At 40.6% G+C, this 144,179-nt stretch overlaps 1 protein-coding gene across 3 annotated transcripts; it reads left to right on the top strand.

The window, feature by feature from the left end:
- The first annotated feature begins 7,014 nt into the window (after positions 1–7,014).
- Positions 7,015–102,312, top strand: IMPG2 (interphotoreceptor matrix proteoglycan 2). 3 transcript variants are annotated; one of them, XM_063457547.1, is made up of 21 exons: positions 7,015–7,130; positions 24,313–24,561; positions 46,210–46,376; positions 50,280–50,311; positions 53,678–53,701; positions 59,189–59,221; positions 70,041–70,096; positions 73,780–73,871; positions 74,815–74,964; positions 76,955–77,013; positions 77,265–77,285; positions 78,940–79,193; positions 79,637–79,719; positions 80,403–82,271; positions 83,048–83,267; positions 84,319–84,529; positions 89,991–90,179; positions 92,579–92,780; positions 93,507–93,586; positions 97,254–97,313; positions 99,778–102,312. In XM_063457547.1, exons 1-20 carry the CDS (start codon positions 7,052–7,054, stop codon positions 97,276–97,278), a joined length of 4,095 nt encoding a protein of 1,364 aa, XP_063313617.1. In that variant the 5' UTR covers positions 7,015–7,051; the 3' UTR covers positions 97,279–97,313; positions 99,778–102,312. The 3 variants fall into 3 exon arrangements, with proteins under 3 accessions (XP_063313617.1, XP_063313625.1, XP_063313633.1); XM_063457555.1 differs by lacking the exon at positions 59,189–59,221 and having other exon boundaries at positions 7,016–7,130; XM_063457563.1 differs by lacking the exons at positions 53,678–53,701; positions 59,189–59,221 and having other exon boundaries at positions 7,016–7,130.
- The last annotated feature ends 41,867 nt before the right edge of the window (positions 102,313–144,179 follow it).

Raw genomic sequence — 144,179 nt, forward strand, 5'->3', positions numbered from 1 at the left:
ACCAATTAAGCCACATTTTCCAGGCTGATCCGTAACTTGCATGGGTACTTGGTGCCCATGCTTCTGAGAGAATGCTTCTAGTTGAATCTGAAAGTTCTCTATTAGAGTTGTGTGATATAAGTGATGCTAATAGTGGTAATTGGTCTGACACCACTAGTGGATGGGGGTTCCCGTCCAGATTGCGAAGAGAATCCCGACGGATTCGTATGAGTCTCGGATAATCTATCAGCATGCTGAGAAGTTGAGGGAACCACAGTTGTGATGGCCAATGAGTCACTAACATCAGGCTTGATCTCTGAGACCATGCTTTCAACAGAACCCGAGATATCATCGCATACGGAGGGAATGCATAGTTGACTCCGTTGTTCCAGTATTGAAGAAACGCATCTTGATCTATTGCTTCTGGGTCTGGACGCCAGCTGAAATTTTTTTCTTACTGGCAATTGAGACGTGACGCAAAAAGATCGTATTGCAATGGGCCCCATAAGGAACAAAGGTGTTGAAAAATGCTGGGATCCAGCATCCAGTCGCTGTAATCCACTAGGAAACAGGAATTCCAATCTGCTATCATATTGGACAGGCTTGGGAGATATTCTGCTCGCAAATCTATGTTGCGATCGAGGCAAAAATACCAAAATTCTTTGGCAATGTCTGCTAGTTGTTTGGATTAATCAATTCCCATATTGAACTGCTGAAATATTGTCCATCTTGAGAAGGACGCAATAATTGGATTTTTCTTTCGCAAAACTGCTTAAGGCAAAGAATCCTGCCATGAGTTCCATACAATTTATATGCATGTGTGTCTCTGTCAGAGACCATTTGCCCCCGGTGGAATTTCCTCCACAATGGGCACCCCAACCCATCTGACTCGCATCGGATTCTATTATTAGATCCAGAATCGATGTGAAAATGGCTTCCTGTTCCATGTCTGAACATGATCTAGCCACCAGAACAGTTCTGTTCTTGTATCTGGAGTCAAGACGATTTTGTCTCAATAACACAGGCCATTGTGTAAATGTTCTCTTTTTAGCCTTTTAAAGGCTCTGTAATGTAAAGGGCCCGGAAATATCGCTTGAATGGAAGCTGATAATAGGCCTACAACCCGTTCTCGAGATTTGATGGAAATTAATTCCTTGTTCAAAATTGATCTGATCTCTTTCCGTATTGTCTTTAATTTACTTGATGGAAGACTCAGAGTAGCCAATTTGGAGTTTACTAGAAACCCCACTTTTCGTAGTTTATTACAAAATTGAGGCTGGTTAATAGATTCAGTGTCCATTGAGAATGTATCTGAAGAGTATGTAAACTCTGTGACATGATTAAAATATCGTCTAAGTATATTTTCATTCTCACGTCTCTGCTCCGAAGAAGGGATACTATTGGTTTGAGTAATTTGGTGAAACGTCAAGGTGCAGAGGATAAACCAAAAGGCAATGATTTGAATTGCCATTTCTTCCCTTCCCATATGAATTGTAAGTAACTCTGACAAGAGTGGTGAATAGGTATTGTGAGGTTCGCATCTATCACGTATATTTTTATCAACCAGTCCTTGAGTATTAACAAATCTTTGAGATAATAAATGCCTTCCATCTTGAAATGATGGTATCTAACAAAATTGTTAAGGTGTTTTAAATTTATGACTGGTCTGTGACCAGCATCGGTTTAGATTATCTAGATTAAATAAAGGTTTTCCTGCAGTATCCATAATAACGTTATCATCATCAGATTTTGATACATGTTCAGGTACCTCAGAGTATGCAGAACAATCAGAATCAGCATCAGATTCTTCATCTTCAGAAGATGAGGATGAATTATCAGAGGAGGTTTCATAACAGTCAGGTTTGCTCCTGTGAATGGCCTTCCGCGCTCGAGTTTTCTTAGACTCTTTAGAATTCATTTAATAATCAAATCCTAGCAGTCTGCAATAAAATAACTCTAATAGTCTGCAATAAAGTAAATATTGCTTAATATATTGCAATAAAATTACAATAGTATAAGTATTAATTGGTAAAAAACAAAAAAAACAAACCTGAACTGGATACAAATGGTGTCAATGCAATCTTTCCTAGAGAAGAAACAATGTCAGCCGAAGGAATCTGCTGAGGTAAAATAGGCGGTAATGCGCGGGTAAAAAGGGGCAGGAAAGAGCTAGCTGACAACCATTTAGCTGTGAAAACCCTATTAAGGGTTAATAAGTATATAGGGGTGTATATAAAAAATACCCCTCTCTGTCTCATTAGAGATATCTTTGCCAGAAGCTCAAGGAAGCAGGCTGAAGGGTCAGTGTAGGACCCGCTTTAGGGGGGTCTGCCTTGATGTTGGCAGGTGGGCATTCCCTTCAATGGCCATTGGAGCAACTAAATGACCTCCATTTGTCTACATATACATAGGGATTAAGGAGAGAGCGCAGGTAACTTTTTATTTTCTTTGGTTTTTGCTATATATTGGGGCTGATGTGTACTGTAGTCATTGCTGCCAGCCCAGTAGTGATGGGAGTGAGCGCAGGACTTATCTTTTTGTATTTGTATTTACTTAGTATCACACAGCCTGGTTACAATGCTGCCGCCCATCCCATGTGATCCCTATTAAGGGTTAATAAGTATATAGTGGTGTATATAAAAAATACCCCTCTCTGTCTCATTAGAGATATCTTTGCCAGATGCTCAAGGAAGCAGGCTGAAGGGTCAGTGTAGAACCCGCTTTAGGGGAGTCTGCTTTGACGTTGGCAGGCGGGCATTCCCTCCAATGGCCATTGGAGCAACTAAATGACCTCCATTTGGCTACATATACATAGGGATTAAGGAGAGAGTGTAGGTTACCTTTTCTTTTCTTTAGCTGTGAAAAAAGCCCGGGAAATGACGTCAGATTAAATCTGAGGTAAATTGAATGTATGAAACAACCGAACAGTTAAACCCGTTCGCGCCGCGAATGAGAGGAAATAAACGCAGAATTGAAATGAACAGAATAGCTTTGAATCATGAAAGGGGTGTTCACGAAAAGTAATAGAAGCACGAATAGCTTTCAGTTACAAACGCACAAAAGATAGACAAAATGACCAAACTGTTTGCAAACAAAAATATTAAGAGTATTATAGTAATATCGTGAATTAACTTTGGCCAGTAGCAATAACTGAAATATATATCGCCGAAAATTAGAAAAGTTAATTATAAAAATATCCGAAATTAAATATTTGTGTTTACAATAATGGAATAAATAAAACCAATACAAATTATAATCTAAATATGTCAAAACTAAAGATTAAAATAGAATATAGAATAACTGTAACGCATGTATGATATAATGGGCATAACTGAAACATGGTGGGATGAGACACATGACTGGGCAGTTAACTTAAATGGGTACACATTATTTAGGAAGGATAGGAAAAACAAGAAGGGTGGTGGGGTATGTTTGTATGTCAACCATGATTTAAAGCCAAATCTTAAGCAAATTGAATGCGATGAGGAAAATGTGGAAGCTTTATGGGTAAATATCTGCTTGGGGGAAAAGAAGGGAAACCAACTATTGGTTGGGATATGTTATAAACCACCTAATGTTAATATTGACGAGGAACAACAGCTGTTTGAGCAAATTGAGAAAGCTGCAAATCTTGGTAACACTTTAATTATTGGAGATTTTAATTACCCAGACATAAATTGGGACATAGGGACTAGTAGCTCAGCAAAGGGAATTAGGTTTTTAAACTTGTTAAATGACAACTTCATGTCACAACTTGTACAAGCACCAACTAGAATGGACGCTTGTCTGGACCTGGTTTTAACAAACAACGTTGATCTTTTGACCAACATTCAAGTAGGTGAGCACTTGGGAAATAGTGATCACAATATAGTGTCCTTTGAAATAAACTCAAAAAAACAAAAGCACATGGGGTATACTAAAACATATAATTTTAAAAAGGCCAATTTCAATAAGATAAGGGAAGCTTTACAATATATTGACTGGCATAAACTCTTTAGTGAAAAGAACACTGAGGATAAATGGATCATCTTCCAACAAATATTAGAAAGGTACATTTCTCAGTATGTACCATTGGGAAATAAGTATAAAAGAAACAAATTAAAACCAATGTGGCTTAGTAGAGAAGTAAAACAAGAGATTAAAAATAAGAAAAGGGCATTTAAAGCATTTAAATCAGACAAATCAGATGCATCTTATAAAAGATATAAGAAAGCAAATAATGCGTGCAAAAAGGCAATTAAACTTGCTAAACTTCAAAATGAAAAAATGATAGCTAAAGAGAGCAAAACCAACCCCAAAGCATTTTTTAAGTACATAAATTCCAAAAAACCCAAAAATGAAAGTATAGGTACACTTAAAACTGAAACGGGGGTGTTAGTTAATGAAGACCAAGAAAAGGCAGGAATTCTAAATAACTATTTCTCCTCCGTATATATTAAAGAAGAACCCATGGCAATAGATGTGCAAATGATTGCTACTAAAAACTTGCAGAATAATTGTAATTGGTTAACTCAAGACAATGTGCTGCAGCAACTAAAGAAAGTTAATATAAACAAAGCTCCAGGGCCTGACGGTATCCATCCACGTGTACTTAAGGAACTAAGTGTAGAAATAAGTGAACCTCTGTTTTTAATCTTTCAAGATTCTTTTCTTTCAGGAAGTGTTCCGGAGGATTGGAGGAAGGCAGATGTGGTTCCTATATTCAAAAAGGGTTCAAAATCCTTGCCTGGAAATTATAGACCTGTGAGCTTAACTTCTGTGGCTGGTAAAATATTTGAAAGGTTATTAAGGGATAATATTCAAGAATTCCTTGAGAAGAATATGGTTATCAGCAAAAATCAGCACGGTTTTATGAAGCACAGGTCATGTCAAACTAACTTGATTGCGTTCTACGAAGAAGTAAGTAGAAGTATAGATCAGGGTGTTGCAGTGGATGTGATCTATTTGGATTTTGCCAAGGCATTTGATACAGTTCCACACAAAAGATTAGTGTTCAAACTCAAGGAAATCGGTCTCGATGAAAATGCTTGTTCTTGGGTAGAACATTGGCTTAAAAACAGAATACAAAGAGTTGTCGTTAATGGTAAATTTTCAAGCTGGACAGAGGTGGCAAGTGGTGTCCCTCAGGGGTCTGTTCTGGGACCCCTTCTATTTAACATTTTTATAAATGATCTTGAAGACAGCATTGAAAGTCATGTTTCAGTGTTTGCAGATGACACAAAACTTTGTAAAATAATACAATGTGAGCAAGATATTACTTTGCTGCAGAAGGATTTAGATAGACTGAGGGACTGGGCACTCAAATGGCAGATGACATTTAATGTTGAAAAATGCAAAGTTATGCACTTCGGCGTAAAGAATACACAAGCAACGTATACCCTTAATGGAAGCGAATTAGGGATAACAACACACGAAAAGGACTTGGGAATTGTTATAGACAACAAACTATGCAACAATGTGCAATGTCAATCAGCAGTGGCCAAGGCCAGTAAGGTATTGTCATGCATGAAAAAGGGCATTCATTCTCGGGACGAGAATATCATTTTGCCTCTCTATAAATCACTGGTAAGACCACATATTGAATATGCTGTGCAATTTTGGGCACCTGTTCTAAAGAAGGATATCATGGCACTAGAAAAAGTGCAGAGGCGGGCTACAAAATTAATAAAAGGAATGGAACATATCAGCTATGAAGAAAGGTTAACAAATTTAAACCTATTTAGTTTAGAAAAACGTCGCCTGAGAGGGGATATGATAACATTATACAAATATATTCGGGGCCAATACAAACCATTGTGTGGAAATCTATTCACAAACCGGACTTTACATAGGACACGAGGCCATGCGTTTAGACTGGAAGAAAGAAGATTTCGTCTAAGGCAAAGGAAAGGTTTTTTTACTGTAAGAACAATCAGGATGTGGAATTCTCTGCCTGAAGAAGTGGTTTTATCAGAGTCCATACAGATGTTCAAACAGCTACTAGATGCATACTTGCAAAGACAGAATATTCAAGGATATAATCTTTCAATGTAGGGTAATAACTGCTTGATTCAAGGATAAATCTGACTGCCATTCTGGGGTCAATAAGGAATTTTTTGTCCTAGCTTGTTGCAAAATTGTGCTTCAAACTGGGTTTTTTTTTTTTTTTCTCTTTTGGATCAACAGCAAAAAACAGGTGTGAGGAAGGCTGAACTTGATGGACGCAAGTCTCTTTTCAGCTATCTAACTATGTAACTATGTAACTATGTATATATGTTACTTATCTCCACTGGAGCAGCAAAGAAAGAGGAAGAGGATTGGGGATCATTCCCTATATATAAACTACGCTGGATGCTGATTGGCTATTGGATATTCCATTGCAGTTACTTGACTGTTTTTTATTTCTCTTATATTGTTTTCACTTTATTGAAATATTCTTTGCTGCTGGAGTTTAGTAAAGAAAGTTAATGCATAATATGAGCCTCCTGTCTTTTTATAAAATTATGTCTATGACATACAGTTAAATATATATTATGTTATATATTTCAGTAATACCAGCACTGGTGGCTTTAGCCTCATGTAAAGCTGATTTTTACTAAATCAGTAATTATAAACTATTTTTAGTCGATAGGTAATCTATTTTAATCAGTATTTTGTTGCAGATACATAAACTAATTGATCATATTTATATAATACATCATTAGGCTGCATTGTTTTCACCATGAAGTAGCACAGACCTGCATTATTCTGCAGACCCAGTGAGTGATGTGTTTAGTTGGGTGTGAAATGTTCAGCCTGTGAATGGGCTGTCTGCTTGCAAGATGATGAGCTCCACTAAAGAGCTTACAAGCACAGATTAGACCTAAAAAAAATGATCTCCCTACTCCCTCCCATCTGTTAACAAGAGAAGCTCATTTAACATACAGACGTTTGTCTAAACCAAGTGGGCCGTTTGTAAAGAAATAAGATTTTTTGGGGTAAGTGCATTTTCACAACTTACTTATTTTTTATTCTTGTATATATCTATAATTTTATCATACATAAAAGATAAAACCTATTTCTTTTGACTTTCCTTTTAGCCAAAGTTGGAAGTATGGTTTATTTTCCTTGGAAGCTCTTATTGGGATTCTTCTACGTTACAGTATGCGGAGGACAGTTACAGACTTCAACAGGTACATAATACATCTCACTTTGACGTTTGTGATTATTAATGTACTGTATTAAACAGGTTTTTATGCACTTGGAAATAAAATAAGGCAGAAATTAGAACTTGCCATGTAATAAATACAAGCTTTTATAAATGTGCTGATTGACGTTCTATTGTAATAATTAAGTGAGTTATCGCATTTTTTTGCATAGCATCTTGATTCATATGATAAACAATATGATCAGAAACACAATATAATTTTGTTATCAAGCGTTTATTTAGTATAGATATGACTTTATAGATCCTTGGGAGATTTGCTGAAAGGGCTTTCTATCCATCCATACAGACTAGAGATAGTATTTATTCAAAGCTGAATATGGATTTTACATTGATGACTGTTCTATATATTTATTTAGCATGACTTTATGCCAATATGCAAACTATAACAACATCCATCTATCACAGTATTTCTACATCATTTCTGCATTGTTCAACCAGAATTAGTGTACAAAGATATCTAGTTTTGCATTGTAATATACCGTACTATAGTTTTTATTAACTACACATTTATGTCTTTTTTACCGACCCGAGTTTAGCACACTATGTTAAAGTGATAAGACATTTACCTGTTTTCAGAAAAATAATACTAATTAATAGTAGATGTTACCAATACTTAATAGTAAATGTGTAGTGTATTTAATTAACTTATTTTATGCCTGTCGTAGATGTGCATTTCATTAGGGTGTGCACCCAATGAAAAAACTAAATCATGATTTTTATCTACATAAAGTAATTTAAAACCAAAAGTTGAATAGTAAATGGTTCAATTAATATTCAGAAATCCAAAAACCCACCTCCAATATAGTCATACACGAATGGATGTGTCATTCAAAGGGTAAATATATGGTACTTTGCCTGTTACCTTATGGTGTGGAATAAATCACCTTGTATTCACCATTTGAGCTCTGTGCCCATTTATTTTCATCTAAATAAATAGCTAACCCAAACGGAAGTTCAGTAAAAGCACAGGTAGGCACGCCTTAATGGAGACAGGGAGTACAATTTGACATTGATTTAAAACATACTGGTACACCCCTTGTGTTTGCCTAGAATGATTGTGTGTATGTAAATACAGGACTTTATTCTCAAACTAGTTTTAGAGACGGGTATAAAGCCTCTATGAACATTACATCTATAATATCTAAGAAGTTCAAATATCTTAAGGTGTGTTTGTTTCCATTCACTAAAGACCGAATTGTACTGAACCGGAAATTACATTGCTAGTTTACCCAAAATGTTGAAAGTTACTTTTCCGTTCAATATAGTTCTGTGTTCTGCAATTAAACTCCTTAATCTTACTATCAAGTATGAACTCTTGTTTTGCTGGTTCATACAGGTTATAGGTGTTGTAGGTCGGTGCCATAAATATAGAATATATTGGTCATCTAACAAGTATTCACAAGAATAGGACGCATTGAGGGAGATGGACAGATAATAAGTGAAACATATTTTGGTTCTATTTATGGATCTTTATGCATACAACAACAAAAAAATCTCAAAACTTTTTTTATTCTAAATGCAATGTTTTAAAACTTGCAGCGTGACATTTTTTTTTTTATAGTACAAATAACGCTATGTATGGAAATGGCAGGGCACATTGTGAGACTGGGCTTGTCTGCCGTTTGTGACAAAATTAGATCACTTTTCTTCTTTGGCAAAGACTAGTGGCTTTTCAAGAGTTACAGTACCCGTTTTATATTTTATACATAAATGCAGGCACTAATTCTATCTCCACCATGATCTTTTATTACAAATACTTTTTATTTTTTTAAACTTGTTCTCTTATGTATTATAATATGACTTTTTAACTGTAGTAAATTTGGAGGCATTTGTCTTAAACAGCTAATGTTATATATATTTTATATAGTCTTTTAACTTATTTCATATAATTTATGATAATTCCACACTTAATAGTAAACTTACATGTGTGTATATATAATGATAGGATTGCAAATAGAGGTAACATTTGTGAAGTCCATACTTGCAATAATTGTTTGTTAGAATTAATGACATTAGATTATTTTGAATTATATAATGAATAGCATGACATGTTTCCACAATAATTAAAGATTTTGGTAGCCATTAACATTTTATTAATAATAAAGCATTAATAAACCATCAGTAAATACCTTTAAATATACAGATCAAACATAAAATCACATAATGACAACTGGGAAAGAAAAACAGTTTCTGGAAGGAAACAAGGCTTATTTGATCAGCCTTTGGTGAATGCTTCTTCTTTTACATATCCTTTTAATTTATGTACTACATAATACTAAATGAGGTGGGCCATCAGAACATTTTATGGTATTAAATGTATATGCTGACCTGAGCTATCATTTTAGGTTTTAATGTTATTTAACAAAATCAGAAGCTGATTCTGCTCATAAATAGATGTTACTATTACCCAACTCCATAGTACCAATTTTATTAATCTCGAAATGATGATGGATGTTGCAATCACCCAACTTAAAAGTATGTTTTTTTCTTTCTTTCTTTTTTATTTTAAACTCTGAAGGATAATGCCCCCTTAACTTGGAATAGGTATACAGTTACCAAAGTAAGCTATCTCACTAGCTAGAATTTGTTAAACATTTATTATACAGACCTGCACTAGTAAACTCCTTTTTTTAGAACCAAAACTTTCTAAAAATGTGTTTTTCACTACACACCAAATGTTCACATCCATGAATTCCTAGTTAAAACACCATAAGTAAGCTAAGGTAAAACTCAAATATATGCATTTTATGTTAACTGATTCAATTTTAGAGAACAAACCGATAAAAAGCTTACAATGGCAGTTTATAAATATAATATATACTCTACAGCAACGGTATAATATATACCCTTTAGCAACGGTAAATACAAGAAGCCTGGACACAGAACTGTGAACTTTTGCTCCTTTGTCATACAGTTTGTTAGTATAATTCAGAAATTCCTGACTGGTGTTCAAACAATAAACTCATTTCATCCTGATTTTACTCAGTGAAACGAAAGGAACATTATTATTTGAACTACCAAAATAACCTGAATTCTAGTGGCTGATTGTCGAATACAGGACAATACTATTTTCTGTCTTTCATTATTTGACATCTCCAGATAACAATTAATTTGTTTCATTACATTTCTGTGTCTGGCGAATACTGTCATAATTAAAAAGAAAAAACGAGGCAGTTATAAAATATAGAAATATTATACTGTGTTCTTAGAAATATTATACTGTGACTTTAGACAGCCTAAAATAGTACTTATACTATGAAATGACTGGCCTATTAATGTAGTAATATGGAAGATTATATCATATAGACAAGTAGACACCAAACTGGTGCAGGTTACAGATGGTAGGGAACAGCTCTCTATGACTTGTTGCAATCTACCCACTTAGCCCTATGAGATGGCCAAGTTAAAGGACCACTATAGGCACCTAGACCACTTCAGCTCAATGAAATGGTCTGGGTGCCAGGTCCCCTTAGTTTTAACCCAGCAGTTGTAAATATAGCAGTTTCAGAGAAACTGCTATGTTTACACTGCAGGGTTAATACAGCCTCTAGTGGCATTCTCCCTGATAGCCACTAGAGGCCGCTTGCGCGATTCTCAGTGAGAAAATTGCATTGAATTTACGCAGTGTGAGTTCAGATCCCCATAGGAAAGCATTGAGTAATGCTTTCCTATGGGCGGTTTGAATGCGCGCGGCTCTGTCCGCACATGCACATTCGGCTTCACTCGGGAACTGATGTCGGCAGGGGGAGGAGAGGTCAATAGCGCCGAGGGAGCCTGGCGCTGGATTAAGGTAAGTGGCTAAAGGGGTTTTAACCCCTTCAGCCCAGCGGGTGGGGGGCTCTGAAGGAGAGGGGATCCTAATAACCCTACAGTGCCAGAAAAACATGGTCTGTTAAAAACCAAATGCATTATCCATCATCTATAAAAGGGATAATGGAAACTGCACATATAATCATGACCTACACTTGTCTTCTCTAACACAAACTTATCGATAGCTATTACAATTGATAAACGTGGAGGGGGGGGGAGGTTTTCCCCTATCTCCTAAATTAGCTGTAGAGATTCAGGGCTTCACATTCTTCAAGAGTACCACATTTTCCAAGCCCCCTTCAAGCAATAACTATGCTTGCAGATGACAATAAAATAGCGTAAAAACATGAATGCACATTATTGCTGTATATGCTACGGCTTCTCCACACATTGTATACCTTGCAATGAGGTATAGAGAGAAAGTCCAAGATTTTGCAAAGAGTCCTTTGGATTAATGATAATTCCACACTTAATAGTAAACTTACATGTGTGTATATATAATTGGAGGATTGAAAATAGAGGAAACATTTGTGTAACCTGTTAGTTTTTTCAGAAGTCTATACTTGCAATACTTGTTTGTTAGAATTAATGACATTAGATTATTTTGAATTATATAATGAATAGCATGGTTGCATCAAGGGTAAAAGGGGCGAGTAGATATACAGAATATGGAATATTCTGCAAGACTATTACTGAGTAATTCTCAGTAGATCTTCTTGCACATACAGTATGCAATGAGATGCCATAGTCCTCTTTTGAACATTTCAGAGAAGACGCCATTTCCCAAAAGCCATTACAAGTGGCAGATTTTGGAAGAAAGCAAGATAAGGAAGGTTGAAGCTCACTAAAGTGCTGCTCTTTGCCACATTTTTTCACAAACTTAGCTGGTCTATAATTGTAGAATATGCTAACCTATAATCTTAATTTTAGTAATGACAGGAGGCGAGTATTTTGCATAACATTCTTTACTGAAAACTCCAGCAGCACAGATCTATAATAGAATCAACCAATAAAAACAAAGTAACATTCTCTATATAAGGCCCTGACAGTCCAAACTCCTCCTCTTTCTTTGATGTGAGGTAGTTAGAAACGAAATAGAACTGGAACAGGAAAGTAAATGGAAGAACTGAACACCAATTCCAAATGGTTCTGAAGAGAAATTCTGCTTGTAGCGAAGGGACCATCAGAGCCGATAAAAGATGTCAAAGATCAAACTGAAACAAACAGAAATAAGTGAAAGGCAATGGTAATGGCTTCATGTCAACATAACATCGATAAGCAAGTGCTATGCAATATTAAAATACTCGCCATTTTATAAGTTAGCATTATCTACAATTTTATCACATGACAGGAGGCTTCATATATTGGATATGTTGTTCACCCAGATCAGGGATGTAACATGTTGTGTTTTGGGGTATTTATGAAACTTTATAAAATAAGTGTTTTTTCTGCCTGGAGATAATTGAATTACATTCTGTACTTTACACAATTATCTCCCATGCAGAGGGGAGGGATTGTGTGCTGTATGTGGGAGTGTCGTACATTTAGATACTATTCAGATTTGGTTTGTAAGCTTTGTGTCCCTGTCCCCCACAAGGTTCATGTGGGCGTATACGTTGCTTGGGGACTTGCATAAAAGTCCAGCTGTGGCTTCCATTAAACACACTTGTTTTACCCTTCATGAAGTCTAGGCTCATGTTTGGGGGGTTGAAGAACTACATTCACTCTGCAGATTGCTATAATCACTATACTCCCCTGAGTATAATCACTCCCAAGCTCTTGTAAAAGCTGTTCCTTCTACGCTCTCTGGACTAGGAGAGGTCTACCTACTGGAAGCTGGATCCAGGTCTTGGGTCCAGGGTGGGTGGAGGATGGCCAGACCCCAACCAAGTTTGTGGGGTTACTGGTGGTTATGGTGTTCCGGTGTAGTGCTTATGGTACTCGCAAGTACTAGGAAGCAGCGATTGACGGAGGTACCTGGTCAGGGTGCCAGGTGGTCCATCACAGAGACCAATCCTGTAAAGCATGATTACCATAATAGATGAGCCAGTCAAAAAAGCCTGCAATAAAGCCAAGCTGCGAACGGAATGCGCACCGAAACACAGTTCAACCGGCCAAAATATGAAACAAAAAGTCGACATGCTGATGACCCCTGCAGTTGAATAGGTTGTGGAAGATTATCTAGCATAGCCGCCAGTCACTTCCGTCCCACCAATAAGGAGAGTACCAATCCGCCGTGATGTTGGAGATTTGCCGAGAGGTAATCCACTCATTGTGTGAAGTTGCGAGATAGGTTATATACTGGATTGCCAAGAAATTGTCCATGCATAATGCAGTAGTCGGACACATACAGGCCAGTCTGCGAATAGCAAAAGAGCTTGTGATCAGTTCTAGGCAGTTGATATGTAAATCAGTCACCTCGTCTAGCCACTGTCCTCTTCCGGATGATTCCACACAATGTGCTCCCCAGCCCCAGAGGCTGGCATCCAGTTTCACGACAACTACTGGAGAGGGCTCAAATATGGCCTTCTTATTCCATGCCTGCCTATGAAGGAGCCACCAACGTAGCTATGTCCGCTCTCGGAGGTGAGAGTCACTGTCTGGTTGAACAAGAGGCCTTAACGCAGGTAGTGTGCCTTCAACTGTAGCATGTAGAGGTATCTTGAATGAAAGCAGAGAAGCGACACATGAATCGAGCCAGAAGATGAAGAGGGATGTGGTCCACCCACAGTATGTTCCATATCCCCTTCCGGATGGTTGCAATCTTTAAGAGGAGTACGCAGCGGATCTTGAATTCCTGAAACAGCTACTACTTAGGTAGGTTCAAGCAGCTTCATCAAGATTCACTACAAAACCCAGGGACTCTAGAAAACGTATGACCGTATGTAAATCTCCTGTCTTCTTCTGGTCCAGGAAGATAATGTCAAGGAAGCCTCCAATGTTATAGTTACATAGGCTGAAAAGAGACATGTGTCCATCAAGTTCAGCCTTTATCACGTCTGTTTTTTTTGCTGGTGATCCTACAGAAGGCAAAAAACACAGTTTGAAGCACTTCCAATTTTGCAACAAACTAGGAATAGAATCCTTCTTGACCCAAGAATGGCAGTCAGTTTTAGCCTTGGATCAATATGTCCTGCGCATATTATACTGTGCCTTTGGAAAATTATGTCTGGATTTCCTCGTCTATGAAAGCCTTGTGTTCTTTTGAGACATGGAGAGGTGGCATGATGTAATGTAGCCCTGTACTATCTGTAGAATCCAAGCGTCCGATAATATGACTTCCCAATCCTCTCAGAAAAGAGACATCCTGCCTGCAACTAACATAGTGGAAGGACAATGGAAAAGGCGGGAAAACGTCCTCAGTCTCTGCTCAGGGTCCTCATGACCTGTCTGCACTACTTTAGGTCCACGCTGAGGAAATTGGGAAGAATGAAGAGGTTGTCTGGGACGGAAGCCCAAAATCGGCTAGTCAGTCTGCCAACCAGCTCACCTAAAAACACTGCAACCTAGAGAAGGGTGTAATACTTGTCTCAAAGGAGGACTGAGTCTGGTCGAGGGTCGTAAACAGGGAGACGCATTTCTTGAGCTCGGAGATGAAGGAGTCGTCAAACAGTAATCTATTGTCGGACGGTGTCGGCTCCTTAGTGTTCAAGAGCTCCGAGTTAATCCTCGAGAGGCACTCTTTTTGTCTCTCTGTGTACAAAGTCACATTAGCATTCCCTAGCGTAAAAATTGAGCGTTGGGCCCATTCGCGTATGGCACTTGGGTCGAGCTGGGCTCCTTGTGACAGTGCCAGGACTGCGAAGTATAGTATATTTGCCAACGGACCTAGAAGGTCAAGCAGTTAATCCTTTCTCTATCCCTTTACATGGGTCCTGTCGCTTCCGGGACCTAAATATCAGGACTGCCTGTTCGAATTGTGGCATGACCCCCATTTTATTTTATTGGAGTAGAGGTCGTGGACATACCACTCATAAGTGAGCCTGGATCTCGTGGTCTAAGGGCTTTTTTTTAAATCCAGAAATGGACTAACAAAGCTAAATGCATGGGTAAACCATGTCTAATGGTCTTGGGATCTAATAGTGGGCAACACTGAGTGTCCAGGAAAAAAAATCCTCACTCTCCTGCAGATAAGAATCCTGTTTCTCATCTTGTGGGAGGGAGCATTCCATGAACGACTCCTTAACATATCTGACACATCTTGTCAGTGATGCTCATCATCCAAAATGGAATTGTCTGTGTTCCACTCATCCAACATGTCTCAAACGAATGGGACTAGGCATCTTCCTCTTCTGAGGATTGTACTAGAGGAGGTAGCCACCAAATGTTTAGTGCATTTAGTTGGCTACTTCCCTTTTAATCTGGTAGGTGCACTTTTTTTTGGCTTTTGGCCATGGGTGGGATGTCTCTGGTGAAGCTCCCAAGCTAATGGCGTCCTCATCTATTGGATGAGCAAGACCCAAGGTTTGGATAGGGACCACAGGAGCGGTTATGCCAATATCTTGGAGAGAGCCATTTCCACAGAAGTTGCCACTGCAGCATTAATCATGGAATGGAAGTCCTGGGTTTGTGGTGGGGGTAAATGACTCAAGGTTGTGCATGGAATGTCCTTTGGTGTAATCACAGTTGGATAGTGGTATCGCAATCAGGAGGATCAACCCTTTCAATTACCAGCAGGCACAGAGGGCAGGAGAGGGCATAAGGGGGCTCACCCCTATAATACAGCAGGGAGCTCACCCCTGTGCACAGCTGTACCAGACAGTCTGCACAAACAGGCACCAGAAAAGTTAAATTGTATACACTGTATACCACCCTCTTTAGATTGTCAAAAGCATCATTCGGTGACAACGGCATAAAGTACATAAATTAAGTAAGCGCCTCCATCTGACACCCTTAATATGGTAGATAGTGTGATAGAGAAATAGCAAAATACCATAAAAATAAGTATTTATATAAAAAAGAACAAAGGAAAACAATTGTGGGCACACTATCCTAAGTCGCCGCCCGCCTGGAACTCAGCTAGCCGCCTGTCTGCTCAAACAGCCCAGCCAACAGCCCCACTGGACCCCAGGTAAAAAATCCACCCAGCTCTCCCAAAGGTAGGGAGGCTGGGTGGATTTAAATTAAAATAAAAAAATAATAATCTGTGAGTGTTGAGGTGGGAGGGGGGGGGGGGGAGATTTGTGTGTCTTGGGTGAGTTCATGGGGACTTGCATAAATACTGGAAGTTCTGAATAAAGCTGCTAGTTGACTCCCAGACTGTGTTTCGTCCGGTTATTGGGAGGATTGGGGATATTGCCTTACTTTTCAGCGCTGACTGTGGATTTACCTGTGATACCAGCAGAGATCCTGGATTATAATATTGCACTCCGCTACAGTTTCCTTCACGAGTGTGCGTTTCAGGGCCTGCCAGGGCACAGTGTCACACCAGTGCAACTCTTATCTGGTGTAACAGTAGTGTACATTTTTTCAAAAAATTTTTTGACTGTAATAGATTGAATAGCAGTTAGTTGTCTGCCAGCGTGTGTGTCAGGCTCACAGCGTATACTGTGCCCACTTGCCCAGTGCCACCACTCACTCACTGGTGTCACAATAGCTTGCATTTAACAAAAAAAAACTTTTTTGACTGTAATATAATAGCAGTCAGTTTCCTTCACTAGTGTGCGTTTCAGGGCCCTCCCCGTGCCACCACTCACTCACTGGTGTCACAATAGCTTGCATTTAAAAAAAACAAAACTTTTTTGACTGTAATATAATAGCAGTCAGTTTCCTTCACTAGTGTGCGTTTTAGGGCCTGCCCAGTGCCACCACTCACTCACTGGTGTCACAATAGCTTGCATTTAAAAAAAACAAAAACTTTTTTGACTGTAATATAAAAGCAGTCAGTTTCCTTCACTAGTGTGCTTTCAGGGCCCTCCCCGTGCCACCACTCACTCACTGGTGTCACAATAACTTGCATTTAAAAAAACAACAACTTTTTTGACTGTAATATAATAGCAGTCAGTTTCCTTCACGCATGTGCGTTTCAGGGCCTGCCAGGGCACAGTGTCACACCAGTGCAACTCATATCTGGTGTTACAGTAGTCACACCGGACCAGCACTCCTGTCCGCCCTGAACGCACAGGTGGATCAGTGGCTGACTCCGCACAGGGGCGTATTAGCCGCGAGGCAAACAAGGCATTTGCCTTGGGCGGCATTTTCCAGGGGGCGGCAAAAAAGCCGCCCCCAAATGCCCAAGGCAAATGTCTTGTTAGACTTGCGGCTAACAGACATGCCGGCGGGCTGCTGGGCGATCGGGCAGCACTGCCTTGTGGGCGGGCGGGCGGCCGGCGAGGGAGCACTTCCCCTGAGCTGTCTGTTCAGCTCCCTCGCCAGCCGCAGAGTGAGGCTGGGAGGCGGAGCCGGAATATGACGTCATATTCCGGCTCCCAGCCTCACTCTGAGGCGCGCGAGGGAGCTGAACAGACAGCTCAGGGGAAGTGCTCCCTCGCCGGCCGCCCGCCCGCCAGGCAGTGCCGCCCGATCACCCAGCAGCCACTGGACCACCAGCGAGGAAGAGACACCCCCCCCTCCCCAGCATTCCCAAAGGTAAGGAGGCTGGGGGGCGGGGGGGTGTTAAATAAAAAAAAAAATGTGTGAAAAAAATACAAAATAAATGTGTGAAAAATAAATTTAAAAAAATGTGTGAAAAATAAATAAAAAAATGTGTGAAAAATAAATTGTAAAAAAATGTGTTAAAAAAAAAAAAATGTGTTAATGTGGGTGGGTGAGTGTGTGTCTGTGTCTGTTAGTGTGTGTCAGTGTGTGTGTCTGTTAGTGTGTGTGTGTGTGTGTCAGTGTGTGTGTCTGTTAGTGTTTGTGTCTGTTAGTGTGTGTGTGTGTGTGTGTGTGTCTGTTCGTGTGTGTGTGTGTGTCTGTTAGTGTGTATGTTAGTGTGTGTGTGTCAGTGTGTGTGTTTGTGTCTGTTAGTGTGTGTCTGTTAGTGTTTCTGTCTGTGTCTGTTAGTGTGTGTGTCTGTGTCTGTTAGTGTGTGTGTCTGTTAGTGTGTGTGTGTCTGACTGTGTGTGTCTGTGAGTGTGTGTGTATGTTAGTGAGTGTGTGTGTGTCTGTTAGTGTGTGTTTGCCTGTGAGTGTGTGTGTATGTTAGTGAGTGTGTGTGTGTGCTAGTTTGTGTCTGCTAGTGAGTGAGTGTGTGTCTGTTAGTGTGTGTCTGTTAGTGAGTGTTTGTCTGTTAGCTACTGTATGCGTATCTGTCAGTGAATGTGTGTGTGTGTATTTAGAATGCGGGGCGGGGGGAAAGGTTAGGGGGGCGGTGGCGCAGAGGGAGGGGGGGCGCCTGAGTTTTGTCCTGCCTAGGGCAGCACAAAACCAGGATACACCACTGACTCCGCACCAACTGGAGATCAGCAAAGTGGTTTGTGACAACGGAAGAAATTTGTTGGCGGCATTGCATTTGGGCAAGTTGACACATGTGCCGTGCATGGCACATGTGTGTAATCTGATCGTACAACGCTTTGTGCATAAGTACCCAGGCTTACAGGACGTCCTTAAGCAGGCCAGGAAGGTGTGTGGCCATTTCAGGCGTTCCTACATGGCCATGGCGCACTTTTCCGATATCCAGCGGTGAAACAACATGCCAGTGAGGCGCTTGATTTGCGACAGCCCGACACGTTGGATTTCAACACTCCTAATGTTCGACCGCCTGCTCCAACAAGAAAAAGCCGTTAACGAGTATTTGTATGACTGGGGTGCTAGGACAGCCTCTGCGGAGCTGGGATTTTTTTTGCCACGTTACTGGACGCTCATGCGCAATGCCTGTAGGCTCATGCGTCCTTTTGAGGAGGTGACAAACCTAGTCAGTCGCAACAAAGGCACCATCAGCGACATCATACCATTTGTTTTCTTCCTGGAGCGTGCCCTGCGAAGAGTGCTGGATCAGGCCATAGATGAGCGTGAAGAGGAAGAGTTGTGGTCACCATCACCACCAGAAACAGCCTTATCAGCATCGCTTGCTGGACCTGCGGCAACGCTGGAAGAGGATTGTGAGGAAGAGGAGTCAGAGCAGGAATGTGGCTTTGAGGAGGAGGAGGAAGACCAACCACAACAGGCATCCCAGGGTGCTCGTTGTCACCTATCTGGTACCCGTGGTGTTGTACGTGGCTGGGGGGAAGAACATACCTTCAGAGAGATCACTGAGGACGAGGAACAGGAGATGAGTAGCTCGGCATCCAACCTTGTGCAAATGGGGTCTTTCATGCTGTCGTGCCTGTTGAGGGACCCTCGTATAAAAAGGCTGAAGTAGAACGACCTGTACTGGGTGTCCACGCTACTAGACCCCCGGTATAAGCAGAAAGTGCCTGAAATGTTACCGAATTACGGCAAGTCGGAAAGGATGCAGCAGTTCCAAAATCAATTAAAAAGTATGCTTTACACAGCGTATAAGGGTGATGTCACAGCACAACGGGAATCTAACAGGGGAAGAGGTGAAAGTAATCCTCCTCCTCCCACGACCACGCCGGCAAGGACAGGACGCTTTACACATGTGTTGTTGATGGAGTCCTACACATCGCCACAGCCCTTCGGGGTCCACCCTCAGAGACTCGACCAACAGGTAGCAGACTACCTCGTCTTAACTGCAGATATCGACACTCTGAGGAGCGATGAACCCCTTGACTACTGGGTGTGCAGGCTTGACTTGTGGCCTGAGTCACATTTGCGATAGAACTTCTGGCCTGCCCGCTTCAAGTGTCCTGTCAGAAAGGACCTTCAGTGCAGCAGGAGGTATTGTCATTGAGAAGAGAAGTCGCCTAGGCCAAAAAAGTCTAGATTACCTCACCTTTATTAAGATGAATGAGGGATGGATCCTGAAGGGACTGACAGTGGGCGATACATTCGACTAAAAAAGGCCTGATGAGGGGGACTACTTAACACACCACTCCTATCTGGTGGCACATTAGATTGCATGCGCAGTGCCCCACATTTGAAGTAGGAGGACCGACCAAGCATCTTTTTCAATCTCCCGCTTCATTAAAATCGATGCCTTATATACACGTCTCCTGATAGGGATTAAACTGATAGGAATAGTACTACTTAACACACCACTCCTATCTGGTGGCACATTAGATTGCACGCGCAGTGCCCCAAATTTGAAGTAGGAGGACCGACCAAGCATCTTTTTCCATCTCCCGCTTCCTGGGTGTGGGAAGAGAGACCTTCAATGACATCAGTGAGGACAAGGAACGGGACATGGCTAGCTTGGTATCCAACCTTGTGCAAATGGGGAGTTTGCGGTTTTGCAAATGGACTGTTTGCATTTGTTTGCGGTGCGTTAAACGGGGAGTTTGGTCTGTCACTGTGAAGCGGGCGTAACCCTTACACTACCTGATCGATACAACATCATACCTGATGTTTTAAAGCACCTTATTCCAAACAATTTAGGAATGTTAGGTGATTTATGCCCTTTATGGATTAAAACCAGACTCTGCATCAACTATGTAATTTTCCATGGGAGTTTTGCCATGGATCCCCTTCCAGCATGCCACAGTCCAGGTGTTAGTCCCCTTGAAACAACTTTTCCATCACTATTGTGGCCAGAAAGAGTCCCTGTGGGTTTTAAAATTCGCCTGCCCATTGAAGTCTATGGCGGTTCGCCCGGTTCGCGAACATTTGCGGAAGTTCGCGTTCGCAGTTCGCGAACCGAAAATTTTATGTTCGCATCATCACTAATCCTGAGGCCTAATAGTAAACTAAAGATACAGAAACCTGACAGGGCTAGTAAAAACTGTGGGGATGACAGCTGGAAGCAGTGGCGGATCCAGAAGCTAATCTCGGGAGGGGCACTGGCAGATTATTGTAAGAAACAATCCAGGCACAATAACCACTACAGCTCTCTGTAGTGTTTTTGGTGCCAGGAGTTGCTGTGGCGCCTTCCCAGAGTAAGTAGTCAAACCGTTTAAAAAAATGTTTGATAACTTACTCAGGTCTGCCGGGATAGGGGTTGTAGTGTGTATGTGTGTCAGGGGTGCATTGTGTGTGAGGGTCACAGTATGTGTATGGAGGGGTAGTGCGTGTGTGAGAGGGGTGCAGTGTATGTATGGGGTAGAAATGTGTATATTGGGAGCAGTGTGTTTGTGTATAAAGGGTGCAGTGAGTATATTGGGAGCAGTGTGTTTGTGTGTGAGTGGCGCAGTGTGTTTTTGTGTGAAGGGTGCTGTGTGTGTATGGGGGGCAGTGAGTGTATTGGGGCTGTGTGTGTATTGGGGGCTATGTGTGTGTAAGGGGGGCTGTGTGTGTGTAAGGGGGCCAGTGTGTGTAAGGGGGGCTGTGTATGTAAGGGGGGGCTGTGTATGTAAGGGGGGCTGTGTGTGTAAGGGGGGGCTGTGTGTGTAAGGGGGGGCTGTGCATGTAAGGGGGGCTGTGTATGTAAGGGGGGGCTGTGTGTGTAAGGTGGGCTGTGTATGTAAGGGGGGCTGTGTGTATAAGGGGGGGCTGTGTATGTAAGGGGGGCTGTGTGTGTAAGGGGAGGCTGTGTATGTAAGGGGAGGCTGTGTATGTAAGGGGGGGGCTGTGTGTGTAAGGGGGGCTGTGTATGTAAGGGGGGGCTGTGTGTGTAAGGGGGGCTCTGTATGTAAGGGGGGCTGTGTGTGTAAGGGGGGCTGTGTATGTAAGTGGGGCTGTGTGTGTAAAGGGCGGCTGTGTATGTAAGGGGGGGCTGTGTGTGTAAGGGGGTTGTGTATGTAAGGGGGGCTGTGTGTGTAAGGGGGCTGTGTATGTAAGGGGGGCTGTGTGTGTAAGGGGGCTGTGTATGTAAGGGGGGCTGTGTATGTAAGAGGGGGCTGTATATTTGTGTGTGATGCCGTGTGTAGGGGGTTATAGTTTGTGTGAGGGGGTAGGGGGGCAGATTAAAGATATTTTTTTTTTTATTATTATTATTAAATAATTAAATAAATATAGCTAATGTCCCCCCTCCCTTCTTACCTTTGCTGAGGGAGGGGGGTACATTGCTTTCTTCCAGTCCCTGGTGGTTCTAGTGGGGGAGTGAACTCTAACCTGCAGCTCAGGCTAGAGTTCACTCTCGCGAGAACGGAGCGTTGCCGTGGTAACCGCGGCAACGCTCCGTGATCGCGAGAAGAGAACCCGGCGGAGCTGCAGGTAAGAGCTCCCCCGGGTTCTCTACTCCCTCTCCCTCCCTGCCGGCCGCCCAGCAATCTGCCTGTGGGCCGGGGAGGGGGATCACTGATCTCCCCTCTTGTCCGTGATGGCAATCAGCTGGGCTGGTGCTTGGATAGCACCAGCACTGCATGGGCCGGCAGGGGAGAGCCTCGGGCAACAATATTTTCATACAGAAAGCAGAAGGAGCAAATACTCTGACCTGTGCACAGCAGGAGCAGCAAAGAAAGAGGGAAAGTTTGGACTGTCAGGGCCTTATATAGAGAATGTTACTTTGTTTTCATTGGTTGATTCTATGATTGATCTGTGCTGCTGGAGTTTTGCGTAAAGAAAGTTATGCAAAATATGAAGCCTCCTGTCATGTGGTAAAATTTGCTTTTAAATTAGAAGTCATTACTTCATTAATTGAGAACAGCCATCATGTCCTTCCTCATTTTAACTAAATACGGGGCTCACCGCCAAGGTGTATATCATGGTCAATAGCATAAAAAACACTGAAAAAAAACCCCAGTGAAACAAACAGCAAATACAACAAAATAGTCTGATAATAAGAATAATCAGAATTGATATAGTAAAAAAGAGGAAAGAGTAGAATAGCATAGGAAACTACAAAAGCTACATGGAAACAAAGATGACAAAAGGTAGTTTGTGAAGGAGGGATAAAACGATCATGGACCAGAGAGAGGGAAAAAAAGGAGATGTGGACCTATCAAGAGGACAGGGCAGCTACAGTAAAAGCTTCCCATAATCATTGAGACAAGGTGTAATTTACAGGGCTACCACAGCCTGGACAGTGATCAATGGAAAATAACTGCATTAAATAAAAGTGGAAAGTGAAGTATCTTAGTATTCTGTCCTGGGCCTAGTTTTCTCTTATCCCTTAAGGGCAGAGTCTGCTTGTCCAAGATCTGAACCAAAGCCTAATTAGAATGTGATTGTTCCATTGTATTATATAGTGATTTTTAAAATTATTAAAAAAAAGCTATCTTTTAATATCCTACATGTACACCTAACACACCACTAAGTCTGAACAAAATGCTAAAAATGGGGAAAAATTTGTAAAAAAAAGTTTTTCACATTTTTGCTTATATTTTTTATATGTCAAGAAACCTCAAAATAGATTCACATATGAGTCCTGATTATTAAATGCCTCATATATCTAGTATCTAGCTCTACACTAACCCCATTCATACCCCGTAACCCTAAGGGATACCCTCTGCTGATATAAGTAGAGGAATATCACAGTTAAAATAATGGGGGAAAATAAACACAAAAAGAGAGGTCTGAAGGCCATCTAGTGGCTGTTTGCAGCATGACCTGGAGCACTCCCTGTAATACTGCTGGCGGCATGCTGTCTGCCACACTCATGCAGGGAAACCCTGATGGTCTCCCTTAGACTGGCACCAGAGAATCACCACAGATAAGTTGTGGTAACTTAAGATAATTTAAAAGGCTGTAAGCAGCACTCACTATGTGCAAAACAGGCAACATATTTAAAAAGACCAAAACCTGCTAAAAAAAAAAAAAAGTCTAGTTAGTGTTGTAGCAAGGCAAAGCTCAGAAGAGGCTCAGCTTTGATAGTCCCAAAAATAACAATAGTTATTTCAGTATTATATGTTCCCTTATATGAAAGCGATCTAGTTCCACCTCACTGTGCTTAGTAAAATTAATTAAATTGAAGATTGCTTCCTTACTTCAAGCGCCAGGACTCCTCCGCTTGCATCTCTGCTTCCAGTGAGGTCAGTCTCCATGCTGACATCACCCAAGATCTTTTCTAATCATTTGCTTTTCATGAAGAGATAATGGTTTGCAACTAGACAAATACGTCAAAACGCCACGCTCCTCCAATCAAATGCTTCAAGCCTTTGACTTCAAAACCAAGTTTCAATCAGTTCTGGAAGAGGAAGTGCCTCTAGTGGCTGTCAATAAGACATCAACAAGAGGTGTATTTTACCCTGCAGTGCAAACATTGCAGTTTCTACAAGACTATCATTTTTTAAATTGCAGGGTTAAAACTACAAGGCCATTGCACCCAGATAACTTAATTCAGATGAAGTGATCTGGGTGTTTATGTCCTTTAAGCTATACATCTGTATTTTTTTGTGTTTAAATTCACAATTGTTTTGATGACAATGTCTCTTTAATTGCTGTATGGTTTATTTTTACAGCATACAGAACGACAATAGAAAAGATTCTTCAGAAAGAACTTACAGATTTACAGCATGAGCTGGAACTGGGGAGTGCCTCGCTTCCTGAGGAATCAGTCCCACCTCCAACCACTACAACACAACAACACTACAGAATGTTCATCAAAAGAAAAAAGAGAGCTCTCTTATTTCCTAGCGGAGTTAAAGTATGCCCTGAGGAGACATTCGAACAGGCTCTCACCAATCACATGAAGTTTTTTAAACTTAGGGGTAAGTAATTCAGTAACAAAATACAGTACAAACCATGTTGTCGTCAGTAGTGGTATATATGAAATCCCTGCTCTAAAAGGATTATTGTGACAGTTTTGGACCCAGTTCTAGAACTTAGAGTGAATGCATGCATTAGAGAGTGAAAAACAGCCGTAATCAGCACAGCGGGGATCTTAGAAGAGATTATGGTTATTTGGCTTGCACTGCAACAGGTATTGCGTTTCAAGGGCTGCTGATGCTCTTAGTCAACGTAACTGGCACTGTCACTTAGCTAATATCACTCCTTCACCTTATCTGAACCCACTAGTAGTGGAGCGCTTTCCACACCATTTTTATAATTAACATGGCCCCTTTTCATTTTTATTGTCCTATATAACTTTAAAGTAATTATATTGTAAAATGGGTTGTCGATAAATATATAGATAGTTTGTATCATGCTTAACCAACACAATGTTTTTTACAATACACATTGGATATGTGTTCACTGTGTCACCATCAGAAGACTTTCGAAAGCAACACGTTGTTTACTTTGGATGCAATGACAGCTAGCACTATGAACAGCAGTATAATTGTAAGATATTCTATTGAATGCAACACTATTACAGCATCACTAAGACACTACTTATTTTAAAGTCATCATTTTAGTTAAAAGTGGATCTACAAATTGCTTGTGGGTATATCTCTTCCATTGTGCTCTCTTATGCTAATATATATATGACTTAAATAAGCCTTTGGGTGCCCTGTGCGAAAAATCTTCTCAGCGCCCCGCGTCCCCTCTCCACCCCCCTGTCATCCATGTATAGTGGGTGTGTATAGGAGTGTAGTGGTTATATAGGGGATTTATTAAATTAATAATGATTTAGAAACAAATATTCATTCCTCCTTTCCTGTTGTTACCTAGTTGAGAGAGGGGCATGCTGATCTGAATATGGTCTGCCCCACTGGTGATGATGTAATGTTCGTGTTGTCTGTGTATGTGATAGGTGTGTTGGCTGTGTGTGATATTTGTAATGGGTGTATTAACTGTGTGTGATATGCGTGTATTGGTTGTATGTGATATTTGTGCTGGGTTTATTGGCTGTGTGTGATGGGTATTTAATTCAGATAAAAAATATGCATTTAGGCCTATGTGTGAATGCAGGTGTATATTTTTGCAGAGTTATCTGCACACAGTCCCACAGTCAGATGCACACAGTTATACATATACACTGTCAAATCCACCACATTCACACAGTCGCAGGCACATAGTCACATACACAGGATCAGGCAGAAACACACAGGAACAGGTAGTAACACACTCACACACAATTACAGGCAGACAGCCACATACACACACAGGCAGACAGCCACACACACAGCCACACATACAGTCTTACACACACATACTTACATGCAGACAGTCACACACACACACAAACACACACACACACACACACACACACACACACAGGCAGACAGACAGACAGACAGACTGACACACACACAGACACAGGCAGACAGCCACACACACACACACACAGGCAAACAGCCACACACATACACACACACACACACACAGGCAGACAGCCACACACACACACACACACACACACATATATGCAGGCAGTCACACACAGATAGCCAGACACATACACACAGGCAGAGAGCCACACACACACAAAGAGGCAGACAGCCATACACACACAGCAAGATATCGACACACACAGAGCCAGGTAGTCACACACATACACAGGCCACACAAACACACACACACACAGACAGTAACACACAGGCAGTCACACACACGCGCAGACAGTCACACACACAGACAGACACACACAGGCAGACAGTCACACACACACGCAGACAGTCACACACACACCCAGTCACACACAGACAGGCAGACAGTCACACACACAGACACATACAGGCAGACAGTCACATAGACACACACAGACACACACACAGGCAGACAGTCACATAAACAAACACAGACAGACAGTCAAACACACAGGCAGACAATCACACATAGTTACCTCTGTTCTTTATGGAGGAGTGGAGGCAGTGCAGCTCCTGGAGACTGGTTGTTGTGGAAGCGGGGACTCCTCCCTGCTTCCCCTGCAGCAGTTACCTGGCACTTTTAGCTCTGCCCCACCGTCAGTTTAGCTCCGCCCCACCACGCGTAAGCTCCGCCCCACTGCACAGTAAGCTCTGCCCCCGTCGCAATATTTTCTTTTTTGTTGTTGGGTTTTTTTTATAATCCCGGCCGGCCATGTGTGAGCACAGCTCGTACGCCCTGATCTTATGTACACATCTCATATGTATAACTCTGTAATTTAGTTAATGACAATCCCTAAGCCTTGTGGATCCACCAATTTATACTCTCTCAGTTGGTAAATATCTAGCAGTTTAATCAGACCAAAAAAAATATTTTTTTAGATGAGTAAAAAATAAAACTTGACAGTCTCTCAGTAGAAAAACATTTTAGGAATGAAAAGAAAATGGTCAGATCTCACCAAAAAGTGTTTAAGATTGTAATATGTGCCATATGTAGGTAAGTTTTTTTTACTGTAGTGGAGAATGTGGTAGATATTTATTTCCTCTAAAGCTGGTGGTTGTTTTCTTCCTACATAGCTGGTAACAAGTGGTGTGTAGATGGATGATATCAGTGTCACTCCAGTATTTAGCAATCAGGGCTGTATAAATGGATGGTGATTATTGGATATGTTGGTCACCCAGATCAGGGCTATCAGGGGATGTAATATTTGTGGGGTTTTATGTATATTAGGGTACTTTTGGGGTGTTTAAAAAAGAATGTTTTTTTTTTTTGTGCTTGGAGATAATTGGATTAGAATTAGTACAGTTACTGATACAATTATCTCCCAAGCAGAGGGGAGGGATTGTGTGCTGTGTGTGTGAGTGTCGTGCCTTGTAACCTTATTGTCATTAGTCTGTGAAGTTGCAAATCAGTCCCCCACAAGGTCCATGTGGGTGTACCCCTTGCATGGGGATTGTCATATAAGGCAAAGTGTGGCTCCCATTAAACAGAGATTCGTTTACCCCTTCATGAAGTCTTGGCTCAGGATTGGGGGATTGGAGAACTACATTCACTCTGTGGATTGCTATATCACAATACTTCCCTGAGCATAATACTAGCTCTTATAAGACTAGGAGAGGTCTCTGGACTAGGAGAGGTCTACCCACTGGAAGCTGGATCCTGGTCTTGGGTCCAGGGTGGGTGGAGGATGGCGAGATCCCCAAACAAGCTGCGGCGGTTTGTGGGAGTCTACGGAGGTTATTGTGTTCCAGTGCAGTGCTTATGGTGCTCGCAAGTACTAGGAAGCAGCGATTGACGGAGGTACCCCATCGGGGTGCCAGGCAGTCCGTCACAAGTATAAATTGGTGGATCCATCAGGTTTAGGGATTGTCATTAACTAAATTACAAAGATATACATATGAGATGTGTACATAAGATGAATTGTTGTTATAAGTAAGGGTTGTACCATATGACTGAGGTTGTTTGCGGTTTTTTGAACCATTCTGTGTGTGACAATTCTGTATATATAATTTTGAACTACTTAAAAATTACTGACTGATTACATTTTGCAAAATTCAGATACTTTTTGTCATCATTAGACACACTTAAAGTGTCAGAGTGCGGTATTAATATTTATTAGATTGTTATACTCTTTTGGGGTTTATTGAAGGGAGTGACCCCTAACACCTGCACCACCTTGGGGAGAGTGCCAACACATTAGTGTTCATAGATTAGCTTTACATCACCATAGATATTTTAAAGATGGCTTCACTAGCTTGACATCACAATTGTGTTAAAAAAAAAAAAAAAAACATTTTCCCTCTTGTTTACCTAGTTTCACTTCTACCTATATGTTAGGTCTGTACTTCCCATACTGATTTTGGTGTCCTGTTCTGCCAGTTTAGTTTCCTGATGTCCTGCATTTGGGGACACCATGATACTATCCTCATAAACCATGGTAATCACCATACCTCTCAACTAATTGGGACGCCTGTGGGAGGGAGGTAAATGGGGCAGGCCAGTAAAGCGACTGTGTCACTAGTTCCTCCCCCAAAGGGGCAGAAACACCCAGTAATGGGGTAGGTCTGCATGAGTTAATGGCAGGCCAACCTAGTGTAAATAAACACCAGGCTTCCTGTCCATCACTTAGGCCGGTCCACTGAGGGCAGGACATGCACAGAGCACTGTTTCAGTGCTCTGTGCATGGTTCTTGTGCCCTAAACATCTTAACAACCTCATATCTGCTCTGTAGCATTCACCATAATATCTTTGACAGACAAAAGTACGGAAACCAATAATAATGTAGACTAAAGACCATGGTTATATTATTAACTATAGACTTATTCTGAAAAAGGTATTTACAATTTTCAGAATAAGTTTATAGAATTTACCCCATTTTCCAAATGATGCTTAGATACAGCGTGCAGGTTAGTAAGGGATGAATGGAGAGAGGGAAATATATATTTATTTAATGTATATATACATATTTTAAAACATCATTTTATTTACGAGACTTTATAAAAGTAACAAACAGAAGATATTGATGCCAGTAGAATTCCTCAATATATATAAAATTTACAACAATTAAATTCTGGGAAATCAGAGCTATTGAGCTAGAGAGGCAATACGTTAGTGAACCTATTGATGTATTGTTTTAATATTTAGAAGTAGAAAGTAGAAGTTGGAGGGAGGGTGGGTGGAATAGAGAAGTTAAAAACACAGGTTAACACGAAAGATAGGAGAACTAAAGTCATTGAAAGTAATAAAGTGTTAGGTGGGCGATAATTCAAAGGGGAAAAGTTTAAAAGCCAGGAAAGGCCATGAATGTAAGCCATGGCTTCCAGATGGCTGTGACTGCCTGCAGTCTGCTAGAGGAGCTAAATATAAGTTCCTCCGAAGAATGAAGATCTGTGATTCTAGTAATACAAAGTCTAAACTCATGAGGTGAAAGGATCATCTGGAAGAAGAGGATAAACACCAGCATTTATTAGTAGCCAGGGAGCTAAGGGTTTTTCTGCTTTACAACAAGGAGTGAAATATTATGCAAATGGGTAGGGGGCATATCGATCACTTAGAGAAGAGAGTGAATTTGTTTTCGTAATTCGTAAAAAATTGGTGGCATTTTCCGCCTTGGGTCTGCTAAGCAGGTAAATGTCCCTGAATGGTCCAACATGTTGCTCCTGTGTAATGTATATATGGAAACATTTGAAGTTAGTGAGCAAACATTTAATTATTTATTAATACCTCTTATTAATATCTCTATGTTGATCCCTTGCTCTCTTATTTTTGTTTTTACTTGTCCTGGTTCTAACTTTGTTGGGCTGGTAATAAACCAGATGATTAAAAATCCCTGAGCAATTTAATATTATATCATCTCTCCATTAAAGCCATTATATGCAATCCGCTTGAATGTGGTTATATTAAAAGCATGCACTTGGGATAGGAAAACCACTGAGCTGTATCCACTTTTGTGCTCAGGGCTCCTACGTCTTTTTTTACAGTGTATATATTTTTTCAGAGCCTCTGAAATGTATTTGTTTTTGATCCAAGGTAAGTATAATGTACCATTTAAAATAGGGCACACACAATACAATAAAATTATAGCATTTTAAATTATATCTCTACCGATTTCACACATGACATCTCCATTTTGGCTTTATTTCTGTTAAATAAACGATGAAACGTGCTAAGTAACAGATGATTGTAACCATATAATTTAAAGAGGGTGTACTTTATTTTTACCATGACTATATATATGGATAAATGGTAAAAAAAAATAGGTAAGGGCTGTGCCAAAGTCTAGTAACAATAAGAATAAGTTAAAAACAGACCAAAATGTCTAAGTGATGGTACAACAGTCTAGTAACAATAAGAATTAATTAGAAACAGACCAAAATGTCTAGGTGATAGTACAACAACAGGTAAGGTGGTGCCAATAAAATTAATAGTTGAAAAATAAAGTCTCACTAAAATAGCAGGATAAAATAGGGGTGTAATCTTCAGGAGTTGATCCGTCCGGATGGTTTAAAATATCCGTATATGTGGAGAGACAAAGGGGAGATACGGGAACAGCCAATAGGGCAATAAGCCAAGATCCAAGAATAAAATGGATGATAACGAAAGTATTAAACTCACATTTACACAAGAGCTATAAGCTCTGGAGTGAAGGGCGTGTAGCGGTATGATCCCCGCTTACAGGATATAATGGAGAGGTGTGTCCGTGAATACAGTCTGAGTATCTTGAAAATCAATTGCAAATGCCATGCATGAACAAAAGTTCAGGGAACCTATCCAAGACTGTAAGTCATCAATCGTGTGATGTGTACATAGTGTCTTTGGTGATCAAGCTGATTGTGTAAACAAACCGAGTGCAAAACAATCTTGATCCCATATATCACACATCCAAGTGTAAGTGTAAGTTACTGCTGCTTGGAACACCTTATAGAGGGCAGAACCAGAATTATGTTTTAGGTTCTCTCAGATTTCTCTTTCAATTCACAGGAAACAAAGAGAAGGCGAGAATTGAGATTGAATTGAGGTTGAGAAATGTTATTTATCAATAACTCTGTTTTCCTATCTGCAAATTTTGGTTTCTGTTTCCATTAAATAAATACCGAAACGAAAAATACATTTAAACATTGCTTAGTAATGATAGGTTTAATACATTTCTGAATTCTATGAAGAGTAGAAACCTGTAATATGAAAAGTGATTTTCTTGGAAAATGTAAAAATACTTTTAGAAATGGTAAAACACAGTCATTTTAATATTACTTAAACAGTTTGAGCGTACCACCTATTTTTATTATGAGTTTGTGAGCTTAGTGTCTATTTACCCTAGTCTGAAGAACCCCTTATTTAGGCTGCCCTGCATCTTTAATTGTGGGACCACCCATTGTAGGGTTCATCTGTGATGCAAGTGGTGTTATAGGCCTGCCTTATCACCTTGCAATTACTTAATGTTGGAAGGTATGCAAACCACAAGTGTCATTAGGGTTATTTAGCAAATATATAGATGCCGGGGTAGTTCCTGGAGACAGTCTGTAATTTACGGTAAGTTAATAGTAAGTTAATAGGTTGATGATTTTCTTGCATTTATAAAAATGTAGTGTTATTCTATATAGTTTCCTTTTGAAGTCAGGGTAAAAAGAAAAATCTCATGAGATGATTATCAAGATCATTTTGGACATGACATGAGCCCATTTTAGTTGTTGTTTTAGGTATAGAGTTTCTCCAAACTAAGCTGACGAAACAGCTGACTTTGCCATTAATGAAGTTGAAGGATTTAAAAGTGATTAATAGGAGTTTTAAACAGCAGGATACCAGTTATGTAACCATGATAATCTTGGTGTTAGAGAATATACACAGTACAGAGACTGATACACATTTACTTTTAAACCAACTGTACACGTTACTAAATAAGGATCTATATGACTTCTTTCTCATGTGCTATTAGTAGAAAGATTTATTAGAAATATTATAATTCTTGTCTCTTCATAGGAGTGTTTAATGAGCATTCTCCAGTATATTGCCAGCTGTTTAAAAATAAACTAAATGCATGCACTTTACACCTCTGGGCAAGTACTCGCATGCAGGCTCTGGGTGAGCCCTTGTATCGATGCCCCCCTAGTTCAAGCCTGTGGTCTCTTATTTGCCTCTCTGCCATCTCTGTAGAAAGTCAAAGCTTGGATATTTATACAATCATTGGTTCTTCTCTATTGCCAAGGATTTCCCTATTTCTGTATTTATATAGAACAGGGTTTTGCATCCAACTTTTCACTACAGCTAGGACCAAAACGTATAGGTCAAAGACCTATCAAATCTAATAAGAACTGTTGCCTTAAAAGTGGTTTACTTTACAGCTTGTTTATATGTTCAGATATCTATGGGCCATTCATAGTCACAAGTAAATATCTTATTTATGTAGATATTATCACTGTTTGACGTTAGCAAAAAGATTGGAGGACCTTGCACATGACGTGAATACGTGGGTGTTGGTGGCTTTGTTACTCATTGTGCGAAGCAGATACTGGCACAGTTTTGTAGGTGTGTTCTACCGCCACAATCACACGACCAATTAGGACCATTAGAAAAATATAGGTTTATTTCGTTTTTTTTTTTGCAGCAAATGCAATCAGTACATAATTTGCGATTTTACTAATTAAAATATGTTTTTGCTTTATGAAATGTTGACATCCTTATCCAAATTGGCCCCCACCGCCTTATCTTTCTCTGCCCATCCTAGTCTTACCCTCCTCATCCACTCCAGCTCTTTTTGTCTTTGTGTTCACACAGATGCCGAGTGATACCAGGAAGATCAGTGAAGTCTGGCTGCTTCTTTGATTTCTTTATAACATATGTTCACGGGGGCTCCATGCCATTATTACTAAGCTAAAAAGCACAAAACACGTTGATCTGCCCTTTCTAATATATATTCAGTAATGTGTAATATGCAAACCTTTTAGGCAGATGTTGAAAATACTGTAAAGTAAGAGTGCTTTCATAAATAGAAATGTTAATACTTTATTTTTATCAATTAACAAAATACAAAATGAGTGAACAGAAGCAGAAGAAGATCTAAATCTAATCAAAACCTTTGGCCTTCAAAACAATTAATTCTTCTAGGTACACTTGCACAAAGTCTGGGATTTTGTAGGTATATAATCTGGTGCGTCACCAAACAAACAAACAAACAATTACACAAAACAGGTGTCAATGGTGATTAATTTAACATTTTAAAGTTGTTTCGGTGACTATAGTGTCCCTTTAAGTGAAACACAAAAAGTGTTAAAAGAAAAAGGTGAGGTTGCTAACAACAGTTTAATATCAAACGTACTGCGTCAGCAAGGTCTCTGCCAGGCAGAAATTTCAAGGCAGATAAGGTTTTCAGTCTGCTCGTACCAATTGGCTTTTTACATATTGATCACAATTTTTCTGTTCACTCACTTTGCATGTTGCTAAGTAATGAAAATAAACTATTAACATTTCTATTTTTAAAAGCATTCTAACTTTACATCTATTTTTTAACACTTATCCTTAAACATACAACATCTAGAAAAATAAAGGGGCAAGCTCCCTCTAACAATGCCAGATGTCCTTCATATACCACACATAGCAAGGTTTGAGAAACACTGAAATAATCCACAGTGAAGGGACAGTTAGTTCAGTGCAAAATAAAGGTGACCACCAAAACCTGTCCTGCCTAAAAACATGCAAATAATTAAAAAGTGAATTTGCTTGGTGCATTATATTAAGATAGGGATTATGGAAAACTTTGCAACACAACCTAGGCCGTCCCATTATATAGCCTGATATGTTAATCATCTGTAGATGCTCAGTATCATTATACAGCACCGGTGTGTACAGCATTTATTGTGTAGCTAAAAGTGTCATTATATTGCATGGAATGTTCGTTGTTATTGTGTAGATACTCAATGTCCATCAGATTGCATGACATGTTCATCAACACTGTGTCATTATACAAAATATCCATGTTCATCATCTCTGTGTCATTATAGTATGGCATTTTCATTCGTATTAAGTAGATAGTGTCATTATACAGCATGGGATGTTCACCATTACTGAGTAGATACTCAATGTCATTATATAGCATGGGGTATTCATCATTAGCATGAAGATACTCAGTATCATTATACAGCATGGCATGTTCATCATTACTGAGTAGATACTCAATGTCATTATATAGCATGGGATGTTCACCATTACTGAGTAGATACTCCATGTCATTATATAGCATGGGATGTTCCTCATTAGTGTGAAGATACTCAGGATCATTATACGGCATGCATTGGCGTCCGCAGGAATTTTTCCAGGGGGGGGCATAATTGTAATGACATCTATGCTTGACCCCTTTTTGACAGTGTCATGAAGGGGAGGAGCATAGTGATTATCACATAAAGCCAGGGTGAATAGCGTTTTCACAACTATGGTGTCAGGAATACATGTTTGTATTCCTGACACTATAGTGTTCCTTTAAACAAATTAAAGGAACATTCTGGTCACCATAACAACTTCATCTAAATGAAAATGCTATGATGCTAGGAAGCCCCTGGGTGCTCTTTCCTTTAAGGGGTTAAACCGCTCTCAAATGGTTTGACCCCAAAGGCTTCCTCCAGCTCCAGGTCCCTCAGTGGTATTCGGCATTTGAAACGGAGTGTCAGGAAGTGCAGATTGACGTCAGGCATGGGTGCCGCTGATTGGCTAGAGTTGACAGTTGACGCTCTAAGCCAATCGCTAGTTCCCGGTTCATAATTTTTTTTTACTTTTTTATGAATGGGGAGCTACTGATTGGCTTAGAGTGCCAGCTGACCGCTCTAGACAATCAGCAACACCCCTACCCAGCGGCACTCTATGCTTCCTGACACTCAGTAAATAAAAGTGAACACATTAACACTGATATTTTTTTTTACCTGGGGAGATGAGAAGGTCCAGAGTTTCCTGCCAGGCCCAGGTACCAAAGCCTTATGATGTGTTGTCCAGAATAAAGTGGAGGGTTCACTTCATTTGTCCTTCCTGCTCCAATCTCCTTTTCTTCTCCTTCATTTGACAGTCTTCTGTTTCTTCTGACACTGTCTTCTATATTGGCTCCTTCTGCTCCTTTACCTTTCTGCTCCTTTCTGCTTATTTTGCACCCTTCTGCTCCTTTCTTATTCGGATTCCTTTCTGCTCCTTGCAGACCCTTTCTGCTCCTTCTCCTACTTTAGCTCTGTGCTCCCTGCTGTCCCTTTCTGCTCCTTCTTCAACTTTACCTTTGTGCTCCTTCTGATTCTTTCTGCTCCTTTACCTTTGTGCTCCTTCTGTCCCTTTCTGCTCCTTGCAGACCCTTCCTGCCCCTTGCTGCCCCTGCTCCTTGCATACCCTTCCTGCTCCTTGCTGCCCCTGCTCCTTGAAGACCCTTCCTGCTCCTTGCTGCCCCTGCTCCTTGCTGACTCTTCATTTAGCCCCTCCTCCCCCATGCCTCACTTGCCTAATCTATAGGCTGCCCCCCCATGCCTCACTTGCCTAATCTATAGGCTGCCCCCCCATGCCTCACTTGCCTAATCTATAGGCTGCCCCCCCATGCCTCACTTGCCTAATCTTTAGGCTGCCCCCCCATGCCTCACTTGCCTAATCTTTAGGCTGCCCCCCATGCCTCACTTGCCTAATCTATAGGCTGCCCCCCATGCCTCACTTGCCTAATCTATAGGCTGCCCCCATGCCTCACTCCCCTAATCTATAGGCTGCCTCCCCATGCCTCACTCCCCTAATCTATAGGCTGCCCCCCCATGCCTCACTCCCCTAATCTATAGGCTGCCCCCACATGCCTCACTCCCCTAATCTATAGGCTGCCCCCCATGCCTTACCCCCTAATATATAGGCTGCCCCCCGATGCCTTACTCCCCTAATATATAGGCTGCCCCCCATGCCTTACTCCCCTAATATATAGGCTGCCCCCCATCCCTCACTCCCCTAATATATAGGCTGCCCCCCATCCCTCACTCCCCTAATATATAGGCTGCCCCCCCATCCCTCACTGCCCTAATATATAGGCTGCCCCCATCCCTCACTCCCCTAATATATAGGCTGCCCCCCATCCCTCACTCCCCTAATATATAGGCTGCCCCCCATCCCTCACTCCCCTAATATATAGGCTGTCCCCCATGCATTACTCCCCTAATATATAGGCTGCCCCCCATGCCTTACTCCCCTAATATATAAGCTGCCCCCCATGCCTTACTCCCCTAATATATAGGCTGCCCCCCCATGCCTCACTCCCCTAATATATAGGCTGCCCCCCATGCCTTACTCCCCTAATATATAGGCTGCCCCCCATGCTTTACTCCCCTTATATATAGGCTGCCCCCCCATCCCTCACTTCCCTAATATCTAGGCTGCCCCCCCATCCCTCACTTCCCTAATCTATAGGCTATTTTAAACCCCCCACCCCATCCCTCACTTACCTGATCTGTAGGCTGTCTCTGGCTGCATGTGTTGCTCCCCTGCGGTTTCAATCAGCAGAGAGAAGCAGGGATAGATGCAGCTTCCTGTCCCTGTCTCTCTCCATACACAGTATTGCAGTTCATTTTAAATCTCACACGAAAAATAGCAGAACAAGCTGAAAAATCCAGGTTGGGGGGGGGGGGGGGAAGTGCCCCCCTTTGCCCCCCCCTGCGGACGCCCATGACGGCATGGGATGTTAATCATTACTGAGTAGATACTCAATGTCATTATATAGCATGGGATGTTCATCATTAGTGTGAAGATACTCAGTATCATTATACGGCATGAGATGTTCATCAGTACTGAGTAGATACTCAATGTCATTATATAGCATGGGATGCTCATCATTACTGAGTAGATACTCCATGTCATTATATTGCATGGGATGTTCATCAACACTGTGTACATAGCGTCATTATACAAAATATCCATGTTCATCATCTCTGTGTCATTATAGTATGGCATTTTCATTCGTATTAAGTAGATAGTGTCATTATACAGCATGGGATGTTCACCATTACTGAGTAGATACTCAATGTCATTAACATATAGCATGGGGTATTCATCATTAGCTTGAAGATACTCAGTATCATTATACAGCATGGGATGTTTACCATTACTGAGTAGATACTCAATGTCATTATATAGCATGGGATGTTCATCATTAGTGTGAAAATACTCAGTATAATTATACAGCACGGCATGTTCATCATTACTGAGTAGATACTCCATGTCATTATATAGCATGGGATGTTCATCATTAGTGTGAAGATACTCAGTATTATTATACAGCATGGGATGTTCATCATTACTGAGTAGATACTCAATGTCATTATATAGCATGGGGTATTCATCATTAGCGTGAAGATACTCAGTATCATTATACAGCATGGCATGATCATCATTACTGAGTAGATACTCAATGTCATTATATAGCATGGGATATTGTTTGGTCTTGTGTATTTATATAACATGGCATAATCATCATTATTGTATAGATACTCAGTGTCATTACAGAACATGCTGTGTTCCTCGTCCTTGTATTTATACTCATTATATAGCATGGCAAATTCATCATTAACGTGGAGATAAATATAGCACATGTTCTGCTCTTTGACATTACTTAGATACTACGAATTTTTGATGATCATTGTCATAGTGCAACGTGGCATGTTTGTCATCATTGTGTAGATACTCAGTGTCATTATATCATGGCATGTTTACTCTTGTTGTATAGGTAGTGTCATAGTGCAACAGGGCATGTTCATCATCATTGTGTAACTAACATCTATATATAACATGTCATGTTCATCATCATTGTGTAGATACTCAGTGCTATTATACTGCATGACAAATTCATCATCATCTTTGCAAATACTCATGCTGTTTTCATATTATGGCATGTTCATTTTCATTGTGTAGATAGTCGGTGTCATTATAGCATAGCATGTTCATTGTCAATGTGTAGATATTGCCATTGTGCAACATAGCATGTTCACCGTCATTGTGTAGATACTCAGTGCTATTATACTGCATGGCAAATTCACCATTATAGCATGTTCACCGTCATTGTGTAGATAATCATTGTCTCTTCATAACATGGCATGTTTCATTGTGTAGATCCTCATTATCATTATAGCCTTGCACGTTCATCATTGTTGAGTAGTTACTTTCATTATAAAGCATAGCATTTTCATCGTCATTGTGTATATACTCTGTGCCAGTAGCATGTTCATCACCATCTGTGTAAATGCTCATTGCCTTTTCACAACATGGCATGTTCATTGTCAGTTTGTAGCAGGGCCGGAATTGAAGAAAATTCGGCCCGGGCATTTTTTAATTACAGAGGTCCACTAAAAAGAGGGCGGGGCCAGATAGGGTGTGTTTTGTCATCACCAATGACAAGCACGCCCCATCACAAAGTGAGCATGTTGGTTCAATGCTCTTCCAGGGTAGACCATGCGTAGAGCTCTGCTGAAGAGCTCTGGCATGAGAAAAAGGCCCTGTATTTGTTCTGCACAGCGCAAGCAAATTTAATAACATGCTTGCACTGTGTTTGCTTGAAATTTGTCTCTGGTCTCCATTTGTCTCCATAGTTGGGATACCAGGAAAGCATATTGTGCAGTGTGTGTGAGGGTGCTCTGTGTGTGTGTGTGTGTGTGTGTGTGTGCGAGAGGGGTGCAGTGTGTGTGTGAGGGGTGTAGTGTGTGAGTGAAGGGTGCTGTTTTTGTGTGAGGGTGCTATGTGGGTAAGGGTGCTGTGTGTGATGGGTGCAGGGTGTGTGTGCTGTGTGTGAGTGGGTGCTGTGTTTGCGTGAGGGTGCTATGTGCATTTGAGGAAGCTGTGTGTGAGGGTGCAGGGTGTGTGCATGTGAGGAAGCTGTGAGTGTCAAGGGTGCAGTGTGTGTGTGTGTGTGTGCTGTGAGTGTCAGGGGTGCAGTGTGTGTGAGGGTGCTGTGAGTGTCAGGGGTGCAGTGTGTGTGAGGGTGCTGTGAGTGTCAGGGGTGCAGTGTGTGTGTGGGTGCTGTGAGTGTCAGGGGTGCAGTGTGTGTGAGGGTGATGTGAGTGTCAGGGGTGCAATGTATGTGAGGGTGCTGTGAGTGTCAGGGGTGCACTGAGTGTGTAGGTGCTGTGAGTGTCAGGGGTGCAGTGTGTGTGTGAGGGGTGTAGTGTGTGAGTGATGGGTGCTGTTTTTGCGTGAGGGTGCTATGTGGGTAAGGGTGCTGTTTGTGTGATGGGTGCAGGGTGTGTGTGCTGTGTGTGAGTCGGTGCTGTGTTTGCGTGAGGGTGCTATGTGCATTTGAGGAAGCTGTGTGTGAGGGTGCAGGGTGTGTGCATGTGAGGAAGCTGTGAGTGTCAAGGGTGCAGTGTGTGTGTGTGTGTGCTGTGAGTGTCAGGGATGCAGTGTGTCTGTGTCCCTCCCTCTCCGCCCGCCGGCCACAGTATACTGTATGTGGGCCGGTGAGGGAGATCTACTGCAATGCCGGCGCTCGGATAGTGCCGGCCCTGCAAAGACCGGCAGGGGAGATCCTGTGATCTCTCTGCCGGTCTCGGCCCATGGCCACTGTGGCCCACCTGGCATTTGCCCGGTGTGAACGATGGCCAGTCCTGGCCTGGTTTGTAGATACTCAGTGTAGTTATACAGCATGGCATGTTCATTGTCATTGAGTAGATAGTGTATTTGTGCAGCGTGGCATGTACATAATCATTGTGTAGATATTCAGTGCTATGATACTGCATTGCAAATTTATCATATTATGGCATGTTCATTTTCATTGTGTAGATACTCGGTGTCATTATAGATGGCATGTATATTGTCAATGAGTAGATATTGCCATTGTGCAGCATGACATGTTCACCGTCATTGTGTAGATTTTGTCTCTTCATAACATGGCATGTTCATCATTGTTGAGTAGTTATTTTCATTATAAAGCATAGCATTTTCATCGTCATGGTGTATATACTCTGTGCCAGTAGCATGTTCATCACCATCTGTGTAAATACTCATTGCCTTTTCATAACACAGCATGTTCATTGTCATTGTGTGGATACTCAATGTCATTAAAGACTGTCATGTTCATCATTATTGAGTAGTTACTCAAGATATGTCATTATAATGCATGGCATGTCAATTGTCATTGTGTAGAGACTCAGTGGCATTATACAACATGGCATATTTATCATTATCTCTGTAAATACTTATTGTCTTTTTATAACATGACAAGTTCTTTGTCATTGTGTAGATACTCAGTGTCGTTATACAACATGGCATGTTCATTCTCATTGAGTAGATAGATTCATTGTGAAGCATGACATGTTAATCATCATTGTGTAGATATTATTGCCATTTTAGCATAGCATGGCATGTGCAACATCATCTGTGTAAAAACTCATTGTCTTTTCTTAACATGGCATGTTCATTGTCTTGTGTAGCTTATCAGTGTCATTGTACCATGGAATGTTCATTGTTATTGAGTAGACAGCGTCATTATAGCCCTGCATGTTCATCATTATTGAGTAGTTATCATTATAAAGCATAGCATGTTCATCATCATTCGGTAGATGTTCAGCGCCATTATAATGCGTGGCAAATTCCTCATCATCTGTGTAACTACACATTGTCTTTTCTTAGCATGGCATGGTTATTGTCATTGTATAGATACTCAGTTTTATTATACAGCATGGTATGTTCATCATCATCTGTGTAAATGCTCAGTCTTTTCATAACATGTCATCTTCATTGTCATTTTGTAGATACTCAGTGTCATTGCATTATGGCATGTTATCGTCATTGTGTAGATATCAGTGTAATTATAGCATGGCATGGCATGTTCACCATCATGTGTGTAAATACTCATTGTCTTTTTATGACATGGCATGTTCATTTTTATTTTGTTAGATACTCAGTGTCATTATAGCCTTGCATGTTCATCATTATTGAGTAGTTACTATCATTATAAAGCATAGCATGTTCATCGTCATTCTGTAGATGCTCAGAGTCATTATAATGCATGGCAAATTCATCATCATCTGTGTATATATTCAGTCTTTTCACAACATGGCATCTTCATTGTCATTTTGTAGATACTTAGTGTCATTGTACCATGGCATGTTATCGTCATTGTGTAGATATCAGTGCCATTATAGCATAGCATGGCATGTTCACCATCATGTGTGTAAATACTCATTGTCTTTTCATAACATGGCATGTTCATTTTCATTGTGTTAGATACTCAGTGTCATTATAGCCTTGCATGTTCATCATTATTGAGTAGTTACTATCATTATAAAGCATAGCATGTTCATCGTCATTCTGTAGATGCTCAGAATCATTATAATGCATGGCAAATTCATCATCATCTGTGTATATATTCAGTCTTTTCACAACATGGCATCTTCATGGTCATTTTGTAGATACTCAGTGTCATTGTACCATGGCATGTTATTGTCATTGTGTAGATATCAGTGTTATTATAGCATAGCATGGCATGTTTACCATCATGTGTGTAAATACTCATTGTCTTTTTATAACATGGCATGTTCATTTTCATTGTGTTAGATACTCAGTGTCATTATAGCCTTGCATGTTCATCAGTATTGAGTAGTTATCATTATAAAGCATAGCATGTTCATCATCATTCGGTAGATGTTCAGCGCCATTATAATGCGTGGCAAATTCCTCATCATCTGTGTAACTACACATTGTCTTTTTTTAGCATGGCATGGTAATTGTCATTGTATAGATACTCAGTTTTATTATACAGCATGGTATGTTCATCATCATCTGTGTAAATACTCAGTCTTTTCATAACATGTCATCTTCATTGTCATTTTGTAGATACTCAGTGTCATTGTACCATGGCATGTTATCGTCATTGTGTAGATATCAGTGTAATTATAGCATGGCATGGCATGTTCACCATCATGTGTGTAAATACTCATTGTCTTTTTATAACATGGCATGTTCATTTTTATTTTGTTAGATACTCAGTGTCATTATAGCCTTGCATGTTCATCATTATTGAGTAGTTACTATCATTATAAAGCATAGCATGTTCATCGTCATTCTGTAGATGCTCAGAGTCATTATAATGCATGGCAAATTCATCATCATCTGTGTATATATTCAGTCTTTTCACAACATGGCATCTTCATTGTCATTTTGTAGATACTCAGTGTCATTGTACCATGGCATGTTATCGTCATTGTGTAGATATCAGTGTCATTATAGCATAGCATGGCATGTTCACCATCATGTGTGTAAATACTCATTGTCTTTTCATAACATGGCATGTTCATTTTCATTGTGTTAGATACTCAGTGTCATTATAGCCTTGCATGTTCATCATTATTGAGTAGTTACTATCATTATAAAGCATAGCATGTTCATCGTCATTCTGTAGATGCTCAGAATCATTATAATGCATGGCAAATTCATCATCATCTGTGTATATATTCAGTCTTTTCACAACATGGCATCTTCATGGTCATTTTGTAGATACTCAGTGTCATTGTACCATGGCATGTTATTGTCATTGTGTAGATATCAGTGTTATTATAGCATAGCATGGCATGTTTACCATCATGTGTGTAAATACTCATTGTCTTTTCATAACATGGCATGTTCATTTTCATTGTGTTAGATACTCAGTGTCATTATAGCCTTGCATGTTCATCTTTATTGAGTAGTTACTATCATTATAAAGCATAGCATGTTCATCGTCATTCTGTAGATGCTTAGAGCCATTATAATGCATGGCAAATTCATCGTCATCTGTGTATATACTCATTGTCTTTTCACAACATGGCATCTTCATTGTCATTTTGTAGATACTCAGTGTCATTGTACCATGTCATGTTTATTGTCCTTGAGTAGATAGTGTCATTGTGCAGTATGACATGTTAATTGTCAGTGTGTAGATATTCGGTTTGATTATACAGCTAGGTATGTTCATTATCATCTGTGTAAATACTCATTGTCTGTTCATAACATGGCATGTTCGTTGTCATTGTATAGATATTCAGTGTCATTGTACCATGGCACATTCATTTTAATTGATGGCATGTTCATTATCATCTGTTTAAAAACTCTTTCATTAGCATGGCATGTTAATTGTCATTGTGTAGATACTCAGTACCATTATACAGCATTACAAATTCCTCATTATCTGTGTAAATACTCATTGGCTTTTCACAACATGGCATGTTCATTGTCAGTGTGTAGATGCTCAGTGCCATTTTAAAGCATGGCAAATTCATCATAATCTGTGTAAATACTCATTGGCTTTTCACAACATGGCATGTTCATTATCTGTGTAAATACTCATTGTCATTTCATGGCATGGTTATTGTCATTGTATAGACACTCAGTTTTATTATACAGCATGGCATGTTCACGTTCAACTGTGTAAATACTCATTGGCATTTCGTAACATGGCATCTTCATTGTCATTTTGTAGATACTCAGTGTCATTGTGCTATGGCACATTCATTGTCATTGAGTAGATAGTGTCATTATGCAGTATGGCATGTTAATCGTTATTGTGTAGATATCAATGTCATTATAGCACTGCATGGCATGATCATCATCATCTGTGCAAAAACTCATTGTCTTTTCATGACATGGCATGTCAAATACTTGGTGTCATTGCACCATGGTATGTTCATTGTAATTGAGTAGATAGTGTCATTGTGAAACATGGCATGTTAATTGTCATTGTGTAGATATCAGTGCCATTTTAGCACAGCATGGCATGTTCATAATCAACTATTTAAATACTCATTGACATTTAATAACATAAAATGTTCATCATCATTGTGTAAATACTCAGTGCCATTGTACAGCATTACAATGTTCTCATCATCTGTGTAACTACTCATGGTTATTGTCATTGTATAGATACTCAGTTTTATTATACAGCATGGTATGTTCATTATCATCTGTGTAAATACTCAGTCTTTTCACAACATGGCATCTTCATTGTCATTTTGTAACTACTCAGTGTCATTGTACCATGGCATGTTAATCGTCATTGTGTAGATATCAGTTTCATTATAGAATAGCACGGCATGTTCACCATCATGTGTGTAAATACTAATTGTCTTTTCATCACATGGCATCTTCATTTTCATTGTGTCAGATATTCAGTGTCATTATAGCCTTGCATGTTCATCATTATTGAGTAGTTACTATCATTATAAAGCATAGCATGTTCATCGTCATTCTGTAGATGCTCAGAGCCATTATATATACAGTGTCATTATAGCATAGCATGGCATGTTCATCATAATGTGTGTAAATATTCATTGTCTTTTCATAACATGGCATGTTCATTGTCATTGTATAAATACTCTGTCATTGTACCATGGCATGTTCATTATCATTGATTAGATAGTGTCATTGTGCAGTATGACATGTTCATTGTAATTGAGTATATAGTGTCATTGTGCAGTATGACATGTTCATTGTCATTGTGTAGATATTCGGTTTTATTATACAGCTAGGTATGTGCATTATCATCTGTGTAAATACCCATTGTCTATTCATAACATGGCATCTTCATTGTCATTTTGTAGATACTCAGTGTCATTGCACCATGGCATGTTATCGTCATTGTGTAGATTTCAGTGTCATTATAGAATAGCATCATGTGTGTAAATACTCATTGTCTTTTCATAACATGGCATGTTCATTGTCATTGTGTAGATACTCAGTGTCATTACAGCCTTGCATGTTCATCATTATTGGGTAGTTACTATCATTATACACTATAGCATGTTCATTGTCATTATGCAGATACTCAGTACCATTATACAGCATTACAAATTCCTCATTAGCTGTGTATATGTCTTTTCATAGCATGTCATGTTTATTGTCATTGTATAGTTACTCAGTTTTTATTATACAGCATTATATGTTCATCATCATCTGTGTAAATGCTCATTGTCTTTTCACAACATAGCATATTCATTGTCATTTTATAGATAGTGTCATTGTACCATGGCATGTTCATTGTAATTGAGTATATAGTGCCATTGTGGAGCATGGAATGTTCATCGTCATTGTGTGGAGACTCAGTGTTCCCTGTCATTACTTGATACATACTCAGTGTCATTGTAGCATTATAGCATTGCATGTTCATCATTATTGAGTAGCTACTGTCATTATAAGCATAGAATGTTCATCGTCATTGTGTAGATACTCCGTACCATTATACAGGATGACAAATTCATCATCATCTGTGTAAATAGTGTCATTGTCTTTTCATAACATCACATGTTCATTGTCATTGTGTATATATTCAGAGTCATGGTAGCATGGCATGTTCATTGTAGAGTAGAGTAGTAGTTATTTGGCATAATATATTTATTGTCATTGTGTAGATGCTCAGTGTCATTATATAACATGACATGTTCACTGTCATTGAGTATATTCTATAGCATTAAAGTATTAAAGTGGACGTTTTGCTCGTGTCACTAATACTTTACCTGACTCACATGACAGATTTATACACCCAGCCTTACTAATAATAACAGCAAATAATTTAAACTGAAAATGAAACAGACATTATATTTGTGAATACAAAAACAAAAATTAAACAGTAGATTTTATGCATTATTATATGTACATACACATTTTGCTACAGTGTATTTAGTTTGGCAATGTCACAGCAGCAGCAAGAACGAACATTGCATTAGTGCAACACTCACTTACTAAAGTGTGAAAAGAGCCATACTAATATCTTTGGAAACAGGGATATTTTTATTGTCTGACACATTCACCTAGAGCACCAACTACAGTCAAGGAATGAATAATTCTGCTGGTATCAGGTAAGTCTGGATGTCCTTTGCAAAAATAAATAAAATTAATATAAAATAAAACCTCATTCCTACAGGGTAAGTATTGACTGAAACCTTTATCTTATAGTCTTATACTAATGCAGTAGAATAAGAAAACCAAATTATAATCAGCAAAGAGTTAAAAAAAATAGACAACCAACAAACAATACAATAGCCAAACAAATAAAAACTAGAAATTGGAATGAGATAAGTAATTACGTATGGAATATTTTAATGCCATACATATAATCAGAAAAACTTCTGAAGTGTATTGTTAATTATTTCTCTCTTGTTCAGTATGCCAAGAAACAGTTTGGGAAGTTTTCAAGATATTCTGGGACCGACTTCCAGACCAAGTAGAATATCAGCACTGGATGCATTTATGTGAAGAAGGCACCATGCCGGTGTTTGAAATAGGTGCTGTTTTTAGTCAGTCTGAAGATCATCACAAGTTGGTCACTGAGGTGAGATGTTCAAATATATATTTTTATAAGTAAACTGAAACTAACATTTTGATTCTTGAATGTATTAAAGTGTGTGTTTTAGCTATCTGGGTCTTCCCATCTTTTCATTGCTAAATTAATTTTTAAACTTGATTTCCTGTCTTGACTGGCCGTATTTGTCGCTGGCTGTTAATATTTGTAACAACCTGGGTAGGTTCACTTTCAATATACAATAATTCATTAATAATTTTTCAGAATACAAACAGAACCTGATAATGTTTTGAAAATGCTTGCCAGGAATTACAGCTGATGAAATGTCTATCAACTGTGTTGGCCAATATATATATATATATATATATATATATATATATATATTTTTTTTTTAATTCTTTATTTTATTCATGCAGATAGTGAACATATAGATTTGCACTGCCACAACAGCTGGTGCAAACAGATTTGAATTCACATGGTAACAGTCGTATGGCATCAGAAACATCGCACTTTTTTTTCCCCTTACATGAGGAGATAAACAAGATTATTTTGTACGCTTTAAGATAACGTTTGATATGTCATAGTTGTTGCACTTTTTATAAAAAGAAAATAAAACGAGTAAAGCATGATAATTTGGGCAGCGTTCAGCTCATATTTAGGAAGGGGATATAGCCACACCCAGTTGTTTAAGTATTAGGGACATGGAGATGCCTTTTAATAGACTGCTTATTGGTAGACATAACTTGTCTTCTATAGTGTTGTGTGGTAATGAGGAGCCTCTGATTCTGTACAGTTGGTACAAAGAGACATCCTTCACAAGTATAAAAATAAGGTGTAGTGTGATTAAGGCTTATTTGTCTGATATAACATAAGTATGACTGTACGGGGCACTTGCTAAGTACACGTTAAAGGCTGGGGAAGCAAGTTGTGACATGCGACTGGGTTATAACAATGTATACTATAATAATATGTACCTGCATGGTATCATCACGATCTTAAGGACTTGTTCCTGTCCCCCTCCAACCTGCAAGCCCTATGAGAAGTTGGGAGTTTGCGACTATGCCAGCCCCGTGCTCCATGTGAGCGCACCACCTGTATCTTTGGTTCTGGTGCCTTACCAGGATTCCTTGGTAAGGTGTCGGGCTGTGGTTCGAGGGTTGCCCTCAGGGTGCTCTAAGCCCAGGTAGGCAGCCGCTGGGACCGGGCCTGGATTCCATATATGAAGGCCGATCAGCTGAGGCAGCTTTGCTGTTAACAGATTGGGGTAGCTCCAATAGTCCAAGGTTGAGAGTTGGGGTGGTATAGCCCAGTAAGCCACATGAGTGCTGGTAACGCGGTTGGGCCCAGTGTTTGCCACGCGGCCGCCATCTTGTTGGTCGGGCACTGAGGTCTGTCGGCTGAGTAACTCTGCACGGATGGACCACTCAGCATTGGCTTCCTCCAGCGGGGACTGGGATAACCCCCGTCCGTCTATAGGGGGGGACCAGGGCCTATAAGGGGTATCACACAGCCGTTGGTTGATTGTCAGGCATGCAAACAGGGCAGTGGCCATCTGCCCCGCTCTTCTCCCAAGTAGGCCGCACTCTCCAAAGCTTTGTACTACCAGTAGGCCCCACAAAACTCCCGATCTTGGAGTCCACGGTGTCACCAACAGCTGCTCTCACACTTGGGTACATTGAACAGCTTGATTATTCGCAATGAGTCTAAGATGTCTGCAGAAAAAGCCAATTTCAACAGGAGCCTCCACAGCAGGCAACCGGTCAGCATGGCTGCCAGGCCCTGCCCTTTTGGCCAATATATTTCAATATGAAGTCCACCTGGGATGTTTAGTAAATAGACCTCAAAGTTTTACTGAAGTGGAGAACATCCATATAAGAATCACTTGGGTAGAAATATTACAGAGAAGGGACCATGTTGTTCAGCCACGTATTTTGAGTTGTCCAAGAATGTCCTGTGAAGTAATATTGTTAAAGAATATTTTAAAGGATCTGAGCATAATTTTGACAGTTTTAGCAGAACATGCTGTGAAAGAACTGAGTAGAGTGGCTAGGGATGAGTGTGACTTCTAGATGAACCTACTTTAAAGTGCAATTAAAATATTGCTATATAAAAACAGAATACCACCCAACATTTGAAATGGACAACGAGGGACATCTTAATTTTAGCAGAGTGAGTGTGGGTGTGGCCAGAGTAAGAACTATTTATATAACTAACAATGCATCATATTTACACAGACTACTTTCTAAACACATTTATTGTAGTTTAAAGACACGGCCTTTTACTGTGAGTATTATTACCGTAGAGCTCTGTTATGCAACCAAACACACCAACATTATGGAGCTTCTAGAAAAGAGGGACATTAAGATAGAAAAGATGGACATTGCTATTTAGGTCCAAACCCCTCCTAAATAGGGACATCTGACTTGGGGACATCTGTGACTTGAGCACTCCAGATTTTTATTGTAGTCAGTAATAATTATAGCTGATTCAATCATAGTGACTATTTATAAGGATCAGATGAGGGACAAAGTTCTAAATGTGGAGCAATCTCAATGGAAATTAATGGAATGTTCCTGCTAATTGCTCATTTTAGAACTTTGCCCCAGATTTGCTCTTAATTCATAACTTCCATAGTCTCTAAGGTTCTATTTTAATATTTAAATGACAAATATTACTCATATTTTTCTGGTCACTGGATTTGAACAGCACCATTGTTCTCTCAGCAGAGTCCCGGGTTAATGAGGTATTCTTACCCTGTTATGTGTTACTGTTTGTGCCTGGTATGGGATAGTTTTAATGAGGGTTCTGCAAAATGCAGTCATGCGCAAGGTAACAGGGAGATGCATTGTCTTAATCTGACATCTTCTTGTGAGAAGTTTCATTGATACATGGATTAAATAATCCTTAACTTGTATATGTATAAAGAGCAATACTAATAAAGAGCAATAAACTAATAGTTTATGGAAAATGAAATTATAAAATATATGTGAAGTCAACACTATACTTTTGAATATTATGTTCTAATAAGGCATATACTGATAGATTTGTAAAGCTCATCTTAAAAATACAGGATCTATTCTTAAGAGTGTACCCACAAGTTTATCTAGAATTAGAAGTACACCTGTATATATGCTTACAGAAATGCTAGGAAATGTATAGCTGTTAAGACAAATCTATTTGGAAATCAGTCCCCTCCTCCATCTGTCATTCAGTTTTGGTACATACCCCAATGTCAGTAGCATAATGGTCAATGACGACAACTGAGTCGTCATTGGTTTTCCTGCTTTTTGTCACAAGTATTCCCCAGCAAGCAAGAGACATGTAAGAATACAATTGCATATATTACCCTGTTCTGATGTCGATGGACTGGCAATGAAGCCAGAGTGTCAGCTTCAGGTCAGAGGATTATCATGTTTGACAAAAAAGGTTCCTGAGCAGTGACAAATGCGCCACCGGACTACAGAGTCCCACCGACATCTGATCATGGTGGCATTGGCTTGACATTGTTCACTTTAACTCTATTTCTTGTTCAGGGCAGATATTTGGCTATCATAGGTCTTTGTAAAATCTTCCACTGTAATAGTTCCAACAACTCTGCTGTACATCTCTTTCCTCCAGCTTGAGAATATGTGATCTTGTCCCAACTACCATCTTTCTAGAGAAAATATCACCCTTGACCTTTCCTAAATATCTGTAAATTGCTATTGAGACAGTCCTAATCAGTATCTGCTTCAAGCTATATATTTTGGAATTGAAGAATATTTTGAACTTATTTAATATGTAGACAGTGTATAATATGTTTATGTATGTACACGGGTGTTTATTAACTTTAATGTTATCTTAATATAATCTCCCCAGACACGGATTATTATAAAATATTGTACTGTAGATGTTGCTGCTAATTATGCTGATAGTTTTCTTTATTTCTTGCAGAAATTGCTATTAACTAAACAGGTAGCAAGCGGGTAAGTAAAAAAATGAGTCACAGTTTGATCTATAATAAATACATTTTTAATGCTAGAATGCTAACACTGTAAAACATCCATGAGAAAATGTTTGAGCTATCAAGTTGTATAATATATTCAAACAGAGATGGTTACCTTGCTTTTGTGGAATTTCATAGTACATAAAGCCTGGGTTAAAGCTCTTTGACTACAGGTGCATCCCCCCTCTATAACAGGTTGGCTATGATCATCTGTGGTTTAATAGAGTTTAGCAAAAAGTGCATTGGTGGCGGGGCCTGACAGCCAAGATGGTCAGACATGTCTCACACTAGCTCCTGCTGGTCTGTTCCAAAATCTTGTTTTTTGAGTACACAATCCTGCTTTTCGAACACAAAACCTTGCTCATAGGTGCTTAGAACTGGCAGTGATCGACAAAGCTACTCAGACTGCCCAGCTTGTGTCAACACGCCTGGCTTACTGAAGTGGCCATCCTGAAAGCCGAGAGAAGTGGCTAATCTCCTAGCCCAGGGACTGCACCACATCTAAGCTTGTGGTGGCCCTGTCACTCCCCACTCTTTAGGCCGGCAGGGAATATCCCAGTCCCCACTGGGGCAGCTTAAACCCCCACTGATCTTGAGCGAAACACTGCAGAGTCAACCGCGTGGTGGCGCCAAGATGGCCGCTACGCATCTGCACCCACACGTTACAACGAGCTTTGGAGGTCAGGAGTGGAGAGAGCAGTTCGAGGTAAAGTTTGAAGCGCTCTGTTAAAAATGTTGGCACCGCCTGAACAGCACTCACTGAAGCGACTCCTCGCCTTCGCACCGGTTGGAGACTCCTTTGATACCCTCCCCTCCAGGTACTTCACCAACACCCACACCTGCACCAGCTTCCCGTTACTCTTGTGGGCTGGGGTTCCACCTGGCAAGTCAGCCAGGCTGCAGTCCATACACCCTAGGGGGAAACTGAGCTAAGGGGACCCTGCGGGCACAAGACTCAGTCTCTCGCAGAAGGTGGATCTATAGACACGGGGCACTAGTCCCTTTTCAACCCCGGAGCTGCAGTTACGGGAGACAACGGCTGGATGGCCTACTCCACTTTCTGAAGCATGGCAAATTGCAGAATATACACAGCACTTGGGCGGAGGGGCTGCATGAAAATCGTGAAGAGGACCAGTACTCTCAAGCTGAACTCAGTGGCATAGGGTGATATGCTATTAGGGCATCCAGAGCGGTATCATGACATGCTCCTGTTTCCAGTGCTGAGAGCGGTGTCTCAATTGTTTTCCTTCTGTTCTACTTTCATTTTATTTGCCTCGTGTAACCTCACGTTTCTTTTCTATCCTACCTAGTGGTCTTATTAATCACTTTCATTGCCAGCATGTAGTTTTGAGCATTCACTCGTTCTCTGGCATGGCTCTTCTCCCTCTGTCAATAATCTTACTTATTAATCTTGTTTAGTACATTGTATACCTATCTCAATATAGTCCTGTCTGAAAAGGTATGCCATAAAGGAAGCGTTGATTTATTTCTCACACTCAGACAACTGTTTATAGCATGCCTAGCATGTTTAACTCTTTCTTTATACATACAGTTCTGCTTGCTCATGCGTTACTCTGAAATGTACAGTTCATGCCTATGTTTTCCTGTTTCTATTATAAAAATTGTACAGGTCTTTCTATTACCCCACATGTACTGCTGGATGCTATGCCTGAGGATTGCCGTTGGGGTACCTCAAGCTTGTATGTAAAAAAATGAAGAAAAAGTGCATTGGCCGCTTTGTTTTTAGTAGCATTCATAAAAAATGGGTTTTGTGCAAAGTGCTTTGTTTGTCTTGTAATGGAGGAGGACTTTTTCCATGTTGTTTTTTTTTTATTAGATCAGCATGCAATTATTGGTCATAATGTCCATCTCTTTTGCACGAAATTAAAGTGAGTTAGAGGTCTTTTATGGTACAGTTAGATTTGTTTTATAAAATAAAAAGAATTTATATTTTTCTTCTAAAATCATCTTCCGACTATGAAAATGTAGAAGCACACTGTTGTCTGGCAGTTTGTTGTTTAAGTTCCCTTTCAATTTTAAACTGTTGTGCTGATGAAATGAATATTGACTAGTGGTTTACTGTATGGGATTTAACGATGTTGGACATGAATTAAAAGAAGGTAGCCAGTGATTCACTTTACTGAGATCATTACTCCAATGGCACACATTAGCCCATGACTGTACCTTTAATCTACAATAGTGAGAACTTTGAAAGAGACAACTTTCTTTTAGTCTAGAAACTATAATTTCATAAAGGGCAACCATATCAGAAGAAATTATCCAAATGAATCAAATTCGAAATGATTGCCTGGAGTATCATGTTTAAGTATAGATAAAGGTATAGCCCTGGACAAGATCAGGGTATTTTTTTTATTAATTTGAACATTGTATCCCAAGCTTTTGGGGTAATTTTAGTTGAGGGGAAAAAATCCCTTATTATAGGGGGGTTATCTTGTGGCAGCCACAATATTTTCTTATGTTACTGTGGGAATCATTTTTCTTTTTCCATTTGTAGCCATGAAGGAAGAGATTTGCCTTTTTAAAAAACCTCTACTAATAACATCAACAACATTTATAAAATGTATAAAATCACGGTAGGCCATATTTCAATTGCAGCTACAATGACCATTTTAAGATATTGGAAATCCTCTGATAGTCTGGCATTTAAAGAGGTACTATATTTCGTTTTGGACAACAAGCGACACAAGCTGACTCTTAGGCAGCCTCCCAGAGTACCAGTACAACTGGATTGCTGGAGTATCATTGGACTGTTTGGAAGGATAAAATGAAGTTCAAATTCTATTTATAATTAAAGTTTGCCTTGATCAGTTTATTTATTTAAGACTGGCAAATTATTTATTGAAGCACTAAGAATTGAGCAGTAGCAATTATAGTTTTAAAGAGGCTGGTTTATATCTCTAACTTTAAACTGTGGGATATAACTGTTATACATTGCTGTATTTGGACTCAAATGTTAGACCAAAATAGCAGAACTGGAAGCATAGTTGACTGTGAGATTTTTTCCAATTCAGCTATTTTGGCCTTAAATTCTAAATTAACTTTGAATTCACGTTGAATTATCAACAATTCTCACTTTATTGAACAACCCTGTTGGTAAATGACAAATATCACACACCTAAATCAGCAGTGATTACTGCACAATCATTGCTTCTGGAAGATGCATATAAAAAGAGAGGTAGGCACCTTGGAAATCATCTATTAAGAGATAATTATCAGTTATTTATAAAATAATGACATACATATTGGCTGTAAGATACTGAAACATATAACATATAACATGTTCATTTCTACTACGTTTAATCATTTATTTTTTCCTTTCTTAAAGTTCTTGCAATGACTGGTCGTGTGGGTAAGCTAATTTCTGACATTTTATTAACATTAAAAAATTACCTTTACAAATTAATTGTGTTCAATTACGTGATGGATGAATACGTGAAATACAAATTCCATTTTAGTTCTCACCATAAAGTTCACATGAGTCTATGTTATCAAACTAGAAAAATATAATGGAATATAACTCCTATTATTCTCTACTCGGAATGGAAACATATGACTGTGGCTCACAGAGTATTGCATTAGTTCTAAGCCCTTACAATCATTTATGCTCCACTTACTATGTCCAACACTGCTAGGGGTCTGACCTATATAACGTAGGTTTACTTATTATAAATTACTAAGTATGGATAATGAAAATGCAAATAAAAGCAGTTGAAATTGAAAGCTGTTGAGTTTCCAACATATGGCTTGTACGTATATAGTTACTATGTATTTACAAAGGAATCGGGCACAGCTTTTTAAACAATTACTTATTTTTTCTTGCTTTTAGCACATCATTTTTAATTTCACTTTGAGCTTATTTCTGATAACAGTAATATTAATGAATACTATTGTTCAGTCTTTTTGGTCTTGATTGATAATTCAACTTCAGGAGGTGTTCTGGGTTTTCACTTTGTAGACCAGGGCCCCCCTTGGAATCATTGTTGAGTAGAATATTTTACTTAATTAGTAAGTGATTATTCAATGTATTGACTATTTATTGTATTCATTTTTTTTTTACTGGTTATTTTTGAGATTAGTGTTCTATATATATATATAGTTGAATGACAAGTTAGGTATTTTGAGCGGCAGTTTAGGAATTGGATCTGGAAATGTAAATGGCAGGCCCCAGTCTTGGTATGAAACCATGATACAACGCTAAATGTGTTAATCTCATTGTTCAGTTGTGATTGAGAGGGGATGGTTTCAACCTGTATGAAAACACAGCATTAAATCACATTTAGTTGTGACAAAGTCTGTTGATATATGTGAAACACATAAACAAATTGTATGTGGATACCAGAAAGGGAGCACTGAGCTGTTGGTGCTGAACTTGTTTACATATTGTGGGACATGTGGGACAATAAAGTGGAAGAGAATGTTCCGAACATGCTTGGTATCTGAGTGAATTGTAATGGCTGTGATCTATTACATAAGTAGACATCTACCATGTTTTACACACATTTACAAACACTGATATGGTAAACATATGGAAAACACTGCCAGTATGTAGCAGTCAAATGATGCATGTAAGTAAACAGGTGATAAATCAGTCAGAAATCCTGCAGCATATAAGTCTACATACTACACAACAGAATTTTCATGTGCTGCCAATTATTATTATTATTATGTTATTTATATAGAGCCAACAAATTCTGGAGCGCTTTACAATGGATGGACTAACAAACATATAGTTGTAACCAGACAAGTTGGACACACAGTAACAGAGGGCTTTAGGGCCCTGCTCAATGAGCTTACATGCTAGAGGGAGTGGGGTAAAGTGACACAAAAGGTAAGGATAATATTAGACTAGTGACAGTTGCAAGAGAGGAATCAGTTGGGAGCTATTAACAGTTTAATTGATACGCTTTTATTAAGAAGTGGGTTTTTAATGACTTTTTGAAGGAGTGGAGACTTAATGAAGCTTATTCAGGAAACCATTTTGGATATGGAAACTCATTACATTAGATGATGATCAGAACTGTCTTCAAAAACCTTTATTAGTTGTATTCTGTACATTTTCCCACTATTAAAGTTTGCTTCATAGAATTAAACAGACTCTTGTCTGTTTGAAGAAAAGAACTCTGATAATTCAATAGGAGGCCTCAGAATAGTTTTAAACATACAGTTTTCCCCCTTGATCTTGGCTTAGACTGACCTTATATTGTGATGGGAAATACGTCCTTTTCATTAAGTGACAATTGGTTTACATGCTTCAATGCTCATTTGAACAAATGGAATGTTGACTTATATTTGAAGTATAATGAATGCGGAAATAGCATCAATGAAAGCAGAAATTGACAAAACACATTCTTTTATGCAGTCCAACATAGCTATTACATAGATGACAGATAGCTCAGTTCAAATGTTATATCTGACAAGCGACATTTCAATCCATTCTAATGAGATGCCAAAATGTTATCATATGCTCATTAGTGGACACAAAACCAAACTTGGGACTACAATGCACTGTTTGTCACTGTGTTGATAAAATGTTTAATAAAAATGTAAATAGGTCAATGTTGGTATTTATCAAACCATGGTTTTGAATCTAGGAAAGTCTTCAGGTCTTAACAGCACACAGTTGGTAAATGTAAAGCATCCAGTGAAAGAAACCCCTCCAATTAACCTTCAATGCCAAAATCCAGTTGGGGTTTTTATTACATAAGGAGTTGTTGTAAACTGACATGGGAAATATCTGAGGTGGAAAAGTAAATCAGTTGGAGACTAATTCAGCAATTTTGGTCTGAATTTACAATATCCTGTTCAATTCCTCACTATTGATGATTTAATCTAATTTAACAACATTAAGAAGTTCCATGCTGTCCTCCACGAATTGGGCTTTAACAGCGTTAACGACGTTATAGAACAACCAACATTTTGGTTTGTGCCAGATTGAATCCCTGCTCACACCAGGGAGACCCAGGTATCAATCAATACAAGGTTCCCTTCTGTCAGCTGGGCCACTGAGTATTAAGACTGGCAATTGAGCTGTATGCAAAGTGGGTACTGCATGCAGCCCTATAAATCACTGGCTGAGTGATCATGGTCAGCCATAGTGATTCTCTAGCTGCCAGTGCTCAGAGGGAGGCCCACAGCATCTGCATATCTTCCAGTTGATTATTATTAGTACTAGGCTTTGCCAGATGCCCAGCACTGAACACAGTGGGATCTGCAGAGACAGCATGTTAGAGCTGCAAAATGAGGGAGATCTCCCTGTCATGCTGAATGTAGCCAGTAGATGGCAAACACAGGCCACTCTCTACTATTTTATCAGGGAACTCACTCTGTTGATTTTAGCAGAGGGAATTCCTCTGAATTAGGGGTAGAGTTAGGGTTAATGCTAGGGTTAGTGGTAAGGTTATCCTAGATGTATGGTTGGCATAGGGTTTGTGGGGTTTGAGGTAATGAGATCCTAGACATATGAGACATTTAATAATCAATACCAAATCAGGATTCTGTTCTGAGTTCTTTTTCTTGAGTTACTCTGGCTGTGTAAAAATTATAAGCAAAAAAAGTTTAGTTTTGTTTTCCACTTCCCCCTAATTTTTAACATTCTGTTTATAGTGAATGTTGTGTTAGGTATACCGGATATTAAAAGGAAGGCCTTTAAAAACAATATATAAAATATATGGGGAACATAACGAGAAACACTTAAATTACAATGGAACAAACACACAGCACAAATTCTAGATTTTATTTTGTTATAGAAGATGGATAATTGCCTCTGTCTTTAAGGGTGCAATGTAAAAACCTGTCACATGGAAAGAGCACACATACCCTTTTAGGGTATTTGTCTGCAAACACTCAAATGCTTATCAGCATGCTCAAAAAAATATGGTTGAAGGTGTTGCCCTGAACTGTCTATTCCAAGGAAGTGAAAGATACATTTTTAACAGCTTCTGAACATATAAATAATAATTAAGTGGGATATCTGTGATCGGGTGCTCAGACTCTGTTTTACTGTGTTTAAAGGGACACTATAGTCACCTGAACAACTTTAGCTTAATGAAGCAGTTTTGGTGTATAGAACATGCCCCTGCAGCCTCACTGCTCAATCATCTGCCATTTAGAAGTTAAATCCCTTTGCTTATGAACCCTAGTCACACCTCCCTGCATGTGACTTGCACAGTCTTCCATAAACACTTCCTGTAAAGAGAGCCCTATTTAGGCTTTCTTTATTGCAAGTTCTGTTTAATTAAGATTTTCTTATCCCCTGCTATGTTAATAGCTTGCTAGACCCTGCAAGAGCCTCCTGTATGTGATTAAAGTTTAATTTAGAGATTGAGATACAATTATTTAAGGTAAATTACATCTGTTTGAAAGTGAAACCAGTTTTTTTTTCATGCAGGCTCTGTCAATCATAGCCAGGGGAGGTGTGGCTAGGGCTGCATAAACAGAAACAAAGTGATTTAACTCCCAAATGACAGTGAATTGAGCAGTGAAATTGCAGGGTATTGATCTATACACTAAAACTGCTTTATTTAGCTAAAGTAATTTAGGTGACTATAGTGTTCCTTTAACCCCTTAAGTACCAAACTTCTGGAATAAAAGGGAATCATGACATGTCACACATGTCATGTGTCCTTAAGGGGAAGTTCTTATTTTTAGATTTTGTTACATTTTGTATTGAAAATATTGAAAATATTGTAAAATTTACCATTGGTATTTTGGTTTTCTATACGGTTAATGTATTGTACTACTTTGTTTTAAGTTAGTTAGTCAAGAATTGCAAATTATGTAAAATAAGGACAGGAGCAATATGATCCACATTAAAATAGACTGAGAGTGTCTGGTGACACATTAAGCTGTCCTTCCCTTCCTCAAAGCTTCCCCACTAAAGCCTCAGGTATCTCCGGAAAATAGGGGCAAAATGGACGTGCACTGTCGTCACAACTTTGGGGTTAAGCTTTGTAAACGGTTGAACCCCAGAAGGGAAGGCGGTGCCCAGAACATCCTTGCATCATGACAACTTCATTGAGATGACTTGTGATGGTTGCTGGAGTGTTCCTTTAATACATGCAAATGAAGCAGAAAATAGGGGAAAATTAAAGAAAAAAGTTAAAATGAATCTAAATTTGCATCTAAAGCGAGTCCTTCTCAACAGCCTTTTATATTCTCCGGTATATTATCTGCAGATACCACAGGAAGTGTATATTGTGATTATACCATTGCTCGATTGAATATAAAAGTGTTGCGTAACAGTCAGTTCCACAATGCAAGCTAGATAATGCGCTAATTAGGCCACTTTGGCCTAAGTGGCCTAATTAGCGCATTATCTAGCTTGCATTGTGGAACTGACTGTTACGCAACACTTTTATATTCAATCGAGCAATGGTATAATCACAATATACACTTCCTGTGGTATCTGCAGATAATATACTACATATCACATAATCTAATTTTACCCATGGAATCTATTTTTAATGCTAATTTAAAATGGTATCAGGAATTAGTATTAATGTGTCAATTGAAAATTCATCCCTGGTGAGTAGAAATTCCCCCTCTGGTGGGTGTGCCAGGGACCCAAGCTTGCAGGGGCGGGTAACGTTTAGGTCTGTATAATGGTGCAGGACTTGAAATTTGAGCCCCTGTAAAAATAAAATAATAACAATAATTACCAAACTGGGACCAACAATAGCGCAGATGAAATCATATTATCTCTAATCTGATGATCATACTCATAATAAGAGTCTTATTGTCTTAGTGTAATAGTGTTTATTAAACATGAACACAGTTTGTATAGTCTTCGCTGTGCTCCCAAGTTATTCCCTCTTGTCTTATTTTGAATAATGTTCAGCAAAGATACTGCTCACTGGCTTCACCTGTGCAGGTAAGAATATCGTCCTTAACCATAACCATGGTACCAGTCTGATAACCATAGTCTGCTTGTAGGTGATATGCCAATCAATCTATTCATCAAGAGGGACAAATTATATATGGTTTATTCTTTATGAAATAACCTTTGATGAATAGATTTATAGCTGCTGTCAATAAAGCTGTTCTGTGTGATCAGTGGCCTCTGCTGATGGTGTTATCATATTTATCTTCATATATTATATTTACCTTCCATAATCTACTAACCTCCCTCATCAGCAGCCGCCACACAAGTTATATTACCTTTTATGCGTTTGCTGAATTATTGTAGGTATTCAATTTGACACATGGGATTTGCCCTTAATTAATGGTTATCTCTTCATTTACCTGTGGAGTGATTCACAAAGTTGTAATTATGCCTGTGAATGAAAAAAAATATTCTAAATTTTAGTCAAAATTACAGTTTGGGGTTTTTGCTAAATTCAATTTAGATACACATTCTTTTGTTACACCCACAATCTGCTAATTAATTTTGACAAATGTTATACTAAAATTAGCCCAGAAATGTTTGGGAAGTTCATGCAAAGTATAATAATGTGATGACATTAAAGATAAAATTGAATAAAAACTTTTAAAGGTAATTCATTAAACAAAGCATTAAAGCATTGTCAGGAATGTAAAGTAAATGCAATGGATTTCAAATTTTAGGCAAAAATTGGTGAGAGGAGATCTATACAGAATTATTCACTAAAGGAAGAATTGTTGAGAATTCAAAGTGAATTAAAAATGTAAAGGACTACTAAAGGCACCCAGACCAGTTAAACTCAATGGAGTGGTATGGGTGCTGTGGCTCTTTATTTGTAATCTTGCAATGTAAAACATTGCTGTTTAGTAGAAATGGAAATGTAATGATTGCAGATTAACACACCTCTAATGTCTTTTTGATAGCCACTAGAGGCGCTTCCTCTGTGAGAACCAAGTCAGACTCTGTCCTCAATCAAATACTGCTCACAGAGAGCCTTTGATTGGTATACCGTGCCGTTTTGCCTATTGGGAAGTATTGGAGATTAAATACAAAAAGAGAAGTCCTGCGCTTAGTCCCATTACTGCTGGGCCAGCCGCAAGGACTACAATACACATCAGCCCCAATACATAGTAAAAACCAAAGAAAAGAAAATGTCACCTGCGCTTTCTCCTTAATCCCTATGCATATTTAGACAAATGGAGGTCATTTAGTTGCTCCAATGGCCATTGGAAGGAATGCCCGCCTGCCAACGTCAAGGCAGACCCCCCTAAGCGGGTCCTAACACTGACCCTTCAGCCTGCTTCCTTGAGCTTCTGGCAAAGATATCTCTAATGAGACAGAAAGGGGTATTTTTTATATACACCCCTATACTTATTAACCCTTAATAGGGAACACATGGGATGGGCAGCAGCATTGTAACCAGGCTGTGTGATACAAAGTAAATACAAATACAAAAAGAGAAGTCCTGCGCTTAGTCCCATTACTGCTGGGCCAGCCGCAAGGACTACAATACACATCAGCCCCAATACATAGTAAAAACCAAAGAAAAGAAAATGTCACCTGCGCTTTCTCCTTAATCCCTATGCATATTTAGACAAATGGAGGTCATTTAGTTGCTCCAATGGCCATTGGAGGGAATGCCCGCCTGCCAACGTCAAGGCAGACCCCCCTAAGCGGGTCCTAACACTGACCCTTCAGCCTGCTTCCTTGAGCTTCTGGCAAAGATATCTCTAATGAGACAGAAAGGGGTATTTTTTATATACACCCCTATACTTATTAACCCTTAATAGGGAACACATGGGATGGGCAGCAGCATTGTAACCAGGCTGTGTGATACAAAGTAAATACAAATACAAAAAGAGAAGTCCTGCGCTTAGTCCCATTACTGCTGGGCCAGCCGCAAGGACTACAATACACATCAGCCCCAATACATAGTAAAAACCAAAGAAAAGAAAATGTCACCTGCGCTTTCTCCTTAATCCCTATGCATATTTAGACAAATGGAGGTCATTTAGTTGCTCCAATGGCCATTGGAGGGAATGCCCGCCTGCCAACGTCAAGGCAGACCCCCCTAAGCGGGTCCTAACACTGACCCTTCAGCCTGCTTCCTTGAGCTTCTGGCAAAGATATCTCTAATGAGACAGAAAGGGGTATTTTTTATATACACCCCTATACTTATTAACCCTTAATAGGGAACACATGGGATGGGCAGCAGCATTGTAACCAGGCTGTGTGATACAAAGTAAATACAAATACAAAAAGAGAAGTCCTGCGCTTAGTCCCATTACTGCTGGGCCAGCCGCAAGGACTACAATACACATCAGCCCCAATACATAGTAAAAACCAAAGAAAAGAAAATGTCACCTGCGCTTTCTCCTTAATCCCTATGCATATTTAGACAAATGGAGGTCATTTATTTGCTCCAATGGCCATTGGAGGGAATGCCCGCCTGCCAACGTCAAGGCAGACCCCCCTAAGCGGGTCCTAACACTGACCCTTCAGTCTGCTTCCTTGAGCTTCTGGCAAAGATATCTAAGTATTGGAGATTGCCTGAGATTATTAATCTTGATGATCTCAGTCACGGAGGCAGGGCAGCAGGATGAATAAAAAATGAGTAAATCTTGCTTTTTACTTCAAAGGTGGCTGAGGGGTGGTGTGGGGGGAGATTAATTTAAATAAGGATCAGGATAACAAAATTTAAGCAAAAAACCCCAAAATACCTGTAGCTGAGCTGGAGATTTTTTACAGACCAGCCATTTTGTCTCAGATTTTGCCATTTGGATTTCTGTTTGCTGCAAGTCAGAGTCTAGTAAATAAATACCTTTGAATACAGTTCACACTTTAACAAATAATCATGTATTTTAATCAGGACAATTTGGTCTATTTATTAAGGGCAATGATTTGGTAATTCTGTAGAAGTTATTACATAGTTACATAGTTACATAGTTACATAGTTAGATAGCTGAAAAGAGACTTGCGTCCATCAAGTTCAGCCTTCCTCACACCTGTTATGAAGTGGTCTTAGGCAAAATATGGTGAAATTAGTAAAATACCTCAATATGTTTGCCTCCAATTCACAATGAATTATCATTCTAGTTGATTTAAAATAATTTCAATTATAAGTGCACAGTGAATCATCCATTGGTTAATGACAGTAGTTTGAATTCCAGCTGTATACAACTGAGTGGTGCAGAACACCAGGGGTGATTTTTTTTCTTTTCCTCTATAAAGGTCTAGAAAATGTAATATTTTACATGTTTCCTATATATATATATATATATATATATATATATATATATATATATTTCCTGGCCATATCCATGGCAGCACAACATTGGGTAGCTCCTCCCTATCCCCATTGGACAGGAATAATAATTAAGCCGTATAAGTACCACCTCCTGCCCCTCCTTCCCCAGTCTTTTTTTCCTGTCCTATCCCTAGGACATGTCGGTCTTTTCAGACTGCTAAATTTTTCTTTTATGGCTTACCTGAGGATTAGTTCCTCTGGCCCTTGGGGAGTTCACCCTCTCTCCCCTGGGAAGTCTCCAGTATACGGCCCTGCGCAAAGGTGTCCCCCTGGAGAGAACCCCTTTAGTGACCGGGGGTTTTTTCTCTCCATTTTTCCAGTGATGACATGGAAAGGTACATGGAATGTGACTGGTTTCCGGTTTGGTATCCTCCCACCGGGCTCAAGGTAATATTGTTTTATTTTACCTGTTGATTTTTCTTTCTTTTGGAAAGTTTTTTCGTTAAGCGTTCTGGGGTTTCCCTGCATGGCTTTCGGGAGCCTCCTGTGCGCCCGCGCGGCGTGTAGGCGTCTCCTGTGCGCCTGCGCGGCGTGTATGGGTCTCCTGGGCGCCTGCGCGGTTCTGGGGACTCTGGGACGCATGCGCGGAATTCGCGCGCAAATCTGGCCGTTTCGCGCGTCTTTTCGGTCATCTGCGCATGCGCGATGACGTCAGACGCCTTCTTAAAGCGCCAGGCCTCCTTTTTTGTCAGTTTGGATTTTCTGCTTCCTGGAGAGTTTCTGGCACCGTTGAGTTCTGTGTATTGTTGATTCTTCGTCTTTTTTCTTCTAAAGTAAGTTCTTTTTTCTTTTGTTTGGTTTCTTGTAGTTTTTCTTCTGGGTTCTAGTTTCGCTGTTTCATCTATTATTTATAGATGGATTCGCGCTCAGGATCTAGAGAATCAGAATCTTCTCATCATAATAGGTCACAATCTAAGCGATATAGGTAAGCCATCCATTTTTGGAACTTATTGATATTTTGATATCTAAAAGAGTGGTAATGTACTAATATTCACGTTTGGTGTATTTCAGTGATAAAAGTACAAAGACTTCAGGATCGTCCAAAGGGAAGTCGCCCAAAAGGACGCTGTGTGTATCCTGTGATAACAGAGCCATAGAAGGGAAACGTCTCTGTTCGAATTGTCTCTCAGCAGCCGCTGGACCTTCTCAGTTAACACCAGACTTTAAGCAGCTTATCAAGCATGCAGTTGCCCGGGGCATCAAAGAGGTTGGTAAGACCCACAAGCGACCTAGATATTCTGAGCCGTCAGATTGGTCTCCTGATAACTCGGAGGATGAGTTTATGGACACGGCTTCGCTGAGAGACTTGGCTTTTTCCTCGGAGGAGGATGCTTTGCCTGATCCTGACTTCCTGATACCTGCGGAGGTGGATCATTTGATTGCTCGGGTCAGAGAAACCCTTACTTTGAAAGAGCCCTCGGAGGAGGAACCCTCTACATCTAACCGCTATTTCTCAGATCTTAGAAAGAAAAGAGCGGCTTTCCCTGTGCATACCACTATTAGTGACCTTATTAAAGAAGAATGGTCCAGGTCTGATAGGAGATCCTCTGCAAAAGGGAAATTCTCCAGATTATATCCGTTTGATCCCAAAGATGCTGAAACATGGGATCTTCCACCCAAGGTTGATGCCGCGGTGGTTAGGCTAGCCAAGCGCACTACCCTGCCAGTGGATGATGCAGGCTCCTTCAGGGATCCAATGGATCGTAAGATGGAATACTGCCTGTCTAAGTCCTATGTAGCCTCAGGCACGAGTCTCCACCCTGCCGTTGCTCTCACGTCTGTTTCAAGAGCTATGAAGGTTTGGCTACAGGAGCTGGAAGGGGACATCAAGAGGGGCAGGAGCCGTTCCTCTATTGTTGATGCCCTGAAGGATATGCGTCTAGCGATTGATTTCTCTTCGGAGGCCGTAGTGGATCTGGTGAGAAACCTTGCTAGAAATATGTCCTTCTCGGTTTCCTCCAGGCGGGCGCTCTGGCTCAGATCTTGGGCGGCCGATGCTTCCTCCAAGAATAGTTTGTGTTCTCTGCCATTTCACGGAAACATGTTATTCGGCAAGAATTTGGATGAGTGCATCAAGAGGGCGGCTGAAGGGAATAAAGCCTTTCTACCCCAAGAGAGGAAGTATAAAGGATCCTTTCGCGCCCGGAAAGAGTACCATTCCTTTCGTGACAGTAGGTCCTACAAGCCTGGTAGGGAATACTCCCGATTCCAACCGAGGAGAGGTGCCCCTTCTGGGTACAGAGGAGGCAGGTCTCGCGGGTCGTCTTCCTCTAAGGACCCGAAGAATCTATGACTACGTACGGCCCAAAACCGAAGGTGTCGGGGCTTGTCTTCTCCAGTATCTTTCGAGATGGACCATTTCCACAAGCGACGTTTGGGTGCTGGATATTATTCGGAGAGGTTACCTACTAGAATTCTTCAAGCATCCTCCCAACCGATCCTTTCACCTCACAAAATGGCCAGGGGACAGGGAAAAGTGCATGGCTCTACGAAATTTCGTCCATTCCTTGCAGAAGGAGAAGGTCATCGTCCAAGTACCGGCAGGCGAAAGAACTCAAGGATTTTACTCTCACATCTTCTTGACAAGGAAATCCTCAGGGGGTTGGAGACCCATTCTGGATCTGCACAGGCTGAACAAGCATCTGCACATTCGCAGATTCAAGATGGAATCTCTGCAGTCTATAATAAAGGTTGTGTCACCCAACCAATGGATGCTGTCTATAGATCTACTAGACGCATATTTTCACATACCCATTGCCCGAATCCATCAGAAGTTCCTGAGGTTTGCTGTAGAGGAAGGTCATTTCCAGTTCAGGGCCCTCCCCTTTGGACTGAGCACAGCCCCGAGGACGTTTACAAAGGTCCTGGTTGTTCTCATCGCAGAGCTCAGAAAGCAAAACATTGCTATTTACCATTATCTGGACGACGTTTTAATCTTGGGAAACGACGTGGATTCTGTGACATCCCAAGCTATCACCAGCATTCAGTTTCTGCAAGCCCACGGCTGGAAGATCAACACCAAGAAAAGCCACCTCCACCCGACTCAATCTATGGTTTACTTAGGTGCCCATTTCGACACCCTAAAGGGTACAGTCCAGCTCTCATCAGTGAGAATTCTGAAACTCAGAAGGTTATTGAGGAGAATGCTGAATTCCCCGGTTGCCCCTGCAAAGGCGGTAATGAGCCTCCTTGGTTCTATGTCCTCCACAATAGGTCTGACGAGATGGGCTCAGTGGAGAATGAGACCATTCCAGGCCAACTTCCTGAGTCGTTTCTTATCCGGGAACCTGTTCCAGCCCATCAAGCTTCCCCTGAAGGTACGCCATTCTCTGATCTGGTGGCTGAACAGAAAGCACCTAGCCAAAGGCTTTCCATTAGGGGACATCGCATGGAGGACCGTGACAACAGACGCCAGCCAGTGGGGTTGGGGCGCTCATTATCTCCACGACTTTGCGCAGGAAGAATGGAATTTCAAGACAAGCAAGGTTCATTCCAATCTGCTAGAACTTCTGGCTGTCCTCAAAGCTTTGAAACACTTCTCGATCCAGCTCAAGGGTCAATGGGTGAAGATAAGGACGGACAACTCCACCGTAGTATCCTATGTCAATCACCAAGGGGGTACCAGGAGCTGCAAGATGATGGTACTGATGAATCACCTGATGTGGTGGGTTCAGAGAAACCTGGCGGGCATTGTAGCCATTCATCTCCCAGGGAAACGGAATCAACTGGCAGATTTCCTCAGCAGATCCAGAATAGATCCGGGGGAATGGTGCCTGGCCCACAGGGTGTTCCGCATGATTGTGGACAAGTGGGGTCTGCCTCAAGTGGACCTTCTAGCCTCTCGGGCCAACAGAAAGGTAGCCCTTTTCTTCACAAAGGAAGAGGACCACCTGGCACTGGGAAGAGATGCCTTATCAAGCCCCTGGAGGTTCTCAATGGGCTATGCGTTCCCCCCGTTTCCACTAATCCTACCGCTCCTGAGGAAGCTGAGATCGGAGCGGGTGTCTCTCATCCTGATTGCGCCTTATTGGCCTCGGAGACCTTGGTTTCCTCTGCTTCTGAGTCTTTCGGTGGAACCTCCTCTCCCACTCCCCAAAGTTGCGGATCTTCTGTTCCAGGGTCCTGTCATTCATCCAGACCCTGTCTCTCTCAACCTTATGGCTTGGAAACTGAAAGGAACCGGCTGTTGAATAGAGGATTCTCCCAGACCGTGATTGATACTATGCTGAGGGCGCGTAAGCATTCCACTTCGGCCACTTATTATAGAGTATGGGAAGTTTTCTCCAACTGGGCCCTTCACAGTAATGTGGATGTCCAAGATCCCTCCTCCTCCCATATTTTGGATTTCTTGCAATCTGGCCTTGAGAAAGGACTGAGCTATAACACTCTCAAGGTACACATTTCAGCCTTGTCCGCCCTGACCAGTCATAGATGGGCGCTGGACTCGGATATCATCAGATTCATCAAGGGTGTCCTTCACATGAAACCTCCTATTAAACCGTTTGTCCCTTCCTGGAGTCTCCCTCTGGTTCTGGATGCCATGAAGTTGAAACCTTTTGAACCATTTGATTCAGTTTCCCTACAGGTTCTCTCTATTAAGACTGCCTTGCTGGTGGCCCTGGCCTCTGGCAGGAGAGTTTCTGAGCTCAGTGCTCTGTCCATCAAAGAGCCTTTTACTATCTTCCACAAGGACAGAGTGGTCCTCCGTACTGTTCCAGTGTTTCGACCCAAAGTTACTTCCTCCTTCCACATCAACGAGGATATTGTTCTTCCATCTCTGAGGTCGGACGCCCATGGAATGGGGAATTCTGCTGACCTGTCCTCTCTGGATCTAGTGAGATGTCTCCGGATGTATATTGATAGGACTTCTGATTGGCGTTCTTCTGACAGTCTCTTCGTTCTTCATAGCGGCTGTAAAAAGGGCTCTCAAGCTCCCAAATCTGCCATTAGCCGATGGATAGTAGCGGCTATCATTCTGGCTTATCAGTCCGCCGGATATCCGGTCCCTGTGGGTCTTAAAGCCCATTCCACTAGGGCTCTCTCATCTTCCTGGGCAGCCGCTGCTAATGTCTCCCCTGAACTCATTTGTAAGGCGGCTACATGGTCTTCCTCTAACACTTTCATTAGGAGCTACCAGATTGATGTTAGAGCAGGGTTGTCTGATCAATTTGCTAAATCAGTCCTGTCTGTATCTAATTCCTGATCTCTGTGTCTGTCACTTGTTGTGGTGTTAATACACTTTGCATTTATGAAATTTTTTGAGTCTGTGTCTCTTTCCCTCCCTGGTTTTATTGCTTGGGTATTACCCAATGTTGTGCTGCCATGGATATGGCCAGGAAAATGGAAAATTTATTCATACTTACCGTAATTTTCTTTTCCTGGTTATATGCCATGGCAGCACAAGGGTCCCGCCCGGGGATATTGCTGGAACACGTGACTGGGGAAGGAGGGGCAGGAGGTGGTACTTATACGGCTTAATTATTATTCCTGTCCAATGGGGATAGGGAGGAGCTACCCAATGTTGTGCTGCCATGGCATATAACCAGGAAAAGAAAATTACGGTAAGTATGAATAAATTTTCCATTATATATATATATATATATATATATAATTATATACACCTCCGATTTGTTCGTTTTTTGTCTCCAACCCCAAATATATTATATTATATATATTTGTAAGCACTCATAGGGGTGCCTGATAAAGGTCCTAGCTAGATAACCAAAACACAACTGTTTGTATTTTTATTTTTTTGTAAATTAGTTGTCTTGAGTGCTTACAGATTTTGTGACAAATATCTGTTATATATATATATGATATAAATATACAGTATATATGCGTGTGTGTATTTGTATGTAACCCTGTTGCATTTTCAGGAATACAGATTGCCATAAATGTCACCAAATGTAAAATTAATGTTTATATGTGATTTAACATTCACATACTTCAAGGGCATTTATCAGTCTAAAACCAGACTCTGCAATGATGGAAGTTAAACAATTCCCGCTCTTTTTTAGGAAAAGTGTAGGAAAAGTGTAGGGAGGCTGTGTGAGTCACAGCTAGAGGGGTTGTGGCTAAGGTTGCATATACAACATGATTTAACTTCTAATGGCAAAGAATTTAGGAGTGAGACTGCAGGGGCATCATATACACAACAACATCTCTAAGTCATCTAAGTTGTTTTGGTGCTTAGAATGTCCCTTTATAGCCAAGTATCTCATGAAGTAAAGACTTTTGTGTAAGCACTAATGCCTAATTTGTTAATTCATAATTATGGCTAGATTGGGGTGTCCATATAGTTAATCCCCTGGAAACCATGGAAAGTCTGTTTTTTAATAAATGTATATTGACATACATATTTTCAGTCTGGTATACTAGAATAATGTACAGATTAAGTTATTAGCATTTATGCATAGGATAGGAGAGACTATGATATATTTATTATATAGTTTTTTCAGTTGAAATATAAGCTGTTCAAACCCAGGGAATAAGCTGAAGTGTTTTGATTACATGATATATACATACATTTAAAAAAACAAAACGGTAAATGAAGGTATTCTAAAACACTTGACAAGTAGTGTATATCCCCTTATAGCTTTTCTTTTGCATCTTCTGCATCTTGCCATTTTCAGACTCACTTAAATGGCTACTCCAAGCAACATGGCACTGATTTGAAGTGGTCATGCTGCTTGTAGTCTGCATGGTTAGCATTTCACTGACATACGCACCCCCCTGCCCCCCCTCGATTTGGAAATGATTTTTTTAATGCCAGAACATTTATCTCTTTATTTTATACTCTTGTCTTTTCTGATATTAGAAATCCTGATATTGTATAGCCATTCCTTCCTCTATTCTCTCTATCTCTCTTGGTACTGACTCACATAGATCCTAATGTGTTTCACAGTTCTGTTTCTGTTCGTAAACTTCCTATTCTTCATCCTCTTCAATTCTCTTTTTTCCCCACTCTTTCCCTTGGGCACCTTCCTTCCACTCTCATGCTTTTTTTATCTCTTCTTTCTTCTCTCTTTCCTCCAGCTGTCTAGATTAATGTTCTCTTTATTAATGCTGGCCCTCTACCCGTACTTTTTTTAGCATTACTTCCACCAACTGCACAGTGTCTAAGGTACTGTACTGGGGATCATCTGTAAAGGAACACAGGACACTGGTCTGCTGGCCAAGACACAGCAGTAAAACGGGCAGCTAGGATTTCTGCTTTCTGTGACATTTCGTTGGCACACAAACGAAAATTTAATTAGGCTGCTTGCTGATCAGCTTTGATTGGTGCTGGGGGCAAAATCCCCTCTATGATCCAAGCCAGTCTATGCATGTCCAAAAGTAATGAGAGAATATTTTTTTTTTCACCACATAAAGCTCCGTCAATTATTATTTAAATTACCTCTGTGTGAAATTGTATTTAGTAAATATAAAGCAGCTTTTATGACTTTCTTATTATACCACTAGTACCGCTATTTCTTCAGTATTATTTGATTTTATATTTTTCAGTTCAGAAGTTACAACAACACATCCAGGAAAAGCACAAGAATTAACTTCACTAAGAGGTACACTATTAATTACTAGTATTAATGGTATCATAATACATGCAATTCTAGCCATAGACTTACATTGAGTACTTACCTGTGGGATCTGTTCGCTTGACATTACAGTGAGTTAACAAATGTTTCAATATGTTACAGGGTTATTTACTAAAGTAAGAATTTAAAATGAATTTCCAATTAAAGTCCAAAATAGTCAGCTATCCTTCCATGTTGGCCTACATTGGTCTTAAAATTGAAATTCAATTTGAATCCTTACATTAGAATGTTAGATGGTGATATGTTTTTTGGAAAATATTATCTATCGTTGCATAATTGGGCAGTTTGGTTCTCAGCTAACTTTTGATGTTATTGGAAAATAGATAACTTTTGGGGGATAGTTAACAGGAAGAAGAAACAGGTGTAAATTCTGGTGCAAAGTGCTAAATGTTCAGAGACAGTCTATTGGTTTCCATGGTGATTGCTTCTTGTTTAGACCTCAGTTTAATATTTTTGCATAAGCTTTTCAAACGATTTAATATTTTTGATAAACTTTTTAATTGATTTATGTACAAATAGTCCCTTATAAGTTAATGGTGACTTCTGTAGATAAATCATGAAAAGTTTATCCAAAAATATTAAATTGATTGAAAAATGTATCCAAGAATATTAAATCAAGGCCTTTCAAAATATGAGAATATAAAAATTATATATGAAAAATGAAATTGATACTAAAAAATATTACACAATTAATATTGTATTAATAATATTTTGTAAATTTTTATTTTTGTTGTACGGTGTTACAGTCACAAAGCGCAGTGTATATGTATAGATTAATTACCTAAATGTTATATCACAAGGTAGTTTACACAACATAAGATATCTGCACAATTTTAAAATTAAATATAATAAAATGTTAGATTAGCATCACATATTAGGTTGCACACTTTAAAATAATAGTATAACACAGCAAATAAAGAGTATAATCATATGCAATAACAGAAAATAGTAAGACTGGTCATATAGTCGATCATACTAGCATGTAAGAGGTGATATTAACCTGTAGGGAAGTCTCATGGTACTGGTAAAGCTTTAAATTCAAAATTTCAAGGCATCAAATTATATTATAACAACCTAGTGAGGAGCTAACACGGCAAAAGGAGAGAAAAATCAGTGCCTAGTCTAGGAAATTATATAACATCCTTTGAGGTCAAAGTACCAGAGAAGAGAAGCGGAACTCTGAGAGAACATCATGCCAGCCCCAGGCCTGTCAGTAAGCCTGCAATATATTACCACAGACTCAGTAGCAGTTATTGCCCGAGTCCTCCCTCATATTGGGGATGTAAAGACACCCATAAAGCAGACCTTGGCTTATCAATCAGACCCTCCTTGCAACCTTCCATACATATGGGTAGTGCGAAGGGGGCGAGGACGTAGGGCTCTCAGCCTGGAACGGCTCAGTTGTGGAATAACCTCTCAGAAGATGGCGGCTTTGCCTGGCACATGCCTCAGAGACTTCCTGCTGTGTCGACACATTGCCTTATTCAAGGGGTAAGTATTCAGCTGAACCCAAACTAATCACTGAGCTAGAGATAATGAAATCTTGCCAGCTTATCACTTGGTTGTGGGTTAGGCTTCCAGACACACAGGCACCATGGCCTACTTGCAATTGGCCCCAGTTCTCACTGGTGCCATGTGCCTTTTACCCCTCCAAGAAGCAATCAGCCTCCACCGTAAGGGACTATGGTAATCCCTGCTAGTTCAAAAGTGGGGGGAGGAGGAAGGAAACCAGAAGCGTGCATCACAGCAAAATCCTTTAGGTCCAAGATGGGGGATCAGCCACAAGGCTGCAAACATGCCCCAACCGACAGCAGCAAACCTCAGTAAAATACAGAATCCAGCTTCCACCCAGCACAGAGTGAGTGTGGAAGCATTCCCATACAATTTACGCTTGTGGTCGTTAAAGCACCACTCCACACCCCAAATGCAAATGCACTTCAGCTTACTGAAGTGCTTTATGGGTGAGGAATATCCTCATTTAACCCCAGTTTATAAAAGTGCTGATTTCTAGGAGAAATCAGCACTTTTATAAATTAACCAGGGAAGTTCCCCCTGTCTGTCAATCAAACAGCCAGGGAGGATTCCTTCCTACTTCCGTTAGCTCCCCTGAGCTAACGGAAGTGACAGGCATGCTTTATTTGAGTGTACCTGCCTCCCCCTCCCTCCCTTCCAGACCTCAGACCAGCTCGACAGCTTCATCCCTGCACATGCAACCATGTTCGCGCGTGTGCACGAACAACGGTGCGTGCACACACGCATGCAGGGTCTGATATATGTGCACTCAACATTGTGCCTGTGCGTGCATGAGCCGGCACGCATGTGCATATGGGGACCAAGTCAGAGGCTTCTCAATGAGAATTGGTTACTTCTTTGTGAAGAGAATGAAAGTCTTTTCTGGGGGAAAAAGAGGAGGGGCTTACAAACGCTGCAGTCATAAGAACTGCAGCTTTTGTAAGCTATTTTAAACTATATTCCCAATGAATACATACATGTATGCATTCATTGGGGGTATATCTACTAAACTGTGTTTTTTTGGTGGGGGGTTTGGAAGTGTGGAGTGGTCCTTTAAGTAAAAGAGTTGATAATCTGCTTAAATTCAATAGTAGATGAGAACCTCGCTAACTATGCAACCTTCCAGCTTGGCAGTCAGGCTCCACCTCCTCTTGATTGTAATATTAAACAATCAATAAAAGTATTACATTATTTGAAAATCTTTTTCAACAGTATTAAATCGAGACCATACTACTTTACCCCTAGAAAAAAACAGCGTTTGCCTTGATAAAAATCCCTCTTTGTTTAAAGTATTACATACATTTTTCATAATCACATGACATGTTTTAAAGACATATGTTATAAAATGAAATTGCTTATATAAAAGATGCTATGCTGTTGAGCTACAGTTTTTTTCTTTTCACCATTTGCACATTTTTTGTAGCAAACTGTTTTCTACAAATTCTTAATTTTTCTATTAAATAACATTTTAATAAATCTATAACTATCAATACATGTGCATGTTTTAGCAGAGAATAATACATTTTACAAATAATTAAAACAAAGTTGTGTGCATCATTTTTTATTTAATACAAATAAGTAAACTTTTTTTTTTGTATATCTTCTGTCTTGTCCTTACTCTGTGGGGAGAGCCATCTTTACATTCTCTTTGGTTGGAAGCACCGTGTATTTGACCAAAACATGCAATTAACTGAGAGCTAATATATATAATATTAAACACAGAGGTTAAATGCTGTATTATCTTTTATTTTATTAATATTATATAATGATGACATTTCATTTGTGCATTGCTGTAGGATAGCTGCATTCTCTTGATATACAGATGGAATTTGCCATAAATATTCTCAGCCTTCCCTCTATTTGTTTAGACAGCAAAAAACAAAACAAAGAAAACAACATCTTTTCAGTGAGTTCCAAAGTTTTCTATGCTAGTTCACAAATAATTTCAATAAGAATATAAAGGAGAAGTAAAAGAAGACTTCAGTACCTAGTGGCATATGGGAAGTAACGCCGATCTTGTAGTGTTATTTCACAATCGCTTCATTTTAAATATGCATGATACTGAAAGCAAGTCTCATGTTTAGCTTTGTTTCTTGGAACATGCCTTTTTGTAATGTATTTATGTCATGTTACATTAGAAGCTGCAGCGAATGTACCAACTTCTTATGAGTCACCTGTTGAAAGCACTACTTCCATTAACTTCCTGAAGCAAGAAGTGACTGTAGAAAGTGTAAGTAATTTACTTCCACCCAATTTACTCTGCCCTGTTAGTTTATTTATGACGTGGTTTAAATATAGCCCATTCTTATTTTAATATAACAAGTAAGTTTTGAAACAGAAAACCAAATTAAAGAGACACTATAGGCACCCAGACCACTTCAGCTGATTGAAGTGTTCTGGCTGCATATTCCCAGGTTCCTTAACCCTGCAATAGTAATTATTGCAGTTATTGAGAAACTGCACTAATTACTATCCAGCGTAAACTCCACCTCTAGTGGCTGTCTACCAGACAGTCACTAGAGGGGCTTCCGGGTCGTTAGGCGACTTTTGGTCACCTAACTGATCCTGGACTGCAATAGAATGTCCAGCGTCATTCTATTGAAACTGTATAATGCTTTCCTGTGGGGGCAGTCCTAATGCGAGCGTGGCCAGTGGATGACGTCTGCAGAGGAGAAGTGGAAGTGGAGTCTAAGCCAGCGCTGAGGTACATTGATGCTGGACTGAGGTAAATGACAGAAGGGGTTTTTAACCACTTCTGCTCAATGGGGAGGGAGCGGGTCACTATAGGGAGCCATAGTGAAATCAACTTTGTTTTTCTGACAGTAGAGATTCATTTTAAGTTGTTCCTTTTTAACATCTGATTAAAAAACAAACAAAAAAAAACACAAAAAACATTGCATATAACACATGTTTCACCCCAGAAATCACTTTAAGGGAAGCTTGAAGCTTGAGCCAAACGTAAAATCTCTAATGCCAGAAAATGAATACAAAGTTATTAATACATGTTATTATGTTTTAGAAAGGTGCATCTGCTTCAGTATTCATAGTGGTAGAAGGAACTGCAGTTTCCAAGGCATATGTTATATAAAATGTTGAATATAATGTCACACTGAAGAAATTGTGTGGATTTTGGCTTGGTGCTAACAGGTAAACAACTACTTTTTTTTTTACAGTTGGACAATGAGATTGTCAAGGTGACAGAGAAGCCATTGAAACATGAGGGTGAGAAGATGGTGGAATTCAGTATAATTCTTCTAGGACCCTACTTGACTGACCAGTCTGTTGATTCAGAAAAAAATCTCACGATAAATTTTATTACTCAGGTAAAAGATAAAACTTAATTAAATGCACTGAAACAATTCAAAGACGTATCAACATTAATTTCCCCCCCAAAAAAGAATGATACTATAGGATGTGTTCAGCGTATATAAAAAATATTTACTAAACAGCCACTCCTGCTAATTTAGCCAATATGTAAAAAAACACAAAACAAAGACATGAAAAAGGAAGGACACTAAGATGTTAACATATCTAAAAAATTCCTACATCATATTATATATTTATATATTTTATTATTTTATTTAGTATGGCGACTGCTTAAGCACTAATATCAATGAATAAACACAGTAATCACACAATAGAATACTATAAAACCAAAACGACACTAAATAGCATAAAAATAATAGTAGGCAACTGAGATTTAAACATAATTCTTAGTGTTTTTTCTTGATTTGTTTGGGTGTGCGTCCCTAATGAAGCAGTTTGCACAGAAAAGGACATGTTGCTGAGATAACAATTTTTGATGAGAGATGTACTTTAAATGCATACCAAGAGCAATATTGTTTTAATTGTACATATCCGTATCTGAACTTCACAGGGCAGACATATTTAGGTTTCTCTGGTCAGAGGCTTGATTCATCTGCTAAGATTATACGAACATTTAAAGTCAGAAACAGTCCCATAGTGCAGTTTTAAGTTGTCCTATGCATGCGCATGACATCAGGATTTGGATTTGCACACTAGCTCTTGATAACCTAATGTTTTTGGTCAGAAAATACTTTCTTTTGACCAAAGAAGATTTAGGATTGCTGCCTGGTAGAGCTTAGAAAAGCCTTAAAAGAGATACTTATTTATATTTACTTATATGTATTAGACTTGTTTCGAATGATTGTGGTCTGGATTTTGACCAATTGGCGAGTCAACCGAATCTCCCAATTCTGAATCTCTGTGTGACCAAATCAATCAAAATTCATTTGTGTTGTGATTTGGAGTTTCATCCATGATGCAAAAAAAAAAAGATAACTCAGGAGACTGCCACTAAACGCTGATTGAGAAGTGAATGATGGGAAAATTTGGCTTGGCCAAACAATTTTTTTCTGAAAACAGAATATTTTACAGGACATATGAATTGAATCAGAAAGTCAGTTCAGAATCTGAGAACAGAGATTCCAATTTGGTAACTGAATATTTTCCTGCCGTTTGGTTCATGGATCAAGTTAGAAAAATTAACCAATAGTACAAAAAACCAAGAGAAGCAGTAAAACCCCCCCAAAAAACTTCCACATTTATATTTTATATATATAATGTACACATTTATATATGCTTTTTACTTCTCCTCTTTTCCCCTCTATTGCTCACTTCTCACTTGATCTGTAAGTAAAATAATCATTTAGTGACTGTCCCCTAGCCATCAATAAACTTTTTCCCCCTATCAATTCTCTTTTTTTGGCACCATGGGTGAAATTTAGAATTATTTCCTGAACTGAACATAATTGGAATTATGTAGTTTGGTTAGTTCTTGATTTGAGTACATTTGGAATTTGGGAGTTCGGCCAATTATCAGCCCACATTCGACCAAATTGCTGTTTGTCCTAAAACAAATCTCCAAGTCTAGTGAGAAGTGAATGATAGAGGGAAAAAAAAGGAGGAGCAGTGAAAAAAATATATTTAGTTATTTATACATGATATATTTAGTAGATTTATTATATATAAATCTAGATGTTTTTTCTCTTACTTGATCTGTGAACTAAATAATGCAAAAATGTGCCTATCTATGTACTGCAAAATGTTTACATAGTATTTATTTACATTTCACACCATTTTGGTTCATCTGATTAGTTTTTACTGAAGTAATTGCACCGATATGTGCCTAAAGCGAAACATCACGCAAACAAAACCAGAATCGACCAAATGAAACAAACCATGCACAAGTCTATAAATAAATAAATATATACATATAAGATATATATATATATATATAATATATAAAGTTCATAGTACTTGTAATATGATCTTTTATTATTTTCCCTACAGATGCAAAATGTTTGCCAACATTTGCCAGGATACAAAACAATTATTGTGCAGAAAATAAGGTATGTAGGTCTTGATTACATAATTTTGAGTAAACCTTTAAAGTGATTTAAAATATATAAACAAAATATCAATATATTGAAATATTAAAATATTATAAAATGTTTTTTTTCAAAATATTACATTATTTGAAAAGCTTATGAAAAAATATTAAATTAAGGCTGTACTTGACAATTTTATCAATTGTATTTATCTAAATGTTCATATTTGACAACAACTCTTGTTAACACAATTTTTTTCTTTTTAATAACAGCCCTTCATTACTGGATGACAGGTAAAGCAACTTCTGAGATTTATTTTTCTAAGGGTATCTGAATTGTATGCAAGGCCACCTGAGGAGACAGATATACATGAGTGGATTAACCATCAATGTATAATTTATTCTTTGTAGTAAAAACTTGCCTAATTTAGCATATATATGACAACGCAGATTCCCCAAATATGAAAGGTTATAATAATAATGTCTCTGTATATGGGCAAGATGGACTAATTACAAATATAATTGTATCGTGAATCTGTACTATATAGGGTTTCCAAACTTTTGTTGCAGCCTGCATTAATTTCTAACTGTGAACTGTTTCCACATCTCTCTTCTCCCAGATGCTAGAAAGTAAAGAGAGAGAGAGAGAGAGAGAAAAACAAGCAAACAGTGCAGAAGATGGTGCTAGAATGGGGGGAGTATTAATATAAAGAATGCATGAATTCCCATCCAAGAATTACAGGATATACACGAAGGCCTATATCCAGCATACACAGACACATGTACACACTCACACTCATGTACATACACATATATACAAGTAGTGCATATCTACAAGTATACACAAGAACATACACACTATTCACAAGTATATACAATATACATATAAATACAACTTAATGTCCAAATATATGTACATGCACACCTCCACATACATCTACACACAAGCACCAATACATGTACCTACACATATACCAATGTACCTACACATACATAGACCCATATATATGTATATGTACTCATAGACCTATGCTTTCCCATACTCTTATACATGTATGCGAATATATGTGACTGTGCATTTATATTTGTGTATATGAGTTCATGTGCATGCATGTATATGTGTTTGTGTGTATGCATATATATTTGTGTTCATTTATTTATGTGTATGCGTATACACGTATGTATTTGCGTGTGTGTGTGTGTGTGTATGTATAAAGTGTATATGTACATGCATACATGTATGCATATGGGAATAGGTGTATGTGTACATATATATATATATATATATATATGGGTCTATGTATGGGTCTTGTACAAATGCACTACTTGTGTATATGTATAAGTACATGAGTGAGAATGTGCACGTGTGTCTGTGTATGCTGGATATAGGCCTTCATGCATACCCTGTAACTCTTGGATGGGAATTCATGCATTCTTTATATTATTACTCCCCTCTTCTAGCACCATCTTCTGCACTGTTCACTTGTTTTTTTCTCTTTCTCCCCGTCACACTGATCTTCTCATAAGATATTTACGACCCTCTGCAAGAATGGTGTCTATGTTCTATCCCACCTTATCTGCACTCATGTCACTTTAACCCCTGTATCACAACTCAACTTTGAATTCCATGTGTCGTCTGACTTAGAAATGCTTCAGACTTGAGAAAAGTAGGTTCTCCCGAAAGCTTGTCATTAAAAAATTCTGTCTGTCCAATAAAAAAGGTATCACAAGTTACGAATTTTATATGTTTTTTACATCTACATCACTGGACTAATACGGCTGCAATCTTTACTTGAACACTATATATATATATATATATATATATATATATATTTAAAAAAAAACACATTTTACAGTACATTGAGAAACCAATAGAAAACAATATGTACATATGTTCTCCACATGCGTATGAATTAATATGTCTTTATGTGTGCTATTCTTCACTTAGGATTGGCGTGGAAGTGCATTATGCTGTCATTTTTGATGGTAGTGCAGATGCGATTGGGAATGCTACCTTAGACCTCATGAATCTGCATTCCAATAAAGTTGAAGACACTGCCCTTAATGATATTGAAGATAATCCTACTGCCGTTTATACAGTCAGCAGCTTTAGGGATTATATCATAGAAGCACTCTACAAACAAACATTGCCTGGCGATAATACTATGGCTGTAGATTATGACTCTCTGAAGCTTATTAACGGTAGGTAACCAAAAGGTAGTACTGCAGTGATTGAACCTTGTTGATCTGACTCCAGGATGACCTGTTGCATTTGTAGAAATTGAAAAATAGGATTTAAAATTTAAATAATAACCGTAACTGTATGGTTCAAAAAATTGTTATAGAATCTTGATTTTTTGGTTGGTATATCACAACACATATGATATTATTGCAGAATATATAGTGTAAAATGAAAAGGGGTCCAACTTAAACACAATTAGACACAATTGCCTAGTGGAGGATCAGTCAACCGATAGAAATTAACTTGATAAAAGTTGCGTGGCATATGAACCTTTAGTTAGTCTTTTCTCCCAGAGTTCACTTCCATTCATGATTAAAATAACACGTTCCTTGGTTTATGAAGTCAATTCTAAATCTATACAAGAAACATTTGTAATTTTGCTATACTTATTTTATTTAAATAGTCAAAAATGCTCCATCATACCCTTACGAATGGGCACCGGTAACCGAGAAGCCAACATTTCCAAAGCCATCAACTGCAGATGTTGTAAGTATGATTCATTTTTCTATTAAAGATATAGTATTTAGCCAAAACTAGAGACCAATGTTTTATTAATTAGTATTGCAGCTAATTGTGCCCAAAACACTATTGTCTAGTGTAATTAGGTCAAAACCAAAACCAAAAAAGCTTAATAGGATGCCACAGAAAGCATGACTCCATGACCATGTGAAAGATTCCGGTACCTGCATGACTCCAGTGAAATGAACCACTTTAGTGCCACAATGGAGAGCAGCATAATGTGAGCCTCAATTTTTGGGTTCTAATATGAGACATGACTTTCAACTTCCAACAAACACAGACAGGGATACAGACAGAACAGATACAACAAATCGTCTTTTCGTGTACTGTGATATGTGAGCATTTACACTTTTGTGATGATATAGAAATGTAGTTTATAACTCTAATGCTATTGAATGCATAATTAAACTCCTCCTCATCAATGCACTTTATTTATTTTTTGTATTATTATTTTTTTTTACTTAAAACTAACGAGCCTATATGTAAACCTCTTTGAGACAAATGGCCTCACTATTTACTATTACTAAAAAGGTAAATGTAAATGAACATATGTCCCTTAAACACCAGGACGATACTTAACCCCCTCCTGTGCCAAATTTATCAAGCACAGGTTTAGAATTGAATTTAACATGTGTTTAATATATCTGTAGGACAACGCATTGAAGGCTGAATGGCTTCCAACTGCATATACAACAGTCAGCAACATTGTGCCATTTGAAGTACAAGGAGGTGACCTGACAGCAAGAAGTGAATTTGCATTAGAAGCGGAAAGCCCTGCTATTACAGAACAATTCAGTGCCAAGATTGATTTTTTGCCTGACTATGAATACAGTTTTACAACTCCCGCACATGACTTCCAGCAAAACATGATATCTGAATTTTTAGAAACAAGAACGACTGCTGCTACAGGTACTTTTGTCAATTTAGACCTTCAAGAAGAGTCGGGGGATAACGAGATGTTATTGTATGATCAGAATACTCGCAGCTCAGAGTCGCCAGATGTTACAACAAATATGCCACTACTTTCAGAAAAAAATGAGCTTACCACCATTCTACCACCAACCTTGACAACTCCATCAGCTACCGAATCCAGCTCAGACATTTTAACCTCTGCAATTGCAGCAGAACTGCCTGCACTAAGTGAATCCTCATTTGGAAGTGAAAACACAGAAAGTGTTGTTTCTCCAACAGTTGCCTCCTCTTCTATATCTGACAATGTAGTAGACAATTTGAATATTCTAGAAGAGGAACATCTAATACCACCTAGTAAAATTACTGAAAGTATTATTCCTGTGGCAGAAGGTTCAGCATCAGGTTTTGGTCTGTTGGGGAAGGATGAAAACCCAACATTGGAACCTTTCACTATTTTAGAGGCACAATATATACAGACAGAGTTAATGAAAATAACAGACTTTAATGATGAAATTAATGACCAGTCTTCTGAACAGTTTCATACCACGCAGCCAAGTTTACTTACCATTGATAATAATATTGATCTAAACCAGATAGCTGGGAAGGTGGAACAATATGATGGCCCAGTTTCTACAAAACATATGCTTGACCAGTCACTGTTTGTAGAGTCAACACCTTCAACATCTTCTGTATCAACTACTGAACTGCTAATGCAAACATCAGAAGATACAGAGTCTAACAATCTTGTTGAGTCCACTATGAAATATTCATTAGATTCACCAAGTGAAGCTCCAAGGACAATAAACTATTTTCTGGAAACACAAGAAACAGCCTCACAAAACAGCATTGTTATAGAAAGGAGCCCTGAGTTCTTAAATAGCTCCATCTCAAATGAAATAGAACCATTAAAACCAACACTTCCAGTATACACACCAAGCACAACACCAACAATTAGAGAAAGCAGTACTCTTTTTTACACTGTTTTAGAACACGATGAAACAACTCCTGCACTAATATCATCGACAGAGACCAAAACAGAAGACATTTTGGTTACAATAAAACCTCCAGAAATAATTGATATGTCAAATACAATCCCCAATCTGATTTCTGAGATAGATCATTCTCTTAAAGACTTGATCCATCCTTCAGAAGCTATCTCAAGAGAAAGTACTATGTCTAATATTATTCCAGAAGTAGAAGAACAGGCTGTAACTACAGAGTCACTGGGTAAAAATAGTCTAATTCATAGTGAGGTGTTAAAAGAGCCAACAGAAATGTTTAGCTCTCCTATTATTTCCGTAACACAAGAGGAAGATGTAACCTTGGAAGTTCATAATGTATCTCTAGCATTAGATGACATGAGCACAGTCTTTTTCCACCCTGACATGAGTCCAGAAGAAAGAAGCTTGGTTGCAAAAAATATCCACTCCACAGACCTTGCTGGCGTCATCTTTTCTACCCATGAAAATGGCATGAATGTTTCGGCATCAACAAGGGCTCTCGTTGTATTTTTCAGTCTACGTGTAACCAACATGATATTTTCTGAAGATTTATTTAATAAACATTCTCCTGAATATAAAGCCTTGGAGCAGAGGTTTTTAGAACTGGTGAGATGTTCTTTTATTATCACTTGGTATATAATATATAAGTCTACAATTTATTATCTTTTGTGTGTAATATGCTTACTATAGGATCTGTTTTTTTAAATTGTGGATCTACTTCCTAAGTAATAAACTTGATAAAATAAAAGTAATCATATCTTCTTAAAGTAATGATCTATGTGGATAATGCTTTAAAGCTTATCTGCTCCCATATTTTAAATTTGAAAAGCTGGAAACCAGAAAACGACAAACATAAAGTGTGTGTGTTTTTTTAACATTATTTGTAGCAATTATGAGTGAAGAAATATACATTATTATGCTTACCAATATCAATGACAAAAAAAATCAATGACATTAATAGCTATGTAATACTATTTGTTCTGGAGGGGGAGAGCCCTACGGTTTTACTGGACAGACACTATGAAAACTAGTCTAAATTATTGTTGTGTGAGATGAGTATGTTTTGCTATAATAATAGTGAGGCCGAACAGACAGCTCAATATAGTTCCCTTTCTTCCATGGGGCAAATTTCATTTGTTGTATCAAGCAAATTTGAGGGGATGGTTCTAAATAGAAATCTATATTTAACCCCTTAAGGACCAAACTTCTGGAATAAAAGGGAATCATGACATGTCACACATGTCATGTGTCCTTAAGGGGTTAAACAAATACCTTATAGAAGCTGCTGTCCTTTTTAAAGGAGCCCGATGTTTGTTCAATCTAATGCAAACAAAATAGCTTGATTTTGAAACTTTAAAACTAACATTTAGTATCTATTTCAGTTGGTCCCTTACATGCAGTCCAATTTGACTGGCTTCCAGAACCTTGAGATTTTAAATTTTCGTAATGGCAGCATCATTGTAAATAGCAGAATGAAGTTTGCAAAACCTGTTCCTCGAAATGTAACTAATGCGGTTTACATCATTCTTGAGGACTTCTGCAACACTGCATATCAAACAATGAATCTGGCTATTGACAAATACTCATTGGATGTTGAATCAGGTAAATAAATATCTTTCAAATTATAACTTTAAAGCAGCTTTGTCTTTTGAAATGTTATTTACATCAATACCAGAGCAAATCAAAATTATTTTCATCTTTAAATTGTTATTTACATCAATAATAAAGTAAGTTTTCAATTTTTTAATTTCAATTATTTTCATCTAGACAAGCTATAGTAGATTTAGTTGTAATTACTGCCAAAATGTTCCATTCTCTGAGTGTAGACCACTCAGCCTCAGACATGCTTACCCTGATCTAACAACATTTCTGACATCGACATATGACTTTGCACTGTGCCATGTCATCCTGGAAGACCTTAAGTACAGATTTGTGGATTGTTTCATTGACCTCTTATTTGGTCAAGGTTTGAGTATGCAGAATTAAAAGGACAGAGCCTCCAAAGTCTGGGTCCAGAACCAAATTTCAGGAGGGAAAAGTCTAAGCTCCACCATATTTCAACCTTACCAACTGCCAATGATAGTTAATTATCAAAATCTGCATTTAGAAAAGCCACATATTGAATCAAGCCTGAAAGTCAGTCAGGTAACATGATAGCAAAGTCAATAAAAGACAGATGAGACAGGTAAACAATCAATATAGCATCTAAATAATAACTACGCAAAATAAAGTGTTTTCATTAATGGTATATTGTATAAAATAGCGATGATGGCCATGAGGACAATCCAAGGGCTCACCGTGCATCAGAAAACAAAGAATTTTAGAACAGTATTACTTCAGTTCAATTCAGTTCTATTCAGTTTAACCTCAAGGAGGTATAGGGAAATAAGAATGACATAGACTGTGTACAGACAAGGGACTATGATAGTAAATACCAAATACCAAATATTAGAGACTTCACAATCTCATGTGAGAAAGTTAGATGTTATAGCTAGCTAACTAGATGACTGTAGAAGACTCAAAACATGTCATTCACTGAGCAATTCCTTTTTTTATTGTTCTTGAATTCTAATATCATTAGATAAAAATGGTTAACACATTTTACTTGAAAGCTGCCCAAATACAAAGCTAAATTATTTCTTTGTCCTATCAGGAGACGCAGCTGACCCGTGTAAATTCCAGGCGTGCAACGAATTTTCCGAATGTCTTATAAACAAGTGGAGCGGTGAAGGCGAATGTGTTTGCAACCCAGGCTATGTCAGTGTTGATGGAATGCCTTGCCAGAGTCTGTGTGATCTAGAGATAGAATTCTGCCAGAATGATGGCAAGTGTGATGTAATCCCTGGACAAGGTGCCATATGCAGGTAGGCTCTTGCTGAATATCTGAATGGCGCTATCATGTTGTCTAATTTGTGGAGTGTAGGTGATTTTTGTACACTGAAATATACACAAACAAAGTAATGCATTGGAAGCACAGTTGTTTATATATTTTGATCACGCTAATGAAGAGATTAACAGTGAATGGTCAATCAGAGTTATTCTCTAAACTATGAATTCTCAGGGATTCGCTAGAGATTTGCAAATGTTAGGCCATACTAGGAAAGATAAGAAGATTCTATAAGAAAGCTATGCTTCCAGCTCAGCTGGAATTTGAAACTCGCAACAATTCAGTTTAATTAATAAATAATAATAGATGTCTCATTTACATAGAAATATCCACTTGATGATCAGTATAGACGTTTTGAATTAACGAAGGTCCAAAGTCAGTAGTTCCCAGAACAGTCCTCAGGGCACACCAACAGTCAAGGATTTAGGCATTTTATCAATTTTGTTCCAATAGATTAAGAACCCCTTGAGGAAAGAGTTGAGAACCAGTGTCCTAAGCTACTAATTAAATAGCTTATATGGTAGAGTAATCTATGTACAGGGCCGGCGCGTCCATAAGGCGGCACAGGCGGCCGCCTTAGGGCGCACCGGCTCCAGGGGCGCAAGATTTCAGTGACTGGCAGGAGGGAAGCTCTCCCTCCTGCCGGCCACCATCTCCGCCCCCAGTGCGGCAGTGCTGCAATCAGGCGCGGCGAGGGAGTTCTAACCTCTCTGCTCTGCTCCCTCGCGCGCTGTCTAGTGATGCCGCGGGAGCCGGAATATGACGTCATATTCCGGCTCCCTCGGCATCAGCAGACAGCCCGCGAGGGAGCAGAGCAGAGAGGTTAGAGCTCCCTCGCCGCGCCTGATCGCAGCACTGCCGCACGCCGCCCAGCAGCCCCACTGGACCCCAGGGAATGATCCACACCAGCTCTCCAGGTAGGGAGGCTGGGTGGATATTATTTATGTATTAAAAATGTGTGAATGTATGTGATGTGTCTGTGTGTGAGAGTGTCTGTGTTAGAGTGTGTGTGTGTGTGTCTGTGTGAGTGTCTGTGTGAGTGAGTGTTTGTGTGTATGTGTCTGTGAGTGAGTATGTGTCTCTGTGTGAGAGTGTCTGTGTGTCTGTGAGTGAGTGTGTGTCTGTGAGTGTGTGTCTGTGTGTGAGTGTCTGTGTGAGTGTCTGTGTGTGAGTGTCTGTGTGTGAGTGTGTGTGTGTGTGAGTGAGTGTGTGTGTGTGAGTGTCTGTGAGTATATGTCTCTGTGTGAGTGAGTGTGTGCGTGAGTGAGTGTATGTGTGTCTGTGAGTGACTGTGTGACTGTGTGTGAGTGTGTGAGTGTATGTGTGTCTGTGAATGTGTGCGTGAGTGAGTGTATGTGTGTCTGTGAGTGACTGTGAGTGTGTGCGTGAGTGAGTGTATGTGTGTCTGTGAGTGATTGTATGAGTGTTGCATGTGAGTGTGTCAGTGTATGTGTGTGTGTGTCTGTCAGTGTGTGTTTGTGAGTGTCTGTCAAATCAGTGAGAGTATCTTTGCCATTGAGTCTGTGTGTAACTATCAGTGTGTCTGTCAATGAGTGTCAATCAGTGTGTGTGTGTCAGATCAGTGAGTCTCTGTGTTTGTCATTGAGTGTGTGTGACTGTCAGAAGAACACTAAGGGACAGGGAAGGGAGGGGACCAATAATGGACGGGGAGAGGGGCTGGTTAAGAGGCACATAGGTGAAGATGTTATTTTTGAATGGGGGGGGGGGGAGGCGGAAAAATACATCTTCGCCTATGTACTCAAAAATCCTTGCACCGGCCCTGTCTATGTACAAGCAGCAACCCATTGACAGATATAATGCTCACATTGAAGTTACTTAAAACACCAACTAAAAAAGTCCTTCTGAAATAATTTAGGTCTGTTATTATTATTTGCATTCATAGGGCACAAACTTATTTAGGAGCACTTTAAAATATTATAAAGGCGGTGGGGAAATAACAAATTTGATCAACCATTAGGAAAATTGACAGAGGAGGTGGGGTATAAAAACATTGTCTGTGAGTGTATCTGTGTGTCTGTCTATTGTCTGATTGCATGTGTGTCAGTGTGTGTATTTGTGTATATGTGTCAGTGTTATATCTGTATGTGTGTCAGTGTGTATCTGCATATGTGTCAGTGCGTATCTCTGTTTCTCTTTGTGTGTCAGTGTGTGTATCTATTTGTCTGTGTATCTGCATGTGTGTTAGTGTGTCTGTATCTGCATGTGTGTCAGTGTATCTGACACACATTCAGGGGGTGATACTGTGAGGGAGGGGGGTTGATACTGTTAGGTGGGAATATTGTGAGGGAGGGGTAATACTGTGGGGGGATACTGAGAGGGAGGGGTGTGATGGTGTGAGGGAAAGGGGTGATGGTGTGAGGGGGGATACTTGGAGGTAGGGGGGTAATACTATTAGGGGGATACTGGGAGGGAGGGGGTAATACTGTGTGAGGGATACTGAGAGGGAGAGGGTTAATGCTGTGGGGGGAATAGCGGGAGGGAGAGGGTTAATGCTGTGGGGGGAATACTGGGAGGGAGAGGCTTAATTCTGTGGGGGAATACTGGGAGAGAGAGGGTTAATGCTGGGGGAAGGATACTGGGAGGGAGAGAGTTAATGCTGGGGGGGAATACTGCAAGGTAGAGGGTTAATGCTGGGGGGAATAATGCAAAGGAGAGGGTTAATGCTGGAAGAGGGATACTGGGAGGGAGAGGCTTAATGCTGGGGAGGGACACTGGGAGGGAGGGGTTGATTAAATACCTTGTTTCTCTCCATAGTGGTCCGGTGGGATCCCTGGTGGTCCTGTGGCCATGGCTGCCGCTCTGCAGCTCCGCAATGTGCAGAGCTGCAGACCATGTATCTTGTGAGATCCAGTCAGAGCATTGCCGTGGTAAACCGCGGCAATGCTCTAATTGGTCAGAATTCGCGAGGCACATGGTCTGTAGCTCTGCACATTGCGGAGCTACAGACCGGTGTCTGCGATAGGCGCTCTCCTCTCGGGCAGACAGTGTTGGGTCACTGACCGAGGACCTGACACAGTCTGCCCTAAGGTGGTTTAGGCAGCCGTGAGGCCCCAGACAGCGCAAGGCCTTAGGCGGCCGCCTAAACCACCTATTTAGAGAGCCACCTCTCTCTGTGGATCAGTAAAGAAATTTTGTGTGGTGTAAGATATTTATTGAATTGAATGCTGTAGGGTACAGGAAGCCATTGCAACAATTGACATAAGTGTGAGGTGTGAGAGGAGCAACGGGAGAGAAAAATAAGTCTAGCAGCATCATGCATTTTGTACTGCAGTGAGGTAGTATGGTGTCTAGAGAGACCAATTATTAGAGAATTAGAGAAGTCAAATTGAGAACTTACAAGAGCATTAACAAGCTCTGTAATAGAATCTAGCATAAGAAAGGGGCAGGTGCCGACAGTGTTTTTAAGATGGAATTGTCAGGATTTGGCAACAGACTGGCTAGGAGATATGAAGGTGAAGACAGAACCAAAGATAACACCAGGTCAGCAAGCTTGCTAGGCAGGCTGATTTGAGTGCCATTAACTTGGAGAGCAAATGAGGATTATTACTGTAAGGAGGAGAGATAGGAAGCAAAGTTTTAGAAAGATTGGGTTTTAGAAAGCAGGAGGATATACATTTGGAGATGCAATGGTGGTTCCAGAGCTCAATCTCGGGAGGGGCAGTGCTAGATTGTAAAATGGCTGAAAGAAAAAAAATACTGTTTTTGCTTTGTGATAAAATCATACAATCTTCTTAATTTATACCCCTACGTCAAGTATCCCACCCCATTTAAATTCCAACATCCTTTGTTGAATTCCCCCCACTCCTCAACATTCACATCCCAACATTAACCTGCCAATTAACCCTTCTTTCTCCAATTTACATCCCTACAGTACCTCCTCACCCAATAACAAACACCCTCTGGTACCAATTAACCCATTCCTCAAACTAGATCTCCACATTGTCCTGCAATTAACCCCTTTCTTTACTACACTATATATCCATATTGCCCTACCTTCTCACTACTTACCAAGAACCACTTATTTTCCTGCTATTAGCATCTTCATTTCACAAATAATATATCTACAAGACCACCATTTACAACCCTATAAATGTCCTCTGCCCCCTTTTCCACACAAATACATAGACACACTCACACAGATATGTTTACACACTCATACAGACACTGCACTGAGAGACAAACATTTACTCACACTCATACAGAAACATTCACAGATTCACCATTACAAACATGTAGTCACATATACAGTCACAGGCATGCATCTGATTACACATTCTAGAACAGCGGGAGAAAGATCGGGCAGGAGAGGTATATGTCATCCATGTATAGGGGATAATATAATCCAAATAATTAATACATTTGCCAAAAGAGGCAGTATAAAGTTAAAACAGAATGGGACCAAGGACAGAGCCATAGGGGACTCTATCTAACACAGGATAAGTTACCAGGTGTTACCAGGAAAGAGGGCACTAAAGGATTATTGGGAGAAATAGGTCAAGAACCATGAAAGGACAGTGTCATCAAAGCCTAGTGTGTGAATGATTTGACAGCAGTGATGTCTATAATAATTAGTATGGAGTAGTGGCCTTTGGATTTAGTCATGATTAGATCATTAGTCACTTTAGCCAAAGCAGTCTAAGTGGAATGGAGGGGGTGGAAGCCAGATTGAAGCGGATTTAGTAGAAAGAGTTGAGAAAGCATGTCGGATGTGTACAGACAAATCATTCCAGAACCTTTGAGGAGAAAGAGAGTAGAGATTTAGAATGGTGGTTAGGTGGATAAGATGGGTCAACAGATGGCTTTTTTGTTAGGATGGATACGGCAGTATCTAGTCTCCAAGCTTTCTTTATCAGGCCAGTGGCTTATATGTTTATTTATATATTTGGAAAAGAAAAATAAGGGAGCAAGCCAAGGGCTACCTTTGTGTCTCTAAAAAAATAAAAATAGTATGTATAAAGTAACAATCTAAGTAATATATGCAATAGTTGTCTATACAAAATATTAAATGAACACAGCAAAAAGTAAAACAATATTGTTCCTATAACCTCGAAACATCTCAATCACTGTATAGCATGTGAGTCAAAATAAAAATAGCTAACAGATCAGAAGCAACAAGGTGAATTTGATATATAAATAAAATAAATAAATAAAATGGAACAAATATCAAGGGACAAGGATCTCCATTCCCGCGGACAAACTTATAGAACGATCTGGAGATTGTTTAATAAAGTTTATATGTTTATGTAGTATATAGAAAGTAAAATGAAAATTAAATATTGACCAATGATCTCGAACACTGTAACCAATTACCATTTTTTCAAGTGAAGGAAGTATTAATTACTGTCAACTAATCTGTATTGAATTCATTCTCTGTTTTGTATATTTTGTACATATATTGTCTTGTGCTATTTTTATAGGTGTCGAGTAGGTGAGAACTGGTGGTACCGTGGAGAACATTGTGAGGAGTATGTCTCTGAACCTCTAGTGGTTGGTATAGCCATTGCATCTGTAGCTGGTTTTCTTCTTGTTGCTTCAGCCATCATCTTTTTCCTGGCAAGGACACTTCGTGTACAGAGTACAAAAGGTGATTCAGAGGAATCTATGGGGTGAGTACTGTCCAGTTCCATTTGAATGCCAATGTTGATGCAGGATATTATTTTACTAGCTTTATAAAATACGAGTTAAACTGCAATTCTAGATGTGTTTTCCAAATTGGTGTGAATTTGAAATAGTAGTCTTTTTTCATAGTTCACAAAGATATTCGTTGGTATTTCATGTTTTTATATAAATTTACCAACCTATGTACATTTTCCAATTTCCTACTATGAAAGAATATAAAGCTACTTATTTTGGTTTTATTCCACTACCTCTAACAGACTCCTTCACAGCTTTCAGTGAAAGCGCTGTAGTTGTGGTTGTACTTAATTGTGGTTGCATTTGGAATGTGAAGAATAGACAAACAAGTAAGCCGATACCAGCAGTCTAGTTGTTGTTAGTCAGCTGCTTTATTCATAATATTACATCAATCAAACTTCTGCAAGTTCTGAATTACATATCTCCTATTTGCTAGGGGATTTGTGGTATATAATCAAACAATTGAATAGCTGAAATTAGCTGCTAGATGTGAGGTTCCTCCCAGTTAAAGGAGACCTCTTTCGAGGAATTTATTTATGTATTTCATTGCATACTTTTTTTAATACAGTTTTTATAGTAGGCAAGAAAAGTGGTGGTGGGGATTCTTTTCTAGTCCTTTGTTCCATTTGTTTCAGGTATTTAGAAACAAATGTTATTAGGTATTACACATCCACTCAGGCACTCAACAGTAAAATGTAGTTGTAAATCACATATAATCATGCGAACATGATACAGAATTCAGGCCAGTTCACCATGTAGTCAATTAAGCTTTCTTTGTCTGACTAGTGATTCATATATGTAAGGAATCGTTAACTTAATTCCAGTCGCTTACAAATTTTATAAATATGTTGACTTCATTAGACTAATTAACAAGTTTGAAGAGTTGTGAAAATAATAACAATGATTTATTTTTAATAACTGTGATAATCTTATTTTATCTTTTGATAAATGTCACTATGACTTCGGTTTAATTACATAGTAACATAGACTGAAAAAAACTTGCGTCCATCAAGTTCAAGTTTTCTCACACCTGTTTCTGCTGTTCATCCAAAAGAAGGCAAAACAAAATATCCAAACTGTAGTTTTAATGTTGATTTATAAAGATTCAAAATTATATTATCATCCCGAGATGCCGTTTTTATGCATGACAATACCTTAGCGGAGTTAGCAATTGATGATTGACATTGGTCACTGCTGCTTAGTTTGTTGTCTTTTACAATTCTCAAATTCTTCTCATGTATTGTTTTCCCTATGTCACTACCATTCAGGGGGCAAGTAACTTGGGCATTCTTCACCCCGGACTCCATAACAATGCATCTATCTATATTGAAGTTCACGTGCCATTTTCCAAACATTTTTGATACGCTTTTCAATTGATCAAAAACCTCTCAAATGATTTATCTATAAACATTTCCATAAACTTTATTGGTGCATTCAGTAGTTAAATCATTGGAAAAGTTTTTTTTTTCTAACAGATTGGGATCATGTGAAAAGCTTTTCCAAAAATAACAAGTCAAATATTATCATTTTATCATAATGCCTATGTAAAAATTAAATGTATGTATGTTTCTTTAATAGAGGCACAGATGGCTCCCTTGCTCCTCCTTAAATACAGTGCCTCTGTACGTTGTAACCATTGTGCATACTCCTGCACTGTTTGCTTTTAAGAGGTGCTAAACTTCTATTTGACCTCCTGAAAATGACCCAGACTAATTACTCTATATCAGCAGTTCTCAACCTGTAGTTTATGAAACCCCAGGAGTATGCACCAGTTCCCCCAGGGGTACGCAAAAAAATGGCGAAACTACCACCGGTGCACCTGGTACAGATGCACCGGGGCCCGCAGAGTGAGAGGGCCCATTGGTTGGCACATGTACTTAGGCCACCCGACAGACATGTGTCATCAGGAACCGGGACATGCGATGCAGAGCTTTAACAGAACAACCGGGCCCCTGCGCTGGAAGGAAGTGAGAGCTCAACAATAACAGCAACTATATTAATTACAAACATTTTGCTAATACGAGAGGTACAATTTATGGAAATGGGCTGCCATGGGGTACACAAGTGAAAAAAGATTGAGAACCACTGATCTGTATGTTTAATCCATTTAACAAGGATTGTGTAAACAGAGCTTTACCTTCTAAGTAAACCACAGGTTGTTTCTGCTGGATCCCCCCCGCTCCAGTTTTCACCTGAAAGGTAAAGTGTTACAAGTTTTGTGCAAACAAATCACTACTTAGTTAAGATTGTATTGAATGTCTAGGATATTTACTGACTTTACATCAAGGCTTATGTTAAATTAGACTATAAAGCTGCCCTGAATGTTTTAAGGTAATTTATAAGGATATCAATGTTGTTGGTTCCACTGCAGGAGACCAAGTGACAGCTTGTCATCAATTGAAAATGCTGTAAAGTACAATCCCATGTACGAGAGTGATGTCACTGGTTATAGTCACTACTATAAGCGATACCCACAACAATCGTCAGCCAGCTCTACAAGTCCAGAGACTTCTGCAGACTTCAGTAGTGAAGAAATAAGACACATTTATGAAAACAGCGAGCTCACTAAAGAGGTGTGTATTGGTGGAAACATAATTTATTGATATATTAGGTTGAATCATCATGTTCACTAGTCGGTCAGAAGAGTGAGAAAATGTCTCTGCATGGATTAATCCAAAAACTGAGCAATGTAATTTGGGAGGAGTATAAAAAAGCCATAAACATGGAAATAACATATATATTTCATGAACTACCAGGTGCTACAAAAATGAATGCTTGTCAATATACTGGGATGTGTTTGTGATAGTCTCAGTAGTAGGTAAACACTATGGAGGAGATCTAGCAAAGTGTTGTGACTTGAAAAATTCTAAAAGTGGAGCAATCGCTATGGAATCTAGAAGAACATACAAACACATTTCATTGGTGGACACTCCACATTTACAAGTTTGCACCATTTGACTAAATCTCCTCTCTTTTAACTGTGAAAAGAACTCAATCTCACTACAAACAGAAAATCAGCAGGATTAAGGAGTATATTTTGCTGCATTATAAAGGAAAATATTTTAGCACCAAGTTCACGATAGTGCTCAAAAGCAGAGGTCACTATTAGAGTAAACTAAATTCACAGGCAGTTTTACCATTAAAAACTACATACACAAGGGCATTTAGTTTATTATTTGAATGGATAATTCGATTTAATAACATCCAATTCACACTTAGAAGATGGAGACCTTTTTTAAAACATTTTTGGCTGTTTTCAGAATGGGTTTCTCATACTCAAGCCTTTGATCTTGTTATAGGAAATTCAAGACAGAATACGGATAATTGAACTGTATGCAAAAGATCGGCAGTTTGCAGAGTTTGTGCGACAACATCAAATGTAAGTTTTGATATCTCATAATGTTAGTTTATATGAATTTATAACAAACGCAAGTGTGACAAATGCTCCTTACCCTGGGTGTTTGCCACAAACTCCTGGAGGAGTGTGGAAGCTGGCCTCCTGCCTACCAACTATGGACCATGTACAATGTGACAAACTCACTATTTTTCCTGTTCTCAAGACATTTCCCTTCTAATTCGTATATGATGTTCCTGGAACCCTATTACGTTTTCCCCAGTTCAGGAGCTGCAATCTACCGAACACCGACCACCCCCTGGCTCATTAAATACAAACTAACCACAATCTTAAGTGCTCTCCCTGTGCGGCTGCCGTTCGTATGACCGAACAACATGTGCTGTGGAAAACGGCGGCCATCTTGTCACACAAATACAGGCAGCGGCACTTGGTTGTTGAGTATATGGAACTTAAAGTCAGATACATGCTTGTACGAACCTCGGTGATCTTGCGTTGACGCCTGCTTCTTTACGCGACAAGACAGGAGAGCGCTGTTCGGTAGGATTATTCGCACAAACTAGGCGAACAATTGCTACCTATGAGCCAGGGGAACCGTTTGACATCTTATTTGTTTCTGAACTCCCGAAAGTATCCGACCACTACCACTTTTTCTCTGGAACTAATTTGGGCAAACGCTACGTGTGTGGTTGGTCAAAACTTTACCCTGGTGGCAATTTGGCTGTGTTCGGGGGATCTGAGAACTATTTGGATATGTTGGGCGCTTAGATCCAGGCTATCCACGGATATAATGCTTGTGGGGGTTCATATATATGTTATGCATATTTTGAGGTTTTTTTGTATAATATTTTGTACCTCTAGTGCTTGGGAGATGATTAGGTTAAGTAAAAGCAAGCCCTCTTATCTCCCAGACACAGAGCAGCCTGGTTGCACTTACTGTACAAATAAATGGAGACCCTATACTGGGGTTGTGTGTATATAAGCAGGCCACTGGGCCCCAATAAAGTTCATTGTACCCTTCATCAAGTATTGGCTGATGTTTGGGTAGCTCAGAGTTATAATCACTGCTTCACTTCAGGACCTGAGAGACTAACAATGGCTATACTCAGTCCAAGTATAGGGGATCCGTGACAGCAAAGAACAACTTTCCACTGTCTAGCTGCAAATGTACTGGTTATTTGTTTTGAATAGCCACAACAGCTACCCATATCATTCCATTTGCATTCCCTCAATTGCTCAAAGACCACTGAAATATTTAGTTTAAACCCACATTTCTATTATTCAAATGTAAATACTGTGACTCCCGGGAAGCTTTTTAGGTATAGGGAACTTGAAAAGCTTTTCCCCCAGCCACCCATCCATTGTGTGCCCTCTTTTAGTTATATACCTTACTCTTCAGATATGACTTTCTTGCCTCCCTGTCATCTTTTTTATCCTTAGACCCCAGCTTGAAGTCTTGCTTTCCCAGCCTCATAAATGGCTTTACTAACCATGAACATTAAGCCAAAAGGAACCAATCGCACGTCCCCTTTAATATAAAGTATCTTTCAAACAGGGCCGGACTGGGACAAAAATTTCTGCCCAGACATTCAAAGGCACAGTGGCCCAAAATGATGTGGCAGGGCAAGATTGTCATCAGTGACTCCCCCCACCACCCCAAAGAAGGCATGTCAGTTTGATGCCCATGCACAGAGCACTGCTAAAGAGCGCTTTCACTTGGAAAATGCTTTGTGTTTTTTTTTAGCACAGTGCAAGCATGTTTAATGACATGCTTGCTGGTAAGTTGTCTCTGCTGTCCCCATAAGTGGAATAAAAGAGGGACAGGCTTGGAGAATATGTTGTATACTTATATGGGGAGGCTGTCTATGGTTGTGCCTGTGTTTTAAAGCTGCTTATGGGGTTGTGTGTGTGTGTGGATTTTTCTGTTGGGGTTTTGTGTGTGGGGTTGCTTGTAGGAGGAGGCTGCTTGTAAGGTTGTGTGAGCAGGTAGCCTTCTTGTGGGATTGTGTGTCTGTGAATGGGGCTGTTTGCAGTGAAGAGCTGTTGGTAGAGTTTATGCATAGGGGTGGTAGTGTGTCAGTGTTTGAGGAGATAGGTTCTGTAGTATCAGAGTGTTGTTGTGATAACCTGCGGCTACTCTCTGATATGGAAGCCAGAACAGGGATCAGCAGAAGGTTCAGCCTTTTACCCTGATGACATTAGCATGGGCTTGCTGGCGAGAGAGATCTTTGATCTCCCCACCAGCAGAAGGGTCCCTTCCAGTAGCACCAGCCCTGCATAGGGCAGCCGGGGAGATCCTTAGATCTACCCTGTCGGCCTCAGCCCGTTGCCAGTCTGGCCTTTTTGAAGACATTTCTTCTATAGATGGTTTGCATGCTTTCCATTGAAATGCACTGTAAATTTAGACATTGTGACAGAGTGGACTACAGCGCATTAGCACAATAATAATAACTGGTATTAAGCCCAGCTTTTGAGCAAAGTTAAAATTGAAAGAATGTAATAAAGAAGTTGCGGAAATCAGAACAATGGAGGGAATCAGCATTGTGCTCTCAAATAAACATTTGGCTTAAACAACAACTTGGATTACAGTGGTCATTATTCATAACTTCAAAGAACTTTATGAAAGTGTTCAATTCTAATTCATTAAATGTTCCATTGTTTATTGGGTTTAGGTTTTGTTTTTGTTTTTTTATTTTTTTTTGCATTGTTGTGAATTACCATTGAAATATTCAGTTTAAACACACATTTTTATTGTTCAAAAATTCATTGAACGCAAAGAGATATCATCCAGAAGGACAACTCACTGAAAAGCAGAGAATCCGAACAACATTACGTAAGAACACTGGTGCAAACATGTCTTTCTAAGAGGCTATATTACTTTAATAGTATGGTGAATTAGTAGGTCTCTAAAATTTAAGTCAAATGGTAAAACCATTGAAGTAGACAGATATGCAAAGTCTAGCAGGTTGGGTAAGCAGAACCTAGGTTATCAGAAGGTACAGGCAGGTTATAAAGCCGAATGCACAGCTTCAAAGATAAAATCTGCAGAGTATCAAAGTGAACACTCAGGATAAAAATGTATGGGTGAATGGACAGATTCACAAAACACATTTATGAATTGCTTAAGTAAAACAAAATGAAGAAGCTGATGCCCTTGTGATCAGGTTTTCATGTTCCTTTGAGTGAAAATGATGTGGGCAAATTTAAAAACATAGGGGTTAGAAAAAAATACATAAATAAACCTTCGGAATACATAACATTATACAATTAACTGAAAACTAAGGATATACTCAGAGGTTTATTCGCTAAACCAGAAATTGTGGATAATCGACATGGGAAACTGAAGGCCAAAGTAACCAAATTGCAGGAAAAGATAGATCTGTGCCAAATTTCCTGAATCCTTGGATTTTGTCCAAGGATTATATTTTAAATATGCAAAAAGGGAGCTGTAGTTATGGGTCCTCATAAATATTTATGGAAGAGCTCCCGTACACAATTATTATGCTGATGTGGAGGATAATTCACGAGATGAACTTTGACACCCAAAGCCCAAAGTATAAATTGCTTAGGGCATTTGTGTGTCTAAAAACATGTTTAAATACTGTAAATATTGCCTATATATAACAGAGATTTAAAAAGTTTGTGATATATTTATGCCACCTGCATAATTATTGCATTACCATTTCTTATACAGGTCAGTGGACAATGTAAAAAAATGAGCCCCACAAATTAATTGAGCAGATTCAGCTAAAAGGTAAGTAATGTTTTATAAAGTTTTTTTTTAAATTTCAATTTTTTTATGTAAAACAGCAAAGAGTACAAATCATGCTTCCCTCTCATATAATAGAAAAAAAGGTAGTTTAACAATTTTTCACAATATTTGTGGAAAAAAGGAGACAAACGTTTACCCTCTAAGACGAAATAGACCAGCAAAACATAGAAAATAAAAAGAATCAAGGAAACCAAAGAAAACAAAAATAGAACACACAACTCTAGTAGTAGAGATATTTAAGTGACAGTTTGTGTAGATAGGACCACAGATTTGCTCAATTTCTAGGGGTATAGGGACTAGATTCAATGATTGGAGATATGTTTGGGCTTTTGATAAGTCCCGGAGTATAATAAAGGTACTCCCACTGATTATCAACAGAGACCATGAGTGTCCTCATCGAAAACTAATACTTGACTTTTGCAAACAATTGGTTATAGGTTTCATGGATTAATGCCACTTAGTGGTGGAGCTGGCAAGTCCAATAGAAACTTAAGAGAAAGTGTCTAAATTTGAAAAGGTCATTATAGCATTCCTATCAGCAATGTTTTGAAAAATCATTATTACATCTTGCGAAGCTTATCCTGGGGCTTTAGGGGACTTGGCAATACAGAAAATGCCATCAAATGTTAGTGGTTTCCCTCTGCATTGAGGGAGAAAAGTGGTGAATAGCTGTCACAAAAACTGCTGGAGTTCTGCTGAATCCACGATTTAATTAATGCCTCGGATTTTGAGGTTTCAGCAGTGACTCTGGTCATCCAGTTCCTCCACCAATAATTGCAGGACTGTGTATGAGTTCTGCAATGGAAGGGTTGATGCCTCAATCACATTCATGTGATATGAGGCATCCATTCCTGAAATCCGGCCAGTAAGAGCATGTAAAGGGTGGTGGCCAGCCATGAGAACTTATCCAGTGAATCCATCAAGGGATTCTCAGAAGGTAGTAATGGAGCCTTTTCATTTAGCATTATTTTGGGCCTCGTGAGACTCTGAAGAAGATCCGCAATAATTTGGGATATCTCCAGCATAGTTAATCTGAGCTTGTTTGAGTGTTTGTCCATGGCAGGAGATTGTTATGTGGTGTATCTTGCTGTAAAAAGGAAGGGTCTGGGTCCCCAAAAGCATACATTAGCAGGCCAAGAGAACAATAAACCTGTTTCATTCAATTCAAATAAGTTAACATTTGTATACCAAAGCAAGAGTTCACTTTGAACTTGGAATTAAAACTCAACACCTGCATCACTTTGAAAGCACCACCATTTTGGCCTTGATTATTGGAAGTAATTTGCAAACTCACTCAAATTCCTTGCTTAGTAAATCACTGAGTAAATAGACATATAAGACCTGAAAGGAATTCTCAAATTGAATATGTCTCAATTTCACCCCATTAAGATCTATGATAACTCTTGTGCTTAAAAACTAACCATATCTCATTTAGCTGACCTTCTAGTAAGTGACAGAAACTGAAAAAAATATCCTATTTTGTAATTGCCTGACCTTGACAAAAGAAGAAATCTCCACTAGTGAAAGCCAACGCGTACTGTATTGTCTGCTTATCATTTACCCATATATTATTTCTCAAGTGAAATAATAACATCCTAAGCATTTTAAATCAAATGCTGATCTATGCAATATGGATTTGTTTGTTCACATCACCCACATGTTAGAAATTGAAATATTTCTCCCATGAAATACATTCATCAAATGGAATAAAAAAATCCTAAATATATGTCATATTGATATTACTATAAAATGAAAGGCAACTACAATTCAAACATATGAAGTTTGTTTTAGTTATAAAATGAATAGGGAAGAAAGATGCACAGCAGACTTAAACCAATATAAAAAGTGCATATATTTAAATGTAATGTAATTGGTCTGAGCTGTCGCTATTCTCAGTGGGATAAAGGGCTTACATAGCTTTCACAGCAATAACAGGTAATGTTATGGAGCACAGCATCCAAGGACTGCATAGTTTACAAACAAATCACTTCAAGAGCTCTTAAGAAGAACATAATAAAAAATGCAGCTCTTAAAAAAAAAGATAAAGATAGCTGCTACCAACACAATCAATAAAACAAACATACAGATAATCTAGAAATAAGTGATTAATAATTACTTAAAGGGGCAACATAGGTGCCATAACCATTACATGCAGATAGTGGTTATGGTTCCATTAAGTGGTGGAAACTTTTCCCAGTTTTTGGTCAAACTGTTTTTGTTTTTTCAAACTGTTTTTGAGTGGCTTGACTAAGACCATGGACATCCTCTGCTAAGTCCACTGCTTGCCTTTTGTTAATACGGAAGTTATTCTTCCACTTAAGTAATATCAATACTGTCCTAATGTGCAAATAGCATACTTCTACATATGTTATGTTCTTTTTAACTGTGCAATTCACTAACATAGTTTTTTCTTGTTTTTTTTTTTGTTTTTGTTTTACTTGTACAGTCTAAGGAAGCTTCTGAAAAAAAGTATGAATGCACAAAAGAATTCCAAAATAAAGGATGAATCACATTTGCCATTACAATAGAATCAATAAACTGTTGAGATACCTTACATTATGTTCCAGGGAATTGTATGTAAAAAAGAATGGCTATATCGATGATAGATATATAGATAGTTATGATATAGTGTTAAAATGTACTATTTGGAAATACTGTACATACCTGTCCAATAAATTGAGAAAGATTTTCATATCCCTTGCATCACAGTATACATGAGAACACATTTCACTGTTCTTGTTAATGCAGTGCCATTTTGGATGCTCACTGAAATGCTGCAATTCAGGTGTCATTTTTATTTAATCATTCTCGTTCTTTAAAAAAATCTAATTTGTTCTCATGCGTTCTTAAAAGAATCACAACCATTTCATGGCAGCCAATGCATGAGATCAAATCAATATTTTATTTTAATTAGTATGCTAAAACAGCATATTCTTCTTGATATAAGTTTAAAATAAATGGACAGTTATGTAGGTAAAAATAATTTCTTATATAGGAAAAAATGCAAAAGTATGTGCAGTTATATATTAATAACATGTTCTTTATCTCCGATGTATAAATGGAAATGTATTTATAACAATATTCTTACAGTTTCATTTGTTTTTGTAAATATCATATGTTTTTCAGTACATTGTTTTCTTTCTTTCTTTCTTAACATTATCTGTATTTTGCTAATCATGCCACCTGAACTCTGACGAGTTTCAAATTAAAACTAATTTTGGACACATCCGCATAATGATCTGCTACAATGAAAATGAGATGATGTGCTGGAATGGAGCATTCGCTGTATGAAAGAATGAATGTATGTAAAATAGCCAGGGGAAATAAGGGAAAGCAATGGGCACCTGCATCTATATTACAGGGGAAGCAAACATCAACAATACAGGGAGTAGACGTGAACTGCCCTTGGATATGATGGCACAAAACTGAATCAAGCAAAAACAGTTAAACCCAGCCTACTTCCATAGCTTAGTTCACACTGACTAGTCACAGTCGGAACATTCAATGATCACATTGATAATGTTTCCTTAAGATCTGGCTGCATAGAATCTTACATATGTTCTATGGATTTTTCTGACCTACAGATGGGAAACCAAAACTACTCCTGCTAATTGTCCAAATTTAACATGGGAAGGCAGTCAATCTATAAGTTCAAAGTACAGTATGCAGTTTTATTTCAATGCTTTTGGTATTCTTTTAGCTAAGAAGGTTGTTTGACCACTTAAAATAGCATGCTGGTATATGTTGCAACCGTTGTTGGGCATAATTTAACATTATTGCTTAAAGCGTGCCTTTTTCATTCTGTACTCTAATGGATGCTTTTTATGCATTTGCCCTCAAGTTCAAAGAAAAGTGATGATACAAAGTATTGCTTTTCCCAGAAACATATGCTGTTTGAAGTCAATAGCGATATAGTAACGATATGAAGTTTCGATCATCAGAATAGGAACTACATTGAAAAATCACGATTTGATATTGCGTCTGCATGTTTTACAGATATAACTATTTAAGTAGGGCTACAGGTGCAATATTTCAGAGCCACATATTTTGTATTTGGGTTGGCCATCTCTTATTATTCCATAGTCAATAAAATCTTATCTTTAAGTTAGGTAATAATAACATCAACATCAAAACCCCTGGAATTATTTAAAAAACTAGCAATAGTCTTTTCTGGTGAGATATTTTATTATGTTATTAAATAATTGTATTTGATCCATGAGCAAACTTTTCTCTGACTTTCAGAGTCATTCATCAAATCAAGAGTTCTCAGCAACTGAATTTGCAAAATATAGGCCAACGTGGTTAAAATGGAAAGATGTTTTTATTTCTAACAATTATATTTTTAATAAACCTGTCTTGTAAATCACACACATTTGGATGTTAAACCGAATACCCTTCATAATTGTTGATGCATATTGACAAATGATTCAGTCTAGCCATCACATTAAAGCAGTTTTGTAAATGTACACTGTTATATGTTAACATATTTTGCTTTTTGTACTGTTATATTCAATTCACAAATACACACATATATATATATATATCTATGCTAAGTAGTAAAGTCTGTGCCAATTTCCTAATTTATCGTAGGCATCTGCCTTATTGTTCTTAAATGACATCTTACATTTACATTGAACTATAAACTCACTGTTTTAGAAGTTGTATCCCTTTGTCTGGAAGTAGTTCATGTAGGTGTTACAGTTTTTGTTTTCTGTATAATGTTAGTCGTATTAAAATGTTTAAGAAATAAAAGAAAGTAAGTATTTTTCTTCATGCTCTATTTTCCAACCTAAAACATTAGATGTTTTGCAGAATATAGATATTCCACAGCTGTCAATGCTTACTCTCCAAACATTTGCAGACCACTTGGTCCTTAGGATTGTTAAAATGATAATCCTATTGTTAGATGACATTTAAGCAAAGATACGTTGCATAAATCCAAGAAGATTCACACTACCTGTTATTGTGTCTTGTACCAGTTTGCACTTTTGGGGAATCTCATTATATTTTTCTTAAAATATATAAATTGTGCAGTTGTCCTGCCCCACTCTCTATGAATGAAGCAGACTTGTAGATTCATTTTGGTGCTGAAGTGAAATTCGTCCAATTTAGGCTGATTGGGTAATCAACAGAACTCTATAACTTTGGGCTGAATAGTACGGGAATCATGGACCAACCAAACCAATGAACATATTCATTTCTGGGTCGTGATTCTGAATTCCACACATTGAGCCAAAAAAAAAGAGATGACTTATGGGAAAAAACATGATTGATGGTATTGTGACAGTCATTAACTGTTGATTTTACTCACAGATCAAGTGAAAAATGTGCAATAGAGGGAAATGTATAAATATAGATATTTGTTTTTAACACTCAGTTTTCTTTTTTTTTTTCTTTACTGTAGTGGTTACATTTTCTCACTAGCTCCTATCAACATATTGCAAAATATATACATAATACTATATTATGCATATATTTTGCAGCACACCGATTTGCCAATTTTCATTCCATTTTTTGTTGTTCAGATTCTCTTTCCGAATTGGAATCTCGGTTATAAACTTCTGCCATGCCAAACCGACATTTGGGCAAAATTTGGGTGTTTGGAAATATTTTCTGTTTTTGAATTTTTTTTTTTGCTGAATCTAATTTTCTCGCCATGCGCAAGTTTAGTATAAAAGGCATTATGAGAATCTTGTAAATATATGCATGGAGCAACACAGTTATCACAATCCACAAGGAGACAACCTGGTCAATCTATCAGAAATAAACTGAATACATGAATTAAAGTTTTGGTTTTGTAAAACTCATGTGTGCTTATTTCATATCTAAGCAAAACAAAAATGTGCACTAAATAATTGTTTCTTGATCATTGGTCCTTCTAGGTTACAACCCATGCTTTGTATAAAACAGGGCTTGGTTTAATACAGAGCCTCATTGCTGAGGATATATATGCGGAAACACGGGATGAAGTATGAAACATGATGTCTGTCTGTGCTCATCTGCATATTTAGAAAGACATTCTGGAAGATATTTTAAAACCACTATATTTCACTCTTTTTAAAGGAACACTATAGGGTCAGGAATACAAACACGTATTCCTTACTCTATAGTGTTGAAAAAACACGATCTAGCCCACATGCCTTTCCCCTCCTCCCCCCTCTCCGATCCTCTAAATATAGTAAAATCTTGCTTTTATTCCAGTCTGCTGGTGCTGCCTCTGCTCCTGATCTGCCTCCTTGGCTGACATCATCAGAAGTGATAATCTTTGCCAATCACAATGTTTCCCCATAGGAAAGAACTGGATTGGTTGAGATGGTCCTTTCTGATGATTGTGGCCTAGGAGGTGGAGCCAAACACAGCCTTGGCCAATCAGCATCTCCTCATAGAGATGCATTTAATCAATACATCTCTATGAGGAAAGTTCAGTGTCTCTATGCAAAGGATGGATACACGGAATGTCAGTCCTCCATCTGAGGAGTGGCCACTGGAAGTTATCACTAGGCTGTAATGTAAACACTGCTTTTTCTCTAAAAATACAGTGTTTGCTGCAAAAAGCCTGCAGAAACGGACTATACTTACACTAAGCTGTAGTTGTTCTGGTGACTATAGTGTTCCTTTAATTTATTGTAATTCCTTGAGAGACAGTAATAGATGGATTACAGATAGTACTTTAAATGTGATAATAATATTGTATACATTTCTGTCAGTTGATTGATTGTATTAGTTGGAATATTCTGTCATTGTATTGTTACAATACTTCTAATCCATCATTGGAGAATACACCCCTGCGTGATATATTCTATTTAAAATGTCAAATAAGCAAATCTCACATTCCAGACATCTAATAGTTTGCAAGCTGGACAGAGATGCTAATCATCTTAGCTAATCATGCAGGTTATTAGTGGAGTATGTAATGGTGCATGGCAACCCATCTGTTATATATACATTAATATATAACATAGGAGCAGTTTAGCCATAAGACATTAATATTTTTCTAATTAAAAGAAAGTGCTCTTGTATTCACACTGATCCTTCTACCTCCTCCGCATGTTGTTGAAAGGTCAGCTCACTCAGTTTAGTTGGATATTTTTTTCCAGTTAATCTATTTCGGTATCCATATTATCAGGGTTATTTACCGAAAGAATTCAAAGTAAATTTAAAAGTTAAGGCCAGAGTAAACAAACTGACAGCATAGCTGACTAAGAGAACTTTTCAAGTTCGGCTATTTTGATCTTACATTTGAAATGTAACTTTTAATTTAATTTAATTTAATTTAATTTAATTCAAATTCTCACTTTAGTGAATAACCCTGCAAATAAAAATCAATTGAAAGCTCATCAATTAATAAAACTAAAGTGAATATCTCCCTAGGTAAAAAAAAAAAAAATGCTTATTTTTCCACAGAACACATTATAAATAGCTACAGTGTGTGATTTACTTTGTATGATTCTTCCTGTAATATCGTCACTTTCATATGTACGTAGCACAGAAAAAGGCCCTTGTTACTACTGAAGGAACACACATATGTAGGTCCAGCATCTTGTAATACCGAAATAAACAAAAAATAACACATCATACCCAATATCGGATTGCCCAAACATTCAAGAGATATATAACCCATTGGACAACCAAATCACGCTAAATCTTGATATTTAGGAAGACAAAGCTGAACAGCTCTGTCAGTATCATGTAAAGGAGATTAAGCAAAGCATATTGTCATAGATTAGTGGGTCTATGGGAAGCTGGAAAGCATGTTAAGCATATTATATATGAGGCACTTATATCCAGAAGGACAAGTGACCCATAACTGAACTGCAGATATCAGCCCAAATATAGCTAGTTGATAAATTATTAGTTTTAAAATGAGGAAATTATTATTTAATATGCACAATAATATAGATTAATTGAATTAGCAAACGATTATATTACATTATACTTACAATATTCTTCTTCTATTATAACTTTTCATCTGGCAAATATTCAGGTACATTGCTAGGGGGACTGTCATGGAATAGATGTCCCCATTTCATTGTTAGTCCAGAGTCTCATGTAATAATTTATTCATTTTTATTTATCTGGCATTTATAATATTTACATATTCCACAGCTCTGAGATAAAAGTAATACATTTAATTACATAAATTGATAGAGTGTCAGATTAATACACCATATTTGAAGCTACTCTGAATGCATTCAAAGTTTTAGAGTCACAATGTAATTTATTAAACATGTTAGGGCCCAGTGATGATATAGGAAAGTTTTAAGAGGGGCTTCAGTCAATGTATGTGGGATGTGCCATACTACTAACCCTTTGGCTGAAGGCTACCGAGAAATGCTCCTGAATAGATGAAAGTCACATTTTAATTAGAGCGATTCTTATAGAAAGCATGGTGCAAAGTTGAGAACATCACGGTGAGGTAATTATCCAAGATACTTTATATGTGTAGACAGAGTAGTAAATACCAGCTTCCAGTGGAATTAAATTAACAGAGTAAAGCAATCCGAGGCTTCTTGTGATGTGCATTAAGCTACTGTACAGAAAATACAAGTAAATATTTAATAATGTACAGGCCCAAAAGATTCTAAACGGATGCCATTTTATGTGTATGTTCACAGGTAGTTTGATGGTGTTTCAGGTTGAGAGTGGTTAAGGAAGTAACGAAAGAAGACGTATGACTCCTTTAAAGATCACTGTTGTGTAATTACTGATTGTACTCTGTCAACGAAAAGAGGCACGGTATGTGCTCTTTCAATATTATAAAAAATGTTAATGTCCTTGCTAGTGAGTTTGATGCCACTGAAGCTTAGCTGTAGGGTAAAAATAAAGAGATTTTAATTTACATGACTTACGATTTTCGGGAGGGTAATTATTGGTCTTTCACATTCACATATTTCCTCTTCACGATTTGGTAGATTAAAAGAATAAATTGGCTTACAATGGTCTATCCATAGTCTATCCATAGTGGCTGGGGTATTAAGTCAATGGCAGTGTACCAGAAACCATCATGACATTTGGATCTGAAAGTAATAAAATTGAAATGTAAGGTCTTAAAAAAAATGGGGGTGATACAGTGTGGTATCGAACCTGGCTGCATCCTGGTGTATAATTTGAGACTGGTAAGTATATACACTTGAAGGCTAACCCAATAATTGCAAGTTGCAACAGTACAGTACACAACACATTTGATTTTTTTCTTCTTTTTTTTCCAATATATATGTTTCCCTTTTACAGAGTTACAGATCAACAAAATGTATTTCTTAAATGTAAAGGCTTAAAGCACCATTTCCTTTAGTGAAAAGCACAAATGCATTGACACAGAGATTACTTTGTCTACTTCCCATTAGTGGGATAATCTAATTTGTCCCACTAGGAATCAGAACTAAATATAGGCTGACAAAAATCCTCCTAAGTGTAAGAATGCAATTCACGTGTCAGAATAGTCTGGTCATAGCATTAGGTAATAGGATAAAGACAATTATCAAACCTTCTAATGCTGTTCAAACACTTGTTTAATTTTCACATCAATTGTGAAAGAGCACACTAGATTTAAATGTTGGAAACTGATGAGTGGCGGAACTATAGTAGAGAGTCACTGAAGCAAGTAGATTTGGAACCCACCTATCGCAAGAATGGAAAAAAGGTAGATCTCTATCTGTTGTACAACTCCAACAATGCTTTGTAAGCTGGTGATCTACCATTTGCCCATTGTTGTATTTAGTATTGAGCAGTGTTTGTATGTTTGAATGTAAGCATATTTTTGTATTGAGTTTGTGGGAGTGAATGCAGGGGTGTATTTGTGTGTAGTGTAGTGTGTTTTTATGTATTGTTGCCATTTGAAAGCAGTTTACTGCTTTGTTACCATTTGTTGCCATTTGAATGGTTTACTTGTGTGAACTATCTGCATTTGAATGTAGGGGTCTATGTGCAGTGTTGACGTTTGAAGGCAGGCATGTATTTTTATGTAGTGTTGGAGTTTGAATGCTGATATGTATACACATATACACTCATCCAAAAACACATACACACTTAGACACACATGCAGATACAATTACACATATATACAAACACTACAAAAATGATTGTAGGTACCACACTCAACCCCAGCAGCCACCGGTGCTCCGGAACAGGACCAGCAATCCCAACACGTCAGGCAAAAAAAGAAAATTTCCAGGCACTCTAGTGTTATAGCGACAGGCAGATTTTAATGGAACAGAAAGAGCAGCAACGTTTCGACCTTCACAGAGGTCTTTTTCAAGCTTTTTTTTACATATACAAACACATATACAAACACTGACACACATACAGATACAAACACTGACACACACATTGATACACAGGTATTGAGAGGCAGACACACTCATACAGACACACATACTGACACACAGATAGACACACACAAACAGACACTCATACAGACACACATAGATACACAGTCACAGACAGATAGGTACAGATACAGAGAGATAGATGCAAAGACACACAGATAAATGTGTCCGGAGCAAATATTCCAGGGGTTGGCAAATACATGCATATAAGCCTCAATAAGTTCAAAGGAGAAGCAAATTCAATGGGGGAGGCTCCTCTTGCCCTGTGCTGTGGATATCTGCATGTTTAAAAATAGTAGAAAAAGATGCAATAAAGATTCTTACATGTAATAGTGAACACACATATATATTAATGAGCAGAAAAGAATATAAATATGCATGTAGCACTTTAACAAACAAATGCCCTCTTAACAACCAATCAAATTAAACCCATAGCAAATAACATACATAAAGCATGCCAAAATGTTACTTTTTACACACTATTCTGGAATAGCAACAATAGGCATCACGTATCCTAGACAAATAAACATTAAAAAAATACATCATAGCATAACAAGTTATTCATAATAAAACAGAAATGGCAAAATTGAAAGAACCACTCACGTGGTATAAAGCTGTGAACAGGCTCTATATAAATTAATTGATGGTGCCTCCTAATGAGCCATGGATAACTTTGCAGGTAGTTTTAGACAGCCGAGACAACTAATGTTTTTAGAGGAAAATATCTTATTCAGCATAAATGTTAAAAAAAGACCATGGACCACTAAATGGCGAGATTTACTGTGAGTACATAAAAAGATTGTACAATAAATTATCTTATTACTGGTCAGTAAACAAAACATATCCGTTTTCCTGGCACTGTAGGACCCTGCAGTGACCCCTCCCTCCCACCCCCATCCCATGTTGCTGAAGGGGTTAAAACCCCTTCATTGACTTCCCTGAATCCCTCGGCGCTGGGTCAGGATCCACCCATGCTCTTTCCCCGCCGAGGTCAGTCAGTGGCGGAGACCTAATTCAATGCTTTCCTATGGGGATTCTGGCGACGCTGGAGGTCCTCATGCATAGCGCTAGGACGTCCAGCATCGTTTAAAACCCTTTTCGTGTTCTAAGAACCTGGAAGTCCCTCTAGTGGCTGTTTGATAGACAGCCACTAGAGGAGAACTTAACCCTGCAAGGTAATTACTGCAGTTTCTAAAAACTGCAATAATTACACTTGCAGGGTTAAGGGTGGTGGGAGTTGGCACCCAGACCACTCCAATGGGCAGAAGTGGTCTGGGTGCCTGGAGTGTCCATTTAAATTAAAATAATTGTGCTCATTATTGGATGTTGTTTATTACATTGATCATGAGAAGATATCTACTGGATAATTATAAGTCAGACAAAGGATATATTATAGGCAATGTTTTAGAGTTTCTTTTATATCCCTTGTATAATTTGTACCTATTCAGTAGGTAGCTTTTGATGATCCCTGTAATTTGCAGAATATCATGGAATACTGTGAAAACCATCACTAAGTAGTGAAGTAAAGATGCCACTTCTAGGACCCTGCAAAGTATAAACTTATGATCTGATAAAAGCAAAGTACATTTTATTTGACCTTTATAATTTCGGTTAGATTATAGGTAGCAATGCAGGGTGAACTTTACTAAACTTTAAAAAATAATTCTCCTTAAGCCTTTCCCTGATGCTATCCCTCCCAGACCAGTATATGGACCGGTATATGGGATAAGATTAGAAGTTCTATACAAAGGTATGTGAACAACCTGATTGGTTGTTCTCATCACACATAGAATTTGTAAAGTTTGGGGATTTGTAAAAAACATAGATAATGTAAGTATCTTTTTTTATTTTTATTATTTTTATTTTACTCTTTCGCATATTTATTGCACTTGAAAAAAATCGTTGTGACATGATTTTTCTAGATTTCAATAAATGCATCAAGAAAAGCTGGTTGTTCGATATTTTTAAATTTTGCTACGTGTGAATAACTTTTCTTTTTACAGAATAAGGGAGTGAGGGATGAATATCCTCTGTCTCCAAATCAATGAGCAAGCTACAGAAAACTGGATTGTTGGGGAGAGGAGGTAGGGGGTACCTGAGAATTCTGCATCTGCCGGCCCCTAGTTTGGTAAGAGGTATGCAAACACAAAGCTCCGGAGACAATGTGTCAATGAATATCCTAATATGTAATACATATATCTGTAAGAGGAAAATGGGAATATGATTTACTATACAAAGAATACCAATAGAGGATATTAGAACATTAAGAGCACAAAAGGAATAGGTGATATTTGGGAACCTCTGAAATATGAGAAGTGTGAGTTACATTCTCTTTATAGTTGATCTCATATGGATCACAGACTTGCAAATTCTAGATACACATGACGATCCAGTTTTTCTAAAGTTTCTTTTATCAAAATACAAAGAGTACTGGAGTCTGTACTGGAGTCCTGTGCCTGCTGACCTCCCTCCGTGTAGCGTGGATATGCAGACCGTGGTAGAAGATCTTCTGTATTTTCTATCAGGTCTGACAGGAAGCTGTGCTGTGTGCTACCTATCGGTCACCCCCTGGGCTGATGCACCCTAGATGGATGCCTGTGATGCCTTATGGTGGTGCGAGCGCTGGTGCCTAAACTGCCTGGCTATAACCACTTGATGTATTTAACAAGTGTCGCATTACATAGGTGAAACTATTTTTACACTAAAAGCCAACATGAAATACCAAAGATCAAATTACTCACATACCAATATCCAAGAAGGGGTGCAAATATCTACAGCAAAGAATGAGACATCAGAACTTACATAAAACATGAGAAAACAATCACCAAATGCTTTCCTGACGCTGATTAGGATCCAACGCAGAAAATAAATAAATACATACATCAGATATTCAAAACTCAAACAAGAACTGCAGCCATACGAACTCAAAGGGTCATACTATTAAATAAACATAGACAACTATTAAATAAACATAGACACAAATAAACACAAAAAGGCCCTAGGCGTTTCCCATACTTAACATTTTTGTTCAAGCATATCAGGAGTGTTCTCGTCTATCCACTGTCAAAACCCAATTCCAACTTTCTTACGAACAATGGCATTTTTTCGCTGCTCACATAATTATTTAGAAAATACTGTTGCACAAATCCCATCTGCCCACAATCAAATCTTTATGTTGTATACTGCATTGCACAAAACAGAATCATATTGATATGACAGAATGCTGGCACACAAGGCTCTACATAATTAATCAAGTGCAGAGCAATTAAGTTGTAAACATTCACAGCACCCCACTCTTTGTTCTAAGAAAGACATGCAGTAACTGTGCCACTTAAGCAGACTATGTTATAAACATTATGAAAGGCTTGAAAAGTAAGAGTAATGAATGAACAAAGAGAATAAACAATTTGCATTGATCAAGTTCCATTTGTTCTTCATAATTGCTTACATTACTATTTTTGCTCTTCTTACCAAGGTCGAGTCCCTATGTTACCCCAACTGGGACATAAACTGAAATGTCTTTCATGTCCTTTACATCTCTCTCTTAAATTATAATAAATTTTAAAAAACTATATTACTATTGGTAGGATTATCCTAGGCATGCAGTATGAGGGGCAATAAGATAATTTAGGGCTTGAATTCCTTATTAGGCAATGTAAAAATGTGTAGAAGGTATTATACGTGTGAGGTCTGTTGACAAGCACTATACTTTTAGCTAGCAGGTACGACAGATAAAATGCTACCAAAAAGCACAGAAGATATAATTCAATGTTCCAACTCTGCTGCTTAAAATCTTCAATGCAAATTGGGTTTTCAGAGAAGAACAAAGTAGGCAAAATAAAAAGAAACAACCCAAGAAAACCCAAAACCAAAAAGAGAGCAGTTGCATTAACTGCATGAACTTCCTGAGTACAGCTCAACAATTGGGAGGTAGGCTCCATCACCCCTCCCAAAAGGTTTCCACCAAGGAGACACCAGGTATGTCTGGGGGAAGCTTGTGTTCTCCAAGTGTGATTTGAAGGAAATTTGGGTTCAAGAGGCAAAGCAAGGAAGAGAAAATGATGGAAAGAAGAATGACATGGTCAAATATAGACATATGCATGGAGGAAAACTGTGTTGCTGCTGAACAGCTATCCAAAAATTGTAATCTTTTCAGGCCAGTCAAATTTCATGCATGTGGTGGTTCTACTTGTCAAAATTTCATCAACCGAAAATTATTCAGGAAAATGAATTAGACGAACAAAAGAGGCATAACAATAGGCCAATCAGCATACTGCAAAACATATACATAATATATTTTATGTATATATTTCGTGGTGCACTAATAAGTGCATTTTCCTGCCATTTTGCTCACAGATCAAGTAAGAAAAAATATCCAAAATAGGGAACTGGAGGCGGAGCAATAATAAATAAATAAATAAATAAATATACAATATATATATATATATTGTATATTTATTTATTTATTTATTTATTATTGATCCGTATATATATATATACACAAAATCCAAGGTCCTGCACATGCTTGTACTTGCCAAGGAGCAATCTCCAGCCTCAGGTAAACAATGATAACAAAGGAGAGCTCTCACTGGACATTTCAACCAAATTCAAATATTGTAAATACAGTCAGATTGTTTCAACGTTTTTAGTCTATAAAAGACTTTCATCAGTAAAACAGTTCCTAAGTACAAACACCCTTAAAAAGCCCAAGAGGCAAAAATCACATTACCAGTTCCAACCATTAATCCCAAAGTAATCACCCAGGGACAGCCCAAAGCAAGATAGTGTGACTGTATTCACAAAAATCATTTGAATTTGGTTAAGAAGTCCAGTAAGAGCTCTCCTTTGTGATCATTATATATATATATATATATATATATATATATATATATATATATATATATATATATATATATATGTATAAATATATATATATATTTTTTTACAATATTGATGTGTGAAACAATTCAATATTTAATGGCTGACCCCTAGACATCATTCAGCATTCTTCCCATTAACTCTCTCTTTTTGGGGAACCACAGGTAGAACTCCAAATCATGACTCACAACAAAAATGCACATCCACAGCACAAGTCTTGTGTTTCTTGATTATTCCATATGACGGTTTGTAAATCAGGAACTCGGTCCAAATTCAGAAGAATTGCAGTTCATAATGAAATAAATCTTCAAGCCTTTTCAAAGAAGGGCAGGCACCACAAAAAAGGGGTACTATAATGATAGAATTTTTTTTTCTTAGGGGAGTTTCCTATCCGTAAGGTCTCAAGCCTTCTATGTCCCTGGGAGTAGGCAATCACAATTTCTAGATGGATTTGAACACTCCCAGTATACATAGTATAAAAGGAAAAAAACAAAAACTGAGCAGTAAACATAGACAGAAGATATACAAACTATGAACTAAGCCATAAACCTGTGGTATACAAGAGATAGCATCAAATAAAGTTGTCATGTAATGAAAAAGCTGGAACAAGTTATGTAGTTTGACAAAGTAAACAAAATGGAAACTGAGAGTAGAGCCATATCATCACATTTTCCTCACTAAATACATGTCCTGGGTGAATATAAAGTGCGCTGATCCATGTGTCTGCTCTAGACCTCTATGTTGTTGGCGTAAATGGCTCTGGACGGAAAGTGATATACAATGACAGAACTAATGTAGAGAGGGCCCTGGTGCAAGAAAGGTTTTGGGGGCCCCATCTAATGCAAAAGTGGCAAAAAGGTCTATCCTTGTCTGCCAGCAGGGGTCTACCATTTGCAGGGTTGTATTTGTGAAGATGCCTGTGCATTTGAGTGTATGCATGCTTTTGAATAGATTATGTGTGTGTGCTTGAACAGCTGTATTTGCATGTACTGTTGCCATTGGAATGCAGTGATGTACTTGTGTGTAGTGATGGTGTTTGTATATAAATTTGGCGATGTAATATGGTTTGTATGAACTGTTTGTGTTTGATCGCAGGGGTGTGTTTGCATATAGTTTCGGCATTTGATGGCTGGGATGTATGCAAATGTACACATACATATATACATACTTATACAGATTTACATACACATTAACAGACACACTTACATATGCACACACACTAACACACATACACACACTAAAACATACACACAAACTCAGTTTGACCTCTGAGGCTGGAGCTCCAGCTCTGTCTTTGAGGCCCTACCTGACACAGCAGGGAGATCAGAAGAGGCCCTATGCCAAAGTTAGATCCCAGGGCCACTCCCTTACCTTTGGTGGTATAGTAGTGATATAGGGCCTCCTAGGCAGTGTCCTCCTAGGCAGTGACCTCCTAGTGAGAGGAGATTGTAGTGGGGGGCAGATGTGACATCACTTCCTCTTCTTCATTAGATCCTGCTCACTAGGAATCTTCAGCTCTTGTTTCCTGTATCAGGTAGGGCTAAAATCTCCAATCACACTCACTCCCATCCTATCTTCTTTTCTTTCCCTGTCCTCACATCACTTTAACCCCTTCCTCCTTGTTCCACTCACTGCCATTAGACCCAACCATCCATATGATAACATCCCTTATGCTCCAATCTCTCCCTCCTTGTCATCCTATCACACCAATCCATCTCTTCCCCCCTGTACTCCTATCACTATCGTCCCTCGCTACCTTCTTATTCTCCAATTGCTCCCAGCAATCACTATCTTCCCATCACACTATTCACCCTTCCCTCTCCTCCCATAACTCAAATCCCTTCATCCTTGTCTATCTATCACTCAAATCCATCGCTCTCTTCATGTCCTCCCTTCACTTCCATAACACCCAGACATCCCTAGGCTACCGTCCTTCCTCATGCTCCCATTCCTACAGTCTCTCCCTCCTTAACCTGTACCTCCATCACTACAAACTATCCCTTACTATCCTCCCTCTCTCCCTTTCTATTTTCCAATTATTACCTGCCAGCCCTACCCTCTAATCACTTTATTCTCTCCCTACTTCTCATCCCATCATTCCAATCCCTCCTTACTTTCATGGCCTATTCATCACTCCAATCTATCTCTCCCTGTCACCCTCACTCCCAGCCATCCTTATGTTTCCATCACTGCCATCCTTCTCTGTGCGCTCATCAATCCAGTCTTTCCCTCTCTATCTTCCATCGCTACCATTTATCATTGTGTTCCCATCTCTACCTGTCTTTCCTCCCATTATCAACACACAAACCCTACACTCAATCACACTCATTATATTCAGCCAACCACCACACAATCACATGCAACCAACCCCCATACATAATTATACTGATCCACCAAACAGAATCACAGTGAGTCAACCCCACACACATCACCCACCAGTCCACTGAGGATATTGCCCAAAAACTTGTGGGAGCAAATAAAAAACATATTTACACACTTAACCTTTCTTTTTTTTCTTCTTTTTTTGTGTTCAAAGCTGTTTATTGAGCAAGGCAATAACACTCAAAAGTATGTTTGAAAATGCAACAAACAAATTGGACACGCAGGTGGACACGTCAATTTCAATGCGAACATAGTAAACCGTGTGATTCAGCAATATAGTTTTCTGTAATGCAGGCTAAATACCAGCATGATGTGTAACAGTGTACAGTGTTAGCAGAGACAGTGTCTTGACCAACTCCTTGCAACAGGAGATAAGGTTGTTGCTCATATGCAATAAAACATTAACCAGTAAACAGTACCTAATGGGTATATAGTGGACAATGTGACTGTACGGCAATAGGTTTGCGAAGTATCTGTTGACTACGGTGTCTGTGAACGGTTAAATTCCAGTCCTCCCTTCTATGTGGGGGGCAATGGTAGGAGCTGGAAAAGGGAAAAATAGAGGAGGAAGTCGCAGCAGCCAGAGTTAATGGGCCAAGGAAAAAGAGAGAGATGGGGAGAAGGTTGTTGAAGAGGGAAAGGTGGAGAAGAAAGAAGTGGTGGGAGGGGGGACAGAGGTTGGGAACTAGCTCACCTGCCCGGAGTATGCTGCTCCTCCCGGTTTTTGGGGTTGAACCATGTGGTGGTTAAGGGAGCAAGGATGTATCGGTTAAGAGGGCGGTCCAGAAGCAGAATAGAAGTGGTCCAGCTCCCTCTACTATCCTATGCCAGTGCCTCCCCCTTGACCTCGCACCCTGCCTCACCACATAAGCCAACCACGGTCGCCACCTCTCAACATGCCTCTCCTCAGTTCCCAACAGTGAGGCCTGCACAGACTCCGCCATGTATATCTCCTCTACCCTGTCCAACCAGTGTCCCATCATAGGGGTTATGTCCTGCTTCCAATGTAGCGGGATCAAGTTTTTGGCAGCATTCAGCAGATGTCAAACGATTGATTTTCTGTAAGCCACAACGGTAGTTGGCGTGGAGTGTAGAAGGACTGTCTCCATGTCAAAACGTTCCATGTCGCCAAGCATCTCCTCTGTTTTCTCTTTTACCCCCTCCCAGAATAGCACAATGCGCGAGCATTCCCACCATATATGCATTATTGTTCCTGGTCCCTTTCTGCACCTCCAGCAGACATTAGGCACAGCTGGGAAGATTCGATGCAGGCTGTCCGTGGATCTGTACCAAAAACGCCAGAAACTTGTAGTTGGTTTCCTGATATTTGGAGCTACAGGAACACTTGTGGTGGAGTATGAGTATCTTCTCCCACTGAGCCGCTGTGAACGACTTGTCCAGAACAAGTCGGCGGAAAGTGTATTTACTTTCTAGATGCCTCACGAGGAGGTGCTGGTATAGAAGGGACACTGCCCTATCCAGGGTGGTTGTGCCATCACAAAGAGCCTTGAACCATGTTAAGTCGCGGTGTAATGCTTCCCTGTTCGGAAGCTTCTGGAAAAAATACTTGATTTGTGTGTATCCGAATGTTTGCAGGCTTGATGGCAGAGGAGCCAAGTCTGAGTTGTTTAGTAACTTATGAATAGTAAGAAATTCTCTTCCTCCGAGGAAGTACCATGATGGTGGTGGTAATCCACCCCCTATGTGGGGACTGTGTGGTATCTGGATCAATGGTCTCAGCGTTGGGCATAAATGGGGGATCCGCCTGATGCTGTCCCAGATTTTCAGTGCCTGGGCCACTGTGGAAGTTGGGTCAAGATCCACATGTGCTAGCCTTTTGAAATTCCACACTGCCATGAGGAGGTAAGGGCACAGGTGACCTTTATCTAGTTCAACCCATTGTGTGACGGGTGGGAGAAACCCCAGATTCTGTCTGATTTTCGCACGGCCTCCAGAAATGACTCTAGGGAAAGCGAAAAAAGCATAGGAGAGAGTGGGCACCACTGCCTCGTACCATTCTGTATCTGGGAAGCATCAATGAGCGCCCCATTAACTCACACTCTGGCGCTGGGGCAGCTATAGAGCGCTCCAAACCATTTCAGCATATTCCCATCGAGGCCCAATTCTCGTAGCGTGGCCATGAGGAAGGACCACTCCACCTGGTCAAATGCTTTCTCCACAAGACCTTTTTGCCAGGTGTTGGATTGATAGAGTCCTAAGGGTGCTATGCCTAGCCTCCCTCCCGGGGATAAACCCTGTTTGATCTGGGTGGACAATACAATATTGGTAGCAGTACGCCTAATCTGTTGGACAGTATCCTTGTTAGCAACTTCACGTCCACATTGATCAGGGAAATCGGTCTGTAGCTGCCACATAGTTCAGGGTTTTTGCCCGGGAGGACGGTGATAGTAGCAGAGAGTGATTCGTGATGGTATTGGGTATCCGTTATGAGAGTGTTAAAGGCCTGGGTAAGTTTCAGAAGTAGGATATGTTGGAACTTTTTATAATAGTCCAGAGTGAAACCATCCGGACCTGGGTCGCGCCAGGTCTTAGCAACCCTGATCGCCTCGCCACTTCCTCCTCCATAATCGGCACCTCCAAGGCTTCCGCATTCTTTGCTCTCAGTCTCGTAGTCACAAAACGTTTGAGGTATCGTTGTATTTTATCCTCTCTATCTGCTATGTCTTCCGGTCGATTGCGGGATGTTGTATAGGGAAGAGTAGAAGGAGCGGAATACTGAAGCAATCTTGTCCGGGAACTGAGTAACTGTGCCGTCAGTGGTCCGTAACTTGTGAACCTGGGAAAGAGCCCTTGAGCATCCGTGCTAGTAATTTCCCGCCTTTGTTAGTGTGTTGATAGAAGAAAGCCTTCGATTGTTGAAGAGAGCGCAAGTATCTGTGGGTGATATGTGTGTGTAATTGCCGGTGTGCCTCCAGCAGTTCACCATATGTCGCCACCAGTTGGGAACGTTTGTGTTGAGCCTTTCAGGGCTGTAATTTTCAGTTCAGTTTTCTGGAGTTGTGAGTCTCTCTTTTTTTGGAAGTTAAGCTTATTAATGTGCCCCTGATCACGCTTTTGTGAGCTTCCCATATTGTGGTCGCCGTGAGATCGCCCGGCATGTTCAGTTCAAAGTAGGATGTAAGAGCTTCAGACACCTGACCTCTAGTTTCCAGGTCTAGTAGAAGGGAATTGCGCAGGTGCCATGACCTTGTGGCAGGCTGCGTCCATGGGGAATCCATCTCCAGTACCACTTGGCCGTGGTCTGACCATATGGCTGCCCCTATCTCTGCTGTTTGAATGGTTGGGAGTTGTTCTTGTTGTAGGAATATTTATAGTCGATTCTCGAGTATCATCTGTGGAACACAGAGTAATGAGTGTATTCTTTATCCTCGGGTGCATTTCTCTCCAACAGTCTGCCAGCCTCAGATTCCGCAGCGACTTCTGTATGCCTCGTAGACCCCCTTGCGCTATGCTGCTATGGCCCATGGAGGAGTCAACTAGTGGATGCAGGGGAACGTTAAAGTTGCCTCTCAGAAGCAACGTCCCCTCCGTGAATGATGCAAGCTTGTGGAGGATGTTGCGGACGTATTGAGATTGATTATTATTAGGTACGTATATTGCTGCAAACGTGTATCTGCGGTCCTGAATATCTCCTTTCAAAAAGAGATACCTGCCACCTTGATCTATCACTCTATCCATCTCTCATAATTCTAACCTCACCTCCAGGAGTATTGCTACTCCCGCTTTACGTGCTGTAGGGTGGTTACTGCAGATGGCCTCGGGGTATTGTTTTTCAATAGTGGTGCTGCCCCTTCCTTAAAGTGGGTTTTGAATGAATGCTACGAAAATGCGATGCCTGCGCAAATCCCATAGCAGCTGCGTCCTGTGTTCCGGAATGTTTAAACCTCGACAGTTCAGTGTGAGAATACGGTACGGGTCTGGTATGTACGCCATGTGGTAAATTGAGGGGCGGTTTGTGGCTGTGACCTGCGACTCTATAGTTGGTGGAGCAGTGGTCTATGGGAGGTGAGTGAGAAGTCCCCGAGAGTGAGGGCCCTGTCAATTCCCAACTAGTAATGGGGATAGTCTAGGGAGTGTGCCTAACTGCAGGGGGGGGGGGGCTAGGTGGAGGCAGAGAGAGGGTCTAGGGAAGAGAGGAGAGAGTATAAGAGGAGGGCAAGAGGGGAGAAGGGAACAAAGAGAGGAAGAGGTAATTAAGAGTGAGAAAGGAAAGTGTAGAAACGTGAAGTGTTCATCTCAACTGAGAAACGAGAGCGTCACCCCAGTATAGGGTTAACCTTCCTTTCTAACATATTTAGACACCACACACACACACACACACACACACACACACGTTCCATATGCAGAACAGAGCTCTGGGAGGGGACCCCCATCTGGCATGCTGCCTAGGGCCCTGGGCAGTCTTAATCCAGTTCTGTTCACCATCCTGATTCCCTCGGCAACCAAACCAAATGTTTTTCTATCACCAGCCACCACCCCTTGCTTTACCTTTCTTTATTGCATGATCCTTCTGATTTATCTAATCTTAACTATTTAATTACCTCAAAACAACACTTTATTTGCATATTTCCCCTGATATCAAATATCTCTTGCCACCTTGTGTATAAACTCCCTATTATTACCTTTATGTTGTAAGCTTTAGATCATCTTGCTAAGCATTTTGAAAAAAAACCCACAGTATTTTCTCGGGTGTAAGCTCATGGGCAGCGTCTTCTGTTCCTCTTGTATCAGTATGTTAGCTATATAAATGCCAAGTTATAATAATGTTAGAGTGTCTTAGTTTAAAGTACAGTATATCTTTCACCATTAACATATTTTACCACAAGAGGGTGCTGACTCTCTTTGCACAAAAGTATGTTGAAAAATTAGGTGTATCTCGTATTTATACATTAACAATAATTTCTTGAATACTTCAATAAGAATATATATAGTATACAGTCCAATTATAAGGTGTTTTTGCATACTGTAATACTATGTTTTTTGGGGGCTATGTTTATATATATACAATATACAATTATATATATACAACTATGTTACTATGTAGCAATTGATGAAGCTACTACAGTCTGCGCCATGTAAAATGATATACATGAAAAATTATATAGCAGTTACTGGTCTCATAAAACCATAAAAAAAGTTTTGCCATGTTAATATCCATTTCCTTGATGGCAGAAAAATTATTATTAGCTAACACATGGCTCAGTCATATCAAAGCAACTAGTGCTGAGGGTCTATCACTTAGGAAACAGATTTCAAAAAACCAAAAGTCCAATTTCCAATGCACTATATGAACCCAAGAAAAACATTATACCTCGCCTGAGTTTCAAGAAGCAACTAAGGGAGAGCATAGCAGAGTCTACTTTGAGAGCCACTTTTTATGGAGGACATGGTGTAGAGCAAGGGTGCTCAAAAGGTAGATCCCTATATGTTTTAAAACTACAGCTTCCATAATGCTTTGTCATTCTAAAGGCAATTTATAGGCATGCAAAGCATCATGGGAGTTGTAATTCTACAGCATCGGGGGTTCTACCTTTTAGGCACCCCTGTTGTGGAGTACCAGTGCAATGTCTCCAATCTCTGGTATTAATGTGGTGATGAATCTAGTGACGAGAATTCTGTTTCTGCACCATTGCAGACATAGCACTTTTACTGCTACTATTTTTTTACTCGATGATGATGAGTAAAGGAATTAGAAAAGAAGAGTGTGGAGAGGACTGGCAACATAATGCTCTGGTAATAACCACATATTTTCACTTTTATTTATTGATTAATTGTTAACGAAATTAAGAGAGATTAATGTTTTATAGCATTTTATCTTTTTTAAGAATGAAAAATTATTTTTTAAAATTCATTGAAAATTTTTTTTTGTATTGTAAACCATTGCCTCTTGTTGTTTTGGTCTCTTATTTGATGTAGTGTATTAGTCGTATGTAGATTTAAAGATCTGGTCTATTTTCTACAGTGCACAACTATATACCCTATATAGTACATAAAACTATACATGTATTTTATTGATTACCAGTTTCAGTTTTTTCAACTGTTTAAAATATATTGCTACACTGCAATGCAGTTAGAATAAAGCTTTTCTATTTACTGTAAACATCCACTCTTTAGTTTGGATTGATGTTGGAGGATTCTTTGAATTATGTTTATGAGCAATATATTTCTTAAACCTTAGGTTTCTATGTTCATTTAAATTGTAACGTCCGCCAATGATATGAATACTTTTGTTACTGTACTGTAGTATATTCGTTTTTGGCTCTTTTTAACTTTTTAAAATTATTTCAGCTAATCATCAGCGCAAGTGTGACCAGTGTTTCCACTATGTGAAGAATGATACTGTTATGCGCATGCCGTCGGTTTTCAATGTATTTATTTATTTATTTGTTGACAATCTTTACTTATATTTTTCATGTAAAAAATACAGGCAGAATAAGGAAAAACAGTGGTTGTACAAGGAAAAGGTTCCAACAACATACTTAGTACAGATAGATGGTTGCAACTACATCGTAACAATACTTAGCAATATACAATTGTTCCTTATGTCGCTTGTCTATTATTTTGGATATAAGCGACAGGTAACAGTTCCCGGCAGTGAGCAAGGTATCATATAGTGTTCAGGCAATATATGGCATAAGTACATACCATGAATGCTGCTAGTGAGCGATGTAGGCTGCTTGTTAATGATAGGTATGAGTATCGCTAAGTTACAGCTTTACGGTATGTAAGTTAGGTGTGTTCAATAACATTTGTGCTCTGTAGCTGGGTTTAAATATTGGCATATTTAAATGGAACAGAGAAGACAGTAGGTCCAGCAACTCCTGAAGAAGTCCTGACTGATCCAGGACAAAACACATAGAGCAAGACCTGACGGAGAAGTTCCCCAGTCAACTATCATGTCCCTATTCTACATAAGGTATAGGAGCACCCAGGAGTCCAAACCAATGGGGTTTCCATCACCTATTGGACTTTTTTTTTTTTGCTGGTTCGAGCTGGGACTTGGGCTCTATAGGGGCACTTGTGTATTTGCACATATCATACTGATTTGTGCCATTATGTTTGTGTTTGTGTTTTTTTTATCTTTTTATATGACTATAGTGTTTAATAAATGTACGATTCTTTGTATCCTGGTTTTCCTTTTATTTTTCATATGAGTCTTAATACTATATGTTAAAGCTGCAAGACTGTTAACTATATATTACAATAGCTGATATATTGCGCCCTCTTGTGTAATTTTAGGATATTCCTGGATTTGCACATGTTTCCAGTATCATTTCTGGCATGTAGTGTGCACTATCTGCTTACATAATCTCCATCATATCAATGCTTTAGAATCATTTCATCCATTAGAGAGAATTGTAGACTATTTAATCCATCCTTTCGTCCATCAGAGACATCCATCAGAGACATCAGCTGCACCTGCTACCACTGGCACAAGTAGCTCATTCACTGTCAATCTTGCCATCACCAGCACCACCACTTCCACCATGAATACCACCACCATCAACATCACCCGTACCACCAGGATCAGCCCTTTTATTATCATTAATCAGCCAAGTACTAGTGTATAGGCTACTGTTGCAACAGCTTCCGCTGCCTCCAATGTAAATCCTCCTGCAACCCCAATGAAAATGGTAGGGTCTAATGTATCACGCCAATAAAGCAACGTTTAGCATCACTATGAGCACCTCCAAGAAAGCTGACTTTCAAAATGCAAACTGTGCGGCAAGGAAGTGGGAGAAGCTGTCTGTATCACTTACACACATTCTGATTCACTGATTTACAATTCTTTTACTGATTTGTGATTTCTTTTTCTAGCAAGAGATGGATTATTTGATTAGCAGTTTGCTTCAGTGCTACTAATTATGCTGTGAAAATCGCAAGATACACAGTGCGTGACCAGGGCCAGATTAAGAGCCCATTTGTCGAATCTTATCGACAGAAAACACTAAAACAGCTATACCTCCCAAGCGTCATGTATCTGGCGGAGGTGGTGCTGGAGGGAAACTCACAGGATATAGCGATCAGAAAACACATACCCTATGCCAATCTCTCGCTTTTATCTTTCCAGTAAATCCATACCACCTAACAGCAGTGTCCGGTGAAGCAGGATTTCGGTGGGTGGGGTAGAAGGGTGGGCCACTGATGTGAATCACGTAACCAGAACTGCCCAAAGGGACAAACATGCTCAAAAAGAAGGCATTTCTGCACAAAGAATTAGATGGTCAGCCTGGCGTGAATGCACATCTGGCTGCCTTCCAATCATACACATCAGCCCCAATATATAGTAAAAACCAAAGAAAAGAAAAAGTTACCTGCACTCTCTCCTTAATCCCTATGTATATTTAGACAAATGGAGGTCATTTAGTTGCTCCAATGGCCATTGGAGGGAATGCCCGCCTGCCAACGTCAAGGCTGAACCCCCTAAGCGGGTCCTAACACTGACCCTTCAGCCTGCTTCCTTGAGCTTCTGGTAAAAATATCTCTAATGAGAAGGAGAGGGGTGTTTTTTATATACACCCCTATATACTTATTAACCCTTAATAGGGAACACATGGGATGGGCGGCAGCATTGTAACCAGGCTGTGTGATACAAAGTAAATACAAATACAAAAAGAGAAGTCCTGCGCTCACTCCTTCTCATTAGAGATATTTTTGCCAGAAGCTCAAGGAAGCAGGCTGAAGGGTCAGTGTTAGGACTCGCTTAGGGGGGTCTGCCTTGACGTTGGCAGGTGGGCATTCCCTCCAATGGCCATTGGAGCAACTGAATGACCTCCATTTGTCTAAATATACATAGGGATTAACAGTGGCGGCTCTAGACTTGGCGAGGCCTTAGGCGAGACTCATACATGAGGCCCCCACTAACACCATTATTGAAAATATAGCAGTGGATTTGTGTGTATAAGAAGCTGTAGATATATTGAAGAGGGAGCTTGCAGCACTGGATATAGAGAGCTAGTCTTTGTATACATTGTTGCACCTCTGTGTGCCTGAGAGTGTGTGTCTGGCAGTGAGTATCCTTGTATATGTATGCATGTTTCTCTGAGCATGTGTATGTTTGTGTACTGCCTGTGGCCTTTGGCACTGAGTTTATGGTGGAGCTATGTTTTATGACAGTATGTATAATTATTGCCTTCAGGGGGTGACAGGGTGAGTAAAGGAGTAACTGTGGCAGGGTGAGTGTAAAAGAGCAGGAGGGTGAGCAGGAGGGTGCCAAAGTGTATGGAGGTGGGTGACAGTGAGAATGAAGGGAGGTGCCCGAGTGCGGAGAGTGGTGCCCGTGTGTGCGGAGGGAGAGACAGTGTGTATGGAGGGGTGTCAGTGTACGCAGAGAGTGATGACATAGTGTGTGGGGGAAATGACATAATGTGAGGGGTGGTGACAGAGTATGAGGGTGGTGACAGTGTGAGAGGGTTACATTAGTAAAGGGGTGTGACAGAGTGAGAGGGTGTGACAGAGTGAGAGGGAGGGTGACATAGTGAAGGTGGGTGACAGAGTAAGAGGGGGGTGTCAGAGTAAGAGGGTGGGTGACAGAATAAGAGGGGGTGACAGTGTGAGGGGGTGAAAGTGTGAGGTGGGGTGACATAGTGTATGGGGAGCGACAGAGTGAGGTGACAGAGTACGGGTGGGTGACAGTGTGGGGAGGTGGCAGGGTGGGTGACAGAGTAAGAGGGGGTGACAGGGTGTGACCTCGTGTGTGAGGGGGGAGACCTATTGTGAGAGGGAGGGTGACATTGTGTAGGGGGGTGACAGAGTGGGAAGGGGTGGCATAATGTGAGAGAAGGGAGACCTAGTGTGAGAGGGGGAGACCTAGTGTGAGAGGGGGGAGACCTAGTGTGAGAGGCAGGGTGACATTGTGTAGGTGGTGACAGAGTGAAAGGGGGGTGACAGAGTGTGATGGGGTGACAGAGTGTGAGAGGCTGACAGAGTGTGAGGTGGGGTGACAGAGTGTGAGGGGCTGACAGTGTAAGGTGGGGTGACATAGTGTTAAGGGCTGACAATGTGAGGTGGGGTGACAGTGTTAGGGGCTGACAATGTGAGGTGAGGTGACAGGGTGAGAGGGGGTGACATAGTGTTAGGGGCTGACAATGTGAGGTGGAATGACATGGTGAGAGGGGGTGACATAGTGTTAGGGGCTGACAATGTGAGGTGGGGTGACAGTTTTAGGGGCTGACAATGTGAGGTGGGGTGACAGTGTTAAGGGATGACAATGTGAGGTGGGGTGACAGGGTGAGAGGGGGTGACATAATGTGAGGTGGGGTGACATGGTGAGAGGGGGTGACAGTGTTAGGGGCTGACAATGTGAGGTGACATGATGAGAGGGGGTGACATACTGTTAGGGGCTGACAATGTGAGGTGGAGTGACATGGTGAGAGGGGATGACATAGTGTTAGGGGCTGACAATGTGAGGTGGAGTGACAGGGTGAGAGGGGATGACAGTGTTAGGGGCTGACAATGTGAGGTGGGGTGACAGGCGGAGAGGGGGTGACATATTGTTTGGGGAGTGGCAGGGTGAGGTGACAGAGTAAGGGTGGGTGACAGGGTGAGGGGGTGACAGGTGGGGTGAGAAGGGGTGACAGGTGAGGTAACAGGGTGAGGGGGTGACAGGTGGGGTGACAAGGTGAGAGGGGGTGAGAGGGAGGTGGCATGGTGAGTGTTACGGTTGCCTCCAGGCTGGCTGGAAGTTGGACCGTAGAAAGGATGCTCCTAGCGCTTACCAAAGGACCATCAGCACTGTAGCCACCATAAGCACTGCGAACTCCACGAACCACCGCTGCTGGGCTGGTATCTCGCCGTCTGCTCTGCGCCCTGGACCTACGACCAGGCTCCAGGTTCCAATAGGTGAACCTCTCCCTTCTGTAGAGCGAAGCAGGATCAGGAACAAGAGCTCTTACAAGAGCTCAACAGCTAAGGGAGTATGAAGAGCATAGCAATCCCTGTAGTGATTATAGCTGTCCCCTACAAACATGAGTCAAGGCTGCAAGTTAGAGGGTCAGAAGAGGTCTGAGGTGCTGGCACACCCAACCTGGCTTTTATTGAGGTACAGGCAAACAGGACACTCCCAGGGGGAGGCATAAAATCACCAATAACAGCAAAGTACAGCCCACAGGTTCCCTCCCCTCAGCTTGGGAGATAATTGAGTTTCCTACTGTATCTACTCAATTATCTCCAAGCTAAAACTTACACATTTTTATACATTTCTATAACTTTCCCATTTTACATGATACATTAATAAAACTTACATTTTTATGAACAACATAAATTGGGGAACAACATACTCAAAATTCGTGAGAATCTGTCCAGTGGTTCCAGAGATATTAAAAAGTCTCTTTGGACCGACCGCACGCCTGTTTGCATGCCCACAAACAGTTCCACAGATCAGGCTGTGTGGTCGGTCTATCTCTGCCCTGAAAACCAGTAAAGTCCCATCCGAAGACGGTGTTCGAATAGTCGACCGCACTTCGACATCTGTCGAAGTGCCGAAGTAAACCGCGGTTAAAACCTCCTCGGGGGTCGCTAGGCGAGGACGATCGGTTTCCCATAAAAAGATGATGAAGTCCCATTCGAACGGGTGTTCGGACGTTCGAACGGGACTTAGTCTCTGGCTGTGGTGTCGAAGGATACGGGAAGGTACAGGTCACCGCGGACCGCGTTCGACTGTTTTAAAATGGCCGTTGCCACGTGTTCGAATGTAATGGCGGCCACTTCGACTACTTCGGCGACTTCGGTACTTCAGCGGCTTCGGTACTTCGATTGTATCCGAAGTTCAGTATCGAAGTACCAAACAGTTAAAGGGCCCAGAACAGCATACCAGAATCCTTGGTGCCCGAAGGTAAGTCTCAAAAGGTAATATATTCCAGGGCCATAGTCACGAGGAAGGAGGCTGGCCATTAGGCTTCTCCACAATCCAGGGAAGCAGGGCAATGTTCTATTTAAAAGGCCAGTTACAAATAACGATTTGTAACATATCTCCCCTTTCGGAGGGAGACTAACCAGGCACCTGACCTTCTGTCGGTCAGTGCCTACGTTAGTCTCGCAGCCCACCCACAAATCAACATTAACAGCAAAGTAGCCCCCCCACAATAAATGGTACTGGCCTGTAGGTCCCAGGTTGTAGGGTAACAATGCAGCACCCGCTGCCTTCCTGGCGCAGCTGGGCAAATAGCTGGTGGTACCTGGGGGGCAGGGGCCAGCGGCACTCTGCCCTGGTGCCAGCGCTGCTGCTGGGGTGGGGGTTTTGCAGGCCAGTCCTGTAACAAGGGGGTCTGTAGGGCAGAGGCCAGCGGCGCTCTGTCCTGATGCCAGCTCTTCCGCTGGGATAGCTGGCAGAATGTCAATCTCTGTGCAAATGTCAAAGGGAGGGCAGAGGCCAACTGCACTCTGCCCAGCTGCCAGCTCTTCTGCTGGGGGAATTAGGGCATAGTCCTGCCCGGGGGCAAAGGTAACGTGGGGGTCAGTGGGGGTTAACATCTCCACTGTTACCCCTGTGCCCAAGTTAGGAGTTAGCTGGGGAGGGGGGAATTGGCTTACCTCCTCCTCCCGATACTCCTGCGGCCGTTGGGAAGGGAGGTCGATGCTCTCCGCTCCTGGTGGAACATGCTGTGGCTGGGGGGAAAGACTGGTTGTCTCCTCTCCCTGGAAGGCACACTCCGGCTGGGGAGGGAGGTCGATGCTCTCCCCTCCCTGTAGCTGGGTCTGCTGCTGGGGATCTGGGTCGCCTGCCCAGCATCCCTGTAGGGCCGGTAGAGAGACTGCGGTCCCATCTCCACCTGCCTGCTGTGGGTCCTCCCAGGACCAGTCTATGTGGCCTGCTGCCTCGGGTATCTCGGGTTGGGGTTGGGGAAGAAGACCGGTTGTCTCTTCCCTCTGCACGGTGCACTGCCGCTGGGGAGGGAGGTCGCTGCTCTCCTCTCCCTGTAACTCAGGCTGCCGCTGGGGAGGGAGGTCATTGCTCTCCGCTCCCTGTAACTCACCCTGGGGTTGGGGATCTGGGCCGCCTGCCCAGCATCCCTGTAGGGCCGGTAGAGAGACTGCGGTCCCATCTTCACCTGCCATCAGAGGTGCCTCCCAGCATACCTCTATGATATCCTGCCAGCTGAAGGGCTCTCGACCTGGCCCTGCTGCTGTGCTCTCCGGGGGTACCTCTGGATGCTGTGGAGAAAGGGGACCGGTTGTCTCTTCCCGGGACCCATTGATGAGGTGCTGGTACTCCCACTCAAGGTCACATTCGTTGGTGACTAGGTACCGCAGATCTGCCTCTAGGTTAATAGTTCTAGGGAGACCCAGCTTGTCTTCCCGGTCATCATACAAGTCCCAGAAGCGTGAATCTGTAGCCCTACCAAAGTCATCATCGTCCATATTCTCCCAGAATAGATCAGGGCCATCGTAATCCCCACACTCTGGGAATTCATACTCAGCCATCTCTGGAGCGAGCTGAGTTGCGTACTACTGTAGCGCCTGGTATGCGGTGTCGAGCCACAGTTCGTTATATACTAGATTCTCTAGTTTAGCTACCCACACTGGAAGGGGTTGTTTGCCCAGGAAGGGCATCCGCTCTGCCATTCGAGCCTGGATTTGCTGCTCTCGGCTGATACTACGATCTCCTCGCCAACGTTGAACTTCCTGTAGGGGTTCTTCCCACAGCTGAAATCTGGCCTCATGTCTGTACCCATACATCTCTTCGTCTGAGACTGCCCCATCTCTCCAGGATAGGAAGTCATGCAATCTTTCGAGGAACCGCTCCTCCGTTTCGACTGCTGTGCACGGACTGGCGGGCTCCATGCTGCTCTAGGTAGGGACGCTGCGCAGAGGCTAGCGTTGCCCTCAATAACTCTCAGACGATACCAGTGCTGTTGGGGTGCTGCTCCTTGCACGAGGACGCCATCCCACCGCTGCCACCAAATGTTACGGTTGCCTCCAGGCTGGCTGGAAGTTGGACCGTAGAAAAGGATGCTCCTAGCGCTCACCAAAGGACCATCAGCACCGTAGCCACCATAAGCACTGCGACTCCACGAACCACCACTGCTGGGCTGGTATCTCGCCGTCTGCTCTGCGCCCTGGACCTACGACCAGGCTCCAGGTTCCAATAGGCGAACCTCTTCCTTCTGTCGAGCGAAGCAGGATCAGGAACAAGAGCTCTTACAAGAGCTCAGTAGCTAAGGGAGTATGAAGAGCATAGCAATCCCTGTAGTGATTATAGCTGTCCCCTACAAACATGAGTCAAGGCTGCAAGTTAGAGGGTCAGAAGAGGTCTGAGGTGCTGGCACACCCAACCTGGCTTTTATTGAGGTACAGGCAAACAGGACACTCCCAGGGGGAGGCATAAAATCACCAATAACAGCAAAGTACAGCCCACAGGTTCCCTCCCCTCAGCTTGGGAGATAATTGAGTTTCCTACTGTATCTACTCAATTATCTCCAAGCTAAAACTTACACATTTTTATACATTTCTATAACTTTCCCATTTACATGATACATTAATAAAACATTTTTATGAACAACATAAATTGGGGAACAACATACTCAAAATTCGTGAGAATCTGTCCAGTGGTTCCAGAGATATTAAAAAGTCTCTTTGGACCGACCGCACGCCTGTTTGCATGCCCACAAACAGTTCCACAGATTCAGGCTGTGTGGTCGGTCTATCTCTGCCCTGAAAACCAGTTAAGTCCCATCCGAAGACGGTGTTCGAATAGTCGAACGCACTTCGACATCTGTCGAAGTGCCGAAGTAAACCGCGGTTAAAACCTCCTCGGGGGTCGCTAGTCGAGGATGATCGGTTTCCCATAAAAAGATGATGAAGTCCCATTCGAACGGGTGTTCGGACGTTCGAACGGGACTTAGTCTCTGGCTGTGGTGTCGAAGGATACGGGAAGGTACAGGTCACCGCGGACCGCGTTCGACTGTTTTAAAATGGCCGTTGCCACGTGTTCGAATCTAATGGCGGCCACTTCGACTACTTCGGCGACTTCGGTACTTCGGCGGCTTCGGTACTTCGATTGTATCCGAAGTTCAGTATCGAAGTACCAAACAGTTAAAGGGCCCAGAACAGCATACCAGAATCCTTGGTGCCCGAAGGTAAGTCTCAAAAGGTAATATATTCCAGGGCCATAGTCACGAGGAAGGAGGCTGGCCATTAGGCTTCTCCACAATCCAGGGAAGCAGGGCAATGTTCTATTTAAAAGGCCAGTTACAAATAATGATTTGTAACAGTGAGAATGGGTGAGGAAGGTGACAGGTGGGGTGGCAGGGTGAGAGGGGGTGACAGGTGGGGTGACAGATGGGTTTGCTGGGTGACAGGTGGGGTGGCAGGGTGAGAGAGGGGTGACAGGGTGAGAGAAGGGTGACAGGTGGGGTGACAGGGTGAGGGAGGTGACAGGGTAAGGGGGGTGACAGATGGGGTGGTTGCAGGGTGAGGGGTGTGACAGGGTGAGGGGGGTGACATGTGGGGTGGAAGGGTGAGGGGGGTGACAGAGTAAGAGGGGGGTGACATGGTGAGAGGAGGTGACAGGAGGGAGGCATGGTGAGAGGGGGTGACCAAGTGAGGGGGTGACAGGTGGGGTGGCAGGATAAGGGGGGTGACAGGTGGGGTGGCAGGGTGAGAGAGGGGTGACAGGTGGGTGGCAGGGGGAGGGAGGTGACAGTGTGACAGGTGGGGTGGCAGGTGGTGTGACTGAGTTAGGGGGGTGACAGGTGGGGTGGCTGGGTGGGGAGAGTGACAGGTGGGGTGGCTGAGTAAGGGGGTGATAGGTGGGGTGGCTGTGTGAGGGGGTGACAGGTGGGGTGGCTGGGTGACAGATGGGGTGACAGGGTGAGGGGGTGACAGGTGGGGTGGCAGATGGGGTGACAGGGTGAGGGGGGTGACAGGTGGGGTGACAGATGGGGTGACTGGGTGAGGGGGTGGCAGGGTGGCAGATGGGGTAGCAGGGTGTGTGACAGATGGGGGACTGGGTGAGGGGGTGTCAGGTGATGTGGCAGGGTGACAGGTGAGGTGGCAGATGGGGTGACAGGGTGAGGGGGGTGACAGGGTGGCAGATGGGGTGACAGGGTGAGGGGGGTGACGGGTGGTGTGGCAGATGGGGTGACAGGGTGAGGGGGGTGGCAGATGGGGTGATAGGTGGGGTGGCAGGTTGACAGATGGGGTGACTGGGTGAGGGGGTTGGCAGATGGGGTGACAGGGTGAGGGGGTGACAGGTGGGGTGGCAGGGTGACAGATGGGGTGACAGGGTGAGGGGGGTGACAGGTGGGGTGGCAGATGGGGTGACTGGGTGAGGGGGGTGGCAGATGGGGTGACAGGGTGAGGGGGTGGCAGATGGGGTGACATGGTGAGGGGGGTGACAGGTAGGGTGGCAGGTACCTTTTTCCCTGGTGGTCCAGTGGTGGCAGACTCCCTGGTGGTCCAGTGGTGGCAGACTCCCTGGTGGTCCAGTGGGCTCTCCGGTCTGCAGCTCTGGCCGGGAGCTGCAGACCACATGGTGAAGGTCTTGCGATCTTCAGTCAGAGCGTTGCCGTGGTAACCCGCGGCAACGCTCTGATTGGCTAGAGATCGCGAGACACTTCAGTCTGCAGCTCACACCCGGCGGAGCTGCAGACTGAAGGCTGGCTCTCCCGGGCAGACTGACAGGAGGGGCCTCGCACCCGGCGGCATACAGGGCAAGCTGCCGGGCTCCCTCCTGTGTCGGGTCCTCAAGGACCCGACATGTCAGTCTGCCCTATGGCGGTTTAGGCGGCCGCAAGGCCCCGCACAGTGTGAGGCCTTAGGCGGCCGCCTAAACGCCTAATTAGAGAGCCGCCTCTGGGGATTAAGGAGACAGGTAACTTTTTCTTTTCTTTGGTTTTTACTATATATTGGGGTTGATGTGTATTGTAGTCCTTGTTGCCGGCCCAGTAGTAATGGGAGTGAGCGCAGGACTTCTCTTTTTGTATTTACTTTGTATCACACAGCCTGGTTACAATGCTGCCGCCCATCCCATGTGTTCCCTATTAAGGTTTAATAAGTATATAGAGGTGCATATAAAAAACACCCCTCTCCTTCTCATTAGAGATATTTTTGCCAGAAGCTCAAGGAAGCAGGCTGAAGGGTCAGTGTTAGGACACGCTTAGGGGGGTCTGCCTTGACGTTGGCAGGCGGGCATACCCTCCAATGGCCATTGGAGGAACTAAATGACCTCCATTTGTCTAAATATACATAGGGATTAAGGAGAAAGCGCAGGTAACTTTTTCTTTTCTTTGCCTGTCAATCATGCAGGATGACCAACCAAGGGCATACTGTGCAGACAGCACCCTGAGCTTTGCCTTAATGCATCTACCTCTACGCTATCTAAGGACTGTCCGCTAGCACTCGCTGGTCGACTTCTCTCTTAACCTTCTTACTAGCAGGCAGAAGCTCCTGTTATACAGTCTGGAGCAGATAAAAGGTGTATGTAGTGAGTGTCGAAGAAAGGAAACATGCCACACTGTTAGAGAGACTGAAGCAGCAAGAGCATTTGCATAGTGCGCAAAGTCAGCTTTACCTTAACTAATTTAAGTTTTAACCTGTCCACATCCAGTTTTGTTCCCCTACATCCCTCTTAAGTTCCATACCTAAGGAAGAGCATGTAAAGAGCAGTAAAAAGGTAAATGGGCCCATTCCATAGACATGGGCCTGGAGCTGCAGCTCCATCAGCCCTTCCGGCCCTGAGAATGGCAGTTTTTTTTTGTTTTTTTTTAACTCTTTGTAGCTAATATACAATATAATATGTGGTGGTGATTGTGGTGGATGTCATGCTCTTGTTTACCCACCTCATAAAAATAAAATAAAAATTTAAATAAAATGACTCCTGCTGCTGCAGTTCTCCATTTTTTTCAACTGCCTTTTACTGTAGTGGTTCTCCCCTGCTTGACTGCGTCTTGCAGTGCCTGTGTTTTGTTTTGTTGTTTTACAATCTTTACATTTCTTTAGTTTTCCATTATAATGACAAGTCATGCAAGCAAAATCATGAAATAAAATGTATGAAAACAGGAAAATACAATAACAGTCCACTCCACTAAGCGGTTTTGAAGATGCACAATTTCCAAAAGATCTCATAAGTAGCTTATAAATTATCCTATTTTCATATTCCCTAATCCCAGCATTCAAAGAGGGCAAGAAAAACATGGCTAACATTACCAATACAAGGACAATTAGAGTATGAAAGATGATAGCTAGGTGGACAACTCCAGCCACTGTAGATGCCACTATGAAGGTTATATAATAGTTGTTAATATAGTGTGAAACTTTTATGTGTTGACTTCAGCTAGTTATTTGAATATGGGTCCCAAGTTCTCAACATAGCCAAGAAGAGACAATTTGTAAGCAAGGACTTCCCCGTTGTTGTTATAGGTTTCTCCTAGAGTAAAAACGCCTAGTTCTGTTGCCGAGGTCATTCCGAACTTCAAGTAGACAGTAGGGACCTGAGGTCAGGTAGCACGAATAGGGAGAGAAAAGAACTTAAGGGATTAGGACGACTTCGACTCCACTCCCAATGAGATTATGATGAATATAACTATTTTAGGGCATCCTGGACAAGGAGGTTAATGTAAGCACCAACCTTATCCTAAGTGAGCTGTATAATCCAGCCAAAGATGCTGGATTTCTCAAAACTTCTCTTCTACTATTGAGAGCAGTGCTCATTGCCTCCATATTTCTTATCTCTTCCATCTTATATCTCCATTTCCCCAAGTTTGGAGGGGTCATGTTTTTTTCCAACAGGCAGGAGCAGCATCCTTGCAGCTATGAGGAAATGCCTTGTAAGGGATTTTTCAAATTTAGAGATAAGAAGAGTGACATGACTAAGCAACATTGCACAAGGAGTAAAATAGGCTCCATCACCCACAATCAATGTCATTGTCTAATGAACCTGGCTCCAAAATGGCCTTATAATTATGCACTCCCACCAAATGCGAAGTAAGGTTGTTTTGGCTGTCCAAACTGCCTTTCTGAATTTTATTTTAGTACCGAAATGTGGCAGTACAGCAGCATAAACTAAATTCTACTATCCTGAAAAGAAAAATCTGCCAAAGTGGTTAGGAAGAACCACATTTTTGCCCTGCATGAGTCTAGTGAATATACTGAAATTTAAATTAACATGGATGTGTAGAATGTGTGTATAAGTAGTATATGGGGTTATTTTGCATTGAGAATAATACTGATCTGGCAGTTTCCACTGCTGTCAGGGAGAGTTTATAAATGAAAACCCCAAATCTGTTTTAGTCATTATGCATAATAAAGTGCAGATTTTTTTTTTCTTTTGGTAGACATGAGCGATATGGAATATGAGTAAGCATGTGAATGTTTTCATTAATCAAAGTGTTCTTTGGCAATTGGAAATGTTAGGATAAATACTTCATTGCTAAGGAGTGCATTTCAAATACAGCAAATATCACCTTCCCCACTATTTACAGCAAAGCATGTGTCCTGACATACAAGATAGCGAGTGGTGTTTGCAAGAAGTGGACATGTCACCTTCTATATTCTAATTCATAGCATTGGTACTCAATAACATTCCCTCACTCTGTCAATTTCCCTTGTGTCTACGTAATAATCCACTGCTTAGTTGACTCTGAGGTTTGTGCTCTCCATCAAGTAATACATTTATCTTGCAAAATTCAAGGATTTTACAATTATCATGACGGAAAGTCATGATTTTATTAAAGACACGGAGGCGAGTATTATGCTGCACTCTTTCTTTATTTCCCTCAGCAGCAAAGAAACATTATTGAAAAAAAACATTAAAACAGGTCTGCCTTCCAACAGGCAATGTCCGCCTAGCAACATGATCATCCAATCAGCGACATCCTTTCCCTATAGCTGGCTGAGTGTTGATGACCATTTCCTCTTTCTTTCTTGCGACTCCCGAAGAAACTCAAACTCGGAACAGGAAACCAGAGTAAACCAAACGATTCGTAACAAAGCACGTGATTCCAAGAGGTCTTTTAGCCAGGTCACGCTAAAGAAACAAGAGAAATATGGTAATTTCTTGAAAGTTATGGGTTGTCCGCATATATATAGGTCTAAATGTCTGAGTAAACAGTGATAACCTTTCATAACAGTAGTAAGAGGCAACTACCAATCTGAGGACAACAGTGGTAATAAAGTCCCATCATTATATATCGCTCTAGAGCAATGTAGATATGTGATACAATCACTACCGTCAAATTGAACTTACCTTGGAGAGGTCTTTGTCTTTGAAAACTTACCTCGACCCACCACTGAGCCGTCCGAGGGTGGGTGGGTGGGATAATACTCGCCTCCGTGTCTTTAATAAAATCATGACTTTCCGTCATGATAATTGTAAAATCCTTGAATTTTATTAAAGACCCGGAGGCTCCTATTATGCTATTTCAAAGCTGTGATATCACGGCTTCTGCGAAATGCTGAATTGGTTTGAAATAGAAATTACGGAAAGTAGATTCTGCGGACCAATCAGCCGCCTTCAGTATATCTTCTAAGCGACAACCCGCCATTGAGGCTTTGGAGGCCATGGCACCGCGAACTGAATGAGGAGAGAATATGGAGGTATCAATACCTGCCAAGGACATGATCCATTTGACCCAGCGGGCCAAGGTAGGAGAGGATACCGGAGCATGTGGTTTACGGAAGGAGATGAAGAGTTGGGGGTCCAACCCCATCCGGAGAGATGCAGTACGAGCTTCGTACGCCCTAAGACATGCTACTGGGCAGAGGATCGGTGTCGTGGGAAACGCTGGATACAGGACCGATCTGGAGGACGATTTCGTCCTCCGTGAGATGTCAAAGACGACTCCTTCTGGGGTGAAGGATCGGGCAGTGACATCGAGAGCTCGAACATCTGACACTCTTTTGCATGAGACTAGACACAACAGCATAACTAGTTTAGCTGAGAGTTGTTTTAAGGATAGAGACTCGTTGTCTGGCCACCGAGTCAGGAATGTTAGTACCAGGGAAACGTCCCATAGGGAGGAATAGCGAGGTAAGGGTGGCCTTGCGAAGCGGATGCCTCTTAGAAGGCGACAAACCAATGGGTGTCGTCCTATTGGAACCCCGTCAATGCCGGTATGGCCGGCTGAGATAGCTGATCGGTAGAGGTTTACCGTTCTGTATGCTTTCCCGTTATCATACAGGGAGGTCAAAAAATTGCAGGACAGTTGTCACAGGAGTTGATAGGGGATCCACACCCCGTGCCACGCACCAACCATCCCATGTGCGCCAAGCAGACTTGTAAGACTGTCTCGTGCCGGGTGCCCATGCGCCCTCGAGAAGTCGTAGAGTCGATTGCGAAACTCCCTCGATTGACCAGGGTCCCCGGAAATCAGCCACGCCATGAGGCGGAGGAGACCCTGAAGTATCAGGGGGTGGGGGTTCCCATCGGGGTCCCGGAGGAGAGATTGGGCATCCGGGAGGAGTCGTGGATGATCTATGGCCATCTCCAGCAGAGGAGGAAACCAAGGTTGCGAGGGCCATAGGGGGGTTATCATAACCAGGCAGCCCAAGTGGCGCCGTAGATGGAGGAGGCAACGAGGGATAAGGGCGAATGGAGGGAATGCATAGTTCCTGGTTGTTGACCAGTCTTGTGAGAATGCATTCGTAGCCGCGGCTGTGGGGTCTGGCCTCCAACTGAAGAAGGTCGGAAGTTGGGAGTTCAAGCGAGAGGCAAATAAGTCTACTGCTAGAGGACCCCACAGATCCCAAATGCGTTGGAAGATTTGGGGATCGAGGTGCCAGTCGCTGGAGTCCCGCAGGTGTCGGGAGTACCAATCTGCCGTAGTGTTGCATAACCCCGGCAAATATTCCGCCTTGACCGTCATGTTGTGTTGCAGACAAAACTGCCAAAAATCTCGAGCCAAATTCGCTAGAACTTTGGATCTTGTGCCACCGAGGTGGTTGATATAACGGACAGCCGATATGTTGTCCATCTTCAGTAGGATTGAACACTGGGACAGTGTCGGGGAGAGGCTGCGAATCGCAAAGGATCCTGCTAGGAGTTCCAAGCAATTTATATGGAGCCTGGATTCCGCTTCCGACCATCGTCCGCCTGTGGAGATATCTCCGCAGCGTGCGCCCCAACCGTAAGAACTCGCGTCCGACTCGATGACTATATCTGGGGCTGAGCCGAAGATGGCTCTTCCATTCCACGCCTCCATGTGTAGGAGCCACCATTGGAGTTCTTTTTTCGCTTCTGCGTCTAGAGTCAGAGTATCCTCGTATGAGGCGCCGCCTCTGAGGTGTGACGCTTGTAAGCGCTGTAGGGCTCTGTAATGAAGGGGACCCGGAAATATGGCCTGTATGGAGGCCGCTAGAAGCCCAATCACTCTGGCCAGGTGTTTGAGCGATATTTGCGGAAAGGTAAGAACTCGTCTTATCTCTTTCTTGATATTTCTCATCTTGGAGGTTGGTAAATGCAATGTTTGCGTTTCTGAGTCCACCAGGAGTCCTAGGAACTCTATTTGTTGAGTGGGGACTAGGATGGACTTTTCCCAATTTATAATGAAGCCCAGATTCTGTAGCAAGGTTGTGGTCCAACCGAGGTGAATATGGAGTAGGGATACTGACTGGGATAACAGCAGGATGTCGTCTAAGTATATGATTAGACGAATCCCCCGACTGCGTAGTAGTGCGATAACGGGCTTCATGAGCTTGGTGAAACACCAAGGTGCGGAAGAGAGCCCGAAGGGAAGGCAGCGGAACCGCCATTTCCTTCCCTGCCATGTGAATTGCAGAAAGTTTTGGTGTGCCTGCGCAATGGGTACTGTGAGGTACGCGTCTCTTAGGTCGAGTTTGACCATCCAGTCCGCTGGCTGGAGCAGATCCCGTAGGCAATGGATGCCTTCCATCTTGAAGTGATGGTAGGTTACGTAGGTGTTTAAATGTTTGAGATTGATGACCGGGCGGGATCCGCCCCCTTTTTTGGGGACAATAAATAAGTTGCTCACAAAACCCGGGGTACACATAGGGATTTCTTGAATAGCACCTTTGAGTGCCAAATCTCGAACTTCCTCGGAGACGAGGGTCATGTCTATTGGGGAAAAAACAATCTCCCTGGGTGGGGAGAGTTGAGTAGGCAGGGATACAAAATCTATGAGATACCCTTGGACTGCCTTGAGGATCCACACATCTGACGTAATTAGAGCCCAGACGTGGGAAAAATGTGTGAGTCTGCCCCCTATCGCCACATGTGAAGAAAATTGAGGAAGGTAGCTTACCGTAAGGACGTCTTCCTGAAGGAGCGCCTCGTGCACCTCTCGACACCCAAGGTCTGCCTCGTTGGGGGAAGAAGGTCGGAGTGGACCTCTGGTCAGGAAAGGGGGTTCTCCCCATATAGGAGCCTCGGCTCGGGCGCGAGCCTCTATTGACTCTGCCGGACAGACGGCCCCTTGTTCTGCCGGCCCCAACAAAAACCTTTGGGTGGAACACCCTCTTTAGATTTGATTGTGCCTTGTCCAAGGCCGTGAATGTTTGGACATATGAGCCCAGGTCTTTCACAAAAGACTCTCCAAAAAGATACCCTTTTGCTTGGGCTCCTGGTTCAGTAATAGCCATATTTACGAGTTTGGGCTCTATTTTAATCAGTATAGATTTGCGACGCTCTGTAGCAAGAGCTGTATTGGCATTGCCTATGAGGCATATCACCCTCTGAATCCAACCTCTAATAGTGAGGCGGTCTAAAGCCTCGTCTTGCGCCAAGGATTCCTCCACGGCTTCAAAAATTTTTGTTGCTGGACCTAGGATATCCAAGACTTTGTCTTGGCAATTATAGAGCGAAAAGTCTAAGCCTTTCTTAGGTTTCCAACCCGTTTTGCTCAGAAATTGTATGATTTTTGGGTCGACTTGGGGTGTCTTACCGACCTCGTCTGGTATGGTTGGGCGTGGGCATTCGGCCCTCAGCTTATTTCGTGTTGCCTTGTCTAAAGGCTTACGAATCCGTGAAGCAACATATTGCGCCACATGGTCTGCCGGTGACCATTCCGCGGAGCGGGGATGACGTAAATCATCCGGCTCGAACAATGGTTCGCCCTGCGGGTCAAGGATTTTCCCCTGTTTGTTCAAATCAGAACTGGACGTGCCAGTGTTATCTATTTTATTGGAGGGATTAAACTCCTCATCCATTCCGTAGTCCGAATCTAAGTCGGACGAATCATTAGATTGATCTGAGGCTATGTCAGGGGCACTCTCCTCATCTGAACTGAGTTCTGACTCAGTGGATTCAGGTTGGGTTTTAGCCCACTTCCATTGTCTAGCCGCTTTTGCCCGGCTAGAGGCTCTTTTGCGCGGTGGATTAATATTCGCGCCATCTGTGACAGGTGTTTTTCTGTCCATCATTGGTTTGGAGGAGTGCTTTATTTTTGCCGAGGCTTTGCGGCCGGGGCGTGGTGGGTGAGAAGTGGATGGTATCGCGACTGGCATGGCGGTCGGAGGGACCATTTGTTGGGCCTGCCTTAATGCTTGGGTAAATGATTTTGATATGGAGGAAGACATAATGTCCATGGCAGATGCCAGGGCTTTAGAGACAGACTTGGACACAGTAGTGTCCATAATAGCCTGAATTTCCTCTGATGCTGGGAAGTCCAATTCATCCCCAGAAACTACAGGGGGGAAACCCAAGGCTGTTTGAGGGTTAGCTTTTGTACCTGAGGGACCAGGTAAATCATTAGGGGATTGCATTATTGCAATTGTAATGACAGGCAGAAATTGTTAAAATACTTTAATACTAAGTTTAGATCAGGGTTAAGTAACCCAGAAAAAACTACCAGATACACGATACTGTAAAAACAGCAAATACAAATTACTCACAATTATTATCAATTAATAGAGAGCAGGAGAAAGGGGGGACCGTCCGCCACTAATACTGGACACCAACTCCGATCAAGGGATGGAGTGGGCGTTCCAGAGTTAAAGGGCGGGAAAAATCCAGAAGAAAATGGCCGCCGCGACGGCGGAAACCAAAAAGATGGCCGCCGCGGTAGAGAACGACAGAGCTAGTAACCGCCGATCGCGGTACTGTTAATTACCCGGCCGCAGGGGAGAGAGAGGTGGTGTGCGGCTGACAACGCGGTCAGAATTAAATCCGACCGCGGCATACAGCCGGACCGGAGGATTCCCGCTGGGGCTTGCCTGATAGGGCGCGCATGCGCGGTCGGGTCAGATGCCCGCGAAAATTTAGCGGGTATTTGTTAAGTGGTAACCAGGATTGTAAAGTCCTGCAATCAGGGTACCCACTACAGGGTTAAGTCCTGAATAAAGGAGAAGTATTGAAACATGATTCTAATTAGTACCAATAAAGGTACAGGGTACTATTACATATAATTAAATAAGTAATACAGTAATAGCAAAAAACAATTACATACAATTAAAGTACCAATATTACAAATAGTAAATCAATTATAATAAGCATTAGAGTATCCCACAGTTGGAGAACTGTGAGAGAACTACTTATCTGAGGGAAAGCAGCAAAGAAAGAGGAAATGGTCATCAACACTCAGCCAGCTATAGGGAAAGGATGTCGCTGATTGGATGATCATGTTGCTAGGCGGACATTGCCTGTTGGAAGGCAGACCTGTTTTAATGTTTTTTTTCAATAATGTTTCTTTGCTGCTGAGGGAAATAAAGAAAGAGTGCAGCATAATAGGAGCCTCCGGGTCTTTAATAAAATCATTATATATATTTTTCAAACTCAATAATAGCTTTAACGTTAATTCTAACTCAAACCAGATAAAAATACACCAGTAGCGCTGTAAAGGAATTCAGTGTCATAACTCAAGATAGGAGATTGGCAGAGAGTTTACATTTTTGGGATATAAGGGAGAAACATTGGTAAAACATCACATATGTGCACATTCTACACCCTTTTATTTTTTTCTCTCCCTTCCCCCATTTTCCTTTTCTAACCAAGTCCTTTTCCTTATTTACCTCAGTTTTTACACCTTGTTTAATGCAATGTATCTTATATGCTGTATCGGTATAATATGTATTGTATTATATAAATTGAAAAGTTTAATAAAAAAATTATTTGAAAAGAAAAAGTAATAAAGAACTGTAATATCACTCTAAGACCAACGGTCAAAGTGATGACTGTTCCTAAATGATGTTAAAAATTAAAATAATGAGAAATGACTTGAGCAAACTTTATTCAATATAAACTTTAGGAGAAGATGACTAAATATGTCATGGGTGGGTGGGCAATGTATTTGGATCAAACCAACTGAGAATTAAAATAAAAAACACATTTTTTTACACAAATCACAGACAAACAAATATGGAGAAGATCTTTGAAAGGACATAACACATTTGAATGTATTCAAAATCTGCTGTTTCACTTGTGATATTGGTACATTCCAGATTACCGGTAGGCAATACATAACACTTATCCAAAACATATTAAGACACAATAATACATTTTAAACTCTCCATACCTAATCCCGCCTCTTTAAAGAAAATAGTACATGTACACTGTACTCAGACAAATTCTTTCTGATTTTAATCTAGTCTCAATTCAATAACATGTCAGATATGGCTGCCCAGTTACTAAAAGTTACTCAGTCTATGATTAACTCTGAATTTAGAGATCAGAACCCAAGCCATGGACACATTCTATTCTTACATGTTGCCAAACAGACAATACAAGATGTTTCCCACAAAGTATTGTCATTTTTTTTCATGCAAAACCAAAAACCATAAAAGATTGTTGCGCTAAAAATTACATACAATGTGACATGAAAAATTAATTTAAACATTTATGTTAAAAATTATCAAATAGAGACCAGTACACACTTTAAAAAGGTTGATGTTAACAGCCAGGGCCGGACTGGGAAAAAAATTAGGCCCGGGCATTTTTCAATCAGAGCGGCCCCCTAAGAAGGGGGCGGGGCCAGAGAGGGTGTGTTTTGTCATCACTAATGCCAAGCATGCCCCCTCTCAAAGTGAGCATGTTAGTTCAATGCGCAGAGCACCGCTGAAGAGCTCTGGCATTAGAAAAAGGCCCTGTATTTATTCTGCGCAGCGCAAGCAAAATTTAATAACATGCTTGCGCTGTGTTTGCTTTTAAATTGTCTCTGGTGTCTCCACAAGTGGGATACCAGAGGACAAAAGGGCCAGGAAAGTGTATGGTGCATGTGTTTGGAGCCTGCTTGTGGGATTGCGTGTGTGTAGAGTGTGGTGTGGTATTGTGTAAAGAGGTCAATTTCATTTGTGTTTGTGGTGTCATATGTGTGGCTAGGGGCTGTAGAGAGTGTGTGTATAGGGGGCATAGTGTTATAGGGGATGTAGCGAGTGTGTGCATATGGCTGTAGTGTGTGTGTATAGGTGACGTAGTGTGTGTGTGTGTAGGGGTTGTAGAGAGGGTGTGTTTAGGGAATGTTGTATGTGTTTGCTGACAAGGAATGTAGTGTGTGTGTGTAGGTGGTGCAGTGTGTGTGCGTAGGAGATCTAGTGTGTAAAGGACCCAGAGTGTGTATAGGAGATTGTGTGTGTGTGTGTGTGTATATGTATAGAGGATTAAGAGTGCATATAGGGTAAGGGATCTAGTGTGTATCTGGAGCGTAATGTGTGTAGTGGTGCACTGCGAGGGGTGCTGTAGTGTGTGTGTGTGTGTGTATATATATATATATTTGGACGTATTGTATGTGTGAGGGGCGCAGTGTGTATATGTAAGAGGGGTGCTGTGTGTGAGGGTGTTTTTATCAGCCGTCACATTCTAGGTTTCTAATTTTCTTTGTCTGTTAACTCACTGAGGGTTATTTTATAAAAATAAAGATAAAGATAATTCAGGCACTCACCCTTAAGAGATTTGCAGTTATCTTGCCTTAGGTGCTACCAGCGTCTGAGATATATAGTCAAAGATGAAGTAGGAGCACTCAAAAGGACTTTTTTCGGTGATTTTAATGTGGTAAAAAAAGTTTACAACAAAGTGTAACGCATCTAATCAATCGACGTTTCGACCCCTAAGGGTCTTTTTCAAGATCAAACAACTAGTGACAAAACGGCATTTAAATATAAAATACAGATGAATAACTCACCAATCGCGTGCGTGTGATTAGCCGAACCCGGAAGTATCCCAACACCTCACGTGGTACTGGGCGTGCGTGGTGACGTGCATTGTGGTTGCTAAGCAGCGAAGCTGTACCCGGAAGTGTCCGGTCCTCGCTCAAACTACTGGGTGTGTATAGTGACGTGCACCCCAGTTGCTAGGTGATGGAGTGTAAACTCCAAAGGCTAAGATACATATAACAAACCCTCGTGAAAGAATGCTGTAAGCAAAGTTTAGGGGATCTCAGAGATGAGATCTGAATGTGAGATGTTTAAAAGTAAAAGAGTACTTAATACGTATTCTATGAAAAAATTTCTTACTATTCATAATGTAAGAATGAGACAGCCGAGGGGTCAAAAGTGCTCCCACTGTGGACAATGTGAAAGTGTATCAATAGTGACAGAGTGACACATACAAAAAAAGTTACAATCTACTCGGCAACTATGTCTCTAAAAAATAAAGGATCGATATTCTCTAGCAAAGCATCATGAAAAAATTAAATATCAAATATCAATTTTTTACCGCGACCGTGCGCACTTTTGGGGTACTTTATGAGCACTGGGGTTCTCTGGTAGGTGGGGTTGGTGGAGGGAGGGTTTGTTTGACCGCCGGTAGCCTCACTGAGCGGCCTTTACCCATGACAGCGGGCCGCGATCGCTTTCGCGGACCGCACTGTAATTTTGGCGCGAACGGCGGCCATCTTGGATCTCGCACCCGCGAGACCCACGACGGCCATTTGCGCCCCTGGCGGTCGTGAATCACACGATGCGCCCTACACTCCCTCACACAGCCTCATCGGTTTTTACATCCTCCAATACTGTGCAACTAATTTATACTACTGCTAGTGTTTATAATTAAGTGGCACCCTTTATCCAGAGGTCACCCCCACTACTGTCATTGTTGTTATAGGGGTGACCCCCCAAGCAGAGCCAGTTTACACAGACTCAGGTGTCACAGGGCAAGCAGGCTCATCCCCTGCTATACCTTTAGAGGCACAGTGCTAGCAGGCTCACCCCCTGCTATACAATTAAAGTCACAGTACAAGCAGGCTCATCCCCTGCTATCTCATTAAAGAGTCACAGTGCAAGCAGGCTCATCCCCTGCTATATTATTAAGAGTCTCAGTGCAAGCAGGCTCATCCCCAGCTATATCATTTAAAGTCACAGTACAAGCAGGCTCATCCCCTGCTATATCACTAGGTATCGCAGTGTACACAGGCTCACC

The sequence above is a fragment of the Pelobates fuscus genome, chromosome 1, assembly GCF_036172605.1.
Source record: "Pelobates fuscus isolate aPelFus1 chromosome 1, aPelFus1.pri, whole genome shotgun sequence".
NCBI classification, from domain to species: Eukaryota; Metazoa; Chordata; class Amphibia; order Anura; family Pelobatidae; genus Pelobates; species Pelobates fuscus.

Bases quoted from the DNA above. Each gene is read 5' to 3' on its own strand.
- IMPG2 (XM_063457547.1), top strand. From the start codon at position 7,052: ATGGTTTATTTTCCTTGGAAGCTCTTATTGGGATTCTTCTACGTTACA. The intron at 46,377-50,279 runs GTGAGATGTTCA...TATTTCTTGCAG, and splicing joins ATCACAAGTTGGTCACTGAG to AAATTGCTATTAACTAAACA. The intron at 77,014-77,264 runs GTATGTAGGTCT...TTTTAATAACAG, and splicing joins ATTATTGTGCAGAAAATAAG to CCCTTCATTACTGGATGACA.